The sequence below is a fragment of the Quercus lobata genome, chromosome 3 (assembly GCF_001633185.2).
Source record: "Quercus lobata isolate SW786 chromosome 3, ValleyOak3.0 Primary Assembly, whole genome shotgun sequence".
Lineage (NCBI taxonomy): Eukaryota > Viridiplantae > Streptophyta > Magnoliopsida > Fagales > Fagaceae > Quercus > Quercus lobata.
In genome coordinates, this window is record NC_044906.1 from 14,602,205 (window position 1) to 14,746,383 (window position 144,179).

General features: G+C 34.9%; 1 protein-coding gene across 1 annotated transcript; it reads left to right on the forward strand.

Moving 5' to 3' along the window:
• The first annotated feature begins 10,750 nt into the window (after nucleotides 1–10,750).
• On the forward strand, nucleotides 10,751–11,305 carry LOC115980395. Its single transcript, XM_031102644.1, has one exon. The coding sequence runs from the start codon at nucleotides 10,751–10,753 to the stop codon at nucleotides 11,303–11,305; it is 555 nt and encodes a 184-aa protein (XP_030958504.1).
• The last annotated feature ends 132,874 nt before the right edge of the window (nucleotides 11,306–144,179 follow it).

Below are 144,179 nucleotides of genomic sequence, written 5' to 3' on the forward strand. Positions count from 1 at the left end.
TCATCAAATTTTCTGTCTGTGGGGTTATAAAATTCTTTAATTTCTTTAATTTCCTTTTGTACCATTTTTGCTTTTGTCATTAAATCTTGTAGATCTACTGGTTTTATTTCTACACCATTTTGTTTAATTTTCATTTCTTTCTTTTCTTTCTTGTCTTTTTCTTTCTTGGCTTTTTCTTCCTTTCTACAATCCGTAACATGGTGTCCATATTTCTTACACCTAATGCAAGCAATAGGTATTTCTATAGAGTCTTTTAATTTTAAGAAATATTCTTTCTTGTCTGTATGGTGATCTGGTAGATTTTCTATTAGTTTTATTATTATGTCTTTTTGTTTTCTTTTTCTTTTATTAATTTTAAGTGGGTTGGTTGATTTTATCTCCTTCTTTACTTGATCTATTTCTTTTTGACTAACATTGAAAATTTCCATTAATTCTTTTATAATATCTTTCTCAAATTCTAATTTACTAATCTGTTTAATAATTCTATTATGTCTGTCACATTGTTTTTTAGTATGTCCATATCCTTTGCATTTATGACAAATAGTATTATTAACATGTCTGTCAGTTTTCTCATTATCTGATAACTCAACAGTATTTAAAATTGTTATGTCTCTTTTTCTATCTGTCTGTAAAGGTGTATTTAAAATTTTCATTTTTTTAATTAATTCTGTCAAACTATCATTTTGGGTATCTATTATAGATCTTTCAATTAATTCTAGTCTTTCATCTACCATTTCTTTTAAACTATTATACTTCTTGTCTTTTACTTTTACTACACTATCTCTTTCTATTTCTTTTGTATCTATCTTCCTACGTATTATTTCATTATTTTGTCTTTCTTTTGAGCTATCATCATTATTTCTAAGACTATTATTTGTCTTTTCTAGGCTATCATCTTTTCTTTCTTTCTTTGTCATGTCTTTTTGTTTTACTATGTCTTTTCCTATATCTAATCCTTTACGTAGAGTTCCATCTTTTGAATTGGTTTGTTGTCTTTCTATTCTTTCTACCATTTCTTTTACTTTACCTTTTTTACCATTATCTATTAACTTCTCATGTAGAGATTCTATCTTACTTGTCTATATTAGGCTCTTTTGTCTATCTGTATCTAGCTTTTTACATATAATTTGTACTGAACTAAAAACTTCTTTGTTGTTTTGCTTTTCCACCATTTCTTTTATTCTGTCATTTTCTATAGTATTTTTTTCTTTTGTGAGATCTTTTGTTTTATCTTCTATACGTGTTACTCTTTCCTTAGTTGGGCCAGTTTCCTCATCAACTAATCTGTCAGTTGCTTTTAATGTCTGTAAATTCTTATCTACAACTTCTTTTGAATTACTACTTATATACCAATTATCTGTCATAGTTTCTGTAAAAGATGATTTTTGATGGGGTTCAAATTCTATTTCTTTTTTCAAATGTGAATTTAAAGCTTTCATTCTTTCATAGAGGTCCAAAAAACTATCATTTTTCTTTTCAACTTTAGTATATATAGTGGATCTATCAATATTTTCTAAAGATTCTAATTTTCTATTAATTTTATCTAAAAAACTATTATTGTGTTTATTAGTCTGTCGGTTGATTTTATCTCCTGTTAAAGTACTCCAATTATTTGTGTTACCATTATAATTATAATCATTAATTTCACTATCAGAATCAGAATCTGTTTCATAATCCATATCACCATTTGACCAATTTTCATCTATATCTTTCATGCTATAACCTTCATCATAATCTATATCATCATAGTCCATGTTTCAAATTAGTGTGTGCCTAGCCTAAGTGTGAACAAGCAAACAGATGATGAGCTGATAAATGTATTTATTCTCTTTCTAAGCAATTAATAATTACTGGCAGAACTATTACTAACCACTGGTATCCTTGCTATCGGGACCACCTCCTCGGGAAACTCCATTGCGGGACCACCCAAACAAAGCCTGTCCGTCGGCTACAACAAAAGGGCTGACCAACGCGAAACTATGGTTTGCCAATGAGTCTTTAGGCTGACCAACGCTAATAAGGAGCAAGTAGTGGCTATGCAGTAATATAATTCCTAGTAACTTCTTAATTGCAGAGAAATAAAACTCATACACCTACCATCCATGGCTCGGATACCATTGACTACCCAGGAGAGAGCACAGCAGTAATATAGAAGCATAAACAATGATAAAATAGTTGATAAAGAAGATAATAGCAAAATAGATATAGTCAAAATAAATTAAAACAGAGTATGGAATATGAAAACTGAAACAAATAAAATCTTACTTGAAAATACTTCTGTCTTTGATTAAACTTGAAAACAAACTGTCTTTGATACAAACTTCGAAAATAAACACTGTCTGAAGAGTTACAAGATTACAAAGTAAAATCTGTAAAGGGGTTACAAGATTATCTGTTTGAAGGGAAGGTTACAAGATTACAAAAAGAAAGTAAAGTACAAAAGTCTTTCACAGAGAGGGAGAGGGAAAGCTATTACAAAGTCTTTCTAAAGTTTGAACCTTGGAATTGGACCTAAAATTTGAACCCTAAAATCTGAACCTGTCTTCTGTCTTCAGAGTCTGTCTATTTATAGATAAAGTGAACCATGGTAAGTCTTCAAAAGTAACCTGAGTTAATTAAAGTGAACTCAAGTTAATCTGTCGGTAGAATCTTGAACAGTAAAAGTCTATCTTGAACAGTAATAGAGTCTATCTGGCAGTTTGTCTGGGTACGCATGCTGGTGAACAATAACTTTTCTATCTGTGAGAATCTGCGTACGAATAATATTCTGTCAAAATATCTTTCTAGATCTGTCCGCATTCTGTCATTTTATCTTTTGGTCTTTTGTCTTCTTTTTGTATCTATCTATCTCTTGTCTTCTTTTTGTCTCCTTCTGTCACATGTCATAGGGGTCTTCTGGGTGAGTCCTGTAGTTTGGAGAGGAGAATAGAGGAGGATTCCATCTGTCTGTATTTGTTGGAAACTAATCTGGCGCAAGGGGATAGTGACCTGGCGTAGTGTCTATCTTGTCTGTTATTTTGTTTAACCACTTGAATACACTATCATTTTTGACCTTGTATTCTGAAGGGATATGAAGGGATATTATCTCTATTGAGATGCCTTCATGCTTTAACTAAAATCTGTATTAAAGATTTCTATTTTTGGTAGAATTTGGTCTGAGATTTTAGCCTTAGAATGGCTATCTTGCTTGCCAGGCAATTGACCGTTAATTTTAAAATTAACTAATTAAAGGTTATTATGAAATGGTAAAATATATGATGAGAAAGGACAATAATAAAACTAAAAGTCATGAACCTAAAGTACAAGATAAAGATCCTGGCAAAGGGATAGGAGAGATACGTAGGAACAAAAGGAAGACTAGAATAGTCAACAAAAGTAGGAAATCTTTTTTTTTTTTTTTTAAATATATATATACATACTTAAGTATATATATACTTAAGTACTACTGCTACTGGGTAGAATGGTATTATCTACCATTGTAGGAATCTCATCATCATCTATCACTAAGTCTGCCATTGTAGGAATCTCATCATTACTTTTATCCTTTGAGATGGAAATTTCTTTCAATAAGTGTATATCCTTGGGGAATGGGGGTATGAGGAACTTAAAGAAAACTTCTGTCTCTAAAATATTAGTACATATTCCATTATCTGTCATGAAGAAAGGGTAGATTAAAGCCAAAAAAGGATTTCCTAATATAACTTTAGAGGACAACTTATCTGTTAAGAAGAAAGGTGTTCTGAACTTGATTCCATTATTATATATGTATGCCTTAGTTAGTTTATTACTTATTTTAAGTCTATCACCATTAGCCTGAGTTAATTTGTCTGTTGTTGATTCATAATACTTAGAGGGTATTAATCCTTCTTGTATGCAATTCATATCAGCACCTGAATCAACAAGGGCAATAATAGTTAATGAAAATTCTTTATGAACTACTAAAGTTATCTCTGTGTACCACTTTTGAAATATCATTTTGTCAATTATATTTAAAAATTCATCTTTATCATCTTCTTTATGAGAACTTTCACCAGTATAATTATGTCTGTCAAGAAGAGAGGAGTCTGTTAGAGGTTCATTACAATATTTAATTCTATCTTTTATGCTAATTACCTGCGCAGTTATCTGTTCAACCATGCCTTTTAATATGAAATTTTCTGATTCTAATTTTTGCAGTTCATTTTTTAGGTTATTAATCTCTATTTGTAGGTCTGTCACAGTTATAGGTTTATTGGGTTTAAATCTATCAGTAATTTCTGTAAAATTATAAGTTGACTTATAATCTTTTAGATCTATTTCAAATCTATCAGTTTCAGTTAAAGATTCTTTTAATTTAGATAAATAGTCTTTTTTAGATTGTAGATCTGGAAGTTTATCTATCAAATCCATTATTATGTCTTCTTGTTTTGTTAAGACACATATTTTTAATTTTCTTTTACAATAACAATTATCAGGATTATTACAGTTACATAACTGAACATTTCCATCATGTGAAGAAACATCTGTAGAGGATGATGAAGTGCTCATACTATTATCTATCTGGTGAATTCCATTATCTGTTTCATCACTATCTGTTAGTTCTATTATACCCATTAATTTATCCTTTAATTTTTCTGATATATCAAGTTTATTTATCTATCTTTGAAAGTTACAGTATCTGCTAGTGTGTCCCTTTTTCCCACATTTGAAGCAAGTAATGTCACTTTCCTACGTCTATCATGTTTCTTTCTTTTGGATTCTTCTTTCTTGGCTTTAGACTTACTTTTGCAATATCTTCTATTATTGTTCCTATATCTATTACTTCTGTCATCTTTCTTTTCTTTTCTTCTTTTCCTAGAGGGAGCAATTAATGGATCAAAACCATATTGCTCACAAAAAGTTCCTAGCTCTTTTTTAGCAAATCTTTTTTCTTTTTCTATCTGGTTTTTTAACCTTAAGTCATTACATAGCCATAAACCTGTTTTATTAATTGAAGATATTATGTCTCCATATGTTAGGTTAGGATAGTCTATAGTTCCGTCATTATTAACTATATCAAGTCTAACTTTCTAAGCAAAGAAATAAGGTAAACCAGCAATGAATTTTTCTTTCCACTAGGATTGTTGACAATCATTTCTACTTAAAACTTTTGAAATAAAAACATCTTTATACCATCTAAAATCTGAAAGTTGTGGACATCTTAAATTAATTAAAACATCTGAAGCTCTTTCTTTATATTGATTGGGATCACTAACAAAATGTTTAGTTATAGTAAAAATTAAAGTATTAACTGCATCTTGTGAAAGCTGTCTATCTGTCATTATAACACTTCCATCTGTTTCTCTTTTAACAACTGTCAATATTCTATTTTTGTCATCATTATTTAAATAATGATCCCACCAGCCTTTCAGCTGGCCAGTAAAACCAGTGACAATTAAATGAGCTATCTGATGATCCTGTTTTCCATGATTTTTATAAACATTAGTGAGCAAAGTCATTTCATGTAAAAGGTTTATTATTTCATATTCTGACATTCCATCAATATTCCATTCATAAATTAAATCTGGCGAATAAGATGAATTAACATAAGTATGTCTTTCTTCAAATTGTAAATCAGGGGGAGTAGGTTTAGGATACCAATTCTTTCTGGGGTATAAATCTTCAATTCTTCCTTTCTTACGATCTTGTGATGAAGATGCTAAAGTTAATTTATTAATTTGTAATTTATTTGTGAATTGTGATTCCAAATTATTTATGTCTGTCAAATCTGTCAATTGATTGTCTTCTGATTCTTCATTTGATTCTTCATGCTCTGAAGAGTCAGTTCTTTTTGTTGTATTTAATGTTATAATATTCTTATTTTTTAATGGCTCCATATCTTTTAATGATTCTAATTTCATTAAGTCTAATTTTTTATTTATTTCATTAAGTAAATTATCAGTTTTCTCTGTCATGGGTTTCTTTAAAGGTGCTCTAAGTTGAGGAGGTATCTCATGAGGGATAAATAAAGGGGTATTAGATGTGTTTTCTTTTTTAATGGAAGTAGAAGGGGGTATTATTCTGTCCCCTATATCTTGTAGCTTTTGACCAATAGTTTTTAGATAAGTATTGGTGTAATTGTTCTGTTGAATTATACTATCTAGATTCTTATTATCATCACTTAGACTGGGTCTTTTGATAGGTGTAGCCAAAACTTGGACTCCACTATTTTGACTCAATATAATTGATTCAAATGGTGGATAAGTCTGATACACTTTCTCATGATTTTCTGTCTTTGTCCATGATAATATTTTCTCTATCACACTTATCTTTTTGTTATGATAGTCCAAAAAGTCAAAAAAGCTAAAGTATGTCTTTAAGTCTGTCATCATTTCAAAATACTTAGTTCTTAAATTGTTTCTTTCTTGTTCATTATATTCTTCAAAAAATTGGTTCTTTATGTCATTATTTTCAGGTTTTAAATAATCATATTTTAGTAGTTCTTTATCTAAAACAAATTCTTTAGATAAAACATTAATTTGTCTATCATCTGTGAATCCTAATATATCTGTGTGGGTAAGAGAACCAGGTTAAGGTTGGGGCTGATAAAGAGGTTGGTGAACATTAGGGGTAGGTTGTATGGTATCTGTCGGATAATAAGCTGGCTCTGTTTGAATAGGGGTTTTCTTAGTGTTTATAGGGGGAAGGTGTATAACTGGAGGAAGATTCTGGGGAGGTAAAGGTCTGGAATCAGAGAAAGGTGTCCTAGAGGAAAAGGAGCTTCTAGGGGTAAACATCATAGGGGTCTTTCTGCCTGTAGAACTACTAGGTCTTATGAGACTATCAGTATGTCTGTCATTATTATTAAAAGAAATAATAACTATACCATCTGTATTTTGGGCTATGAAGTCTGGTTCAGTGTTTTCTATATTTGGTGTGGGGGCAATAGCTTCAAGTTGCCATCTTTCAGGAAGGGTTATATCTTTCCATTGTATTTGTTGAGGTACCCGTAATCTAGTATTCCGGGTTGAGGCTTGCATAAGGAGAGTTTGACCTTTAGGGGAAGGATCAACTATGGATTGAGGGTCTAAGGTGGTTTTCATCAGTTTATAATAAATCCTATAAATAACAGCTAAGGGTTCTGAGCCTTCTTTCATGTAATAACCATTTGTTTTTATATTCAAAGTTAAAGTATCCATAATATTTCTGTCAGATAAGCTTAAAGCAAAATTAGGATAACAATTAAAATAAACTGGTCCTTTATGTAAACTTGTTTCCATCATTCCTTGGAGTGAGTCATTAAATCTTAAATGACTGTCATCTCTTAAACAAAGTAAAACACTTGCATTTAAGGCTTCTCTTGTTAATGGTTTAACAGCTACTTGCACCAGACCAATATGTAAAAATGCATATTTTTCTCTATGTCTGTTAATTGAGTCTATAGAAAATAATTGAATTGTTTCATATTCATTAAATAAAGAGTAAGTTCTTTCAACAGTTTTTATAGTGTAATCTGTCAAGAAAGATAATTTAGAAAAAGAAGTCTGTCTGTAGATTTTATCAGTTCTTTCAGTTGGTATATTCCATTTATTCCATTCTAGTAAATTTCTGTCTATATCTTGCATGCTATATTCTTCAGAATTAACTATCTTATCACTTTCCATGTTCAAATTAGTGTGTGCCTGACCTAAGTGTGTTCTAGCAACAGATAATGGGCGACTAAATATATTCATTCTATTTCCAAGCAATTAATAATAACTTATAAATCAATTGGTGTCTTAATTTGATGATAAAGAGTAATTATCATGAAGAGAAATCTTATCCTAGTAAGAATTTAGTTTCCTTGGTTTTGAAAAAAAGGCTATACATCTTATTATGGCAAGAATTTAATTTCTTATTCTTCATTTTTATTGCAAATACCAAAGTTATATTTTTTCTTTAAAAAAAAAACTCTCAAGAAACAATACATTTGTTTACCAAATGCATATGGTATTTGAATATGGGATAAAAATGAGTTGTTTTTATGTGAAGTAGTGGGTTTTTTTTTTGGAAAAAAGTAATTTTTTATTTTTTTTATAAACATAATTAAAGTATTTGAATTCAAATAGATAACGAATTCAAATAGGTATCAGAAATTTGAATATAAATGAGAATAATGGTTTTTTCCCCCTTTTTTATGTGAGATAGTATTACTCTATTTTCATTTTTTGTTTTTTGTAAGAAAAAAAAATAAAAACCAAAAAGTATGTTATTTCAGAATTTGTATAAGGATATTTTGGTATGCCAAAAATTGAAGATGAAACCGGAGAATCCTATTATTAGTAGTAGTAGTAGTAGTAGTAGTAATAGTAGTGTATACACACACACACACACACACACTAGACTCATTACAAGCGCTTTGTGCGTGTAATAATACTCTTTTTATTTTATTTTATTTTTTTGGTTTAGTGTTATAATACTTAAAAGTGATATATAAATAATTGTGTGTATTTAATTATTTATTTTTAAAGAAGGAGGTAAGGTAACGTGGAATAATGTTTAAAAATGATATAGAGAACCATAAGAAGTTGAAACCAATGGGACATTTGAATTTATTGATTGTGATAAGTAAAAAAATTTGTGATTTGAACAAAAGAAAGATGATATACGTTAGTGTGGATAGATTAGGATTTGTGATAACTGTATAGAATTTGGATAACAAAAATTTTGGAATGTTTTAAAGAATTAAAAATATATATATATAGAAATTTCAAGGTAAGAATTAGTAGTTTTTACGTAAGGTAGGGGTTTTTTTTTGGGAAGAAGTAATTTTGTATTTTTTTTATAAAGATAATTGAAGTATTTGAATTCAAATAGATAATAAATACATATAGGAATTAGACATTGGAATATAAATGGGTGGTGAGAATAATAGTTTTTTTTTTTTTCTTCTTTTTGTACATGAGATATTATTACTATTTTAACCTTTGTTTGCTTTCTTTATTGTAGGGAACAAAAATTAAACTAAAGGGTATGTTATTTCAAAATTTGTATGAGGATATTTTAGTACGCCAAAAATTGAAGGCGAAATAGGAAATCCTTTTATTAATAGTACTAGACTCATTACACGCACTTTGCGTGTACAATAATGCTTTTATTTATTTATTTATTTGTTTTTTTGGTTTAGTGTTATAATGCTTAAAAGTGATATATATATATAAACAACTGTGTGTATTTTTTTATTTTTTTTTTTAAGAAGGAGATAAGATAATGTGAAATAATGTTTAAAAATAAGAGAATCCTCAAAAGTTGAAACCCAATGGGACATTTGAATTTATTGATTGAGATAAGAGTTGTGATAAGTATCAAAATTTGAGATTTGAACAAAAGAAAGATGATATACATTACTGTGGATGGATGGGGATTTGTGATAACTGTATAGAATTTGGATAACAAAAATTTTGGAATGTTTTAAAGAATTAAAAAAAAAAAAAAAAAAATTCGGGATTAGAATGAGTAGTTTTTACTTTTTACGTGAGGTATTTTTTTTAGAAGAAGTAATTTTATATTTTTTTATATAAAGATAATTAGAGTATTTGAATTCAAATAGATAACAAATATTGATAGGAATTAGGCATTCGAATACAAATGGGTGGTGAGAATAACGGTTTTTTCTTTCTTTTCCCCTTTTGTATGTGAGATAGTATTATTGTTTTAACATTTTTCACTTTTTTGTAGGAAAAAAAAAATTTAAATTACAGGGTATGTTATTTCAGAATTTGTATGAGGATATTTTGGTATGCCAAAAATTGAAGACGAAACATGAGAATTCTTTTATTAATAGTGTGTGTGTGTATATATATATATATATTAAATATAATATTTTCAAACCAAATGGGATAAATTGGCTTTAAAAAAAAAAAAAAAAAACCAAATGGGATAAATCATAGGGAAAAGGTTGCTTAAGTACCAAACTAAACCAAACATTTTCCTAAGATTTACAAATGTTGCTTCCAAAAAGAGGGGAAGTGGCAGAAGACATTTTTTTTTTTTTCGGGGGAATCAGCAAAAGTTCTAATAGTTAAAAAGTAAATAAAATAAATATAACAAGCTGTTCTAGAGGTCATGATCATGATTCATGAATAATCAATCACCACTCTAGCTAGCGATGCAACTCATGATTTTCCAATTTCCATTGCCCTTAGTTAATAAAGGCTCTCCAATTTGGTAATTTCTAATGGGAAATTTTATGATAAGGGTTTGGATTCAATTGTTCAGCCATGTAATAACATCCCATCAAACTTGTCTAGACTTGTCATGAGCCTTGTAACTTACTAGTTGGCACCTCCTCCATGCCTCCACAGTTTAAATCACCCCTCGCCCCTTGTGACTATTGAAAAAAACAAAATCACTTGGGCTAATGCAATTAATTCCAAGCAAAGTCAAGGTCTTTTGTTGGTTAGTATATCCTTAATTCTAGTACTATTACGACCATTTCCTTGATTGAGCTCAAATCAAGGACTACCAATATGCCCTTGATTTTAGTCTCAATCAAGGATCCCTTTTCTTCTTAGGCCAACTATTCAAGCCTAAGTATTGAGGCCTTCTCATGTATATTCAGTTTTTACAGATATACTGAAAATACACAGGTCAAATACAGCTCTTTCATACATTGTTTCTTTTTCTCTGTGTGTCCTCATTCATAAGCATCATTGCTTTTCTTATTAGTTTTCTCGTAAGTACAAGAAGCACTACCTTGAATTACTTCAACATGTTCAGGTTAAATTGTATACCAGTATCTATCCTGGCAAAGATGGATACATATAAAATTGAAATACATGGTGAAACGGTTAAGGCAAGTGTGGTCGATGATCTTGCTATGGTTGGTATTAAGATAGATGAGTTGGAGCCTTGGTTACAAGCTTTAGAAAGTCGTATTGTAGGACTTGATATTAAGCTTGACAATGCCAAGTTCGTGTTGGTTCTTTGTGTTGGGACTTGTTGCCTAATCATTCGCTCACACATAGCAGAAGTTCCTCCTGAGGCTCTCAGGGTGCTTATGGCTAATAATACTATTTGCTTTCTGAGTACCAAAATGGTTGACATGAACTTATTCAGTTTAAGATTAAGATGTAGTACAGTTGTTCAACTTGGGTATTTTGCTTCCAAGTGTCTGAAGAAAGCCCACATAAAAGATTATGGACTAGCAGAGTTGGCATGTGACGTTGGAATGGATATGAAGGAATCAATTATTAGTGAATGCCTTGACTGGAGTGCTGAATTTTTCACACTAGAACAGATCAAGTATGCAGTGCACGATGCTTATACAACTTATGTCATTGGGAAAAAGCTGTTGAATATGCTCTAGTCTAAACTTCTAAGAACATGTCAACAATGGATTTGACAACATTGTATGCTATATGGGATTGTGTTTTTAAGAAATTTCTTTGTGTTTGGTGACTCTGGTTGATGTCAATGGATCTACATAAAGTTTGGTGAAAATATCATTTTGGTCCTTATATTTGAGATTACAGTAAATTTGGTCATTACATTTTAGTAGCAGTCAATTTGGTACTTCTTATTTGGTTTATGCCGACGTGACACACGACTTCTATAGTTGGCACACTTAAAGCTTACAAGACTATTAAAATAATTGTAATACCCGGAAAAAAAATAAAAATAAAAGAAAGGGTATTTAAGTAAATCCTATGTGGGGTCAATTTTATAATTTATAATTATAAGGGGGTTTTTAGAAAATAAGGTTGAAACCCTAGCTATATATAAGCTTATTATGTCAATGTATATGGAGAGATATTTTGAGAGAAGAGACTACCCAAATTACTTAAGTAGAGAAGGTTTGACTGCACAATTAAGGTAAGAGCTTAAGAATTCCTTCTTGTCAAATCTAAGTTTTATTTAAAATTAAAGTGTTTTTTTTTTTTTTTTGGTGGGTATTTTGGCCAGTAGTGAAACTATTTAAATATTCAAGAGTTTGAATGATGCATACAAAGAAAATTTTAGTCTTATTTTTCGGTAAATAGGACGATGTACCTGCAGATTTTTCTAGGTTCTGAGATTTAATCTTTTTCTATGGTTTTGTTGCATTATGCGAAGATAGAGGCTATAAACTTTTGGGCTTAATGGTCAAGTTTCTGCATGGTTTTCTTTGATAAATAAACCTAATGTGGACTTCTTAGGGTATATGGCAGAACCGAAGTGGTATTGGGGGAAATTCAGAAGCCTAGTAGTCTAGGCATGCTTGGAAGTCTGACATAGAGTCACGTGTTAAAAAAAAAAAAAAAAAAAAAAAAACAATGAGAAAACATTAAAACAAAGCAGAGCTCAAATTCTCTCTTTCTTTCTTCTTCTTCTTCTTATTATTTGTTTATTGATCTTGGTAGAAGTGAATGGGAAAGTCAATGAGGACTGACCAGTTATTAAAAAGGAAAAAAAGAAGAAGAAGAGAAACAAACAAAGTAAACAAAGGAACACACAAAATTGAAGATGGCCCATGTGCCTACATAGTAATAGGAGTTATGGTCTTATCTTTGGGGATTTAGTTGTGGCAGAAGAAAAAAAAAAAAATATATATATATATATATATATAATATTATGATTAAGAGGAATTTTGGTGTGAGATAACAGTGGATAGTTATTGGATATTTTTAGTAGTCTCTCTATCTGGCCGGGTACCATTATAAGTCCTTAAATTATTTGATTATTGAGTAAGAATTTTTAAAAATTGTTCTAGGTGATATCTAAAGATTTTAGAGGAATTGTTAAGGAAAAGTTTCTTTTGGAATAGCTTTTGGAGGTAAGTAACCTTATCCTAATTGGTTTTATTTTGCTTATACTACTGTATTTTAACTATTGAAATTTGTTTATAATTGTTACTATTTTATTTAATTGTTTTAGCTACATTGATTTAAAGTAAAGAATAAAGAATTATCACAAATATATTGAGTACTGAGTATATAGTTTTGTATATATGTATTTGAATGAGATATATTTTTGTTCGAACTATGATTTGATATATATGATTTTAGACAATTTGACTATGTTTTGACTCTGATACATAGAATTTTTATTTCTATTGTATTACTGATTTCAAGTAAAAGATTATTACAAATATATTTTAATACTGAGCATATGATTTTTATATACATGCTTGAATAAGATATATTTTTGTTAGAAACTATGATTTCATATGTATGATTATGAACAATCTGGCAATGAATTGATTTTGATACCCAACCAATGGGGGTTATTCATTGGTACTCTGATACCTAAACCAATGGAGGTTATTCATTGGTATTCTGATACCCAAACCAATGGGAGTTATTTATTGGTACTTCGATACTCCGATACCCAAACCAATGGGGGTTATTCACTGGTATTCGATACCCAACCAATGGGGGTTATTCATTGGTACTCTAATGCCCAGTCACGGGAATACAGCATGACCATAGTCATAAGATTGTTAAGAATATGAATTACGTTTCAGTATTTGAACCATTTTGAGTCCTTAAAACTACCTATATGATTTTTTGAAATGTTTGAGTATTTAACTATTTTGAGTCACTTAAACTGCTTATGTATTTTTGAAACCTATTGTAAGTTATAGCTTTTGATATATGGAAAACTGACTACTTTCTAAACCATCTATGATATATATTTGTAAGGTTAAAGTACGTGATCTATTTGCAACTTATTATTTTAAGACTATGAAACTTCTTTAGTTATTGTTGAAAACCCATAGTATATTATAACTTTTAAAAACTCATATTACATCTTATCACTTTACAGATCTATTGCTTGATAGAACTTATTAGGATTTTGGTTACTTATTGAGTTGTCAGCTCACCCCTTTTTCCCCTCCAGTTTCAGATTGTGAAGAATACCAAGTTTTGGGAGTTTTGACGTTGTGTTGTGAGCAGGAAAAGAAGCTTAGTGATTTTGGGATTGGATGGTCTTCTAATAGTTTTATATTTATTGGCCAATTGGCATTATGTAAACGAGGTTTGGATCTTGTTCCTATTAAATTTTTGGAGATCTATTCATAAAGAAACTGTTGAGGTATTTTGGATTTATTTGATTTTAAATTTTGAGGATAAATTTTAGTTGCTAAGAAAGCCTTGCACACTTGTAGGGTGCTTACTTTATAAGCGTGCGGCAGTTGTCACGTACCTATCTTTATAGTTGGGTTCGGGGCGTGATAATTTTAATGGTATTAGAGCTTAGGTTATGATCTTGCAGAATCTATTCTACGATTTGATTTGGAATAAAGTTGGTGCACTAGGGATTATGGTTTTAGTCATTGTTTATGAAGGTTATTAGGTCATAGATAGTGTTCTTTTGATGACTTGATGAGAAGTGTAAGTGAGGTTCCATCATATGATGATTTGTTAGGTCATATTTGAAGGATTTGATACTATGTCTATGTGGTTATGCATATGTGGCTTATAAATACAAAAAGGGAGGATTTTAATTGATATACTTCTATGATCTTATACTAGTATTAAGTGGGTGTATTTTATTCTTGAAAATTTTGTAATTGATTAGATAGGTTATTAAAACTTCTTCTTCTTATTAAAAGGAAAAGAGAGTGAGAAAAGAACAAGCAAAGAAAATCTTGCTGCTGTTTTGTGACTGATCTTTTGAAAACTCATTTGATAGTTTTGCCTAATATAGTTGACCTACCCGAGGTTAGTTTGATTTGTAAGGGATTCTCATAGGTCTAATTATTGAATGATAGTTTACCATATGTCCTATTTAGAATTTGGAGTGCTTTTAGGGAATTGGAAATCGTAAAACTTTATTTAGGGGTTAAGGTTTAATGTTAGAGCTATGATTCCTTGATTTTAGTTTATATGGAGTTAGGAAATTAATAGAAGGTTCATAGTGTGAAGGAAATCAATTTGTGGTTATTGTAGTTCACTTTATATTATATATTATTATATAATTCTGAGGGTATTTAAAGAATTCAGTAATACATCGGTGGACTTCCTTGGATTCTAATGTTAAGGACCGACTTTCTTTGGATCATTGTTCTTGTTAGGGTTGACCTACATGGATTATCGTAGCTTTATTTATGTGTGAGGTAGTCCTTAAATGTTTTTGAGACATGTTTTGTTACTTAGAAGTTTGAGGTCCGCAACTTCTTTTCTATGGACTTGGAGGATTGTTTAATATCCTGGAGAATAAGTTTTGATGCTAGAAATGTAATTCTTTGAACTTAACTAATAAAATTTAATGGATTGGCTCAATAGAAAATGAAGTGGATAGAACTCAAGTACGAGGTAGTATTGAATTGGACTAGTGAACCATATTTTTGATTGGATATTGAAGGAGTTGGGATGGCAAGAGAGTTTATTTTGAAAGACTATTACAATTTGAATTATAGTCAATTGTTGTACCTTTTGTTCTATATTGGCAGATGGTTAGTGATTAGAAATTGTAGTGTACTCTTAAGTTCTACACTGCTGGGACAATTATTTGCAAAGTATTAAAAAAAAAAAAGGGTTGAGATACTTCATGGACTAATCCCTTCTAGCCGATGTATACTTAGAGATTTGTTTTCATAATAATCAATGTAATTAAGGAACCCAACTCTTCAATGAGTTCCAGCCCAAGTATCATTTGGAGATTAAAGGTGAATAAATGTTGCTTATTTGAGAAGATAATTTATGGTTAAGATAGAGGTTGTGTGAAAGACCTTATATCAATGCTCAATTGATTATTTATGGAGATCTTGGAATTTTCTTACCAAACTTGAGGAAGAAAATATATAGTGATATATGCATATGTTGTAAATTAGTTTTGAACTTAGGAAGGATTGGAACTTGGGATGCACTACTTAATTTTGAAGTATAGAATTAAATGGATGCTACCATTCAATGGTCTATGGTGAATCTTAAAATTGTGGATTTCCCTTGTTGTAATTTTTAGAGACTACTTAGGCCTTGGAATTTTGTTGAAATTAATAATTGATGAAAGATCAATTATTGGGGTTAATCTAAATGAATGGGCCTTTGAACTTTTATTCATATTGAAAGGAACTTAGAGAGCTATTTAGACTAGAGATATGTATATCTTAAAAGAATCTTATATTTTTTCATAATATGGTTGTTCTTAAACTATGGGTAATTAAGTAAGAGATTTTATAGTGGTATTGTATTATGCAGTGGAAGCATCATGGCTCCATTTGTTTTTGAAATTTTTATTTTACAAATCTTGGGAAGGAAAATTCTACGCATATGTTGTGAAATAGTTTGAACTATGGTGATGAGTGATAAATTTGTATAGATCGATACAATTGTGGCTTTAGAGTAGCGTAGTGGAAGTGTGATAATTCGTTTAGCTTGTGATGAATTCAGAGGACTGAATTCTTATAAGTGGGGGAGATTGTAATACCCGGAAAAAAAAAATTAAAAGGAAGGGTATTTAAGTAAATCCTTTGTGGGGTCAATTTTATAATTTATAATTATAAGGGGGTTTTTAGAAAATAAGGTTGAAACCCTAGCTATATATAAGCTTATTATGTCAATGTATATGGAGAGATATTTTGAGAGAGGAGATTACCCAAATTACTCAAGTAGAGAAGGTTTGACTGCATAATTAAGGTAAGAGCTTAAGAATTTCTTTCTTGTCAAATCTAAGTTTTATTTAGAATTAAAGTGTTTTTTTTTCTTTTTTCTTTTATGTGGGTATTTTGGCCAGTAGTGAAACTATTTAAATATTCAAGAGTTTGAATGATGCATACATAGAAAAGTTTAGTCTTATTTTTTGGTAAACAGGACGATGTACCTACAGATTTTCTAGGTTCTGAGATTTAATCTTTCTCTATGGTTTTGTTGCGTTATGCGAAGATAGAGGCTATAAACTTTTGGGCTTAATGGTCAAGTTTCTGCACGATTTTCTTTAATAAATAGTACCTAATGTGGACTTCTTAGGGTATATGGTAGAACTGAAGTGGTATTGGGGGAAATTTAGAAGCCTAGTAGTCTAGGCATGCTTGGAAGTCTGACATAGAGTCACGTGTTAAAAAAAAAAAAAAAAAAACACGAGATAACATTAAAACAAAGCAGAGCTCAACTTCTTTCTTTCTTTCTTCTTCTTCTTCTTATTATTATTATTTGTTTATTGATCTTAGTAGAAGTGAATAAGAGAGTCAATGAGGTTTGACCAGTTATTAAAAAAAGAAGAAGAAGAAGAAGAAGAAGAAGAAGAGAAACAAACAAAGTAAACAAAGGAACACACGAAATTGAAGATGGCCCACGTGCCTACATAGTAATAGGAGTTATGGTCTTATCTTTGGGGATTTAGTTGTGGCAGAAGAAATATATATATATATATATATATATAAAATATTATGATTAGGAGGAATTTTGGTGTGAGATAACAGTGGGTAGTTATTGGATATTTTTAGTAGACTCTCTATCTGGCTGGGTACCATTATAAGTTCTTCTTAAATTATTTGATTATTGATTAAGAATATTTGAAAATTGTTCTAGGTGATATCTAAAGATTTTAGAGGAATTGTTAAGGAAAAGTTTCTTTTGGAATAGCTTTTGGAGGTAAGTAACCTTATCCTAATTGGTTTTATTTTGCTTATGCTACTGTATTTTAACTATTGAAATTTGTTTATAATTGTTACTGTTTTATTTAATTGTTTTAGCTACATTGATTTAAAGTAAAGAATAAAGAATTATCACAAATATATTGAGGACTGAGTATATAGTTTTATATATATGTATTTGAATGAGATATATTTTTGTTCGAACTATGATTTGATATATATGATTTTAGACAATTTGACTATGTTTTGACTCTGATACATAGAATTTTTATTTCTATTGTATTACTGATTTCAAGTAAAAGATTATTACAAATATATTTTAATACTGAGTATATGATTTTTATATACATGCTTGAATAAGATATATTTTTGTTAGAAACTATGATTTTATATATATGATTATGAACAATCTGACAATGAATTGATTTTGATACCCAGCCAATGAGGGTTATTCATTGGTACTCTGATACCCAGCCAATGGGAGTTATTCATTGGTACTCTGATACCCAAACCAATGAGGGTTATTCATTGGTACTCTAATACCCAGCCAATGGGGGTTATTCATTGGTACTTTGACGCCAAGTCATGAGAATATAGCGTAACCATAGTCATAAGATTGTTAAGAATATGAATTACATTTGAGTATTTGAACCATTTTGAGTCCTTAAAACTACATATGTGATTTTTGGAAATGTTTGAGTATTTAACTGTTTTGAGTCGCTTAAACTACTTATGTATTTTTGGAACCTATTGTAAGTTATAGTTTTTGATATAAGGAAAACTAACTACTTTGTAAACCATCTATGATATATATTTGGAAGGTTAAAGTACGTGATCTATTTGCAACTTATTGTAAGGTTGAATTTAATCAACCATGTGTTGGCTTTATTCCATGACAAATTTGCTTGTAATACAGCACTTAGAAACCCTCTATTTAGGTGGGAATCATGTAAGGTTAGTGTGTGAGAGAGTGTAAAGAAATGCTCAAAACTGTGCAGTGAAGTAGGAACTCGCGGGAGGCTCACGGCTTGCAAGCCGCCAAAAGTTGCACACGCGCAGAGCATGTAGGGGAGCTGAACAGTCATGTCAGTTGGAGCACTACTGGACAAAAATCCAGACTAGCCATTCAGTTAGCTCGCGGCTTGAACTCGCGACTCAGTTAAGTCGCGAGGTCAAGTTACCAGCCAACCCTGTTTTTGGAAAAACTGACTTTTCGCATTCCATTCTCACACCAGTATAAATACCCCTCATTCCCACAAAATATGTGTGGCCATTTAGAAAGAAAAACCCTAAGAGAGGTTTCTTCAAAACACCCACCCAATTAGAGAGAGCTACTCATTCTTAGAGAGAAATCTTTGTAGTCTCTTCTCACTCCCTCTCTCATTGTTATACCTATTGAGAGGAAATTTCTATCCAAACACTACCCACACTCATTTTGAGTGTTGAGTGTTTTTGGAGTTTTGGGAAGCATTGGAAGCTGCCAAGGATGGTGGATGCTATGGATTATAGCGGAATTCGGTAAGCTAGAAAAGAAAAAGGTTCGGCGCAACCTCGTTGGAGCAAGAAGCTTGGAGGGCTTAGGTACATCGGGTAGATTAGGCTTGGAGGGTCTATTACTGTTCATGTATCCCAACTACATTTTCTAGTGGATTATTGACTACTTGGAGGGCGGCGGAGAGGTTTTACGTCGAGGGCTTCGGTTTCCTCTTCGATAACACATTGTGTGTTGTCATTGTGTTTGCATCTCTCTTCACTTTATCTTTGCCTTTTATTTTCTGTTGTGGATGTGATTTTAATTGGCTTAGATTGTTTACCAATTCTGTGTTATGCTTTAGTTCATGTTCCGCACATTAATTGTTTGATATAAAGCTTGAATTGGTATTTTGTAAATTAGGGGTCTAAACGTTCATGGGTGTTTTATACACTATTTGAACTTTCACTTATTATTTTAAGACTATGAAACTTCTTTAGTTATTCTTGAAAACCCATAGTATATTATAACTTTTGAAAACTCATATTACATCTTATTACTTTATAGATCTATTACTTGATAGAACTTATTAGGATTTTGGTTACTTATTGAATTGTCAGCTCACCCCTTTTTCCCCTCCAGTTTCAGATTGTGAAGAATACCTAGTTTTGAGAGTTTTGACATTGTGTTGTGAGCAGGAAAAGAAGCTTAGTGATTTTGGGATTGGATGGTCTTCTAATAGTTTTATATTTATTGGCCAATTGGCATTATGTAAACGAGGTTTGGATTTTGTTCCTATTAAATTTTTGGAGATCTATTCATAAAGAAATTGTTGAGATATTTTGGATTTATTTGATTTTAAATTTTGAGGATAAATTTTAGTTGCTAAGAAAGCCTTGCACACTTGTAGGGTGCTTACTTTATAAGTGTGCGGCGGTTGTTACGTGCCTATCTTTATAGTTGGGTTCGGAGCGTGCAATGAGACTTCTTTTTTTTGGTGGTCCTATTTTGTAGAAAAAAAATTGTATTTTATTTATTTATATATATATATATATAATTTTTATTTTAAAAATCTAATTTATAAGTGAATAAATCAACTTGGAAATTAATAGGCAAGTGGTCCTATTTTTTAGACAATATTTTAGTAGGAGTTAAAGTTGCATTTTTACTGAATTGTCCTTTAGTTTTGTCTCTACTTAAACATAGGACTGTAGGAGCATTTTTGAATTAAAAAATGAGTAATCCAAACAGAAGAAGCTCCTTAAATAATAGTATAAATATAAATAAGCTACTTAAGTTTGGGTCAATTAAGGAAGTTTTTGATAAGATGAAGTAGAATTAGGGATTGCTCAGCGGATTGGTTATGGATTAACCCATTTTTCAAAGGTCTTAAAAAAGCCTATCAGCTTTTATTCTCCAAATTCGAACAAGCTGGTTAACGGGCCAGTTTGATTCCAATGTTTTATTTATTTTTTTGTTAAAGGTTCCAAATTCACTAAGTGTGCGTTTGGGAAGCACGTTTTGCACTTCCAAGACGCACGTTTGCATTTTTGCCTTTTTTTTTTTTTTTTTTTTAGTGGAAAAGTTTGACTTTTCAACCAATTTTCAGCCACATGTGGGTCCTATGTACTGTTCACAGACTTACAAATTTTACTTTTCAACAACTTTTTCATTAAAAATGGGTCCCACGGTACTATTTACACATTTAAAAATTATTTTATTACAGTGTTTTTCAGTTTTCAGTTTTCAGCTGTATCCAAACGGACCCTAAGAGCCTATTTGGATAGGCTGTTCACAAAGGCTTAACGCACGTTTTAGACGTGATTTTGTAAACCATTAGGCTCCACAAAAATTAGCATGTTTGCATTTTCAAAATCCGATTTTTCACTAGGAATGGCAACGGGTCGGGTTCGGGCCGGGTTTTTCCATACCCGGACCCGACCCGCGGGGCAAGACCTGTGGCCTGAACCCGGCCCGTTTAGGGTACCGGGTTTTTTCCCGGGGCCCGGACCCGTCCTAGCCGGGCCCCGTTTAGGGATTGGGCCAAATTCGTGGCCCAACCAAAAAAAAAAAAAAAAATTTTAAGCCCAAATTTATTTTTGCCTACATTCAAGCCTGCATATTCTAATTCAAGCCTAGATAACGTGGCCCAAATGCCAAATCAATCCAAATCATAGGCTACTGATCATAAAATAAATCACCTATTAATTATAAATCTATAAATCAATAAATCATAACTAATATCATAATCATAATTCAATAAATCATAACTAAGATTTTAAATCAATAAATTACCTAGCTAAGATAACCATTTAATCATTAATCAACAAAATCGTAACTAAAATAAAAGTCCAACGAGTCCAAGAAATTAAAAAGCTACAAAATAAATCCCACAAGTTTAGAATAATTACAAACCAACAAATTAATCCAACAAGTCTAAGAAATTAAAAAAGCTACTAAATTAATACAAAATGTTTAATCTTCCACAATTGTGACACAACTCCCATCAATTGTGGCACAACTCCCATCATCTTCATTTGGCTCTCCACATCAAGAATGGATTGAAATGTACTATCTCCAGATATAGTTGAAGAACCTACAACAACAATGAATTAAAAAATGGAATAAACTTCATCAAATTGTAACTAGCAAATATAAAAACACAATTTTGATTTTATAAATAGAAATTAGACAATTGCTAACCGTTGATTTCACTCCATAACCAATTCTGAGTACACATCATTCCCAACAAACACAAAAAACAATATTTCATTGCCATATTTCACACTTAGTTTCACTGATTTCAACATTCTCCAATCCCCTCCTATTTTAGTCTTGATGTGTGACACATGGTATTATTTAATTTTTGAATGCCACATGTCTTAGATTTAAATATAAATTGGAGGAATTGGAAGGGATCTTATCCCGGCCCATTATGCTCTAAACGAATAAAGGAGGTAAATGCATTTGGACATCACAAAATCACAGTAAGAAAACAAGAAATGCAAGTATTGAACAATAGATCACATTAAACAACACTATTTAGCTTCATAGCCCTAGACATACATATATCAACAGTGAAAGTGCAAAGCAGAACAGAACACACAAATCAGCTTATTCATTACATTACAATTCAGTGCTCCTTTATACTAGCATCTGACAGAATCTACAATCTATATCAGCCTAACAGTTTCTTAACTACCCCTTAACTACCTCATCTCTAAGCATATTAAGCACATGCTCAATTACAGTAACAACACATTTTTTTATTACAGTAGCTACACATTACAAGATACACAGTTACTGCTATCTGCACTATCACAAGCATAAACCATATCTTAACAATATACGACATAAAAGATTAAAAATTTGTAACCTCACCCTCCACCCTTTTACTTTGTTTTTTTTGGGGCGACCACCAGCTTCAGGTTGTGAGCACAATCCAATTAGTTCAATTGACCTGGATAATTCAAAACTATTCAGATCAATACACAGCTATATACACACACACAGTTTTCAAATAAAACCACAAAGCTATATGAATTTACTCTTCATTAGCAAAAGAGCCGAGCTTTTGATTTGTTTTTACATATTCTCAATTCATGAAAACACTGAAAAAAATCTAAAAGCTGGATAAGATGCCTTCTCAACTCATCACGTTACTTACAATGCCTATTTATGCTCATCCAATATAGTATTACATTCCAAAACTCACACACAAAAAATAGAACAAAGATCTAAGCATCTCAAATTATATATATATATATAGTACGCGAGACCTGACCCAAAGAAATGTGACTTTTATCATATCATATAGATCTACTCCCACTACTGCCACCAAAGAAATGAAAACAACTACATTCCAAAAACACACTCTTTTATTTATTTATTGCCCAAATGATTATCAATTACCAACTATTATTTTTAACAAAATAAAATTACCAATTGACAAAACAAGGAACATAAGTGAAATTTAGATCCAAGATCTACTGCTTTTGGATTCTGAGAAAAATATAAAAATGAAAGTCTCTCTGGATCTATTGGATGTTTAATTAAGAAAAAGCTTAGAAAAGAAAAATGTAAATCTAGCACACAGACATGAAAAGGCAGCAAGAGACAGAACACTCAAAACCCACAATACTCAAAACAAATTTTGATTTGTTTTTACATCTTCTCAACCACACAATCAAAACCTCCTAACAAATTTTAATGAAACACTGAAAAAAAAAATCCAAAATTTTAAAACAAAAACCTGGATAGATGAGCTTCGAAGTGAGGGTGAGGAGGTGAGAGAGGCGTGACTAAGGGAGTGAGGGAGTGTCGGAGTGAGTTGCTAAGGGAGAGGGAGTGTTGGACTGAGCTGAAATGAGGGACTGAGGTGAGGAGTGAGGACTGAGGGAGTGTGAGTGTCGGCGTGAGTTTCTGTTGAATAGTGAAGAAATGAACCCATGTATCTTTGGGATTCTAGCTGTTCTGTTTACTTTACGTGGCTGCATTTGTATATCACATGTGTTGCTAGTTTGGTGTTGACAATCTATGTCAGACTATATGATGAGGAAATTGGAGAATGCTAATCAATAATGATTACAATGTCTTAACTCTTAACTCTTAGGCTTCTCTACTAGGGGATATTTTTCTAAACTTCCAATTGAGTCTTTGTAATTTAGTGTTGTTTACAGAGTCTTGGTAGTTTGCTAGATTTTTCATTCTTCTGATATGCTCCCATCTATTTAACTCAGCTGCACAACTTATTAATATTTAACCAAGCAGCTGAGTTATTTGGTATTGTTTTAATATAATTTTTTTGGTGAGGAAGTATATATTAAAGTCCTCAAGCCTGAGCATGTAAATTCAGATATGCAGAGAGAGTTTGGGCAGGAGGTCTTTATAATGAGGTGTGTTGAACTGTGTTATTTGCCAAAATTTTGACTTGGGATATATGTTCTTCATATCTTGTTTGTTGAGGTTGTGTAACTAGGCTTATAATTTTTTGTGGGCATTAGAGTTATTTATGAAGACTTAATTCTGTGGAAAAACATGCGACACAATGAAAGAAACATAGAAGTGATTGGTAGTGAACTAAAGTTTTGTTTTAATTATATTTTGTCACTCTTGATCAATGTCAAAATTCAAAATTTATGAACACAAATTATATATTTCAACCATGGTATAGAATAGTCTAGTTGAGAGGTGGGTGGGTTTTGAGTTCAACTATAGTGCTCATTCTGTTTTTGTACATGCACTTTTACTAATATTGGGTTAGCTTCATTTTTTGGGAAAACTATAGGAAATTCTGTGATGTTTTTAATGACAACCTTGAATACTCACTTTTTTGAAACTACATGGATGACTTAATAACAACCCCAAGGGAGCAGCATAATCGGTTGGGGACCTTTGCCTCATGAAGTGGAGGTCAATACTGTTCCTCTTCCTTGGGGCCAAAACTTGTTTATCTTAAAAAAAAATGGATGACTTACTGACAACATTATCTACCTCCACTTTCAAGTTTCAATTCTTTGTCAATGACTTTGTTGAGCTCTACTTATTTCATGATCTTAAATTTACTTTACTACTTGTTTGATTCCCTTGAGTTATACCAATTAGCTCTACTTATTTTTTTTTTTGGTAATTATTTTAATATAATTATTTTCCTAATCATTTTAACAAAAAATCACTCTTGACGTTTTTTTTTTTTCCAATTTTAAATTATATTAATTTCTCTCTATGAATTTCAACAATGACAACATCATTATTGTTATTATTATTAATGTAATTGTTATGCTTAATTACATATTTTCAATAATAATTAAAAAAAACACTGATTAAATAAAAAACGATAAAATAACCTTAACAAAATAGTTAAGTCATTTTTTGGAATTTACACTCAAAACAGCCATTTTTAAAACAACTTATCCAAATGCTTAATGTGGCTTTAAAAATAGAAAACACATATTTTCACATTTTTACCAAATGATTATATGTGGTTTTTAAAATAGTTTTTTCAAAATGCATGTTTTAAAAATACTTAAAACGCACCTTAGTGAACAATCTATCCAAACGGGCTCTTAAGTCTAGATGTTTGAGTGTTTTTGAGCTGGGCATGGTTTCCATATTGGCTTTCTAAGGTTGCTGTACCCATGCACTAGCCCTTAGCATATGAAGTATGGGACTGACCACATTTAGTAGGAAAAAAGTGTCTGCTTGTGTTAAAAAAAAAAAAAAAAAAAAAGTTTGAGTATCTGTTTGTGTTTAGGTTTGGCTATCATAAAATAAATGTATAATTTGCTTTTATGTTCTATATTCTTGATGTTATACAGACTACATATATGTTACACAATTGGCCCAAACATCACTCATTTACATACTAGAGAGATGTAAGAGTATTCATATCCGAATTTTTAAAAAAATACATATTTTACACTCTAAAAAGTTACACCCCCATTGCGATTGTTCATTGTTGGTAAAAGAGACGGATAAATAACAAGAAAGAAACTTAGTGCAAAATAGTAAGCAAAGAACAAAAAAATTATCAATTAACGAGGTAATGGATAATGAACTAACAACACACCAACAAAGGTGTGTGATACTTAATTGAGAGGCCGATCCATTCATAAACCGACCATTAACCACTGCTGACTGATCGATAATTGGTGTTGACTGATTGTTGAATTTTTTTTGCCCTGTTTGAGATTTTTGTTCATATGCTATTTGGAATAATAAAAATATTAAAGATATCTTTTGTATGAGTCAAGCTAGATAAAAAGTTGTGGGTGCTAGTTAGCTCAATTAGTAAATTTTCTAATGGTTGAATAAGAAATCTAGGGTTCAATCCCCGTCTATACTAAAAACCAATTGGTGTATTGATCTAATGATAAAAAACTATCATTATAAGCGAATGTTATAGGTTGAACCTCTCTTTAAAAAAAAAAAAAAAGATAATTTTTTTTTTCCAATTCACTTTTAGAACCACAACCAAATGTAGGAAAACAAATTATTTATTAAAGTACATTTCTATCAAAACAATGGTATGTAAAACCATGGTTTTGAAATTCAGATCGTTCAATGAATCGAAAAAGTGAAGGGTTCAAAGTTTTTGAGGTTGGAGCAAGGTCAAACCGAAATTGAACCGTAATAACGTCACAACTAATTTAATAATTATTTTAAATATAAATAAATGTATAAAATTAGTACAAATAGAACATTTTACAAAAGTAGTCCAAATAAATACGGAGATGTACTAGTTATCTTTCAAATTTAAAATATTATTTTAAAGTTTAACTTAATATATTAAATTAAAAAGGTTAACATTTAAACTCTCTCTCTCTCTCTCTCTCTCTCTCTCTCTCTCTCTCTCTCTCTCTCTCTCTCTCTCGTATATTCCAAAACATATTTGAGTAGAACCTCCCACAAAACATCAATCTAGCAAACAAGATCTGCCACTTTTGGCTTCCAGCGAACTAGATGATCCTTTCCAAGATGAAAGATTCAAAACTTCTAGCAAGTTTTCAGCGAATATTTTCAAACAAAAACCCTAGGTATGACTAGAAAACCAATGAATGGTTTATCATACAAGACAGTTTAATTGCAGTTTGAGTAGTTCCTTATAAAAATTAAATTTCTAATTTTTTGTGTTTAGAAAACCGAATTAGTGATTGGTTCCCGGTTAACCTGGTCTGGTCTAGTTTTCAAAACCATGTGTAAAACACTGATTTCTAAATAAATCAAGTTTCAATCAATGCCTATTCTCCTTACATAATTGGGATTAGACTGTATAACAATTGATAGATTCAACACCCCATGACAATAGCTTAGTGAATCAATTATTTTTTCACTTCCATCTTTTTCTTTATTCTCTAGTAAATCATTCAATTCTTTTACCTATAGAACTTAAAAAATATCTTAAATGGACAACTAAATCATTCAGCTTTGTTTGTTTCAGTAATGATGTTTTCTAGAAAATAAGTCATTTTTCAAGAAGCATTTTTTGTAAGGACAAAACTTATGTATAGTACCTTATGTGTTGTTCCTTAAGTTCTTCTTTTAAGATTCTGTCATGTGTCTACTTAATTAAAAAAAAGAGAAATGCTAACGAGTGCCCTTAGGGCACTGGTTAAGAATCCAGTTAAAGAAAGTTTTTATGGGAAAAGAAAAAAAAACAATTAATGTTTTGACAGCTTTTTTCATTTCCCATAAAAGTGATGTCAAAATTTTCCTAAAATAGATTGTTAACGAGTGCCCTTAGGGCACTTGTTAGCATGACCCATTAAAAAATACACTTTTATCTTATGAGAAAAAAGTTACATGACAGAATCTTAAGATGAGAACTTAAAGAACAGTACCTAAGTACTGTACCTAAGTCTTGTTCTTTCTATAAAACTATCTCATTTTTCAATATTTGGTAGCAAATTTAAATGAATTGAAAAATAATCTCCTAACTTCCTTATTTAGTTTGCTGTGACATAAAGTTGTTTTCCAAAACAATTTAGTGGAAATCAATCCCTAAAAATAAGCCATATTTTTTATGTTGACCAAAAATAGTATTTCTTTGACTCATCTTTTTTTATACTACCAAACACTGAAAAACACAAAAAATTATCTTTACACAAGGTTTTTCATTGAAACAAACAGAGCGTACAAGAATAAACTTATGAATTGTATTAGACTATTAGTCTTATAAGTCATAACTCATAAGTCATAAAATGGCAACATTTTCCTTTATAGCTTCACAAACGTTCTCAACATGATTGTTTCTTTTTCTTCTCAAAACCCTTTACAAGAAAGCAGGAACGGAGCCAGAATTTGGAGTTAGGGGGGGTGGTTTTATTGTTAGCTATATGCAGTGGGTTCGGCTTTTGGCTCTATTGCTTATTCGGTAATGGTTTTATTTATTTATTTTTTTTTATTATTATTTTTATGTGTGTGTAGAGTGTCTTTTGTTGGCAATGAAAAAATTATTTTGTTTAAAGTTTCTTAAAGGGCTAAGTTGTTTATTTTTGGTAAAATCGGTTGATTAGTCTCAAATTTTTTTTTCAGCTTTGCTATTACCTATTGGTAATTTTTGTTGTTGGGCTAATATTTTGGGCTTGTATATTTTTTTTTAGATTTTAAATCTATAAATTTTTTCATGGACTTTAAAATGAGGAAAATACTAGATCTACAAATTTTTTTTACAAATTGTTGTTGTGATTAGTGGTTATTAGTAAGTAAAAAAGTGATGTAAGTGGTGGATCTAGATGCAAACAAGTAAAAATTTGCAACATCAATAGTCTGTAAAAATGTTGTAAAAAAATTTGCAACTGTATCATTTCTCTTATAATGATCAATAAGGGGGACAAAATGTAATTTTATTGAACGAAGTTGCTAAAATTAGTACCTAAATATATAATTATATAATTATAATGAATGGCTCCGTCCATGCAAGAAAGTTATATTATGCCGAATTTCAATCTCAAAAGAAAATTTTACCTTAATTAGAACTTATATTAAAAAGGGTAAGTATCCTAATCCTCTTCCGGACAAGCTATTGCAATTTTTTTATATTCTTCTTTTGTCAAAAAACCTACAGGAAATTTTTCTCTCTATGATTCCTTGTAATTGTATATATTTTTATATAACAATATGACTTGTATTTTTAGAAACATAACCTTGCACTTATTCTTAGTGGATTCACATCAGTGAATGTAAAATAATAATAAAAAGTGGTTAATTTTGCACATTTAGCCCTGAAATTGTCTCATATGAGTTAACCTAAATTGTGTAAATTTACACAATTGCTACAATACCTGTACACGGTTATTGTAACTTTGTATTTAATATTTTATTAATTTTTCTTTTTCTCTTTCTCTTATGTGTCTGTGTCTATTCCCCTCACCTCTATCTCTCTTCTTTCTCCATATCTCTCCTTCTCTTCGTCTGAACAACACAAATTTTTTTTGCAAAATCCTGTTCAACCACCGCCAACTACCACAACCAGTTAAATTACATGATAATCTAATCACAAAATCAACCCAAAATCATCAATGGAAAACCCAATATCAAACCTTCAATGGAAAACCAATCAACCTAAACTCAAACTCAAATTGTCACCTTTGCCAAGTATGCTGTTGCTGTGGCCTTGAATGATCATTTCAAAGATTAGATTGGCGATCCAATGAGGAATAGAGAGGTGGAGGTCATGACTATATGTGAGAGAGAGCTCAAAGGAGAGAGAATATAAGGGAGATTCACGAGAGAGAGAGAGAGAGAGAGAATTGGCGATCCAATGAGGAATAGAGAGGTGGAGGTCATGACTATATGTGAGAGAGAGCTCAAAGGAGAGAGAATATAAGGGAGATTCACGAGAGAGAGAGAGAGAGAGAGAGAATGTGACTTTGTATGAATAGATGAAATGAGAAAGAGAGAGTTTAGAGGAAAAATGTGTGAGTGTTTGTGGCTTGGGATGAGAGTGGATTGAGAGAAGAGAGACTTTGAGAGTTTAACGGAGACTAGAGAGAGAGTGAGAAAGAGGGGGTAATTTTCAGAGTAGCATGAGTTTGCCATACTATGTCGTTAGTTAGCAAGAGTTAGAAAGAATTGAGGAGAATAACATCTCGAGCCTTCGAGGCTTGAGTTCAGTGAAGAAATCGAGCCTCAAAGCCTTGAGTTTTGATTGCTGACATGGAGATTTTTTTGCCACATGGAACTCAAGTCTTAAGAAGAAGAATTCGAAGAACACGATGAAGATCTAAAGAAATTGAAGAAGAAAAGAAGACGAAGAGAAGAACCCATAGAGGAAGAAGAAGAACAATTTGCACGGGAATAGAAAGAACACGATAAAGATCTAAAGAAATTGAAGAAAGAACACGATAAAGAAAGGAACCCACAGAATAACACAAAGAAGAACCCAAGCAAAAAGAAGAAAGGATCCCATGGAAGAACAAAGAAAAAGAAAGGACCAAGTGAACACAGGAAATCGAGTTTTAAATACTCGATTTCCACGTGGATTTTTTTCCATATCAGATTGTCATCACATGTAACTTGAGTCTTAGAAACTCGAATTCTATCTTTGAAATCGAGTTTTAGAATCTCGAGATGCTAATTTGCTACATAGTTTTGCAAACATGACAACTAACTAAAATATTTAAAAAAATAATGTTAAATGCAAAATACAATTCTGAGAGAGAGAGAGCTAAGAGGTGAGATTCTGTATAAGAGAAGAGAGGAGATGAAATTAATAATAAAAGAAGAATGAAAAATTATTATGAATGCTATTACTCTTTTATAATTTACAAGAGGGCGCTGGGTTGACATTCTACAAGACCAAGTAGTTATAAGCTGCGTGCGTTGGTATTAATTAACTGAGGAAGATTTTGATATTCTTAAGTAATGTTATGGACCTTTTGTTCTGGACATCAGGACATGGTTCTTCCTAAGCTTCTTGGATTAAGGATTACAGCAACTGGCCAGTGAAGTTTTCCAACAGACAATTGAGAAGCCCATGGCCCTCCATGTTGGCTTGCCAAGATTAACCCGTGAGTAGATCAAAGTATGCATGGCTCATGCCTCATCATATGAGGAATTTTTTTTTTTTTTTTTTAATAATTCGATAGCTACAATGAGGGAGAGAAAAGATTTGAACTCCGAATGTCATAGATGCACTAAGAGATACAAATCAGTTGAGTTATAAGTATCTTGGAAAAAAAAAAAAAAAAAAAAAAAACTTTAGAACTTTAGAACCATATTTTTAAGGCAGAACATAGGTATATAGGTGTAATTTTTGTTGTTTACTATATTTTTTGGAATGTGTTCAATAGTATATAAGGTAACAGAAAAAGTGAACGGATGTTCTTGAGAGTATTGGTTTAGAAAATATTTTTAAAAACTTTATAGGAAAAAAAAAAAAAAAGGCTAATATTTTTTTACAACCTTTTATATTTCCTGTGAGAGTGATATCAAACTTTCCTTAAATATAAAGTCCTTTAACGGAAGTCCTAAAAGAATTGGATGGGACCTAGGAGTTTTCTCTCTCCTGGCCCATAAAATAAAATTTCTCCAAATTAGGGAGAAAAAAGGGCAAAAATATTTGGAAAAAAAAATGCCTACAAACTGTGTAGTGTGTATAGTTTATCTTTGTATTTTCATTTATTTTTTATTTTTTATTTTTATTTATTTTTTTATTTTTTTATAGAAACCGTTTGTCTTTGTTGCAATGAAAGTTAGGAAGCAAACCAAACACATTAACGTTATAATGTTGTAATGACATTCCATGAATCTAGAATTACAATAATGTAACATTATCCTTGATGTTACATCAAGCGAACTAAATGCCCCCTATATGTAATCATTAAATCAGGAGTTCATGATTTGTTAGAATTCATTAATCAATCACCTTTCAATGTTTCTAACAATGCAAATTTCAACAAAAAAAAAAATGCATGCATGCATGCAACTTTTGGCTTTCCATTGCCCTCTATTTTCCTAACGGAAAATGTAAATATATATGGTCTGGATTCATTTGATCACACAGCTCTATGTCGATAAATCCATCCAATTCACCTAGATTTCATGCAATTATTACTAATTCCTAGCAAATTTACCTTGACTCAGCTTATATATAAACATCCCCATGCAAGTGCTTTTCTTATAATTATTATATAAGAACTAGTACTAGTTTGAATTAGTTCAAAATGAGCCAAATACCAGCATCTATACTGTCAAAAATGGATATGTATGAAATTGAGTTAAATGGTGCAAGCTTAAGGTAAGTGTAGTCGATCAAAAGTCAGCTGTATTTGGTGCTAAGATAGATGAGTTAAAAGTCTTCATTACGAACTTTACCGAGGCCTGTTGTAGGAATGGATATTAAGTATGCGCCAAACCACCGACCATCACATAGTAGTGCCAAATTGCTCATTCTTTACGCTGGAACTCGTTGCTTGATCATCCAGTTATGCTACTCGGGTAAATATGCTGAGTTTCTCAACTCGTTTTTGGCCAATGAGACTATTTGTTTTGTGGGTACAGGAATGAGAAACATGCAATCTCTGAAATCGTCAACAAAAAAAAAAATAATAAGCATACCTGAGAAAGCCCTTACCCACCCATTACCCCTCCATTAATTAAAATTACTTAATTAACCAAAAAAAAATATATCTTTACCTGAGAAAGTGAAGGGTTTACAGTGCCATCGACCAATCTCAACAGCTCTTGAATTTCCTCTAAATCCCTAGCCGCTATTCAAAAACCAAACAAATCAAACAAAAATAATAATAATAACAGCAAAGAATCAGAGAAATAGAGAATCAGACCGAGTGAAAGATAGACAAAGCGAAGAATTTCTCGCGAAGCGTCAATCAGTGCCAAGATGAACCTTTAGGATTTCCTCTTTTGCTCTTTTGACCAGTCTTTCGGTCCTGTTGTGTACCAAACAAGAAATTAGGCTTTCGATAACAATAAACAGAAAAAAGAAATAGGAATCGATGAATGCAAAAGAGTTGTGCGTACCTAGATTAGAGAGATCTCGGTAAGGGTTTTTGATGAGGAGCAAGCCGCCTCCTGTGGTGGCAGTGCCGGTTTGAGGTGATGAGATCAGGTAGCTCAAGCCATGGGTTTCTGTCAAGAGAGTTCGGATGAGATAGCAAAAAGAGGGAAGGTTCTAGATTAGGGGCGTGAACCGTTAGGGTTAGAAATGATAAGAGAAATGGGTCAGGCTAGACCTGACCCATTTGTTTTTGGACCTAACTAGGCTCGATTTTTGGGTGGTGGTGGTGGTTGTGGTTGGGGGTTGGGTGGTGGTGGCTGTGGTTGTGGATTTGTGGGTAGTGGTAGAGATGAGACAGTGAGGAGATTTTTGGTGTCTGAGAGAAAGAGAGAGAGTGTGTGTGTGTGGGAGACTAGATAAAAACGAAAAGGTGCTAAAAATGAACAGGGACAAAAAAACAAAGGGAAAATTTAGGTCCAGGTGGGGGAAATGTAAGGGCCTATTGCGGCGGGTCATTGACCCGCTGCTATATCTAAGCTTGGGGCCGCTGAAACAGGTATATTACGGAGGGTTATTGGCCCGTCGCTGTAGCACGCCACAAATACTATAACTATTGCGGTGGGCTATTGGCCCGCCGCAATAGATCTCATGTACAGCGGTAGGCCCAAAACGCGCTGCAATAGGCGACCTATAGCGGCTGTTTTTGCACCTACCGCAATAGGCCTGCCGCAACTGCTTGTTTTTCTTGTAGTGATGGTTGATGTTTTAAAATTGTATGCTTGTAATTGGCTTGGCGGTGCTGAACTCGGTCATTTGGCTGCTAGGATTCTGAAAAAAACCCAACATTAAAAGGCATGGATTACAGGATTTGGCAGGTTTAGTTGGAGTGGATATAAAGCAACCAATTGGCCAATGCCCTAACTGGAATGCTACAGTGTTCTCACATGAAGAGATCAAGTTTGCAGTGCACGATGCCCATACTTATTACGTTATTGGGAACAAATTCTTACATATGCTCTAGTATAAGTCTTTAATCATCTTAATGTCATGTTGTCTATGGGTTTAACTTTATATTATATAAAATTTATGTAATTCGAACTATTTTGAATATATTTCTTCATTTGTTTGGTTTATGTTACAGTGAGAGCCTGTGTTTTAGCAATATATTTTCTCAGTAAATGGAACAATATTATCTTAGTTTGATTAATACTCAATATCCATCTTAAATAAATTCGTAACCATCTTATTAGTCAAGCAATATCAATTACGATTTAAATTGTTTAAACAGCCATGCCACTACTTAATAATTGACAGGAATAATCTGTAATACCCTATAAGACAAAACTTAATGATTTCATTCTAATTAAAATTTTAGAGAATCATAGGTAATAATTTAAGGAGATAGGTTCAAGTTATAATGGGTATAACTCTTATAAAGTTACACATTTTTTACACCATAGATTTTTAAGAGATCTAACGGTTGAAAAAAACATCATTAAATATTATTGTTTTTTACCATATTAATAGTATTACCTAATTAATACTAACATTCTCTCTCTCCTTATTTATTATTGCTTTCAAAATATCAATTTAATTTAGAATAATACTATACATACATTGCAAATCATTGCATACTTTAATTTAAGAGACCGTCCAATATATCCTTTATAAGCAAATCATTGCATTAAAAATCATTCTAGTACAAGAGGTGTATGGCTTCATTTTCAAATGATTTGTTTATCCTTTATAAGAAAAGATTTTTATATTATATGGAGGACCAAAGCATGAGCAGAGATAATAATTTTTCACTATTGTTGCATTTGCAACGCGAAAACTTTTAAAAAGAAGCAGATTACTTTTGTGTTCAATACTTCAATCGTATATATAATTGTATAAATTTTATTTCAAATAATTTAATTTCATCATCAAATATCTATTTAATTTCTCTTTTAGGATGATTCATTTAAAAAGCAGGTTGTTGAAAATGGCATGTGCCCTTTAATCAAGTGAAAAACATTAAATAAGGAGAGAGAAAAAGGTGTCTAATTATAACATTTAATGATTTTTTTTTAACCATTAGATCTCTTAGAAATCTATGGTGTAAAAAATATGTAATTTTATAAAAGTTACACTAGGTGTAACTTGAACTCATCTCTAATTTAAGTGTTGTAGACTAAATTGTTATATATATGACCATACCGCAAGAAAGTAAATTGTAATTTTCCCTCACAAGTCAAAATCTTGACCTAACAAACCAAACCACATGCCGGATTAAAACCTTACGTTTTTAATTCTCTCTGGAACAAACTATTGCAAATATACAATCATAATGATATCTTTCTTTTTCTCAAGAATTGCCGTTGCTTAGAAACAGAAACTCTTATTTGATGAGATTATAATCAAGTTAACCAAAAACAAATCGTTACATTCCTCTTAGAAAAATAGTCTTGAACTTACTTTTACTTATTCTTCATCTTTTTAAAAATTTAGCAGCACAGTGAATTTTATTTTGAATATAATGGGATTAACATCAGAAGCAAATACTTGGTAACTTCCATCACTTTTCCACTAACCCTCTATTAATGGGAGATAATTTTGTATTGGTACTGGAACTCCTCTAAAATATATCGAATAGGCGTTTAACTGGTATAGGTGTTTCAAGTTTTTCAACCAGTACAATAAAATAATGATAAGTTTTGAAAAAGAAATTGTTAAAAAACATGTTATTTTAGCTAATATATTGGGTTAATGTACTTTAGGTTAATATTTAGGATTATAAAAAATTTGGATTCTAAATTTTATGTTGATAGACATAAATACTAATAAATTCATACTTACATAAATAAACACAAACTGAAACAGTACACAAATATCAACTGGTATTGAAATATCTCATTCACTTGGCCAAACTGAAACTGCCTCCGATACAAAATTGACTCTCTTATTCAATTTCATTAAAGTGTAAAGGTTTCAATTAGACTTATAGTTTTTCCCAAGGGATCAAGTTTAACTCACTCAAAAAATGGTTATACAAGAATATATACATACGCTAATTCACAATTGAATTATTTTCTCTTGGAAAGCATCTCCAAAAGTTGGTATATTAATCAATAATTTACATACTGGTACAAATTCATGACCTCCTTCCTTCAACAACTTGTTAAAGCATCTTGCTAGTGTGAAATTAGTGATGAGTCAAAATGATATAGTGTTTTGGCTGTAACTTATAAATTGTAATGAAGTGCAACTTTGACATGTACTCAACTTTGTTCATAACTTTCTGAAATTGCTAGCTATATGTGGTGAATAATCACTTTTTCATAGACCCACCATGAACATTATTTATATTCTCATCAGTTCAGTAAGTTGTAGAAGAAGTTGTAGAAACGTTGTAGCATTAGGTTTATTCAAATGAAATGGCACAATATGCCTTACATACGTGTCTAAATAAGAACAAAAATCCTTCATTCCAATGTTAATTCATTCCTTATTCCAATGATTCATAAGCAATTTTGATTATAAATAAACCCACTTCGACCTTTCCTTTTGTTAGGATATATGTGAATTGATGTTAGGAACATATGTCATCATTTTATGTAATTGGCTAATCTTTTGACAAAACGCACTTTACTTGTAATTGGGTAGATCTAGGATGTGTTTAATGCTTTAAGAAACCAGGTGTCAAGTTCAAGTGTTAAAGCCATGCAAGTTTATCCAAGAATCAAGTGAAAAAGTGCAGAATTTTAAAACTCGACAACTAGCATCTATTGAGGTTTAAAAAGCTGTGAAGTCCGTGGCTCTACAGCTAGCTCGATAGATGGATATCTATTGAGGTTTATGAAATTCAATTTTTTAAGCTGATTTTCATACAATCCGTGAATGTATATTTGGGCTTTCTTTTCTCACAACTCTAAACATATATAACGATTATTTTAAGGGCCGTAAAAGGTTACGCACAGTTGCACAAGAGCACAATTCCATAAATGTGAAGAAAGGTGTGACCAGAAACCTAGTTTGCCCTAGTTCTTCTTTCTCTTGAAAAAGCTACGTGTTTGTACACCGTAGGGTTTTGTGACCAAGCGACTTCATGATTTTCATTGTGTGATGAACTAAAAAACTTTGCAGCCAACATCTTTCTCAAGTTGTTGATTAAGTTGCGTATTGGGATCTACGTAATTGATTAGTCGCATACTGGGGAGCCGTGCATTGAAAGGAGAGATTGTCACTACAGAACAAGTCCAATTGGGTATTGGGGTAAGGGTTCAATTGTAGGTTGGTATAAGGTACTGGGATTCCTTTATTTGTAACTGCTTGTTTTGATAATAGTGGATTCTCGAGAGTAGTGACCTTAAAATTACTCGGTGGGGTTTTTGCCGTGTAGGTTTTCCCCATTTGTAAACAAATTACCGTGTCAATTTAATTTCCGTTGCATACTTAGTTTAATTGGTGATTTGTTTGTGCTGCCATGTACATTGCATATTAATTTGATTAATTAATAAACTTGGCTAATTAATCAATTAATTCATCACAAAGGGTCAATACGTTTTTGGCCTATCACCTTTCAATAGAAAATTTTCATTGATGTAGCCTTATGAGAGTGTGTGTTAGATAACATTAATTTATCAGATCAGTGATTTACCCGATTTAAGTATTATGTCTAAGTTGAAGAGCCTCAAGGTAAATGGGTAATGCATGAATATAACCATGTTCGTCTTCAATCAGGTGAGCTTATCTTGATTTCTTCTTCATGGCAGTCAATATTAAGCTATGTCTTTCTTACTCTTTATTTTTTGTATTTTTGGTTGCAAATTGTGTTAGATGATTTAAATAACTGATTCATGAACTCTAAAATCTCAACGTTGTGCTATCAATCATAGTCACATGAGGAGTGCACCTACCTTGCAAGACATAAGGATGTTCGATAACTTTAAATTCAAACTTTGTAGTAGCTAGAAATTGTTTCTACCAAAACATACCTTATTAATTATTCATTTATGTATCCTAATTGTTCATCTCACAGTTGTTCCAATCTACTTCAACCAATAGTTATTGGATTTGGAATGGAGATGTGTAGCTTGTAAGGTATCTGTGCGAGTAAGAACAATAATATAATTTTATAACCAATTAACTCTCTTCTTCCTTCTCCCAAAAAAAAAAAAAAAAAAAAAAACTCTTCTTGTTAACTCAAGAGCCTTATAGCTCAATTAGTTGGTATTTCTTGGTGTGTCCATAACATTCAAAATTCAAATCTCACATCTCTTGTTGTAATTATCGAATTTTAAAATTATAATTATAATACTTACTTCTTGTCATAATCCAGATGACGTATTGCTTTATTTATGAAAGTTCAAAAACGTGTATAAACACCTTTGAACGTTTAGACCCCCAAATTACAACTTAACCAATTCAAGCAATATATCAAACAACTAGTGTGCGGAAACTTAACATATGCTATAATATGGAATTGGTAAAAACTATCTAAGCCAAAACAAAATATAATCCACAGCAGATAATAAAAAGGCAAAGATAGAGAGGAAGGAAGATGCAAACACAAAGACAACACGCGATGTGTTATCGAAGAGGAAACCGAAACCCTCGGCGTAAAACCTCTCCGCCGCCCTCCAAGCGGTAAACAATCCACTAGAAAATACAGTTGGGATACATGGACAGTAATAGACCCTCCAAGCCTAATCTACCCAGTGCACCTAAGCCCTCCAAGCTTCTTGCTCCAACGAGGTTGCTCCGAACCTTTTTCTTTTCTAGCTTCCCGGATTCCGCTACTAGACCGTAGCATCAACCAATGAAGATTGGTTCCTTCCTAACTGCTTCCCAGAAATCCAAACGACTGTCTTACAGTGATGATGATGGTGAGAACCAGGTTTGGTATAATGCCTCTCAAGGATTTGACAATGGAGAGGAAGAGAGTTGAGGAATTTGAAGAGACTCTAACGTATAGATTGTGGGTGAATCAATCTTGTTTTTCTTTAGGGTTTCTCTTTCAAAATTCTCTCTGGAAGCTCTCTCACAATCGTGGGTAAAAGGGGTATTTATACTGGAGTGGGAGAGGAATGTGAAACGTCAGGTTTTACAAAACAGGAGTGGCTCGCGGCTTGACTAAGTCGCGAGATCCAGTCGCGAGATAACCGTATGGCCAGTTGTCTTGTTTTGTCCTGTAGTGCTCCAACTTGCATGACTGTTCACCTTCCAGCATGCTTGGCATGTGTGCTACGTCTGGCGGCTTGCAGCCGCGAGTCACCCGTGAGTCCCAGCCGCGAGTCTCTGTTTTCTTGCACACTCTTGAGCAATCTTCACTCTATCTCACTCACTACCCTTACATCAAACCCACCTAAATACAGGGTTACTAAATGCTGAATTACAAGCAAATTTGGCACGGAATAAAGCCAATTAGATGGTTGAATAAATTCAACCTTACAATCTCCCCCTTTGGCTATTCCGTGACAAAACCCTAAAACAGACTCTAGACTTAACATGTGAGTTGGGAACAGTTGAACAAAACTCACTCACACCTAACTCTAAAAGCTGTAAAGCACTTGAATCATATGAACATAATACACCTAAAATACAACAATACACCATGATCATTGTAAGCAGAAAATCATAAAATGCATATGAAACAGGCAATATGTGATCAAGTAAAGATGGAGTTAAGAAACAAACCATGGCTTGATCAACCAAGTGAACACCACAAGGTAGTGATCACAGTGCTCATTCACACTTGGAATGAACATAAGGACATACAAGTTAACAAGCACAAGGCAAGACACTTGTATGTTCAACACTCAACCAATGCATAGTACACAAGGTATATGCATCTAGGAACAATCCTACAAGGGCACAAGAATGACAGTACATAAATCAAAATGCAAGACATTTAGATTAAAGTACTGATTTCAACATAGCATAAAGGCTGCAATTAAGCAAGGTACATACCATAAAGCCTACAAACTATGCATAAAACATTAACCCTAAAAGCTTACAAAAGCACATGGGTACAGACCACAAAATACTGAATATAAACTTAAAGAATATAAACTAAAAGTGCTTAAAGTTTCTCCCCTTCAAAGTGATGAGAAGCTGTGATGCACTTGGAGCATATATACTTGTAACCTGAAACACTTGCACAAAACACATTAGACCCTCAAGATAAAGCAAGTAATAAAAGGACAAGTATAATGTAACAAGTAAATTGCGATCAAGAAAACATGATGTGAAACATGTGAGCAACTTGATCATACACCAAAAACAGTCATAAAGAAATGACTACAATGATCACATAGCAAAGCAAATGATCATCCGAACATGCATTCAATGAAGCACAATGGCATAGGGATATATGCATGTCCAAAACACAAACATGATGCAATACAAGAAAACAAACAAAATAAAGTTTTATTGTTAACACAATGTCTTCTCCCCCTTGGTATATGCATCTCCCCTATGGAATATCTCTCCCCCTACAAGTGTGCATGAGAAATAGAATTTCTCCCCCTAAGGATGTGCACAAGAGTCATATAAAAATGACAAAAACTCTCTCTAGAGTATACTCTCCCCCTTTTTGTTAGGAATAGACAAAGGGTCAAGAAGAAACGAGAGCAAGAGATGAAGGAACGAACAATGCTAATGATGCATGAGGGTTGCGAGAAGAATGAGAAAAAGAAGCTCAAACCTAAGACAATGTAAAATGCTACAGAGCATAAGGTAGACATGACAAGCTAGGATGAAGAAGCAAGGTCAAGACCAATGCATGACAAGGGTAGCAAAGGTGTGTGCAAGAGGTGGCTAAGTGCAATGCATGACCAATGCATGAAAAATGCACATGTGGGGCAAGGTGTGTTAAATACACAACCAATAAACCAAACATGTTCCTAATGAGGAAACATGAGAAACCCCAAAGTTTGGTACTCATCGGAGTCCAAACAAGCGAGAAAATGTCTAAGAGGCATTTTATCAAACACCTAGCATGCACACTATGAACAATAATGTGAAACAATGCATGAACATTATGAAATTCACCCTTAATACATGATCTATCTGCCATAAGGGGCCAACATCCAATGCAAATCAACAAAAGAAACCAATCCCATGAAGAAATTAGACAAAAATTAAGTTTTCCCAACCCCTATGATAAAAATCCCAACCAAGAGCACAAAACTCTCCAAAACATAATCTAAGGATCAAAATTAATGAAAAGAGTTTATAATTACCTTAGAGATGTTAATGAAATGAAAAACCATTCAAATTGGTTGGGTTTTGATGTAAAAATATTGAAAGAGGGGTTTTAGAGAGGATGGAAGAGGTTTAAAACAGGTTTCCCACAAAAAGCCCTTTAAAAAGCTGATTTTGGGCGTTTCGCGACTGGGTGAGTCGCGAGGTTCAGTCGCGAAAATTTTCGAGAGTCGTGAGTGAGTCGCGAGCAAGCCGCGAGTGAGCCGCCAAAAGCTTCTGGATGAACTCGCGACTGGGGTTTCGCGATTGGCGAGTCGCCAGTTGAGCCGCGAAAAACTCTGACACCTGTTTTTCAATACAGAACATGTTTAAACAATGAAAAACAAAGTAAACACTAAACAAGAACACAAAGAGTGATAAAAATCACTTCCAAAAACATATAAAATGATCAAAAATCTTTTTGGATTGAACCACATATGATTGAGCACACACACATCACATTTAGACAAGTACAATATAACAAATGAATAAGACATTCATTGAACATTTGGCATGTGTGTTGTGTGTGTGTATCAAATGTGGAATAGTCCTTAGTCTAGAGTGAAGCTTCAATGATCAATTCAATCAAGTCATACACAACTAGTACTAAGTCAAGTGGTCTATCTCAATTATAGAAGTGAACATATATGACCTCCCACAAGGAAATGATTACATACGATGAAGCTTTTCATTTGGCTTCTTTACAATTCATAACATTTGATCATTTTGAATCAAAACATCTCATTTTGAGATCGATGCCTGAAATTTGTGATATTTCAATTTGATGAACAAGCCTTTGGCTTTTTGGGCATCATACATTTTCATATAAGTCGCTTTCCCTTTTTCCTAGTCGAATACTAGTATGTGCGACGGCTTTTGCAGCTCATTATCTCTTTTCATTTTGAGATTTACATTTATTGAGCTCTTTAAGCAATAAAAATAAAAGAGTGGGAAGAGATATAAGCACAAGTCTACGCATGTATCAAAACCAACATGACTATTGACTAATCATTCATGACAAGCTTGAAGATCGATTTACAACAATCACACAAAGATGTCAAGATTTTTCCCACAAAGATATAAGTGCAAAAATAACAAGCTAAGCTCGTAAATGCACAAAGCCATTTGTACAAAGGTACAAGGCCAAACTCACATGTGATATGTGCTCAAACATATACGATCAAACTTTTTGAATTTTTCACTTTTTATGTGGTTTTGGATTTTTTACTCACACAAAACTGAAATATAAAAGTAAGATAAAAAACAAAACAATGCATATAAATAAATGCAAGATGCACAAAATGCATGAAGATATGACATTTAATGCATGAAGGGTCCTACAAAGATCGAAAGAATTAGATCAAGGACCAAAAGAGCAAAAGCTCAACCATAGGAACCCTTCCTCATCCAAACGGAACGATTGTTTGGAATGAGTGTCTCAAGAGAAGTGAGACGAGGGTTGGAAGAATGAGAACCAGAGATGCACATAGTCAAGGAGTTAAGAGCATTAAACATTTTCTTTAACAACATGCTATTTTCACTCAAAACCGGTTTACTCTTTTTAGCACTTCCAAAAAGCTCAAGTATCTCTTTTCTTTTGATTCTTTTAAAAGCATGAAACTTAAAGCATTGAGGTCTTAGACGACCAAAGGCACCACAATGGTGGCAAACAATGCGTTTAGGTCTACTAGGCCTTTTAGAAAGAGATCTAGCAGCATTGTTTTGTTCCCTTTTCAACTTGGAGCATTGAGGTCTTATATGACCGATCACACCGCAATGGTGGCAAGTTGGAACAAACTTAGATCCATTCAAAACCTTAGGTTGAGACCTAAACGGAGGCTTTGACTTAACAGTCTTTCTCTCCACCTTTTGATTTCTCTTATGTGGAGGAATGTACACCGATTTGTCCTTTAAGGTAGAACACACACTAGGCACAAAATCGGGTACTATAACATGATTGTAACAAATATTTTCATCCTTTTTAACAATAGGTTCAGCAATCAAACACTTGGCATGCATCTTAAGAGATTCATTTTCACATTTAAGATCATCAACAAGTTTGTTAGACAAAACAAGTTTAGCATCCAAGTCCATATTCAAACATTCAAACCCTTTCAGTTTTTCATGAGAAATTTCAGCAAGTTTTTTATATTTCTCAACCAATTTGTTGGATTCATTAAGCTTAGCAATCAAATCATCCTTTTCACAAAATAACTTGCTCAAATTCTTTTGAAACTTCTTAGCATTTTTCTTTAAGAGTTTGTCAACAACACCCATAGATTCAAATAACATGTCATCACACTTATGAGGATTAACACTCATAGAGGCATTTTCACAAACATGTGGCATGTTACATTCATCACCAACCAAATCATGCAAAGAGTCATACAAAGCACAATCCATGGCAAATAAACCCAAGGGGTCAAGGATCACACTTAGGTATTTAAACCACAACAAGTGTACCCGCTCTGATACCAATTGAAAGTTCAAAAACGTGTATAAACACCTTTGAACGTTTAGACCCCCAAATTACAACTTAACCAATTCAAGCAATATGTCAAACAACTAGTGTGCGGAAACTTAACATATGCTATAATATGGAATTGGTAAAAACTATCTAAGCCAAAACAAAATAAAATCCACAGCAGATAATAAAAAGGCAAAGATAGAGAGGAAGGAAGATGCAAACACAAAGACAACACGCGATGTGTTATCGAAGAGGAAACCGAAACCCTCGGCGTAAAACCTCTCCGCCACCCTCCAAGCGGTAAACAATCCACTAGAAAATACAGTTGGGATACATGGACAGCAAAAGACCCTCCAAGCCTAATCTACCCAGTGCACCTGAGCCCTCCAAGCTTCTTGCTCCAACGAGGTTGTGTCGAACCTTTTTCTTTTCTAGCTTCCCGGATTCCGCTACTAGACCATAGCATCAACCAATGAAAATTGGTTCCTTCCTAACTGCTTCCCAGAAATCCAAACAGCTGTCTCACAGTGATGATGATGGTGAGAACCAGGTTTGGTATAATGCCTCTCAAGGATTTAACAATGGAGAGGAAGAGAGTTGAGGAATTTGAAGAGGCTCTAAGGTATAGATTGTGGTTGAATCAATCTTGTTTTTCTTTAGGGTTTCTCTCTCAAAATTCTCTCTAGAAGCTCTCTTTCAATCGTGGGTAAAAGGGGTATTTATACTAGAGTGGGAGAGGAATGTGAAACGTCAGGTTTAACAAAACAGGGGTGGCTCGCGGCTTGACCTCGCGGCTTGACTAAGTCGCGAGATCCAGTCGCGAGATAACCGTATGGCCAGTTGTCCTGTTTTGTCCTGTAGTGCTCCAGCTAGCATGACTGTTCACCTTCCAGCATGCTTGGCACGTGTGCTGCTTCTGGCGGCTTGCAGCCGCGAGTCCCAGCCGCGAGTCTCTGTTTTCTTGCACACTCTTGAGCAATCTTCACTCTAACTCATTCACTACCCTTACATCAAACCCACCTAAATACAGGGTTACTAAATGCTGAATTACAAGCAAATTTGGCACGGAATAAAGCCAATTAGATGGTTAAATAAATTCAACCTTACAGAAAGAATTTTAATCTGAAAGATTTTGGTAATATTAACCTGATAAAAAAAAGGAGAACAATTATTTTCTATGAAGAACGTATAAGTTATTATTATGAATAGTATAAAATACTATGCATGTAAAGATGTTCTCCTATCTAAATATTCATAGAATGAAATGATTTGATTTACATGCATTCTTATTAAATTCTTATATATCTTACCTTTACTGAGCTGTGTAGGTCACCCCTTCTACTCTTTCAGTCAACAAGTTTTATTTTTGGAGCAGAGGGAGCCTTAGTCGAGTTTGGAAGGAGCTAGTTTTAGTTTTAAATGTATAGATCCCAAATTTGTATCTGATGTTTAGTTTTATGGTATTTTGTATTTTAGGATCTAATAAAAGTTAGGTACCTTAAAGTGTTAAGAGATGTATTATGTGAAATTTAGAATTTGAATAATTGGTGGATTGTGTTATCCTTTGAGATACAATGTAGATGTTCGGAATATTAAGTGGAAAGTTATATCATTTAAGTAAAGAAACAAGAATGAAAATAAAGAGGGAAGCTTTTGTAAAATTTTTGGAAAAAGTTAAGTCAGTTCTTGTTAATATCAAGTTTAAGCTAGATATTAGCATGCCGGTCATGGTCATAAATCCAGGTATCGGGTTTAGGGTGTGACACGTCTCTCCCTGATGTGAGATTGAGCAAATCCATGCAAGTGAGAGCAAGGGTTGACCCTACTCATCCCAAAGCGGACAATACCTGATTGGGGAAAGATTTGTTCCTCTCACAGGTCCCTAATATTTTCAACTTGCAATTAATTCGGTTCTCATATTTTGATAGCAATTAAATTAGTTCTTGTTATTTTCAACTTCCATTCAATTTGATATTTGTTATTTTCAATTTGTAGTAATTCTAGGTCTATGTGTTTGTTTAAGTTGCTAAGTTGATGATATGTGTGTCTACCAAAGTTGGAAATTGGTAAATTCGATTTGTGTATTTGTGTTTGGTTGCCAAGAAAGTGCAAAAAAAGCTATGATTTGACATTTGAGACCAAATTTGACAGCAAGTTAAAAATAATAGAAATCAAACTGACTGCTACTAAAATGTAAAAATCAAATTAACAATGTCCCTGTTATATAGGGACCAAAATGGTATTTCCACTTTTCTTTTTCAAAAAATGTACACTACAGTTCATAATTGGGTATATTTTATTCCTTAATATATGCTCTTAGGATACTCTCGAATAGGGCATTTAAACTTATTAAGGGCAATTGATTTGATTATCATTAGAACTGATAACACTGTTTATGTTATATTAGTTGATGCAATGAAATATTTTGAATTTAATTAAATAATTTATTGATTACGACTATGTTCGGATTGTGTTGAAATTTCAATGCAATGCGTTTGCATCTCTGTCAGTGAGTCCCGTGCACTATTCATGGGACCCACAAGTTACTAATTCAGCAAAATTTTCATTAAAACTGGGTCCCACGGCACTATTCACTCATTTAAAAATTATTTTACTACAGTATTTTCAATTTTTAGCAATAAGCGGTATCCAAACCGACCCTATATCTAAGTATTGTACTTAAATTTTGTCCAATTATTGAAAATTTTTTATCTCACTGTAGTACCATCTTAAGAGAAATATTATGTTCCAGTTTATGCTCTATCATTCACAACTTACTATGTGTTGGATTTTTTTTTTCTATGTTATCTTTTTTTTTTTTTTTTTTAATAAAGAAAATAAATGCGCTATATTGTGAACGATGGAATACAAAATGAAACACAGGTGGAAGATAAGATTTTATTTGTTCTGGCCCTGCAAATGATACGCCAAGCCAGAAATCATTTCCAGGATTTTCATCAGATATCAGCTTTGGAGATTCAGCTTAGTAGAGCCCAATTCAATAATGCCATTTTCCAAGGGTACACACAACATGCTCTGGAGACAAGAAAGCTGGCCTTGACTTGCCTGATCATATAGCGAGCTTGCCAATGCAATTGGTTTGCCCCTGTTAAGAGAGTGCAAATCACAGAGCACAAGAACAATCACAGAGCAATCAAAGAGCATCAAGGTGTAACAGCTAGTTTCCCATCCAACGGCTAGGAATGATTTTTAATGTACTTAAGCAAACGATGTCGTTCTATTTAAGTGTTGATGAGTTTTGTAATTAAGTCCAAACGCTGTCGTTTTTCCTGGGTTTGTTAGATGGTTGTCTGGCATTGATTAGGCATTTAATTCTGTTATTTATCCCAGATTTTGCTCCATACTTTACGGATCAATCACAGGTTTTAAGGCTTGTTAGTTAGGCAGTTGTAATTAGCTTGGGCTGTATATATAGATCTTTGAGTGTAATGAAATGGTTATGTGAGTATCTTTCCAGAAAGTTCCAATTCTCTCTTCATCTCTCTCAAACTTCTTCTCTCTGGTTTTTCTCACTTTCTCTCTGAGTGTTTACTGTTAGAATTCAAGCACATATGCCCTCAATAATGGTGGAACTCATGGAAACCAGAAAAATGAGAGAAAGAGGGAAAATTTTGTATGTGAATGAATCTGTATGTTAAATAAAGTGAACTCTGTTCCTTATATACAATGAGAATAGGCGGGTGAAGCTAACTAACTATTCACAACCTAACTAATTAAAAATCTACCAATATAAAGCTAACATGTGTCCATTACTATCTAACTAATTACATCAAGGTTAAACTACTTTTAGCTCTAGAACTATCTATACAAAACGACTTGTAGCTTCTCTGTTTTCCTTTTCTATTTGATGCTACTTCAATCTGCTCTGTAGCTTGAAGCCTCAAATGTCATCCTTTAACACTCCCCCTCAAGATGAACTATATATATTAATGAAGTTCATCTTGGAAAGAAGTTTTAGGAACTTTCTTTGTGCTAGAGGCTTCGTAAATAGGTATGCCAACTGATGCCTTGTAGGAACATGAAAAGTTTTAATCACTCCATCTTGAATCTTTTCTCTAATGAAATGACAATCAACTTCGATATGCTTGTTCCTCTTGTGGTATACTGGATTGGCAGCAATATAAGGGGTTGCTTTACTGTCACAATAAAGTGTAGCAGGTTGTTTATGATGAACACCAAAAGTAGCAAGCAATGAAAGCAACCAAACAATTTCACTTGTAACAGTAGCTATTGCTCTATACTCAGATTCAGTAGAAGACTTGGAAACCACTTGTTGCTTCTTACACTTCCAAGATATGAAGGATTCATCCAAAAATATACAGAAACCAAATATAGACCTTATGGTATCCACACATGTTGCCTAATTAGCATCATAGTAACACTTCAATTGCAGCTTTGAATCAGTAGATAGGAAGAGACCTTGTCCTGGTGTCTTTTTCAAATATTTAAGGATCTTGTAAGCAGCTTGTAGATGTGGCATCTTAGGAGCACTCATGAACTGACTCAACTTGTGAACTGAGTAGCTGATGTCTGGCCTCGTCAAAGTCAGATATAACAATTTCCCAATTAATCTTCTATACATTGAAGGATCAGGTACTGCATCTCCAACTCCATTGCTCAGTTTGACAGATTGATCCATAGGAACATTTGAAGGCTTACAAGCTAATAAGCCTATATCTAATAAAAGCTCAAGAGTAAATTTCCTCTGACATAAGGACAAACCCTTAGATGTTCTGGCAACTTCAAGACCTAAGAAATACTTGAGAGCACCTAAGTCTTTAAGTTTAAAGTTGTTATCCAAAAACTGCTTGAAGGCATTAATAGCATCCACATCATTACTAGCTATCAAAATATCATCAACATAGATCAAAAGGATGATGATAGAGCCCTTGTCAACTCTGGTAAACACTGAATAATCTAACTTAGATTGAACAAAACCATGGTTGATGATGGTGGAAGAAAGTTTAGTAAACCATTGTCTGCTAGCTTGTTTAAGACCATACAAAGACTTCTAAAGCTTGCATACCTCCCCTTTGCTGCCAAATCCAGGGGGAAAGCATTGTTGACATCTAATTGAGAAAGATGCCAACCCTGAACAGCAACCAAAGCAAGCAATGTTCTGACAGTAACAAACTTCACAATAGGACTGAATGTCTTAGAAAAATCAATGCCTGTAGTCTGAGTGTATCCTTTAGCCACTAACCTGGCTTTATACCTCTCAACAGACCCATTTGCCTTAAGCTTAATTTTGTAAACCCATTTACAACCAATAGGAACTTTACCAAGAGGAAAAGCAGTCATTATCCAAGTATTATTGGCTTGCAAAGCTTCTATCTTAGCTTGCATAGCAACTTGCCATCTAGGATCCAAAAGGGCTTGAGCATATGACTCAGATTCTTTATGAATGGTCAAGGCAATAGAAAAAGCCCTATGTGGTGTGGACAATTTATCATAAGAGAGAGTAGAGGATAAAGGATATAGAATACTTGAACTTGGAGCAGTGGAGTCAGATAAGGTAAGGAGGGAAGCTGAGGCCAAGACTGAAGTGGAGACAAGATTGCAATGATAGTCCTGAAGGTAAATGGGGGGCTTATGGACCCGAGAAGAATGCCTAAGGGGAAGAGCATTTTCAACATGAGGAGGTGTAGGATCAGAAGGTATGGAAACATCAGAAATAGTATGTGGAGAAGAAACAAGATTAGGGAATTCATCAAGTGGCACAGCAATATCACAAATATTAAGCGAAGGAGAAAATTCAGTAGAAATATGAGGAGGTGGAAATGAGATAGAAAGAGATGATGAGGATTGATCAAAAACACAAGGAATGGATGGAAACATAGAATCATTGACTGGTGAAGGAGGTGTGATAGATTTGGAAAACCATGATTTGAATGGAAAAACAGTTTCCTTGAAAATGACATCTCTAGAAACAAAACAAGTTTTGGTGGCCAAATCATATAGCTTGTAGCCTTTGATACCATGTGGATAACCAAAAAAAATGCAAACCCTTGCTTTAGGATCAAATTTAGATTTGTTTCTGCATAAAGAAGAAGCATAACAAAGACAACTAAACACCCTTAGATGTGCATAAGTAGGTGGATGACCTAAGAGCTTCTCATAAGGTGTGACATTATTTAACAAGGGACTTGGAATCTTATTAATGAGATAAGTGGAAGTAAGAACACAATCACCCCAAAATTTTAAAGGCAAATTAGCTTGAAACCTCAAAGCCCTAGCCACATTAAGAAGGTGCTAATGTTTTCTTTCAACAGCAGAATTTTGTTAAGGTGTTTCTACACAAGACAATCGATGTATAATTCTTTTGGAACTATAAAAAGATTGTAAAGCAAACTCAAGACCATTATCAGACCTAAATGCTTTAATTTGATTATGAAACTGAGTAAACACAAAATTATAAAAAGATGGAAGTAAAGATGATGCATCAGATTTTTGTGATAACAAAAACACCTAGGTGCACCTACTATAGTCATCCACAATGGTAAGAAAGTATTTTGATCCATTTAAAGGAGTAAAGTAAGGACCCCAGATATCAACATGAACCAATTCAAAACAAGAAGAAGAAGTATGAATGGAAGTAGGAAAAGGCAATCTTCTTTGCTTTGCAAGAGGACATATATTGCAATCAAAAGTACTTTTATTGCTGCAATAAATTACATTAGGTACAAAAGAATGCAACAAAGCTAGTCTTTGTGCAAAAGGGTGGCCTAACCTACAATACCAAAGACTAGAATCATTCATGACAGAAGCAGCATTACAAGTTTGTACAAAAACACCTCAGCTAAGAGGAGAGAACTTGGAAATGATGTCTAGGACAGATTGTGGAAGAAGGGCAGGAGATGCAGGTTGTAGAGTATAGAGACCTCCTTGCTTTTTACCCAACCCAATCATCCTCCAAAGCTGCAAGTCCTAAATTAAACAGAAATGTGAAAGGAAAATGCAACAACAAGATGGAGAATGGGTTAGTTTACGAATGGAGATAAGGTTAAAAGAAAATGTAGGAATGCAAAGCACATTTTCTAGAATTAGACTAGAAGATAAGTGAATTGTGCCAATGTGAGCGACTTTGGCAACAACTCCATTAGGTAACTGAATTGGAATTTGAACTGCAGATGTGATAGATGTGAAAAATTGAAGTGAGTGAACCATATGATCAGTGGCTCCGCTGTCTAAAATCCATTCATTGGATGTAATGTGTGAAGTGTTGACATGAGAAGAAAAAACTGAATACTGTAAAGAATGGAAAGGTAACTTTGGAAACTGAGGAGAAGACCAAGTACTTGACATCTCATGTCCTTGAAGACCCTTGGATGGTTGGGTAATGATTGTAGTAACCTGATGAGTAGCAGAAGTAGACTCCTGTGGTGTTTGTGTACCAAAGTGAGCTTAGGTATTCAACAAACTGAGAAACTGTTGATATTCTGCTCTAGTAAGGCTGACACTTTCCTTAGAAACATCAGTAACAGCAACTGTGTTGGCAAAGGAATTTCCACCTTGTTGACCTTTGTTCTTAGACTTATAGCCAAGTGGATAACCATGTAATTTGTAGCACTTGTCAACCACATGGCCCAAAAGCCCATAATGGGTACACTGAGGTTTGCCTGACTTACCCTTGTTGAATCCTTTAGTGAAAGGAGTATTGGTTTTGACTGCCAAGGCTGAGGATTCACTAGTTATCTTCTTCCCAAACTTCCTTTGTTTCTCATCTTGAAGTAAAAGAGAGAAAACCTTGCTTAAAGATGGAACAGGATCCATGAGCAGAATCTATCCTCTCACTGAAGCATAGGTGTCATTAAGACCCATTAGGAAGGACATGACACACTCTTTTGCTTGATGTCCACATGAACAATCCCTGTATTTAGAAAATTCTTGCCACAGACTCTTGAACTTGGTGTAATAACCATTAATAGTCAAATCTTCCTGAGTCAAAGAACAAATCTCTCTCTTTAACTCAAAAATACGAGGACCATTCCCTTGTGCAAACCTATGTTGCAAATCCAACTAGACCTCCCTTGCTGTCTTGAAATAAACCACACTAGGTTGCAAATCCTTCGAAACAAAATTAAACAACCAAGCAAGAACAGTACTATTACACTTACACCAAGCAAAATAACAAGGGTGATCAACAGACTCAGGTTTTGGTATGGAACCATCAATGAAACCCAGTTTTGTTTTAGCATCCAAGGCAATGAGAATAGCTCTACTCCAGGTACTATAATTCTCTTCAGTGAGGTGTTGAACAACAAGAGAAACACTTGGATTGTCACTATTAGGCAAGAAATAGGGACTGGAAGAGTTTTCCCATGGATGAATAGTTGGAACAGAGGTGCTTGATGTGCTATCACCCATGTCCACCAACTCATATTTTGACTAAACAATCAAGATTCACAAACATTGAACCAGGATAACAAAAAAACAAGTAATTGCAGTAATCCCAAGATTTCTTCAAGAATCAATAATGAATCCCACTGATCAATCAATATCTAAACAAAATTCAACTGTAGAAACCCTAAGAATTTACCACAGAACAAGATTCGAAGAAAATCCCAAATCCAATCTCACAATCCCTAGGTTTTGAACTCAATTGCCAGAAATTGCAAATGAAATTCAAGAATGAAATAGGGAAGAGACAAAAATAGTGCAAGAATCAAGAATCAAGGAAAAAAAAAAAAAAAAAACAAAAACAAAAACAAAGAAGAAATTTTCTACTTGATCCAGAAGAACTAAGCACTGAATGTAAAGAAACAAGTAAAAGATTGTGAACTAGTGAATTCAGAGAGTTTCAAAGAGTACCAGATGAAGCTCTCAACTAGTTCAGCTCTTATACCATGTTAGAATTCAAGCACATACGCCCTCAACAATTGTGGAACTCATGGAAACCAGAAAAATGAGAGAAAGAGGGAAAAGTTTGTATGTGAATGAATCTGTATATTAAATAAAGTGAACTCTATTCCTTATGTACAATGAGAATAGGCAGGTGAAGCTAATTGACTATTCACAACCTAACTAATTAACAATCTACCAATACAGAGCTAACACGTGTCCATTACTATGTAACTAATTACATCAAGGTTAAACTACTTGTAGCTCTAGAACTATCTATAAAAAACGACTTGTAGCTTCTCTGTTTTCCTTTTCTATCTGCTACTACTGCAATTTGCTCTGTAGCTTGAAGCCTCAAATGTCATCCTTTAACATTTACTGTGAAACCTCCATTGTTGTAGCATTTGAAAGCTTAGTTCAAAGATTTTCAGCCCCGGCCACCCAAATCGGGCTTGAACTGGTAAAACCTTGGCTTAGGAGGTCACTGCCGTTCACGAAGGACTGCATTTTCGATGCCATGATGAAGCTCGTGGTGTCATCAACAGAACCCGAGTTCAGTAAACTGAGGTTGAGCAACATGTCCTGTTCTCTGGCAGAGGATGCTGTTGAAGTAGCCTTGCCTTTGGAGTTGTACTCATCCCCTTTGTAGTACCCAAAAGACCAGTCCAAAACTGACACACCCGAATAGTTGAACGATAACTTCCAGCAGATGGTGTAGGTCCAACTCATGTGGATGTCAATCAGGTTTTGGAGTTGCTTCTTAAGGATTTCCGTTGTCAGGATGTTCGTGAATCATGATCATCTATACTCAAACGAATATCTTTAAATTCAGGCACATTGATTGAAGTATTCCAACGGGCTTCCTTCTCAAGGTGTTCATCTATAATCTTTCTCAATTTTTTTCTATCTCTTGCATGAATTGAAGTATTCCGTTTATGTTTAACTTCACTCTGAGAAAGATCTTTGATTGAAGGAGAATGAGAATATTTTTGCATGCTATCCGAAATATTTGTATCACGAGACTTGTTTGGCTGGAAGATTGAAGGTATGGAATATCAGAATCGTGTATTAAGTCGTTCATTTGATTCTGAACTCTGATCAGTCTGAGACTTGGTTGGCTGGAAGATTGATTTTATAGAAAGAGAAAATTGTCCAAGTCTCTAATTTGATTCTGAACTCTGATCAGTCTGCGACTTGGTTGGTGGGAAGATTGTTGATATGGAATGAGAGAATTGTGAAATCGTTTCATTAATGAAGGTGCTGAATCGCTAGAACAAGAATTGTTTGCTGGGAAAATTGAAGCTATGGAAGGAATAATTGCATGTGAAATGTTATCTTCACTTATTGGGCCACCGGGAGGAGATTTGGTGGGTGGGGCAATTGATTCCATCAAAGAACCAGAGAGGTAGAGAATTTCTAATTATTAGGAAACATATTGCAAGTTTTCAAACTTCATGCCGTATATCTCTACCATGTCTTTTCAACGGTGTCTATGATTGCCAACTTCCTTCAAATAAAATCACACATAACCAACAATTACGAAATCAAATAAGTTATGAATTTAAATAATCTCATTCAACTAAAACTGGCTTTAAATTTAAAATCATGACTTATGAGTGGTTCCAAATTTCAACAGACTAGACATTGGGATCAATCCCCTGCTGCCACATGAGATTCCAGACCAATATTTGACAACGATGGTTGAAGATTTAGGTGCATATCAACGATTAGGCAATGGACAGTGCATGTAAAGGCAAAGGGCAAGTCAAGTTATCAAAAGTCTTCCATTACCTAAATAAAGAAAGAAAAGAAAAAAAGTAATCAAACGTAATGAGAATGCACTGGAAACATAATGTAATGATTTAATCAATTCTCTTTACCCAAAATAATAAAAATAAACCAGTACATTTATAGACCAATTTTTCCTAATTTAGGTAAGAAATCAGTATAGTTGGCCTTCTAATCATCTTTAAAACTGGGCAAGCTCTTCCACTAGCCACTTAGGCAATGTCCTAAAACCCCCTAGTTAAAGAAGCCCCCTCTATTAACCAATAAAAATATAAATTATATTAACCATTTGTCTTGTAATGTAAATTTTTTAATTAAGGCCTCTTTTATTTCATGTGATGTCTCCCAAAGAAGGTGAGTAGACTTTCTTTTCCTCTCTATTTTTCTCTCAAAACATCAAAATCAAAATTAAAATCAAATTAATGTTACTTTCTTGCCAAATTTGTAGCATGTAGTGTGAAATGCAAGGCACAATGACTATTTCAGAAACCAATATTCTCAAAATTACCCAATGTTTTTGCCTAAATTACAAATTTTACTCTCTTAACTTTGCCTAAAATTCAATTTATTCTTTTAACATTACTTTCGTTCAACTTAATCCTCTAATTCTCAAATTTACTCAATTCAAGTTTCCTACGAAATCTCAAAGAGGAATAAGAAGAGGTGAGGAAGTTTCCTGTAGATTTTTTTGATCACATTTTTCTTTTCTTTGGAAGAGTTTTGAAAACTTGACTAGCGTTTTGGGTAGTAGAAAACTTTTGATATGCATGGTCAAAATTAATGTCTTTTGCTTTTTTATGCACGGTCCATTTGCCTAATTATTGATACGAACTACAACTAATCCGTATCTGATTGCTCCAAAATCGCACGTGTCAGCAGGGCATTGATCCTGAACTTTAATCTGTTGGAACTCGGAAGCTGGATTCACTCATGAAGTAATAATGAAAAGCAAGCTTTAGTTGAAGGACAATTATATGTTTTCTATTCCTTGACAGTGTCCCCAAATCCTCAAAGGCTCAAATCCAAAAGGTCTAAAACCCTCTACCTCCATTCCAGAAAGTATTAGCATTCTTCCCTATTGGAATGGATTCAGAAAAATTGTCATCTATAAAGCTTTTCAAAGCCAAAGACAATTGACAATTTGATCAATAATATTTTAGAAAGGTTTTTTTATTTTCTTTTCTGTAATGGTATATTTGGATGACAAGATTTTGGAACGTGAATTTGGATTTAAGTGATTAAAATCTAAATATATTGTTTAGAGAGTTTAAAAATTGTCAAAGATTTGGATTTGACAAATCTACAAATGATTTTAAACTTTGAAATTGTTGGATTTGAAATAACTTCTAAACTTGTGGAATTTTAGAAATCCTTAAAGACATATTTCAATAGATTCTAAATTTTATATTTTCAAATCATAATAGGTATAAAATGCATCCAAACAAGGAATTTTAAAATTTATAGGAATTTCAAATCCATTACTTTGAAATTCAAATCAAAATACAAATTTAAGTATTCAAATGCAACCTTTATGAATTTAAGAAATTACTTTTTTTTTTTTTTGATTTCAAAACGATAGAAATTTCATTTATGTGTAAGGGAGAATTGTAGTATAGTAGTGTGGCCCTAGTTTATGTTTGGGGGTTACGAAGTTTAACAAGTTACAAATACAGGAAAAAACTTGCTAGTCACTGCAAGGCCATGAGGCGTTGGTACTCATCCAGTAGGCCTCTCGTGACCTCAATGATTAATTTTGGTTGGATTTGGACATGCTCAAAGTAAAACTTGTTCCTCGCATTCCAAATTGACCATGCCGTAGCAGCCCACTACTCAAGTTCTTGTTGGCTAAGCTTCTTATGCATCTGTCAGAATAAATGGAAGAAGTCTTCTGCATTGTTGCTACATTTCTGGATTCGGCTACTCATCAATGCCCAAACATTTTGTGCAAAGGGGCATTCCCATAGGATATGATTTGTATTCTCAAACTGGTGGTGACAGAATTCACATTTGGTATCCATTCGTGCTCATCGTCTATGGAGGTTTTCCCTGGTTGGGAGGCAATTGAAGCAAGCTCTCCATAAGAACATTCGAACTTTCGGCAGTACGTTGAGTCTCCAGATTTTGCTCCAAGCTGGTTTGAAGGCACGGCTTGATGAGTGCTTTGCCCAAGGTCGCGTGTACAGGCGAAGCGTATGTCGATATGCCGTTTTGACTATGAATTTCTCAGCTCTATTTTCTGTCCATATCAGAGTATCAGTAAAGTTCAGCTGGTCCAATGGTAGTGCCAAAATTTCCTGTCGTGTCCTCTGTGCAAACATTGTCTCAAGTTTGCCTCTGTCCCACTGTCGTGACTCTTCATCTAGGAGCTCACAGACCCGCATGTCCTTGGCATATTCATTCAGTGGTATTGGGGGGTGTGGTAGCCATTTGTGAGAGTAAAACCCCACTGTTTTACCATCTCCCACACGCCATTTAGACCCATTATAAATGATGTCCCATGCTGCCAGTAGTCTTCTCCAAACAAAAGACAAGTTACTACCTAATTGAACCATCATGAATGAACAATTAGGAAAGTATCTCGCCTTATATACCCTGTAAAACAAAGAATTTGCGTCTTGGGTTAGTCTCCATGCGTGCTTTGAGAGCATAGCTGAGTTAAACGCATGCAAGTCTCTAAAACCCATCCCTCCTTCCTTTTTGTTGGTGCGTAGTTTTTTTTCAATTAATCCAATGAATCTTCCTTTCTTCTTTGTTTTGTCCCCACCAATATTTTGCTAGCAAGGAGTTGATGGAGTCGCACATGGATTTGGGTAGCTTGAAGAGGCTCATGGTGTATGTGGGAATCGCTTGTGCCACTGTTTTAATAAGAACCTCCCGACCTGCCTTTAATATAAACTTCTCCTTCCACCCCATCACGCGCTTGGTAATCTTTTCCTATAAGTCTTTGAAGGTGTTAACTCTTGATTTACCACTTGTCATAGGGAGACCAAGATACTTGTCATTGTTTGTCATTATTCTAGCCCCCAATTGATGTTGGATCATTCTCCTTATTTCTGGGTTTGTGTTCTTGCTAAAAAAAACAATGACGTTTTTTGGTGGTTGATTGCTTGTCCCAATGCTGCCTCATATTGGCCAAGAATGCACAATAGTTGTTGACACTCCAACTATGGCTTTGCGAAATAGTAAACTATCGTCTGCAAATAGGAGCTAGGAGATGCATACCCCATTTTGGCTAGACATAATTCCATTAATCACCCGATTCTCTGCTACCTTATGTAGTAACGTCGAGGGGCCTTCAGCACATAGGAGAAAAAGGTAAGGAGATAGTGGGTCTCCTTGCCGAATGCCCCTAGATTGAGTAATAAGGCCCTTGGGTTCCCCATTAATGAAGACTGAATAAGAGGCTGTGGTGACTGTCTCTGTGGCCAATTCCACCTATCTTTGATCAAAGCCCAATTTCTGCATAATACCCTGTAAAAAAGTCCACTTCACCCAGTCATTGGCTTTGTTAATGTCTAGCTTAATCGCTATATGTCTCACTTTCCCTCTCATTCTGTATAGAATCTCATAAGCAGCTGTTGTGTTGTTAGTAATAAGACGGTTTGGAAAGGCACTCTGAGAGTCAGAAATAACATTAGGCAAGATATGCTTTAAACAATTAGCAATAACCTTTGAAATTATCCGAGAGACAATATTACTCAAGCTAATGGGTTTATAGTCTGCCAAAAATTTGGGGTCTTTCTTTTTTGGGATTAAAACAATATGTGTGTGATTCATTTTTTTCAACATATGGCCAGAGTGTAAGACAAATAAAATGGCTTCAGTAACATCATTTCCTATAATATGCCAATATTTTTAAAAGAAAAAGGGGCACATACCATCTGGTCTGGGTGATTTTGATGGGTGCATCTGAAAAAGGGCTAATATGACTTCATCAACAGTGTACGAATGGGTGAGGCTCTCATTCATGTGTGGGGTGACTTTGCTTTGAACCGATTGTAAGACACTCTCAATATTTTCTGGTTAGGCCGTAGAGAACAACTCCTAGAAATATGATTCGGCTACTTGGGCAATTTGCTCATCTGATGTGCACCACCTCTCTTCAGTAACAAACACTCTTGAGATATGATTTTTTTCGTCGGCATTGGTTGGCTCGGTTGTGAAAGTACTTTGTGTCTTGTCCCCCGCAGGTAGTCAAATTGATCGGGATCTTTGTCGCCAAAAGAGCTCATCTTGGTGGATGATATTGGTAATTTCGGCTTTGAGGTTTTTGATGGAGCTTAAGTTTTCGGCTCTATTCTGTAAGCATAACTATTCTAGGATTATTTTTTTTTTTCTTGCAATTGCGGCTTTGATTATCCAAAGGTATTTTGACTCCAATCTACAAGGGCAAATCTGCATCTTTTTATTTTTTCAAACAGCCTTGCCATTGGGCTTCCATGAGGTACCTCTGTTTCCCAAGCCATCTATATGATGTTAACACAATTTGGGTGAGTGGCCCATCTCTCCTCAAATCTGTGTGGTATTTTCTTCTTTATGTTAAGCTATCTCCGAGTATAAGTAGTAACAAGAATTAGGTTGTGGTCTGAATAGGATGCCTTTAAGTGAGTGACTTGCACTTGAGAAAACTTGTCCCTCCATTCAATCGTGGCGCATGCCCTATCCAATCGTTCCTGCACTAAATCATCACACCCATTAGTCCATGTAAAGATATTACCTCGGTATCCCAAATCCACCAATCCACAATGCAAGAGAGCTTCCCGAAATTTCTGCATAAGGGCTAATTGCTTAGATAGCCCACCTTTCTTCTCTTTTGATTGGAGAATCTCATTGAAATCTCCGAGGCAAAGCCAAGGGGTAGAATGTCTGGAGTGGAGATGTTTTAGGAGTTACCATGATTCTTGCTTTCGTTGCTCCTCTGGCCATCCATAGAATCCTGTCAATCTCCATGGGTTGGCTGGGTCATCCTTGATGAGAGCATCAATATGACTTAAGGTGAAAGCTTGAACATGCAAATCAATCTCCTCCATCCATAATAGTGCTAGGCCTCCACTGCGTCGAATACTAGGTACCACGAACATACATCAATAGGGTAAGTTAACTTGAATCCGCTTCATCTCTTCTACAGATCATTTTGTTTCTATTTGAAACAAAATTTTGGGAGCTGTTACCTGCACTAAGTGTGAGAGTACGTCTACTACACATTGGTTCCCAAGCTCCCGACAGTTCCAACTCATGATTTTCATTGTTCCCGACGGGGCTGTCCAGCAGCCTCCACCGTTGAGTTGTTGAGATTTTCTTTTTCTTCCATTCTTTTTCTTCGTTTGGCATTTGGGATCTCTTCTTCATCACAAGAGTTGACTCCGGGTTGAGCTCTCTTTGTGCCGTAGGAGATTAGGTGGCTAGGGTTTGTTTTAGAGTTTTGTGTGTGTTGAATTCTTTTCCACGTTGCGTTATTCATTGTCCCATGTATCTGATTTTTTTTTTTTTCCATATCAGATGACACCTCACATGGCCGAGTTAAGTGGATTAAGTGATCAGCATGTGTGTTTAACTCATCATAAGTGATAGGCACGTTAATGAGCGTTGATTGCAATGTATGTGAATCACTGCATTCTGCAACGGTAATCTCCATGCCCGTGATTTCCATCTGCTTATCAATATCCCCAATGAGTTGGTCTGATTTTGAGATTCTCGCACCATTTAATGCCCCATTCTTCACTCCCTCATAACCAGCATCTCGGTTTTCCTAACAATCCGCTGCCTGAGTTTGATGCAGGTACTTATGTGTTGAGGCGTTATTCTTCCTCCCATTAATATCATTAATACCCGCCACCTCATCATGAGTATTGATTGAACCCCTAGCTCTTTGGGGTGATTCCGGCGCCGGTGTAGGTGGTGGTGCATTGGTTTTTGCCCATTCTGATCCCATATCTTTTTGAAAAAAACCTGCCTTCAGCCAATCTCCGTATGGTTTTTTGGCCTGCTGTGAGGCCCCCTGGTCGGAGAAATCCTTCACCTCATTGCCGAATTTACCACATTGATAGCATAATCCAACCAATCGTTCGTACTTGAAGCCAACTCATACCTGATCACCTTCAGGATTTGCAACCCATCCCCCTTGATGAATTGGCTTTACTAGAGAGATCCTGACTCGAATTCTGATGAAACCAGCTTGATCCGAAAGGAAAGTCTTGTTATCCACCTCATACACATGGCCTAATCCTCTGCCAATTTCCCATCCCCCCTCTTCATTGATCAAGCCGAATGGTAGACCCCACACTTGAACCCATATAGGAAGGGTTGAGAAAGTAACCGAGTTAACTGTCATGCCCCTCTCCCATCTTCTAAGGACCAAAAGATTGTTGTCGAAACTCCAGGGGCCATTATCTAGTACCTAAGATAGTTGGCTCTCTGGCTTAAATCAGAATTGAAATTGCCCTTCCCCCACGTCCACAATCCATAGGTTATTCCCAAGTTTCCACATAGATTGTAGTAATGCTTTGGCTGCTCTCTGGTTGTATGGTTGATTTGTAAGAAATTTGCCCAACAGAGTGAGTGAACATTCTTCAATAGTCTTCTCTCCGTGGGCTAAGTTAATTTGCACTACTTCACCCTCTTCCTCCATGAGTTGTATCTTTTGTAGCCTCTCAATGAAATCTGAATCCATTCTATGTTCTTGAAATTCCACAGTGCCTAGGTCGTGGAAAGAAAAGCTCACCTAGAGTGAGAGAGAAAGCTCCTACGTAAAGGAGAGGAAAAAAAAAAATCGGATATGAAATTACTTGTGGATTCAAAAGTTAATATCATGAAACAGGTGTATTTTGTTTCTTATGGTTTTCTACTTGCCTAAATGTATTATTTTGACATAATAAATTACATATGTTTGGCCGTGCACCATTTCCTCTTTTAGTAAAAAAAAAAATTGAAAGTACAGAATCTATAGATGAGGAAGCAACAGATATTGTAATGATTTAGGTGCGGTTTGGATTTGCGTCCACGGCTGCATTTTATGTTTTCACGCGTTTTCATTTTTTTTTTTTTTTTTGCTTCAGCCACCCCTTTTGACTAAGTCAGCAGTGAACAGTGCACCTGTGCACTATTTACGGGTCCCATAAATTACACTTTTCAGCCACTTTTTTAATAAAAATAGGTTCCACGATACTATTCACACATTTAAAAATTATTTTGCTATAGTGTTTTCAGTTTTCAGTTTTCAGTTTTAGCAAAATAAGTTCTATCCAAACAAACCCTTAACCATGTGAATGTACAAAACAGCATAAAGATGCAGTACATTTGATACACCAATTTGTTCGAAACAAGGTAAGAAACCAATTTAGTTGCCTCTTATCACCTTTAAAACTAAGGGAGCAAATCTAATACCCTAGAATCTAATTAGGGGCCTTTATTATGAGAAACACAGAGATGCAAATAACCTCAAACATGTGCACGACTTGGGCCTACAGAGACAACACTTCTACATTTCTAGCAAGTGGCACTAAAAAAGAGATACACTTTGTTACACATACATGAAAAAACAACTAAAAATTGTGACTTGAAGTCACAATTTTTAATTAAAAATAGTAACTTCAAGTCACAATCTCAATTGTTTTTTCATGTGTGTAAATTGTGTGTAATAGCTTTTATCTTATAATTTATATTTATTTCTTACGTTGACATGAATATCAAACCCACACCAGCAGGAACAAGATCATCTGAATTTCTAGTGAAACATCTAACAATGTACAAACTACAAAATATCATGTCATTATGTATTAAACAATAATGCGATAATTATGTATTAAACTTTCTCTGTTTCGACCGGTTAAATGGAGATGATCTTTTCTCCTTCGTAAGTTACATTTAGCATCATCGGATTATCAAAGGACCAGTCCACTTGTTTCTTCCCCGGGCAACCCCTTATAATACTACACTTGTAATAGGGGGGGGGGGGGGAGGTGCCCCCCGAACTTTCAAATTTTTTTTTACTGATAACTGATAATGATAATGTATTGAACTGAAATGTGTTTTTTGCCCCCCTACACAAAAGACAAAAAAAACTTCTCTATTTATTGGGAACAACCTACAGCTACATGGTTCCGAACTCAACAGTAACTCTAAAACTACTATAACTTTAATATAAAACTATTGGTCCCACCTAGTAATGATTAAAAAAAAAAAAAAAAAAAAACCTACTGCTAATGCTATATGCCTATACGGAATAGGGATCACAGCAGCCTAATACTAATAGAACTGTGAAAAAAAAGAAAAAGAAAAAAGATGTATATATAATACCATATAAAGCACACCACCCATTAAAAAAAAAAAAAAAGTTCTTAGGATTCTTTTAAAATTAAGTAAAAAGAGGATAATTAGTTTTTCCATAATTTGTAATTTTGTTAATATAGTAAGGGTAAATTTGATAATTCATTTGGTTTAGCACTTCTAAGCTCTGCTCTTCCTCAAAATCTCTCTAATTTTGGGGAATTAAAAATGAGGGGTTAGAAGTAGTTAGAATCCCTCCAAATCCCTCTCCCTCCCTTAAAAACCATCCAAATAAGTTTATTTAACTTACTCTCCCTCTCTCTACTCTACTTCCATGTACTCCCCCTCCATCTAAACAAGCTATTAGAGTTTCTGTTGCATTTTTAAAAGCATCCAAGTTGAGTTTTTAAAAGCATTCAAGTCATTGAGTCATGTTTAAATATTCACAAGTATATTGCGTACTCTAAATATTCATGTTTAAATTTTTTTAGATTAGTTTTTTACTTTCAATCTTATCTTTTAATCTTGCCCCTCCTAACCTACATTCTTGGCTCCGCCATTGCTTGTAATTCCTCCCCCACCCCCAAAAACAACATTAACAAAGTCAAAATTAAAAATTGGGAAAAGTCGTTTTTAGAAACTTTTTTGTGGGAAAAAAAATAATCGATTTTTTTATTTTATTATTATTGGTAAATTTTACAAACTGCTAATGTGGTGAGTAATTATTGGTAAATAAAAAAATGATATTAATGGTGAGCTTAAATGAAAACCAATAAGAGGTTGGCCACATCAATATTTTGTAAAAATGTTGCAAAATAATTTATAGTTGTAGCATTACTCTTATCAAAATGCCTTGTTGAGAATAAATAATACTCTCTTCATCCCAATTTGTTTGTTTTGTTTCAAAAATCCAACTTTTTAAGAAAATATCATTTATTGTCTTGTTTACAGCATAAAAATTTATAAATTTTCAAAGGGAAAATTATACTTTGCCTACCTGTGGTTTGCTCAAAAAACACTTTACTTACCTGTGGTTTAAAAATTACCACTTTACTCATCTAAGGTTAGTTTCGTTTGTCTCCCGTTATCCACCTCAGTTAAAAATAGGGGTAAATTTGTATTTTTGTTACCTTTTATGTCTCTCTCATCTCAAAACATAAAAAACTAAAAAATCAAGAGAGAAAAAGATCTAAAAGTTAAGTTTTGTAAAAATTAAAACCTTTTACATCTTTCTTTTATCGATCAACTTTTAGATCTTCTACTTTAACACATTAAAAATTGGAATTATATTTTATCACTTTAATTTATTCTTTTTGGGTTCGACTCATTTTTTCTTATAACACCTTTCCTTTTAATTTTTTTTTTTAATTTATTTATGACAAATGGACTTCGATTCATAATTCTTCTTAGTTTTATTCTTTGATTTCTTGGTTCCAAATTTGAATTTCTCATTCATTCTGTGGTTTAACTGATTTCAATTTACTTTCACTCGGTTTTCTCAAAACTTTAAGTCATACTCAATTGACTAGATCTAAAAATTCTAAAAAAATCTGATTTTTTTCATTGACTCTGATTAATGGGTTATTGTTTGTTTGTAAAAGTTTTGAGCTTTAGATAGACATTTAACCCAAAATTTTCTTTTATTAATTCACTATTGTGAATAACATTTTCTGGGTTTATTAAAAAAGTTTCAAAATTTGAATAAAATATAAAAAAATTTCATTAGTTGTGAGGTTCTCTTAAAATGGTCATAGTTTATGTTGGAACGCTCCATAATGTGCTGGACCTCGTTTATGGTGCATTTATGCGCAGAACAAAGATAAGCCCACTATTTTTCTCTAGAGGATGGGGTGGCTCAAAGCTTGAATTGCTGGAGAGAATAATCAAGCAGCTTTTCCCAGAAGTAGTTGGTCAGAATTGACGAGGAGGGGTTGTAGAAGAAGAAGGATTGCCTCATGCTAAGCATCGACAACATTTGCCTCAAATTCTAAACCTTTCTTCTCGGGTTTGCATCATTGGGTTTTACAGCCTCTCTCTCTCAATAAAGAAATGAAAACAACAAGTATGGATTGATGTAAAAGTTAAGTTTTAATTTTTTGAAAACCTAGCTTTTAGATCTTCTTTTCATTTGATTTTTTAGTTTTTTATGTTTTGCGAGGAAAGAGACATAAAAAAGGGTAACAAATATACAAATTTACCCATATTTTTAACAAAGGTGGGTAACGGGAGACAAATGGAACTAACCTCGGGTGAGTAAAGTGTCAATCTTCAAACCACAAGTAGGTAAAGTGCTTTTTAGGCAAACCACAAGTGAGCAAAGTCTAATTTTTCCATTTTCAAAACTACCCTTAAATAAATTTGTCAAAAATGGTTCTAAAAATAAAGTAGGAACATAATTAGAGGTGGCAATTCGTGTTTGCGGGTTGGATTTGTGTCGTGTCAAGCCATGAGTATTCGGTTATATGGGTTGATTCAAACTTGACCTATTTAGTAAACGTGTCAAGAATCCTCAACCCGAACACGACTTGTTTATTAAACAGGTCAACTCAACCCGACACATTTAATTCGTTTAATTAACAAGTCATGTAAAAATCAATACAAATGACCCGTTTAATAATCTATTTAATTAATAGGTCATACCTAACCTATATAATTTTTATCAATTCTCATATATCTAAAATTAAAATACAATTATAACCATAAATATAGTAATAAACATATAAAAATCACCATAAATTAAACAATAATATCAAAATAATTAATAATTTTAAAAGCTAAATGGTTCAAATAGGTCAGACGGGTTCACATGTTGAACACAAACACGACCCGTTTATTAAACGAGTTAGCTGTGTCAACCCAAATATGACCCAAACCTATTTAGCCTCAACCCATGATTTGTTTATAAACAAGTTTGTTGTATCGGGTTTGTGGATCGTATCAGATTTTGCCACCTCTAAACATAATAGGAATATTAGTAAATTAATAATTTTTAATTTTAGAAATAGGACAATATTTTAAAACATCTCAAAATGGAATAGATGACAAACAAATTAAAATGGAAGGAGAAGAGAAGAGACAGTAAGATGATGAAGAAAGACTAGCAATAATGAAAGAAGTAGCCATTTGTGTGAGAGATGATTCAAGCTGATTGTAATTAGTAGTTCTTGTTTTACCAAGTTGTCATGTCTGTTGTATTTCAATTTCTTTGTTTGGTTGAATACAATTCAAAGCTTTGCATAAAAATTTTGTAAAAAAATGTAGCCATTTGAGCAGGTTATAGTGTAGTCACATGGGTGGGTTGGGAAATGGGAAAAAGTAGTCCGTAAATAAATGTGAGTTTTATTTTTTTTTTAACCATAAATAAATGTTTTTTAAAATAATAATTCCACTTTATTTTAATAGAAAATTATATTAAATTCATTATTTTACATAATAGTAATAATAATAATAAAATAATAATATATAAATGTATATATATTTTTTTGAGGAACATATATAAATAAAAAAATATATATTTCAGCAGTAATTCTAAAATAGTTTCTGAAACGGTATCTGAAATTGGCCGGTATCTGAAATTTAAGGAGGTGTTTGGCATACTACTCAAACACATATTTTCAATTTTTAAACAACATTACACGTATTTTTATACACTATTTCACCCACACATAATTTGACACATATTTTTAAATTACAAAACACATATTTCCAAACCCATATAACAAACAACCTCTAAAGGGTTCCGTTTATATGACCCAGTCCCGATGTGAGAGACGAAAGTACTGCTTCCGGATAATCTAACCCTCTTCCCTGTAAAAGAAGTTCAGTATGACCCAGTCCCGATGTGAGAGACCAAAGCTAGGTTGCACAAACACGCCATTTTTGGCGTCGTGTCTGTGTCTGACACGTGTCGGACAACGGAACGGGGACGACGTGCCAGATTCCGGTGTTCGGTGGTATCCTTTTTTTTTTTTTTCTTTTTTTTTTTTTCACTTCTCCGACACGGCTCCGACATGGCGCCGATGCAGCTTTGACACAATGCCAATGTGGTTCTGACGTGTCCGACACGCCAGTAGTGAAAAAAAAAAATCACAGATTTTGACCGGTGACTTACCAATACCATTGATTTTGTGATAACCCTAAAATAATAAAGCAAGTTTAGAGTCTCTTAGACTGAAAGTTGAAACCACATCTCAAGTTCTTCTCAACCCACCCTCCCTCTGTCGCTACCGCTGCCCTCTGTCCCTCGCCAGAGTTAGATTGGGCCGATCAGCGAGCTCCGACGGCGATGCCGTGCCCTCTGTTCTCTGTCCCTTCCGATCTCTCTCTCTCTCTTGGTGCGGACAACAGGTCCGATCTCTTAATTCTCTTCTCTGTTCTCTCTCTATTTTTTTTTCCTTTCTTTCTTTCAGATATTAATTTTGGTGAATGTACTGTTACTCACTTATTTATAACGCGTTTTGTTTTTTTTTTTTTTAACTGCTATTGTGGCCTGTGGGTGCCCTCCATCCTTTTTATTTTTATTTTTTTATATTAGTTATAACTTATAAATTTGTTTTTGTGTGTCCTGCTATAGTTTTATTTATTTATTAAAGTAAAATATTGTAGGTGATTTTACTAAAATGAATACTGAAAGTGCTTGAAGATTTTATGTGTATTATTGTACTACTTTGGGTGTTACTTTACTTATTTGTAGTTCTTACATAATTTAAATTCTAGACATAAACATATTTTATGTCTAAAAATATTAAAAAATATGCCTAAATATAAAATTTAATTAATTATTTAACCACCGTGTCCCCGCCGTGTCGTGTCCTTTTTTTTCAAAAATTGTCGTGTCCCCGTGTCCGTGTCCGTGTTGTGTCCGTGTCTGTGCAACATAGGACCAAAGTAATGCTTCGGGATAATCTAACCCTCTTCCCTATAAAAGAAGTTCAGTAGATCCCAATTCCACGACGCCAATTTGGAAGGGTACAAACATCATGGTCTGGAGCCCAGCATGTTGGCCCCGACGAGCCCAGTCATATGGTGAGCTTGCCAGTGAGCTCACACCAACCACCCAAACTGGATTTGAAGTGGGAAAAGCTTTGCTTGGGAGGTCATTGCCGTTTACGAAGGACAACATTTTTGATGCCAAGAAGAACCACTCAGTGTCGGTGAGCTCTTATTCGTCAACAGACCCCGAGTTCGATAAACTGAGGTTGACCAACATCTCCTTAACATGCTCCTCTTCCACTGCAGATGTTGTCTTGGCCTTAAGATCGTCTTCGTCACCTTGGTAGTATCCAAAACCCCAGTCCAAAATTGGCCCACCAGAATAGTTGTGTGATAACTTCCAGAAGATGGCATAGGTCTAATTCATGTGGACGTCCTCCTTAATCAGCCTTTGGAGCCGCCTTTGAAGGGTTTGCTTGTAAGGACATACAACTCTACTCCAACAAAGATCTTTGAATTTAGGCACATCTATACTCTCTTTTTTACTTTTAATACTTCTTTTGTTTTCTTTTGTATTCTGCATATCTTTAGGCATGCTATCCAAACTATTTGTATCATCAGACATGTTTGGTGGGAAGATTGACGATATGGAATATTGAGAGAATCGTGTTAGTCTTTGATTGGATTCTGAACTTTGATCAGTTTGAGACTTGTTCGGCGGGAAGATTGAGGGTATGGAATGTGAGAATTGTCCAAATCTTTGATTGGATTCTGAACTTAGAGTCTGTGACTTTGTTGGTGGGAGGATTTGTTGGAATTATACTTAAAAAGTAATAATTCAAGAGAAACAAATATAATACATCTATCAATTAACAATTATATCATGTGCATATGTAATAAAAATCAACAATAAGATGTGAGAAATTTATATACTAGATTATGTTATTCAAGGACCTCACAAGCAATCAGGATGCTCTCCCCAGCTGGTTAGGATTAACAAGAGCTTTATTTTCTCTTTCACACCCCCTTGCGAGTGTGGCCTTGACAATATTTATAATATTCAGAAAGGACATGACCAGCCATAAAATCCTTCCTATTGTAATAACACTTCATGTAACAGAAATGTTACATTTTTTAATAAACAACTTTATTAATTAGATTCATTAATGAAGAAGTTCATTAATGTGTTATTACTTTTGTAACTCCATGCTAATACATGGATTCATCTATCGTTCATATCCAGAACTACTATAATGACAACACCTTTAATAGGAGTTCAAGTTACTGGTATTGACATGATAGATTTATTAAAGCCAACACTCAACATGCATGAATCTCATTATGGAAGGACTTCTGAGATTATTATGCACTAACCATCGAAAGACTAGCCCTTATTGTCTTCCATAGTCTGAGCAATTTTAACTTGCATCTCCCTTCCATCATGGTTCAACAATGTACCTATCAGAATAGGCTACATCATAATAGATATGGTCAAGTCAAGGACTACAATGAATGCATTCATAATCTTAGTATACTAAATCAAGTAGACCTATTTCAATATATCAATATCTTACATCATAAAAATATTGCATAATTTCACAAGAGACTGAATATTTATTTGTTAATAATAGAGGCATCATATATATTATGTTGGGCCACATTATTCTAATAGTCTCCCACTTGGCCTAACATAACCCCATTTCCAATACATGTGTTTCAAATAGCCCAGAGGACAAGCCTTGGGTAAAAGGGTCATCCAAATTTTACTTTTATGAAACCCTTTGAACAACCATTTTCTTCTTCTTAATCATATCTCAAATGTAATGGTAATGACCCTCTATATGTTTTGCACGAGAGTGGCATTTCAGATCTTTGGTGATAGCAATGGCAGAATTGTTATCACACAAAATGGGAAAGGATCGTTGAACACATTCTACAATTAGCAACTCTGTTAAGAATTGTTTTAAATATACAGCTTCTTTTGCCGCAGCATTCAAAGCTATACATTCAGCTTCCATCATAGATTGAGCAACACATTCTTGTTTCTTACTTTTCCATGCAATAGATCCACCACATATCATAAATACAAAACCAGAGGTAGACTTTCGACTATCTAGACAGCCTTGTTAATCAGAATCTGAAAATCCAGATAATTTTAAATCATCATAGCCATGATATGTCAATTTCCTACCTTTAGTTCACTTCAAATATCTGAAAATCCATTGAATAGCCATCCAATGAATTTTTCCTAGATTACTTTGAAAACGACTAACCATGCTGCCTGCAAAAGCAATATCCAGTCGAGTACAGATCTTGAGATACATAAGACTTCCTAACCAGATGCATACAGGTGTAACTTTGGGTCTAGTTTGTCTTGCTCATTTTTAGGACAATCTTTCTGAGAAAATGGCCTAAGAAAATTATAGGGAATCCTCCCACTCAAACAGTCAACCATATGAAACTTTTCTAGTAAAGTCTCGATATATTTTTCTTGGGAGAGACTCAATTTTTTATTCACCCAGTCTCGTTCAATTTTAATCCCCAAAATGTATGACGCTTCACCTAGGTCCTTCATTTTAAAAGTTTTGAATAGCCACTGCTTGATTTCAAAAAGCATCTCAATATCATTTCCTGCCAAAAGAATATCATCCACAAATAATGTAAGAATGGCAACTGATGATGCCGGAAAAATCACCAGTGAGCCACACAGTCCTCACGTGCTCCTGACAAGAACCTGCACAACACAAAAGTTGAAGACCTTAAGAGGAGTACCGGTGTGGTAAGGGCCAAATACACTCCGACGGTCAAGTTAGAGAAATCTCTTGTTCACAACTCTAGAGTACCAGAGCTGGGGTGAATTATGCGTACCTTGGCTAGTGAGGGTATAGAGGCTTTTATAGTAGTAGAGGGTTGACATCTTTTTCTTGTTGTAGAAGTCTTTTCCTTATAGGAGTCTCTTTGAGAATATTTGGCAGGATCCTTCCCTTATAAGAATCCCTTTGAGTAGCACCAAACGTGGAGGGCAAGACTTTTCCTTATATATGCAATTGTGGGCACCAAGCAAACCGCTATAAGGACCGTCAGCTTATCGCGTTCCCTTCAGTTTTACAAGTGTTAACTTATTGATGCCATCAGCCATTTGATACTGCCTGCCGACTACCCCTTTCAGGTCAATTCTTGCCATCAGCTTGCAATGGAAGCTGACGGTTTTGCCTACTCATGCCTTAAGCACTACTTTTGTCCATATCACAAGATATCTTATTATACACGCATGCATGGAGCTCAAGTAAAGCCACATCTGAACCATCGGGGTCTTGTATACCCCCTTCAGCTTATAGTCGTCAGCTTTCCATCGACGCTCAAGGTGCTTCTGTCAGCTTTGAGGTGGACCCGTAGACTTCCTCATGTCGTCACTTGTCAATAGACTGTCGCTTCATCCCTTTTCATTGGTGATTTTAATATTGCAAATTTATCCTTATCACTCATTAATACACATATCTCGTGGGATCCTTTCCTGCCTTCAGCTTTCTCCCCGTCAGCTTTTCATTCCGTCTAGGCGCAGATGCCAACAGGTCGTAAGATGAAGTCTTTAGCTTAGAGACTGAGAGCTTCATCTTGCATGAATTCTTCAACTTAGAGACTAGCGGCTTCATCTTGCATGAAGTCGTCAGTATGCATAATAGAGCTGACGGGTCTTTGGAGATCAATAACAAATTTTATTTTGCCAATTAAAAATTCCCCTTATCAGCTGCCCCCTACTCCATAGCGTCGTCAACTTTAGCTGACAGGTTATGGAGTTAACATCGTTAGAAAGGTCATTCATGTGTGATGCCTCGAGCTGCCTTTATCAGCTGCCCCCTACTATTTTTGAGGAAGGTGATGATTCTACCAAGTCCGAGGCGGACCTAAAAGATGATAGCGTCGTCCTTGCCCAACCTGCCGGGGACCAGCCCATCGTCCCTTTGACCCCGTCGGCCAATCCTCATGCTGAAGGCCCTTTTGCTCCAGGCGTCCAGGCCCTTCTTCCAAAGGGTAATGATGAAAAGCATCAAAACCCCCTGGCTTCATGAACGTAAGCTTTTTTTCTTTCTTTATTGTAAATGTAAGCTAATTTCAGACAATGTTTGACGCCTGCTTGTTTTTGGGCTTTTGCTTGTAAAAACATCACTTTATTTGTAGTATTTTACGCCCGTCACTTTCAGTATATATGCGTTACTTTTTATTTGGCATGTATGTCTATCCTTGGCATTTGTATGTATGTTAGGATACGTTTGTACTTGGTAATTTAAGGCGTATCCATCCACTTAAGGTGTCTTTTAGACACGTCTTCTTTAACGGTTTCAAACCATCTTCTTCTTTGAACGCGTCCCTTTTGTGGACTGGTGGGTTCATGCATCCGTCCATTTGTGGATAATGGCGTCAGCTTGCTTTTACTTGATGGACTCGTTCGCTTGTGGAGCAAGTCATACTTTGTGGATTTTGTAATAATCTTGTCCACTTTTGTGGGGCCATTCACATTGTGGGCTTAGGCTCGTCTACTTCGTAGACTTGGTAATATTCCCGTCCACTTTGTAAACCTTGGCTGGTTTGCTTTGTAGACTTTGGTTAAGTTTGTGGATTTATATTAAACTCTTCTACTTTGTAGACTTGGCAATAGGCCCGTCCATTTTGTGGACTTATGCTCGTCTACTTTGTAAGCTTGGTAATGGTTTTTGTCCAACTTTTGGACTTATATTAAACTCGTCTACTTTGTAGATTTTGGTGATAGGCCCGTCCACTTCGTGCTCCTAGGCTTGTCTACTTTGTAGACTTGGTAATAAATTCGTCCACTTTGTGGACTTTGTAATAAATTCGTCCACTTTGTGGACTTAGCAGTAGACTCGTCCACTTTGTGGACTTTGTAGTAGACTCGTCCACATTGTCGACTTAGCAGTATACTCGTCCACTTTGTGGACTTTTGAACGGTGCAAAACTGCAAATGCACAGTATCGTAGTTTTATAGTAAACTAATGAGAAGAGTATCATCCTCAGGGATTGGTAACTTACTTTTGACCAATACCAAAATTATGCTAATCTCGATTTTATCTAGAGAAGTCACTAAGGTTTTTGTAATTGGAATTTAAAATAAAATCAAATTAAAGAAAATATGCAAAGGAAAAAGGAGATGTTGCTCAAAAATCAATTTGATGGGAAGAAAACTTCTAGGAAATCGATTTCACCTAATTCCTCACTATGCTTTACTCATCTAGCTAATTGAATTTAATTCTCTTTGCTTGTTAGCAATCTCCAAACTCATCCAAAAGCCTCTTTCGACAATCAATTGGAAACATTCTTGTTCATCATTTTACACAAGAGTATGCAATTTAATAAAGCAAGAAAACATTAAGACCAAAAATTTTAATACTACGCAGGTTCATACAAGTCTTTCAATCTCTATATTTACCTATACTGAAATATTCAAAATCTATCCTTTAATTCCCTCTTTCGACAGCAAATCACAAGATTAAAATCATCTAATTAGTGGCCAGTTAATTAGAAGCAATAAGCTTAGAATAAATCAAACAAACATGAAGAGAATTTGTTCAAATTAACATAGAAAGGCAAGCATAGTTCGGAACTAGATTACATTGTTTTCCTAGAATAAAGAAAATTTAGTTCATGCTAAAAATTAAATTCAACATAAACGAATTCACCATAATTTTTTCTGAGAAGATTGGAAAAAAAATAAATGCTGAAAAATTATATTCTCAGCCCTCTCTGTTCAACTTCAACACCGCACCTTTCTCTGTTCCAGCTCTCTTTTTCTTTCAACTTCAGCGCCTCTTTCTTCTACTTTTTCTCTTTTGTTCAGCGCCTCTTTCTTTTCTTCTTCTAGACGTGTTGCCCTTTTTTTATCAGCCCAAAAATATTTTTTTCAGCCCAAAACCTTTTTTACTTCAGCCCAAAACCTTTTTTCAGCCCAAAACGTTTTTGCCTCAGCCCAAAATACTTTTTCAGTTCAGCCCAAAAATATTATTTTCAGCCCAAAACGTTTTTGCTTCAGCCCAAGATACTTTTTCAGTTCAGCCCAAAAATCTCTCCCTGTTTGTGGTTCAGCGCCTCCTTCTTTTTGTTTCTTTTCTTCCTGCCTTTCTTTTCTACCTTTAGCCACTACATATTGCCCTTTTTTAGCCCAAGTGTTCAGCTCAAAACCTTTTTCAGCTGCGTCATGTCTCTTTATTTGAGTAAATCTTCATTTTCTTCAAATCTGAAATAAAATATAAATAACAATAATGAAGTCTAAAATCAACAAAAAATAAATAAAATTAGACTAAAGTTTAAAGTTGAGAAGTGATAAATTATGCTAAATTATGCAAGTTATCAAACACCCCCTAACTTAGAACTTTGTTTGTCCTCAACCAAAAAGAAAATAAAATAAAAGACAACTATAGACACTATCAGCTAGACCCCATAGAGCAATATCATCACTCACCAAGCCATGATTTGAATTTAGATTTCATCACTAGTATCTTACTCTTTTAACATCAAAGATGGCAGGAAAATCAATCAAAAATTTAGCAATTTGTCAAGCAAGAGTTAAGCATTTACTTCAACCTAAAGCTAAGTCCTTGAGTGTGTGTGAAATAGTCAATTTAACTCCAAACCACCAGCAAATTCAGATAACAGTAGAACAACTGAAATAAGAAGAATTCTCTCAAAACTTAACCCCATAAGTCCAATTTTCAGAAATCCTCTCCACTAATGTAATCAAACACCAAAATCAGAGATCAAAAGGTCTTTAATCAAGGTTGTAATGACAGGCCACAGGGTGAGGGCTAAGAAAGAATTGGATATGGAAAATCAAAGCAAACTGGGAAAATACTTGGTAGAAAGAACAATAAAAGAGATATCCACAGGATTCACACCATAGATCTTTCTCGACAATATGCTCATATGATGACAATATTACTGCTATACTCAAAAGTGGAGTGATTTTTTTTTTTTTTTTTGAAGGGAATTTGACACCTGTAACCTTTTCAAATTTTCAACCACTTTAACCTTTTCCGATTCTTGCCTTTCACTTTATCTTTAAATGCAAATTTCCACCAAAGTATTTTCTCAAAATGTAAGGTAAATTCATTGTTTTTCAGGTTTAGAAGGGGAATGGTTTATGTAGTTAAAAGAACAAATAAAGGCTTATGTGAAATAAGGCTCAAGGGATTTGACTATGGAAATATACCATGAAATGATGGCGTGATAATCAGGACGGCTAGGAAAGCTCTTTTGGTTGTGAAAAAAATTTGCCTAGATCCTTTCTCTAATATTTGGTATCAACTAGGATTTCGCCTCAAGGATCCATCAACGGATTCTAGAGCAAAGCAAGATTGAACTTCCCTGACCCAGTTAATTCAACTCCTTCTCTTTATAAGCAAAATGGAGTAAAGAAAAATTGACTATGTATTTTCAAGGACAAAGATTTAAATCAAAATACCCACAAAACTTTGCCTGACATAATAGCAATTTTTTAAAAAAATTTTCTCAAAACCATCCTTAATCACAAATTTTAGAGTCATAGAGAATTCAATCATACTCAAATACATGCTTGATAAGAGAATCCAACAACTCAAGACTACAGGAGTTTACACCCCCAAACCCAAACCAAACAATGTACTCATTGTAATTCAAAAGTGAGAAAGATTGAAGAAAGCAAAGGAACTTTCCTGGTTTTATTTTCAGCCGCCTCTCTTTCAGTTTAGCGACCTCCCTTCTCACTTCTTTATTCCTGCAAAATAAACCAGCATCTAAATCCAAATTATTCAAAAAAAAAAAATAATGATAAGAAAAAAAATAAAAGAATAAAAGAAAGTTTTATGGGCTGCCTCCCATAAGCGCTTGTTTTATAGTCTACAGCCAGACTTTGCAATCTTCATCAATTAGGATCTCCAAGAGGAATAAATGCACAATTCCTCTCCACTTGTTCTCCATAATAGTGCTTCAATCTCTGTCCGTTAACTTTGAATATGTGCCCTGCCTTGTCCTTCAAGTCTATTGCTCCGAAAGATGAAACTTTGTCAATTGTGTAAGGACCTGTCCATCTTAATCTTAACTTACCTGGGAAGAGTTTTAGTCGTGAATTGAAGAGTAAAACCTGCTGTCCTGGAGCAAACTCACGCCTAAGAATTTGTTTGTCATGCCACTTCTTTGTCTGTTCTTTGTAGATCTTTGCATTTTCATAAGCATCATTCCGGAACTCATCCATCTCATTCAATTGAAGAAGTCGTTTTTCCCCTGCTACCTTGAAATCAAAATTAAACTTCTTTACAGCCCAATAAGCTTTATGCTCCAACTCAACAGGGATATGACATGCTTTTCCAAACACTAATCTATAAGGAGACATCCCGATAGGTGTTTTAAAAGCAGTACGGTATGCCCATAAAGCATCATCAAGCTTCTTTGCCCAATCCTTTCTATTGGTGTTGACCGTCTTCTCAAGAATATTCTTGATTTCTCTATTTGAAATTTCAGCTTGGCCATTAGTTTGAGGATGGTAGGCAAGTGCTATCTTGTGCTTCACACCATATTTAGAAAGAAGGTTGTCAAACAACTTGTTGCAAAAGTGGGTCCCCTCATCACTAATAATAGCTCGTGGAGTGCCAAATCTTGTGAATATGTTTTTATGCAGAAATTTGAGCACTACCTTTACATCGTTTGTTGTTGTTGCAATTGCCTCCACCCATTTTGACACACAGTCAACTGCCAACAAGATATAAACAAAGCCAAAAGAAGGAGGAAAAGGACCCATAAAATCAATTCCCCAAACATTAAATAACTCAACCTCTAAGATATTTTTCAATGGTAGTTCCTGACACCTTGAAATATTTCCCATACGTTGGCACTAATCACAAGTTTTCACCAAAGTATAACTATCACGAAAAATAGAAGGCCAAAAGAAACCACTTTGAAGTACCTTAGCTGCTATTCGTGTTACTCCAAAATGTCCTCCATATGATGAAGAATGGCAATGATGGAGAATGGCTTGCATCTCCTCTTCTGGAATACATCTTCGGATGATTTGATCCGGGCATCTTTTGAAAAAAAAAGGCTTATCCCAAAAGGTTTAGAGAGTTTAGAAAAATCCTTTATAAATCTTTTATAAAATCCTGCATGTCCCAAAAAACTTCTGATTCCCTTCACATTCTTTGGAGGTGGTAGTTTTTCTATGGTTGCAATTTTAGCTCGATCAACCTCAATTCCTTTAGATGACACTCTATGGCCAAGCACGATCCCTTCTTGAACCATGAAATGACACTTCTCCCAGTTTAGGACAAGATTTTTATCTTCACATCTCTGCAAATTATGCAAGCAATGATCAAAAGATGTACCATAAACTGAAAAGTCATCCATGAAAATTTCCATTATATCTTCCACCATATCAGAAAAGATAGCCATCATGCAACGTTGAAATGTCGCTAAGGCATTGCACAATCCAAAGGGCATCCTTCTAAAAGCAAATGTTCCATAGGGGCATGTGAATGTAGTTTTCTCCTGATCTTCGGCGGCTATGGCAATCTGGTTATACCCCGAATAACCATCTAAGAAGCAATAGTAGGAATACCCAGCCAATCGATCCAACATTTGATCAATGAAGGGAAGTGGAAAATGATCCTTCCTTGTTGCTTTGTTCAACTTGCAGTAATCCATACATACACGCCAACCCTTGACTGTTCTTGTAGGGATAAACTCATTGTTGTCATTTTTCACTACAATCATTTCACCCTTTTTTGGTACAACCTGCACTGGACTTACCCATGAGCTGTCTGAAATAGCATAAATAATTCTAGCATTGAGGAGCTTCAAAATTTCAGCTCTTACAACTTCCTTCATTACTGGATTTAATCTTCTTTGGGGCTCAATTGACGGTTTGTAAAGTTCCTCCATTAAAATCTTGTGCATGCAAATGGATGGACTTATACCTTTTATGTTAGAGATAGTCCATCCCAAGGCTGTTCTATGCTCGCTCAACACACGCAGCAACTTTTCCTCTTCTTCGGGTGTAAGTGATGCCGTAACAATCACTAGAAAGGTGTAACTATCACCCAAGAACGCATAGCGAAGATGCTCAGGCAATTGCTTCAACTCTGGAGTTGTAGTTTGCTGCAGTTTTTCTGTCGAGATTACAGAATCTGTTTTTGCTACCATCGGTTCTAGCCTCTCCACTTCATTACTAAGTGATTTAACCTGTTGCAATGCTCCCAAGGCAAATACATAGTGGAGAAATTCTTCACTAACAAAAGGTAAATCAGGTTCACAAACAGCAGAGTTATTAAAGTCATGAGCATGAGATGAAGTGGTGATACATCGTTCTAGGTGATCTACTGGTACATCTTCTTGAAAGGCTTTTACTACACATTGTCAATGACATCTACCCGAAAACAAGTGCTTGGATCTTCTGGAAATCTCATGGCTTGGTAGATGTTGCACATAACCTCTTCCTTGTTCACTTTCAATGTTAACTCACCCTTTTGAACATCAATCAAAGCCCTTCCTGTAGCCAAGAATGGGCGGCCAAGAATTAGTGGGACTTCTTGGTCTTCCTCCATATCTAATATCACAAAATCAGCAAGAAAAATAAATTTATCCACCTTTACCAATACATCTTCTATGATTCCACGTGGATATTTGATGGATCGGTCTGCTAGTTGCAAAGAAATGGTTGTTTGTTTCATCTCTCCAAGTCCCAATTTCCTGTAAATAGAAAGTGGCATAAGATTAATACTAGCACCAAGATCACATAAAACTTTATCAAAAAATGAATTTCCATTTTCTTCAAATCTGAAATAAAATTTAAATAACAATAATGAAGTCTAAAATCAACAAAAAAAAAAAAAAAAAAAAAATTAGACTAAAGTTTAAAGTTGAGAAGTGATAAATTATGCTAAATTACGCAAGTCATCAACTTTGTAGTAGACTCGTCCACTTTGTGGACTTAGTAATAAATCCGTCCACTTCGTGGACTTAGCAGTAGACTCGTCCACTTTGTGGACTTTGTAATAAATTCGTCCCCTTTGTGGACTTAGCAGTAGACTCGTCCACTTTGTGGACTTAGTAATAAATTTGTCCACGTGGACTTAGCAGTAGACTCGTCCACTTTGTGGACTGTGTAGTAGACTTGTCCACTTTGTGGACTTAGCAGTAGACTCATCCACTTTGTGGACTGTGTAGTAGACTTGTCCACTTTGTGGACTTAGCAGTAGACTCGTCCACTTTGTTAAGGTGACTAAGTGTTGGTACCTCGTCACCTTGCGAGTCGTCCACTTGGGGTCGTGGACTAATTGAGGTGACTAAATTTTGGTGCCTCGTCACCTTTTTGGCCGTCTACTTGTAGGTGACTTAGTATGGTGATCATCCACCCATAGTCGACTTCAGTCATGCGTCTACCCGTAGGTGACTTAACGCAGTGACCGTTCACCGGTAGGAGACTTTGGCCACGTGTCTACCCGTAGGTGACTTAACGTAGTGACCGTCCACCCATAGGCGACTTTGGTCATGCGTCTACCCGTAGGTGACTTAGTGTAGTGACCGTCCACCCGTAGGCGACTTTGGCCATGCGTCTACCCGTAGGTGACTTAGCGTAGTGACCGTTCACCCGTAGGCAACTTTGGCCATGCGTCTACCCGTAGGTAACTTAGCGTAGTGACCGTTCACTCGTAGGCGACTTTGGCCATGCGTCTACCTATATGTAACTTATCGTAGTGACCGTCCACCCATAGGCGACTTTGGACATGCATCTACCCATAGGTAACTTAGCGTAATGGCCGTCCACCAGCAGGCGACTTTGGCCATGTCTGAATAAACTCCTCTTATTATAATAAACCATGCATTCGTAGAAAAAGAAGTTCTTAAAAAGAAAACGAAGACCTACCCTTTAGGCTTTAAAAGAGTTATTGTAGCAAAAACTAAAGTAAATAGAAAAACTGAAGAGTATAGCTAAAATTCACTAAGGTAAACTAGAAATAAAAGGGTGCTACTCTTCATGCCATCCTTTTTACTGGTAGTACTTCCGTAGGTGCTTGATGTTCCACGGGTGGTGTAGCTTTTGTCCATCTAGCGTCTCCAGTTCATACCATCTTCCACCCTCTGTCCTGTCGTATATCCTCCTGCCTCTCTATCTTCTCTCGAGTCAGAAGCGCGTCTTCAGCATTCATGTACTTGGTTGCCTGTAAAGCACATTCGACATAGTCTTCGGGTTGTTCTTGTATAGTGAAAATAGGAACTTACCATTCCGCAGCCCATTTGTGAAAGCAGCTACAAGTATCTTGTCGTTAGCTTCATCGATTGAAAGTGCCTCTTTGTTAAAGCATGCTATGTAAGACCTTAGCGTCTCATTTTTCCGCTGTTTAATGCTTATCAAGCATGCTGTAGACTTCTTATACCTGTGTCCCCCGATGAAGTGCGAAGCAAACTGGGCACTTAGCTCTTTGAAAGTACTGATGGAGTTAGGCATTAGCCTGCTAAACCATATCCTTGCGGGACCCTTCAGCGTGGTAGGGAAAGCTTTGCACATGATCTTGTCGGGTACCCCCTGAAGGTGCATCAGGGTCTTGAAGGACTCCAAATGATCTAGAGGGTCTTTGTTTCCGTCGTAGTTTTCTACCGGTGGCATACGAAACTTTGGTGGAAAGGGGAAGGAGTTGACAGACACGGTGAACGGCGAGTCGGTTCGGTGGACCAGATCATCAAGGTCGCTGGACACCCGTCCTTTAAGGGCATTCATCATGACGTCCATCTGTTCCTTCATCACCTGCATCTCCGCGACAATGTGGGGTGGAGCCATATCAGTGACGGATGGACGGCTCATATCTTGTTACTTTGGTTTGCTTGAGGCATTACTACCTTCTGACCCCTCTTGGTCTCTTCGCTTGGCACTGGTATCTTCTTGATTTTTCTCTTGGGTACCCATAGCAGCGTTCTTCTGCCGTAGCTGTTCTTTAAGGTCTTGATTTTGTTTGGTGAGACGTTCCACTGTTGCCATGAGGGTTTGGACCTGCCTTTCTAGGGCAGTTGGTCGCAGCTCGTCTCCCTGAACGTTGTTGGTAGTTACCATCGAGCGAGTAACTACCATGCAACTCTTTATTCGGGAAGTGATAGGCTAAAATGCGCTTCGTCCCCATAGACAGTGCCAACTAATGATGCAAAAAAATTCACCAGTGAGCTATACGGTCCTCACGTGCTCTTGACAAAAACCTGCACAACACAAAAGCTGAAGACCTTAAGAGGAGTACCAGTGTGGTACCAGCCAAATACCCTCCGACGATCAAGTTAGAGAAATCTCTTGTTCACAACTCTAGAGTACCAGAGCTGGGGTGAATTATGCGTACCTTGGCTAGTGAGGGTATTGGGGCTTTTATAGTAGTAGAAGGTTGACATCTTTTTCTTGCTATAGAAGTCTTTTCCTTATAGGAGTCTCTTTGAGCATATTTGGCGGGATTCTTTCCTTATAGGAATCCCTTTGAGTAGCACCAAACGTGGAGGGCAAGACTTTTCCTTATATATGCAATTGTGGGCACCAAGCAAACCGCTATAAGGACCGTCAACTTATTCAGGACCGTCAGTTTATCGCGCTCCCTTCAGTTTTACAAGTGTCAGCTTATTGATGCCATCAGCCATTTGGTACTGCCTGCCGACTACCCCTTTCAGGTCTATTCTTGTCGTTAGCTTGCAATGGAAGCTAATGGTTTTGCCTGCTCACGCCTTGAGCACTACTTTTGTCCATATCACAAGATATCTTATTATACACGCATGCATGGAGCTCAAGTAAAGCCACATCAGAACCGTCGGGGTCTTGCATACCCCCTTCAGCTTATAGTCGTCAGCTATCCATCAACGCTCAAGGTGCTCCCGTCAGCTTTGAGGTGGACCCGTAGACTTCCTCATGTCGTCACTTGTCAATAGACTGTCACTTCATCCCTTTTCATTGGTGATTCTAATATTGCAAATTTATCCTTATCACTCATTAATACACATATCTCGTGGGATCCTTTCTTGCCTTCAGCTTTCTCCCCGTCAGTTTTTCATTCCGTCTAGGCGTAGATGCCAACAGGTTGTAAAATGAAGTCTTTAGCTTAGAGACTGACAGCTTCATCTTGCATAAAGTCTTCAGCTTAGAGACTAACGGCTTCATCTTGCGTGAAGTTGTCAGTATGCATAATAGAGCTAACGGGTCTTTGGAGATCAACAACAACTTTTATTTTGCCAATTAAAAATTCCCCTTATCAGCAACCTTATTAGATTTTTTCTTCACATACACACAAGGCTTAGAAGAATTTTGCATAAACCCCAAAATTGTTACTGATTCATGAAACTTCAAATTCCACTGTCTTGATGCTTGCTTTAATCCATAGATAGATTTTTCTAACTTGCATACCTTGGTCTCATCTCCTTTTGAAATAAAACCCTCAAGTTGCTCCATATAAACATCTTCTTCAAGATCACCATTTAAAAACGCAGTCTTTACATCCATTTGATAAAGTTCAAAATCAATGAATGCAACTAGAGAAAGTATAGCACGAATAGATTGGACTCTTACAACTGGAGAAAAGGTTTCTTCAAAATCAACTCCATATTCTTGAGTATAGCCCTTTGCCACCAATCTAGCTTTGAACTTTTCCACTTTTCCTGAGACATCTCTCTTTCTTTTAAAAATCCATTTGCATCCAACTATTTTCATTCCTTGTTGCCTTTCCAATATCCTCCAAACACCATTCTTTTGCATAGAATCAAGCTCCTCATTCATAACACTAATCCAATTATTTGAATCAGTATCTTCTAAGGCTTGAGGGTATGTTGCTGGGTCTCTCAAATCTTAACTGACTTTCACCTTCTTATAGTTTTCACTATTATAATGGTAATAGTCAAACATATCATGCCCCTTATAAATTCGAGTGCTTCTTCTCAAAGGTGTTGGATCTATAGCTTTCACTATTATTGACTCTGTATCTCTTTGTTCTTCCAAGACTTCCTTTTGAAAATCATCATTACCCTCAATTTCAAAAAGATCCTCCAAAAATTTTACATTTCTACTTTCCAAAATTACTTGACTTTCTGGATCAAACAATCTATATCCTCTAGACCGCTGTGGGTAGCCCACCATGACACACCTTTTTGTTTTAGAAAACAATTTATCCCTACTAGGATCAGGAATTAAAACATGAGCAATACATCCCCATATCCTAATATGAGATAAACTAGCTATCTTACCAATAAACAACTCATGAGGTGTTTTCTCTAAGGCTTTAGTGGAAATTCTATTTAAGATATGCATAGCAGCTAGAATAGCTTCACCCCAAAATGAAGTTGGCAAATTTTCTCTTGCCATCATAGATCTAACCATGTCTAGGAGTGTTCTATTGCGCCTCTCAGCAATCCCATTAGCCTCAGGGGTATATGGAGGAGTGTGAAAATGAACAATTCCATTCTCAGCACAATATCTCTCAAAATCATTTGATACATACTCCCCACCTCTATCTGAATTGACAGATTTTATTATATTGTTTGTCCATTTTTCAACCTCAAGTCTATAAGTGATAAACTTTTCTAAAGCCTCCGATTTATGTTTCATCAAATAGACATACCCATATCTAGAAAAGTCATCAGTAAAGGTGATAAAATAACGATATCCTCCTCTAGCATTTATATTCATAGGTCCACAAATATCAGTGTGAACTCTCTCCAAAACCTGAGAAGTATGACCTCCTATAGAGTAAGACTTTTTTGTCATTTTCCCTTCAATGCAACTTTCACATGTTGGATAATCGTCTAATATGACATCACTTAACAGACCCATTTTAATCATTCTTCCAATTTTTTGTTTACTAACATGTCCCAATCTTAAGTGCCATAGATAAGTTGCATTATCTTTCACAGAAACATTAACATCACACACAATACTCCCACACAAATGCACTTGATAAATATTATTATTTCGAAAACCATATAGTACTACAACATTATTTTTCTTCATCAAGAACCGTCCATTTCCAAAATAAAAATCATAACCAAGTTTTTCTAGCATAGAAACAAATAACAAATTTCTCCTAAGACTCGGAGCATACAAACAATCAACTAAATCAAAAGTTGACCCATTATTTAGTTTTAACTCAAAAACTCCTATGCCTTCAATCTTGGCTTTTGCATCATTTCCCATATAAATGTAACTTGCTCCATCATTTATTTTTTGTAGCCCTTTGAACCCCTACATAGTATTAGAAATATGAGCAGTAGCTCCTGAATCAACCCACCAAGATCCAAACTTAATAATAGTGGTATTAATTTCATTGAGAATAAGATTGCCAAAAATACCTTGAGGTTGTTTCTCACGTGACCTCAAAAGAGAATGACATTTAGATTTTTCATTGCCTGATTTGTTGCAATGATAGCAAATAATCTTTTTTGTTTTGACCTCAACATCTTGCTTAACTAAAGCCTTCTTGTTACTTCTCCAATCATTTCTACCACTTTTGAATTTTCTTTTCTTCTCAAACCTTTTGCTTCCTTTAGGAACAGACTCCTTTTGTTTAGCAATGTTAATTGAAAAATTATTAACTCTCACCTTTGCATCCTCTTTAGCTGTGACCTTAGATAAGAGATCATCTAATGTCCAATCCAAACTTGAAACAAAATAAATTTGTCTTAAGGTATCATAAGAATTGGGCAAGGATGACAAGATAGTTGAAATTTTTGTTTTATCATCTATTGGTCTTCCTCGAAGGGCTAATTCATCAATTAAGGCAATCATATTAATCACATGTTGACGAGCATCTTCTCCTTCTGAAAATTTAGTCCTAATAAATTTTTCCTATAAGCCTTCCACATGTGCACTAGACGTTTTTCCAAACTTCACTTCTAGGCTATCAATTATGGATTTAGCACTAGGGGAATTCATATAGCTAACCATCAATGAATCAATCATATATCCCAGCATAAAAAAATTCATTTTTTATCTGCCTCAATCCATTTATTATAGGAGATTTTATCAGACTCAACAGACTCCTCATTGGGCTTAGGTGGACATTCAGATTTAATACAATGACTATAATCATAAAACCCCATGTACAAATCTACTCTACGTTTCCACTCTGCATAATTGGGTCCAGAAAGTGTACAGTTTTTCATGATATCAACCATGTTCAAAGAACCAAAGGAGTTTGCCATCTCTCTGTAAAACGCAACACATATAATTTGTGCATTAAAATCCAATTCTTTTGGCTATCAATTTCTTTTGATAACATACAAGAATTTATATTTAATGACAAATACTTCAACCAATTAAATTCACCCCGTATCCGTAGAGGTGTAAGGAAGAATTTAATCAATTAGTATTTATCTCTTAAATATTTATTTATTTATATTAAATTAGAGTCTGTGTCTATCCGTAGAGGCGTTGACACACACACACACACACACATATATATATACATTGTGTCTATCCGTAAGGGCTTTGACACACACACACACACACACATATATATATATATAATCTTTCAAAATCCTATCTCATCCATGTGATTAACCGAAGGAGTGTCATCATGTTTGAGTTTAGAATAATGAAAGAATTATAGATGTATTAACTTCTAAGACTAGACTTGAAGAAAACTAACTCCCACTACAAACTCAAAATTAACTAAATGGCGTTATGCTGTATTTGTTACAACCATTTATTAATAAAAATTTATTGCATACCTAACATATAACAATATCGCATGTATAGGGAAAAAAATATTAACCATAAAGACAAGTTATCATAAATATTAGCAGAGCCTACACGCTTGTGACTGTTGGAATTATACTTAAAAAGTAATAATTCAAGAGAAGCAAATATAATACATCTATCAATTAACAATTATATCATGTGCATATGTAATAAAAATCAACAATAAGATGTGAGAAATTTACATACTAGATTATGTTATTAAAGGACCTCACAAGCAATCAAGATGCTCTCTCCAGCTGGTCAGGATTAACAAGAGCTTTATTTTCTCTTTCACACCCCCTTGCAAGTGTGGCCTTGACAATATTTATAATATTCAGAAAGGACATGACCAGCCATAAAATCATTCCTATCGTAATAACACTTCATGTAACAGAAATGTTACATTTGTTAATAAACAACTTTATTAATTAGATTCATTAATGAAGAAGTTCATTAATGTGCTATTACTTTTGTAACTCCATGCTAATACATGGATTCATCTATCATTCATATCCAGAACTATTATAATGACAACACCTTTAATAGGAGTTCAAGTTACTAGTATTGACATGATAAATTTATTAAAGCCAACACTCAACATGCATGAATCTCATTATGGTTATTATGCACTAACCATCGAAAGACTAGCTCTTATTGTCTTCCATAGTCTGAGCAATTTTAACTTGCACCTCCCTTCCATCATGGTCCAACAATGAACCTATCAGAATAGGTTACCTCATGATGGATATGGTCAAGTCAAGGACTACAATGAATGCATTCATAATCTTAGTCTACTAAATCAAGTAGACCTATTTCAATATATCAATATCTTCATAAAAATATTGCATAATTTCACAAGAGACTGAATATTTATTTGTTAATAATAGAGGCATCATATATATTATGTTGGGCCACATTATTCTAACAAGATTATCGATATGGAATTAGAGTATTGTGGGATCGTTTGATCAGATGCTAAACCACCAGACCCAGAATAGTTTGGTGGGAAAATTGAAGCTATGGAAGGAGTAGCATGTGTAACTCTATCTTCACTCATTGGGCTACCAGGAGGAGATCTGGTGGGTGTATTAGGAAACATAATGTAAGTTTTCAATCTGAGACTGTCCAAACAAGCAGAATACAGTCAGTTCCATAAATACTACCACCTGAAGAAGATTACTTTACCCAATAAATTTAAACCAATAAAATGTACCTGTGAGTAGGGGTGAGTAGACTAATACTGGAGCCAACCCAACTGACCAGCGCCGACCCAATCGTACCGCCTCTAGCACCGACTGACTGAGCCAAGGCCGGCAATCGGATGGAGAATCCCGCTCTGACATCGGTGCGGTGCTACCATTGGAACTACAACTCCAAACCGAGACTATGATCTAACCGAATCGATACAGGATCCGTCGTTTTGTTTTGTTTTTTTTAGAAGCTGATAAAACAACGTCGTATGTATGGATGTTATTAAAAAAAAAAAAAAAAAAAAAAAAGCAAAACGGTGCGTTTTATGCTAGGTTTTCAGATTCTCAGGGGTATATAAGTTCATATTTTGCTCTCAGTATCTTTTAAGTTTTAACTCTCTCTCTTACTCTCGCCTTTCGAGTCTTGCTTGACGCAGAACAACGGTAAGCTTCTTCATGTTTTCAGTTTTGTAACTTTTGTTTGTCTTCGTGTTTTACTGTTTTTTCCTTTTCCTTTGTTTGGGAAAGCTGAAAGCATGAATGATTAAGTATTTAAGTTGGTTTGAAACTTTGAATGTTTGATTAAGTTTGGCTGTTTGGGAAAGCATGCATGATTTATATGTTAAGTGTTAACCCCCTGAGACTCACTGAGTCATGGTCCAAAACTTCCTTTGCCTACACACTTCCCTCTTAACCCGAGAAAGTAGAACTAGAAACCATGGTCTTAGTGTGACTGTGTCTCAGTGTCTGTGTCTTTCTATTTTGTGTGGGGGGGGGGGGGGGGGGTCCATTTTAAGTGTTATTTGCTTGAAGCCTTGAAGTAGTTGCTTACATATATAAATATAATATTATATTAAGGATGGATGCTTACATATATAATATTAAGTATTAACTATTAAGGTTGGCTTGGCTGTTTGTTTGTAGCCTGCTTACATATATAATATTATATATACACGCTTACATTTACATATATAATAATATAATATTAACTATTAAGGTTGGCACAGATTTTGCAAAGGTTTTGCACAGATGGCATGCTAAATAAAAAAAATTGTTTGTATTTACTTGAAATCTTGAACAAGTTGATATATTGATATTGGGCTTGAAAGCCCAATTTTTTTATTATTAAAAAAACAGTTTTTTTTTTTTTTTAATATTTCAAACCGACTAAACCGACTGCAAAAAACCACACCACTATAGGTCGGAAAACCAACCTTAGGCGGTGTGCATCAATTCCAATTATGAAAAAACCGACCTCTATCGGTGAAGTAATAAATTTGGAAAAAAAACCGCCCCTACCGAACCATGCACACCCCTACCTGTGAGACCTCCGTTGCAATGGGTTGAGTGGCAAAGAAAGCTCCTTCATCTAGAGGAGGAGATGGAAGCCCTTCTTCTTCTTCTTCTTCATCAACAACAGACGGGTTTACAGAATCCGGGGTACCTTCTAAACCGACAACTTCATGAATAAAATCATTTCCCAAAATCAGATTGAATAAAGAATTGAAAGAACAACAAATACATCTCTAGTTATTACAAAAAAGTGAAAATCAAGTTCATACCTGCAATAGCCTGTGTAGCATTGATCCACTGATCTACCATGTCCTTCCAACCTCTAAAATCAACAAAATCAAGATTATAAATATTTAATTGTCATTATTAATGCACCATATAAATTAGAGTACCGAAAAGACCATCCAAACTGCTCAGTGGATAAAGTGGAGAAAGAAATAAGCAATGATAATTCATGCCCAATGAAAAAAACACAAGACTAATTACCAGTGTGTCGTTGATTTATGTCAATAAAGATAAGAATGGAAGGTGATTTCATAAACATGACAAAAAAATGCATAACGGAATTTGGCATGCGATGATCTCATACTTCATTCTCAGTCCATAAACGACAAGAATAACGGAATTGTAAGCAGTGAGCTCCAATTGACACCGGTAAGCTCAGAACTTTGTTTGGCAAGTGACGTATTTATATTACCAAATTAGCCTTCGCTTATTAATGCACCCAATAGGAAATTTGTGATAATAAACACTGCTTAATGCTACAATTGATGGCAGATAAGAAGTCCATAGAGGAGGCAAATAGATTGACACGCAGATGTTATCCCAAAAGGCCATGATTAAACACTTGATTTCATGCCAATAAACATAAATGGCATATATAAGCTGCAATAAGCCAGAGAATATATTTCTGTACTCGATAAGAGTCCAGGCAAGGTGGCGAATCTCCTTCGATGCATGCTTCCGAAGCCTATTGACAGCCTTTCCAATCGCAGTTGCCTGGCAAAGAAAAACTGTGTCAATCCAATACTCATCAAAACCTTTTTTGGAAACAAGAGCAGCCAAAGAACAACTACTGCTGTCAAGGAGAATGGCAAAACCAATTCAATTACTAAAGGAAAGATTCAAATCAAACCTTCAGAGTATCCACAGTCTCAACCATCAACTGAAGCTTCCTCAACGATTCAAGCAACACTGAATCAGACTGTCACCACATTAACCAAAGCACCACAAATTAGAAACCAGAAAAGTCAAAAACCTAAAAAAGGATTATCAGCAGAGTAATCAAACTAAAATCAAAACCCATCTCAACAATCTGTAGTACTATAGAATTCAGTAATCTAATTCATCACCAACAAACATGACAAAATGCAAGTTGAGAACAAGATAAAGAGACTATTTTGAACTGAACCTCTAAAAAACACACCTCATCTTCACTGTTATAAAGAATCTCTTTGATCCTCAAGACCTCCCCAACAATCTGAGACTGTCCAAATCTTTGATTGGATTCTGAACTCTCACTCTCTGACTTTGTTGGTGGGAAGACTGACGATATGGAATATTGAGAGAATCATGTTACTCTTTGATTGGATTCTGAACTTTGATCAGTTTGAGACTTGGTTGGCGGGAAGACTGAGGGTATGGAATGTGAGAATTGTCCAAATCTTTGATTGGATTCTGAACTCTCACTCTCTGACTTTGTTGGTGGGAAGATTATCGATATGGAATTAGAGTATTGTGGAATCGTTTGATCGGATGCTGAACCACCAGACCCAGAAGAGTTTGGTGGGAAAATTGAAGCTATAGAAGGAGTAGCATGTGGAACTCTATCTTCATTCATTGGGCTACCAGGAGGAGATTTGGTGGGTGGGGCAATTGATTCCATCAAAGAACCAGAGAGGTAGAGAATTTCTAAATATTAGAAAACATAATGTAAGTTTTCAAACTTCTTCTTGCCTTGTATCTCTACCATGTCTTTTCAACTGTGTCCATGATTGCCAACTTCCTTCAAATAAAATCACACATAACCAACAATTAGGAAATCAAGTAAGTTATGAATTTCAATAATCTCATTCAACTAAAACTTACTTTAAATTTAAAATCATTACCTTATGAGTGGTTCCAAATTCCAACAGACTATACATTGGGATCAATCCCCTGCTGCCACATGAGATTCCGGACCAATATTTGCAACGATGGTTGAAGAATGAGGTGCATATCAATGATTAGGCAATGGACAGTGCATATAAAGGCAAAGGGCAAGTCAAGTTATCAAAAGTCTTCCATTACCCAAATGAGAATCCACATGAAACTTCCTCGTCTCTTCTTATTCCTCCTGAGATTTCGTTGCACCTTCCTTCTTCTTTACCTTGAGACACACATGGAAGGATTTACAGATGAGGAAGCAACTGATGATGTAATGATTTAATCAATTCTCTGTACAAAAACAACATAAAAACCCAGTACATTTATAGACATTTTTTCCTAATTTAGGTGAGAAATCAGTATAGTTGGCCTTTTTATCCTCTTTAAAACTAGGGTCAACTATTCCACTAGGCCAATTAGGCAATGTCTTTAAGACCCCCCAAGTTAAAAGAAGCCCCCTCTATTATCAATGTAAGATTCACATGGTTTTTAAATAAACTAGTGGATTCTCTCTCTCATGTGCTCATTTTGTTTTTTCACATCATGAATAAAATCTTTGTTCCAAAAAAAAAAAAAAAATCATAGTAAGTTAGTAACTATTTCTATAGTATATCATTGTCCATGCGTACGTGGCATGTTCCCCCATCCCCAATCACACATATTTGATGATGTTCAGCTTAAAGTTGTATTTTTACCTAATATAACTAAATAAGTAATTTTAATCGAGCATAAAGTACCTGACAGATTAACATACTTATTTATTACAGTTTATTCATGGGTACATGACCCTTATTTCCTTTTTTTTTTAATTTTTTTTTACTCTATTTAAAGCAAATAAAATAATGGTGTTGGAATGAGTAATTTAAATCTCGCTTACCTTGAAAATTAACTGGCCTTTTGGCATTTTAATAAAGAGGAATTATCATAAAATTGACCTTACAAGTTCTGTTCTTACCCCCATTATGCCATTGCAGAAGCCAACTACCGCCCTTTTTCCAAAAAAAAAAACAAAATCAAGAAAAACCGTAAATTCAATAGTCTAGAGTAAAATACCAAATTTGACAAAACTTTGACCAAAATCCAACAGTTTGATTAAAGCGATTCTTTTTCCTAATGCATAGATAACTGATTCCATTTAAAATGATAGGTGAATTACGAAAACCAAACTTAATAAATTAATATGAATGAGATGTTGCAAAAACGATAAAACTTTCCTAACTTGAAATCTTAGCCCCAACTAGAATTAGGGTTTGATTGAAACCCGACTATGTCGATCTTCAAATCGCTTGATCCCACGTATAGTTGCAAGCTTTTGCGATTAAATTTATCATGGTCAGTTACAGCCAACCAAATTCTTTAAAAAACTTACATAATATATCTCACACAAAGAAATTCTAGAAAAACTTCAAAGGCCCGTCACTTCCAAAATTGATGTACAAAAAGCTCCAACCAAAGCACGTTCTTAAAGTAGGAGTTATAAGCTCTTCAACAGCTAGCATGTGGCACGTCCATTTCTGAGTTCGATTAGATAAGGTCTCCATGCAATTTCACTTTGATAACCAAAAAAGTTAAAGATTAGGGAGCCATAATTTTCACAAATGTCATTCGATTTATTCAAACTTACACTGTTTGTTTTGTCAACACATGTTTTCTTGAAAATTGGTCATTTTTTAAAGAGTATTTTCTAGAAAACCATCTTATTTCCCTATGTTTTGTACTAGCTTTCAAAATGAGCTTAAAATGTTTTATGGTGTTTGGTATGCACAAAAAATCACTAACATTTATTGTATAACTCAAAAAATATAAAACATGTATATTGCTTAAAACAACTGCGTAATCAATATTAAATAATAGATAGTCAAGAGTCTTGTTATTCAATTGATTGACACTTCCTAATATTTTTAATGGAGACATACAGAATTCAATCCCCTTCCTATTATAACTCTCAAATTAATATATATATATATATATATATATATATTATAGCACTTAAACATTACAAAAAATTATAAAAAGTTTATATAATTTTTTATAATTCTATATGCGAAAGCCAAAGGTAAAAAAAATCAAATTGTTGTCCTCCATCTAACGTAGCACCATGAGGTTGAAATAGTTTTTTTAACGCAATAGCCCATAGGATGCACTTCCCCAGTAGTTGTAGAAACCATCTAGATTAGCCTAATAGCCTTACTGAGTGGGTTGCTGAGTTTGTTACTGCACAAGGCATTGATGAGCTTTGTGACAATGGAACACAATGATAATTGGATTGGAAACCTCATTAGACACCATCTAAAGAGGGATTACAGAGGAAGACAGAGAAAGACAACAAAAAAAGTGAGAGACATAAAGATTATTTTCCAAAAAAATTTAGCAAAAACATTCTCTAAAAAATAAGCATTCTTTTTAATAGAGTTTTTCATTGACCAAAGATTTCCTTTGATCTATTTTCTTTTATGATACCGAACACTAAAAAAAAAAAAAAAAAAACTATTTTTACATAAAGTTTTCCATCGAAACAAACCGAAGGTTAGTATCATTGTAAATTTGTGATGAGATTTGATTATCACAATAACTAAAAAGAATAAATCATTTGAAACATTTTAGTTATACCAAAAAAGGGGAAAACTTAACACATTACAACAAAAGATTGAAGAATATAGGCCATTTAAAAATATATATATCAATTAAACATGCTCAAGTTTCTGAATATATATATATGTAGAGATAGAGAGATGAAAAATATTTTTAAAAATAATTTAATTTAAAAAAATTAACTTCAACAATTTTTTAAAAATTAACCACACATTAAATTACATCAAAAAATAACATATAATGACATGCATCGCCGGAGTTTGTTACTAGTTAATTAAATTAGCTTCAAGGTTCGGTTGATGTGGTGGAGGCTTTGGCAGCCCATAGGGCCATCTGCTTTGCCAAGGAACTAAGCCTTCATCATTTGGTGATTGAAGGGGATTCGTTGCGAGTTATTCAGGCCACTATTGATAGTAGGCCAGTTTAGACTTTGTATGGGCATATTATTGATGAGATTCGATTTTTGTCTTCTACAATCAATTGTAGTTTTTTGCATGTTAATAAGAAGGGTAACAAGTTAGCTAATGCTCTTCCTAGAAGAGCAGTTTTATCTGCAGATACTGATGTGTGGATGGAAGACCTTCCATGGGACTTGTATAATGTAGTTTAGTTTGTTTTTTCCAATAATGAAGTTCATTTACCTTTTTCTCAAAAAAAAAAAGAAAAAAAAAAAAAGAAGAAGAAAGAAAAAGAAAAAAGATCATTGTTCAAGGGGATGCAAATTATAGGTGCAATCAATGGGTGACGAATTAAATCGATTTTCGTATTGAAATACTTTGCTCAAAATTGATCAAAACTATTAGAGAAATTCTGGTGCCACAAACTAGTGCACAATTTTGCCCACAACTCGCCCATATGGCGAGTTGTGGTTGGTCACCATCACCTCTTCACCAACTACAACTTACCACAAGAACGAATTATGAGCAAAATTATGCACTAGCTTGTTGCACTAGAATTTTTCAAACTATTAACGTATCAAAGCACAGTACTTGTACCCTTTTCAGTTTTCTCCTACAAGAAAATTAAAAATTTGAGAATTTCTTCGTCCTCTCTTTCTATAGCCTTTCCACTCCTAGACACAGCCAAACTATAGTCAATAGATTTGACTAAAATTATTTTAATTCTTTTTGGAAAAAAATAAATAAATAAAGGACTTAAGAGCACCAACGTTGACTGCCCAGAATTCTCAAAAAAAAAAAAAAAAACGTTGACTGCCCAGACAGCTCAACCCAAAAAAATTAAAAACCCACCTAGACTTTCTCCTAGGTTACAGCTTTTACAAACCCAAAAAAACACCATAACTTTTGTTTTTTTCCTCCCTAGGTTACGAGAAATTATTAGTTCCTCCAGGAGGACCAAATTATTGGTTCCTCTGGGAGGATCACTGACGTGGTCCTCCCGACTTCTGCCAGCCAATAGGAAAGTGCCACATGGCCATTTTTCTGATTTAGCTCCACATCAGCACTTACTCATTACCTTAACTCTTGTTAACAAAACCAAACCAAGGTTAAAACTCAGCTCCACTTACCCACAGCCGGAAACCCAAAATCAAAGACTCATTCTGCCTCAAGCTCTCACTTCTTCTTCCTTCTTCTTTTGATATTCTCTCTCAACTCACTCTTTCTTTTTCTTTTCTTTTTTCTCTCTGTGGAAATTTTTTATTGTTGTTGTTTATTGTGATTTCTGGGATTCCGATCGACCATTGCCAAAAACCATGGGTTCTCCCGTGAGTCCTTCGTGACTCCACTCTCTCCATGCATGATTTGAGTCACCATCGTTGCCTCCGGATTTCTCTCCTCTACCATGGCTTTCTCAAAAGATACTTCCCATTTCCAATCTCTAGGTCTTTTTAACTCTTTCTCTCTGTTTGGTTACCGAGAAAATATTACAGCAAAGCAAGTGAAAAAGTAGAACTGAGTTTTTTTTTTTTTTTTTTTGGAAAAGATTTTAAGTGGTTTTGGATCGGGATAAATCGCCTCAGCCGAGTTAAGCAGAATCTGAGATTAGGAGCTGTATTTTCTTCGCTTTTTTTTCCTTACACTTTCTCGGTAGCCAAATAGAGGAAATAGCATAATTGTAACTGGTAATGTATGCGTATTGAAGTTGAAGCATGTGTAGAGATTGATGCATTCTGATTAAAGTTTCTCTCTTCTGTTTTCTCTACATTTTTTTCTTGTTTCCTAAAGGATTTGGCGTCTTCAAGTTCGTTTTGGTGAGGATTCTGAATAAGGAAATTTACTTTTAGTTCATTTGGAGAAGCGTCTCTCTTTGTTGCAGTGGATTCTCTAAAAAAAAAAAAAAAAAAAAAAAAAAAAAAAAAAAAAAAAAAAACTTTATTTGTCAATGGATTTGAATTTCAATTATTTTTGTAGTATAATAGTACAAAAGAAACGAAAGAAAAAATTGCTTGTGAATTTGGAATGTGCTAAAAAAACGTGCCGTTAAATATAGAGACGGATCTCTACTGATTTGTTGTCGCCTTTGGTTTTTTTTTGCAGTAGTATCAGCATATCAAAGGAGGAGGACTATATTTTGATTTTGATTTTGGGTTTCCAGCTGTGGGTAAGTGGAGCTAAGTTTTAACCTTGGTTTGGTTTTGTAAACAAGAGTTAAGGTAATAGGTAAGTGCTGATGTGGAGTTGAATCAGAAAAATGGCCACGTGATACTTTCCTATTGGCTAGCAGGAATCAGGAGGACCACATCAGTGGTCCTCCCAGAGGAACCAATAATTTCTCCTAGGTTACAGCTTTTACAAACCCAAAAAAAATTAAACATCCTAGGTTACAGCTTTTACAAACCCCAAAAAATAAAAATAAGAACCCGCCCTAGCTAGGTTACAGCTTTTAAAGCATTTTCATTGAGTGTATCAAATGTCAAATATTTGGCATTTGACACACCAAAATTTAAAAAACTATCTTCATTAAGTGTTTTAAATGCCATAATATCTTGCATTGATGAACAGTGCAACCTCATATTTGAGACCGCACTGTTCACCAATTATAAAACTTATATTATTTTTTTATTCAGTAGGGCCCACTTTCTTTTCTTCTTATTATTTCTTTCTCATTTCCGTCTCTATCTCCCTCTCCGACAAAGCCCAGGTCGAAGCATTAAGCTAAGCCAATCTCTATTGCAGTGGTTTTTTTTTTTTTTTTTTTTTTTTTTTTTTAAGTTTTTGATTTGATGTTAGATTTGACAATGGTTGTGTGGGTTATGGATTTGGCATTTAGGGTCGTGGTCTGATGTGCTCTTGCGATGTGCTCCGGTGATTTTATGGGTTTGGGTTTGTGGTCTGAGGTCATGGGTCTGGGTTTGTGGGTCTAGGTTCGTGGGTTTGCGTTTGTAGACCATCGACGTGACTGGCGTGGATCATTGAGTTGACTAGCATGGATCATCGACTTGATCGGTCTCATCGGCGTGGGTCATCGACTTGATCGGCGTGGGTCTTTGATCATTGTGATGGTTGTTGGAATTGTGGTGGCTAGTGGTTGGCGGTGGGTATGATTGCTGGGTTGAGACAGCGAGATCGAGAGGGAGAGAGAGAGAGAGAGACAATGGGACTAGAGAGAGAGGATAAAAAAAATGGAATAAAAAATTATAAAGAAATAATATTTAAATAAAGTTGTAAAAAAAATAGAAGTTTTGATATTTGGTATATTGTAAAATGAGGTGTTAAAATTGAAAAGGTAGTGTTTTGAGATTGTAAATGCTAAAACTTTTGCATTCGTTGATGAGAATGCTCTTACAAACCCAAAATAAAATTAAACACACAAGTCCCATAACTTTTGTTTTTTTTGCCTCTCTCCCAACCAATCACCCATTAAAAACATACTTTCCACTTTTATCCCATTAATTTTTCATTTTCTCTAAAATTCTTAGAAAAAAAAAGTAGACAGAGAAAGAGCCAGGTTAAGGAACGTGGGTATTTTTTTCATTTCTCATAAAAGTTGTGTCAAAATTTTCCTAAAATAAATTGTTAACCAATACTCTAAGGGCATTTATTAGCACGACCCATTTATTATTAATTACATAGTTGTAGAGTATTTTAGTAACTAGAAAGTAGAGACAAGTCGTAGTCTCAAGACATATATATCTGTTTTTTCTTTTTCTTTTTTTAAAGAAAGACTTACATAGTTACATGACTTTGCTCAAAATTTAAAAAGAAAAAAAAAGTTAAATGACATACTGATCATTAAAAAAAATACTAATAATATATTATTTATAAGAAATGTATAATAATATTTAATATATAATTTAAAATTATTAAATAATTATTAATTTTAGTACAAATTTATTATTACCTATTGTTAATTTCATACTAAATAGTTATAAAGTTACTATATATTTGGATTTGTTATTTTACTTTTCTAGATATAAGATCCTCTTGGTTACATTTTGGTATTTTTTATTTTATAAATATAAGATGTAAAATGCTAAAATCTTACATAAATTGTTTAAAAAGATGTTATATATTTTTAAGCATACATATTTATTACTATTAGCTTATTAGTATATAAAAAACACCTTATTATTTATATAATTTAAAAATTATTAATTAAGTTCTATATGACATCATTGATTCGACCACTAGTTCGACCATGGTTGGTCCATAAAACCAATAACAAGTCCCTTTTTTTTTTCTTTTTCTTTTTATTGTATCAGTTTTCAAAATCATGGGTTTAGTGCAATTTCCTCTATAATCAAAATGTTACACAAATTTAACAAATAAAATTTGGACTTGCCCACATTGCTAACTTATAAAATTTGGATTTGCCCACTTTTTTTTTGCATATACTCTAGCCCTATAACTTGAAATCCTTGGTCCATCCTTGCTGTTAAGCTAATTATTAATAAATCATATTAGAAAAGTTTTAAACACCACTTTCATGTGAAATATAAAAAACTGTCAAAAAATTAATTACTTTATTATTTTCTCATTAAATATTTATAGAAATAGTTTATAAACCAATGCACTTAGGACATCGTTAATATTTCCCTTATTTATTTCATTCAACTTTCGTCGGCTTACAAACTTCAGCTTCAAACAATAATAACACTTCTGACACGTATTTTTATAACACTCAAATACGTATTTCCACAACATTGAAAACTGAACAACAATACTAAAAATCTCCAACCAACTGCCATAGAAACCAAAAACCCCAAAGAAGCTAAGAGCATGTTTGGAAATGGGCTAGCTCAAAACTCAAAATTCATAACTCAGAACTCATTACGCAAATAGTCAAACTCATCACTCATATCTCAAAACTCTATCTCACCAAGAACCCAAAACACTTTACTTCTTGTTTGGTTTATAACTCAAAACTATGTCCCTCTTCTCATAAGTTCACTTTATCCCTTTTTAAGTGGAGTCCACTGCCTGCCTAATGATCAGAACGGTCACTGCCATTTCCTCTCACTCAATATAAAAATTGTTTTATTTGTTTCCTTATCTCCAACGGTACTGAGATGATGTGACAATACACTGAAGGAGGTCCCACACAATTGCACTTATTTATGGAAACTGCCACAAAACTCATTTCTTAAAATTTGAAAACAGCTTCTCATGAGTTCTTAGTTTTCATTCTCATAACTCAAAATTTTGAGATATGAATTATGGAAACAAAAACTGAAAACTCAACCAAACATTATTTCAGTCAGTGGGTCTCACAGATTTTGAGTTTTGAGTTTAATTTTTTAGTTATATAACTGGAATAGCCTAATCCAAACACCCTCTAAGTTTGTCATTCACATTACACCCAAAATCTTAAAACTTTAATCAATGACTTACTTTTGCCCTTGGAATATCATATTTATAGGGTTGTGTTAACGGGCATCGTAAGGTGCCGATTAAAATAAACTTTTTGCAGCATTTATTTATTTATTTTTTTTTTTTTTACTTTTTGCAGTTTTTTGTCCATTTTGACAATTTTTAATAAATTTTTTTTATACTTTTTTGGCAACTCTTTTAATAACTTTTTGTCATTTTTATTAAGTATGATCTTTTTGGGGAAATCTTAACAAACACTGCACGGTGCTTAATAACATTTCCCATATTTTATATTGCTTTTGGCAAAAGTCAGTCAGTGATTAAAGTTAGAAAAGTCAATCAATGATAAAGTTAGAAAACAGAAACCTGAAATAAACCAAATTTGACTTTCACATTGCACCTAAAATATTATCCCATTTACTTTCTACAATAAACTGGATAAATATGTGAAAGGGTTATGTTAACAGGTGTCATTACGGTAATGGTTAACAATTCATTTCAAAAAAGTTTTGATACCACTTTTATGAGAAACGAGTCGCTAACCTGTGCAATGCATGGGAAAATTACTGAAAATGAAATCTAATGAATGCAAAGCAATTATGCAAAATACCATTTAAATTAAAAAACAAATATTAGTGAATGTCGTTATCCTTAGCTATTTGTGTTACATCTAGAGTTTCATATCAAAGTTACTACAATACTTTTTTTTTGAGCTTAAAACGATATAAATTACAATAATACTACTTGTAGCAACTGAAGCTCATAATATAAGTATATTATATGAGGCCAAAACTTATATTATCTTCAAGCTCCCTACTCCCTAGCCTTACAAAGTCCCTAACAAAATTTCTTTTGTATTGAATTTGATTTCAGAGGACTTATTCAAAATTATTTGAATTAAACCTCACAAATTAGAAAGAAAAAATAAATAACATTACAACATTGTAGCTGATTAATATACAAATAAACTACCAATTTAACATAATAAATCACTGTTAGTAATTTAGATAGCAAAAATTAAAAAAATTAAAGTTGTTACCCATTTAACCTAAAACTTTTCATATTCTAAAGTCATCAAACACCTATTAACAAATAACTATTCATACAAAATATTCAGTAATTACTTTAATATTGCAAGTTGTTCATGCTGTAAAAAATTTGAGAGAATAACATAGCAAGCATCTTAAAATCTTTCTTGCTTGGATCCTACAAAACTATATATATATATATATATATATATATATATATACACACACACACACACATATATATATATATATATATTGATGGAGACAGAACATGCCATTAAAGAGAAAATCAATTACGATAGTGTTGGAGGCAAAGTAAAAGATTAAAAAAAACTAAAGAAGTAAGCAATTTGGCTAGCATACCAGCTAGTTAATTTATATCAAAAGACATAAAAATCTTACAATCAAATAGAATCCATAAGTAAATAAATACATGTGGTACAATCAGATAAATAAAAGGTTTGTCAAGATGATCAAGTTTGGCAATGAAGAAGACGTAGCAGCTATTGATGAGGGTAATCACTATCTTGTGATAATGATGAAGATGCAACAACTACTAATTATGCAGATCTAGCCTAATCTTATTTTGATTCAACTACAACAAAAATGACGATAATTACCATAAAAAGATTATATCAAAAAACAAACTTCTATGATATAGCCAAGAGTACAATCAAAGCTAATAGAAGAAATTTTAAATCGATTTCAATGATGAAGGAGGGATTCACTTCAATGAGGAGACCAAGAAAAAAAAAAGAAGTATCATGTTTTGAGTATAGTATTGAATTTTAAACTCTATAATTCAATTTGCTAACTACTAAAATATCTTAACTAATTGAATTTCTACAGACATGGATTACATCTTTCAATTGAATTTCCGCAAGCACGAATACTACTAAAACTCTGTCATTCAATTTTCTAACTACTAAAACTTGTCAATTTTTAGACCCCTTAAAACAATTGATTTAACCTAGGTAATAAGCCAAGTGGTTACTTAGTCCAATTAAACAAGTCTAGGTTATCACAATAACAAAGATCAAATCATGCAAAGCAGCGGAAAATAAATAACACAAGATATGATCACCCAGGAAACCAAACCGGTAAAAACCTGAGGAGGATTTGACCTAGCTATCCTCAAGGTAAACTTGAATCCACTATCTTGAAAGAATCAAAGTTCATACAATAAGACTTATAAGCCCCCACGCTCGACTTCTTATTGCTACAAACCAGTAGAACTTACTGACACGACCACGTACAAGCTCCGAATCCACAGACTCCTTCTTTCTTGGATTCACCCCTAGATACAAGCACACCCGCTTGTGTTTTCTTTAAACTTCAATGGCAGCAACAGAATTAATCATCAAGGCATAGATAAATCTTCTCGTTGAAAACCCTAAGTTTGTGTAAAGGAAAGCTCCTCTAGATCTCACAAGAGATTTACACAAACTGCAATTATGCGCAACCCTAAAATGTGGCTAGGGCTTGCCTTTTATACTTAGGACAAATAAGAAACCCTAAAAACGTTTTAAAACACTTACGGCTGAGTTGGATGAATCTGCAGAAAAACATTCTGCCCAAGCTTCGATCAATCGAGCCTGTCTTTCCATCGATCGAGCCAGGCCGAAAGACACAATGCTTCCTGCTTTAACTCGATTCCAACATTACATAAAATCTCAACTTTGAGCTAGACTAAAAACACTTCTAAAACATTGTTTCGATCATGGTTTGCCAACAATACAAATTAGAGTTCTAAATACATAAAATCCTAAGACTTTAGAACCTAACAAAACTCTATTACAAAAATTATACAATATAAACCAATAATGTTACTGTCTCAAACATTTAAAAAAAAAAAAACCAAATCAATTTTAAACATAGAAATAAACAACCATATTTTAGTACAAATACCTAACCTAAATACATAAAAACTCATATATGACCCACAACACAAAAGAGGTAGTAACAAATTTTTTTTTAAAAAAAAAAGGAAAAAAAAAGAGTAATAAAAAAGAACAACACTATTAATCTAATCCTTGTATTGAACTATTATGCAAGTAGTCACAGAAATAGAGGTCAAGAGCAACTGGGATTTAGATATGCCTAAACCGAATTATCCAACTTTTCAGTATTAATATAGTGCGAGGAGAGGAACAAATGAAGGAGTTCGAAAGCCAAAGTCTGGCATTAGGAAGCTAAAGGATTGCCATTTGAGATTATAACCGTGAAACACAAAGGGTTGCTATTTAAAATTGTAACCGTGGAACACAAAGGGTTGCCATCTAAAATTGTAACCGTGGAACATAAAAGGTTGGAAATTATTTTTTTATTAGTATTTTTAAATTTAAGAAAACTAATTTTAAATTGTAAGACAAATTCAGGAAAAAGAATGGTAATGATATGGCAGCTTATGTGGCTCAACCAGAACGTAGTAACATTCGGGCAATGGTTAATAATTCATTTTAAACAAGTTTTGATATCATTTTTATGGGAAACTAGTCGCTAACCTGTGCGATGCACGGGAAAATTACTGAAAATGGAATCTAATAAATGCAAAGCAATTATGTAAAATACCATTTAAATTAAAAAAAAAAAAAATATTAGTGAATGTCGTTATCCATAGCTATTTGTGTTATATCTGGAGTTTCATATCTAAGTTACTACAATACTTTTTTTTGAGCTTAAAACGATATAAATTACAATAATACTACTTGTAGCAACTGAAGCTCATAATATAAGTATATTATATGAGGCCAAAATTTATATTATCTTCAAGCTCCCTACTCCCTAGCCTTACAAAGTCCCTAACAAAATTTCTTTTGTATTGAATTTGATTTCAGAGGACTTATTCAAAATTATTTGAATTAAACCTCACAAATTAGAAAGAAAAAATAAATAACATTACAACATTGTAGCTGATTAATATACAAATAAACTACCAATTTAACATAATAAATCACTGTTAGTAATTTAGATAGCAAAAATTAAAAAAATTAAAGTTGTTACCCATTTAACCTAAAACTTTTCATATTCTAAAGTCATCAAACACCTATTAACAAATAACTATTCATACAAAATATTCAGTAATTATTTTAATATCGCAAGTTGTTCATGCAGTAAAAAATTTGAGAGAATAACATAGCAAGCATCTTAAAATCTTTCTTGCTTGGATCCTACAAAACTATATATATATATATATACACACACACACACACATATATATATATATATATATTGATGGAGACAGAACATGCCATTAAAGAGAAAATCAATTACGATAGTGTTGGAGGCAAAGTAAAAGATTAAAAAAAACTAAAGAAGTAAGCAATTTGGCTAGCATACCAGCTAGTTAATTTATATCAAAAGACATAAAAATCTTACAATCAAATAGAATCCATAAGTAAATAAATACATGTGGTACAATCAGATAAATAAAAGGTTTGTCAAGATGATCAAGTTTGGCAATGAAGAAGACGTAGCAGCTATTGATGAGGGTAATCACTATCTTGTGATAATGATGATGATGCAACAACTACTAATTATGCAGATCTAGCCTAATCTTATTTTGATCCAACTACAACAAAAATGACGATAATTACCATAAAAGGATTATATCAAAAAACAAACTTCTATGATATAGCCAAGAGTACAATCAAAGCTAATAGAAGAAATTTTAAATCGATTTCAATGATGAAGGAGGGATTCACTTAAATGAGGAGACCAAGAAAAAAAAAAGAAGTATCATGTTTTGAGTATAGTATTGAATTTTAAACTCTATAATTCAATTTGCTAACTACTAAAATATCTTAACTAGTTGAATTTTTGCAGACATGGATTACATCTTTTAATTGAATTTCCACAAGCACAAATACTACTAAAACTCTGTCATTCAATTTTCTAACTACTAAAACTTGTCAATTTTTAGACCCCTTAAAACAATTGATTTAACCTAGGTAATAAGCCAAGTGGTTACTTAGTCCAATTAAACAAGTCTAGGTTATCACAATAACAAAGATCAAATCATGCAAAGCAGCGGAAAATAAATAACACAGGATATGATCACCCAGGAAACCAAACCGGTAAAAACCTGGGGAGGATTTGACCTAGCTATCCTCAAGGTAAACTTGAATCCACTATCTTGAAAGAATCGAAGTTCGTACAATAAGACTTACAAGCCCCCACGCTCGACTTCTTATTGCTACAAACAAGTAGAACTTACTGACACGACCATGTGCAAGCTCCGAATCCACGGACTCCTACTTTCTTGGATTCACCCCCAGATACAAGCACACCCGCTTGTGTTTTCTTTAAACTTCAATTGCAGCAACTGAATTAATCATCAAGGCGTAGATAAATCTTCTCCTTGAAAGCCCTAAGTTTGTGTAAAGGAAAGCTCCTCTAGATCTCACAAAAGATTTACACAAACTACAATTATGAGCAACCCTAAAATGTGGCTAGGGTTTGCCTTTTATACTTAGGACAAATAAGAAACCCTAAAAACGTTTTAAAACACTTAGGGCTGAGTTGGATGAATCTGCAAAAAACATTCTGCCCAAGCTTCGATCGATCGAGCTTGTCTTTCCATCGATCGAGCCAGGCCGAAAGACACAATGCTTCCTGCTTTAACTCGATTCCAACATTACATAAAATCTCAACTTTGAGCTAGACAAAAAACACTTCAAAAACATTGTTTCGATCATGGTTTGCCAACAATACAAATTAGAGTTCTAAATACATAAAATCCTAAGACTTTAGAACCTAACAAAACTCTATTACACAAATTATACAATATAAACCAATAATGTTACTGTCTCAAACATTTAAAAAAAAAAAAAACCAAATCAATTTTAAACATAGAAACAAACAATCATATTTTAGTACAAATACCTAACCTAAATACATAAAAACTCATATATGACCCACAACAGAAAAGAGGTAGTAACAAAATTTTTTTAAAAAAAAAAAGAAAAAAAAAAGAGTAATAAAAAAGAACAACACTATTAATCTAATCCTTGTATTGAACTATTATGCAAGTAGTCACAGAAATAGAGGTCAAAAGCAACTGGGATTTAGATATGCCAAAACTGAATTAACCAACTTTTCAGTATTAATATAGTGCGAGGAGAGGAACAAATGAAGGATTTCGAAAGCCAAAGTCTGGCATTAGGAAGCTAAAGGATTTCCATTTGAGATTATAACTGTGAAACACAAAGGGTTGCTATTTAAAATTGTAACCATGGAACACAAAGGGTTGCCATCTAAAATTGTAACTGTGGAACACAAAAGGTTGGAAATTATTTTTTTATTAGTATTTTTAAATTTAAGAAAACTAATTTTAAATTGTAAGACAAATTCAGGAAAAAGAATGGTAATGATATGGCAGCTTATGTGGCTCAACCAGAGCGTAGTAACATTAGGGCAATGGTTAATAATTCATTTTAAACAAGTTTTGATATCACTTTTGTGGGAAACTAGTCGCTAACCTGTGCGATGCACGGGAAAATAACTGAAAATGAAATCTAATGAATGCAAAGCAATTATGTAAAATACCATTTAAATTAAAAAAACAAATATTAGTGAATGTCGTTATCCTTAGCTATTTGTGTTACATCTAGAGTTTCATATCTAAGTTACTACAATACTTTTTTTTGAGCTTAAAACGATATAAATTACAATAATACTACTTGTAGCAACTGAAGCTCATAATATAAGTATATTATATGAGGCCAAAATTTATATTATCTTCAAGCTCCCTACTCCCTAGCCTTACAAAGTCCCTAACAAAATTTCTTTTGTATTGAATTTGATTTCAGAGGACTTATTCAAAATTATTTGAATTAAACCTCACAAATTAGAAAGAAAAAATAAATAACATTACAACATTGTAGCTGATTAATATACAAATAAACTACCAATTTAACATAATAAATCACTATTAGTAATTTAGATAGCAAAAATTAACAAAATTAAAGTTGTTATCCATTTAACCTAAAACTTTTCATATTCTAAAGTCGTCAAACACCTATTAACAAATAACTATTCATATAAAATATTCAGTAATTACTTTAATATCGCAAGTTGTTCATGCTGTAAAAAAATTTAGAGAATAACATAGCAAGCATCTTAAACTCTTTCTTGCTTGAATCCTACAAAACTATACACACACACACACACACACACACACATATATATATATATATATATATATATTGATGGAGATAGAACATGCCATTAAAGAGACAACCAATTACGATAGTGTTGGAGGCAAAGTAAAAGATTAAAAAAAAAAATGAAGAAGTAAATGATTTGGCTAGCATTTCAGCTAGTTAATTTATATCAAAAGACATAAAAATCTTACAATCAAATAGAATCCATAAGTAAATAAATACATGTGGTACAATAAGATAAATAAAAGGTTTGTCAAGATGATCAAGTTTGGCAATGAAGAAGACGTAGCAGCTATTGATGAGGGTAATCACTATCTTGTGATAACGATGAAGATGCAACAACTACTAATTATGCAGATCTAGCATACTCTTATTTTGATTTCACTACAACAAAAATGATGATAATTATCATAAAAAGATTATATCAAAAAACAATCTTCTATGATATAGCCAAGAGTACAATCAAAGCTAATAGAAGGACTTTTAAATCGATTTCAATGATGAAGGAGGGATTCACTTAAATGAGGAGACCAAGAAAAAAAAAAAAGAAGTATCATGTTTTGAGTATAGTATTGAATTTTAAACTCTATAATTCAATTTGCTAACTACTAAAATATCTTCACTAATTGAATTTCTGTAGACACGGATTACATCTTTCAATTGAATTTCTGCAAGCACGAATACTACTAAAACTCTGTAATTCAATTTTCTAACTACTAAAACTCTATCACACGAATTATACAATATAAACCAATAATGTTACTATCTCAAACATTAAAAAAAAAAAAAAAATCCAAATCAATTTTAAACATAGAAACAAACAATCATATTTTGGTACAAATACCTAACCTAAATACATAAAAACTCATATATGACCCCACAACACAAAAGAGTTAGTAACAAAATTTTTAAAAAAAAAAAGAAAAAGAAAAAAAAAAGTGTAATAAAAAAGAACAACACTATTAATCTAATCCTTATATTGAACTATTGTACAAGTAGCCACAGAAATAGAGGTCAAGACCAATTGGGATTTAGAGATGCCTAAACTGAATTATCCAACTTTTTAGTATTAATATATTGTGAGGAGAGGAACAAATGAAGGAGTTAGAAAACCAAAGTCTGGCATTAGGAAGCTTAAGGGTTTCCATTTGAGATTGTAACCGTGAAACACAAAGGGTTGCTGTTTAAAATTGTAACCGTGGAACACAAAGGGTTGCCATCTAAAATTGTAACCATGGAGCACAAAAGGTTGGAAATTATTTTTTTATTAGTATTTTTAAATTTAAGAAAACTAATTTTAAATTGTATGACAAATTCAGGAAAAAGAATGGTAATGATATGGCAGCTTATGTGGCTCAACCAGAGTGTAGTAACATTAGGGCAATGGTTAACAATTTATTTTAAAAAAGTTTTGATACTACTTTTATGGGAAACTAGTCGCTAACCTGTGCGATGCATGGGAAAAATACTGAAAATGAAATCTAATGAATGCAAAGCAATTATGCAAAATACCATTTAAATTAAAAAACAAATATTATTGAATGTCGTTATCGTTAGCTATTTGTGTTACATCTAGAGTTTCATATCTAAGTTACTACAATACTTTTTTTTTGAGCTTAAAATGATATAAATTACTATAATACTACTTGTAGCTACTGAAGCACATAATATAAGTATATTATATGAGGCCAAAACTTATATTATCTTCAAGCTCCCTACTCTCTAGCCTTACAAAGTCCCTAACAAAATTTCTTTTGTATTGAATTTGATTTCAGAGGACTTATTCAAAATTATTTGAATTAAACCTCACAAATTAGATAGAAAAAATAAATAACATTACAACATTGTAGCTGATTAATATACAAATAAACTACCAATTTAACATAATAAATCATTATTAGTAATTTAGATAGCAAAAATTAACAAAATTAAAGTTGTTACCCATTTAACCTAAAACTTTTCATATTCTAAAGTCGTCAAACACCTATTAACAAATAACTATTCATATAAAATATTCAGTAATTACTTTAATATTGCAAGTTGTTCATGCTATAAAAAATTTTAGAGAATAAAAAATTACTTCAATATCGCAAGTTGAAAATTATTTTTTTATTAGTATTTTTAAATTTAAGAAAACTAATTTTAAATTGTAAGACAAATTCAGGAAAAAGAATGGTAATGATATGGCAGCTTATGTGGCTCAACCAAAGCGTAGTAATATTAAATGCTACGTTTCAGTTTTTAGTAATATATAGATATAGATAGATATAGATATAGTTGAAAAAAGTTGTCAAAATATTAATTGTTTTTTTCTTTTCTCATAATTTTTTTTAAAATGAATAATTAATCATTACTCTAAAAGCATCGGTTAACATTACCATATGAAATTATATTATATTTTAAAATCTCGTTAACTCACATTTCATACCACTTAATTTTTCAGTGGTATTGTAGACATAGGACGTGTTATACTCACATCTTCCCACAACTATTTAAGTATTTATTTATTTTGTGTGTGTGTATATATATATATATATATATAGCCATCCTCAGTCGCTTTAGCTATGCAATCTGCAACCGCATACTTGTGTTGTGAAATTCACTTAACTTAGTACTCCGGCCAATGCATTACGTTTTCTGTTGAGGGCTTTAAGCACTCGTCAGACTCAACCATCAAAATCCTGCTGCTTTTGCCTGGGTGTCTAAGACACAGAAAGTAAGAGAGTCCAATTTACAACGCCTTTCTCACTGGTAAGTTATAACTTCTTATGGTAATTTTGTCATAGTCATCGTGATCTAAAAGTGGAAGACTATGATCAGTGCTTCTCTGTTATTTGAATAACATTTTTCTTTTTCTTTTTTGATTTGCTTGCAGCTATTTTTCGATTGTTTCATTTTCATTTTTTGGCTGTTTTCATTTTTCTTTAAAAATTGGAAACGAAAACTTTTTTTCTATTTTCTAGTTTTGTACATTAAGCAAATAAGCTAAAAAGCTAAAAGCAAAGCAGGAGCCGATCTTTGTTGTTACATTTGGCAGGACCTGTTTGTGAAGATCTATATCTAATCCCAAAATTTTGGGAGTAAAACTTGGTTGTTGTTGTTTGATTTGATTATGACACAGTTTGTTCAGGCCATATATGATGCTTGCATTCTCATTCAATTAGAAAGAACGAGGTTATAGTGATTCTTCTGTTATTGTGTTCTTAATGTAACTAGGTTCAACCGTTCAAGTTGTGCTGTCACTTCCCTGTATTACTAGTTGAAAACTTTAGATCCAACACCCTTAGTGAATTATGGCTTAAGAAATTGGACTAAGATAAGAACAACTTTAAAAAGAAACTGGAAAACCAGAATATATTACCACAAATTCATCAAAGAATTTAAGCCCAAGTCCTGAGATTGTCTTATTGTAAAAAATGAGAGTTAGCTCTGAAAAGTATTAGTTGATTGTCTTATTTTCAATGAATGATTTACTTTTTATGTAATGAAGATGTAGCTTAATTACCAAGATTAAGAAACGAAAGTCTTTTTTTGTGGCTATACCTTTGGACTCGTTTTCTTGAGCTTGTTTACCATAATTCTGAGTCAAATTAGAATAGTTAGATCCAAATCAATTGCAAGCTCATATGCATATGCATGCATACTCACAGTCACACACATACAGGCGCACATGTGCTTCATTTATGTCTCATATGATTTGATTTTTATAACAGTTAAACAAAAATGCCTCCTAAAAGAAGAGGAGAGATAGAGGTGACTGCAGTGGAAAGAGTGAATTCATCACCTCCAACTTGTTTTCAATCTTCTTCTCCCTCAAGTTGCGAACCTGCTCTTGGACCTTAGATCAATCTAACAAGACAGAAATCATATTCCTTTGAGGAGCCAATGTCATGCCCCAAACCCCAAAGGGTCCAAAGCATGAGAAATACGTCTTAAAGTACCTGTAGATTTTTTTTTTTTTTTTTCCCTTTTTGACAATTCAATCCACAAAAATCATATCAAGCACCAACATCAAGAATTATTATAATAATTCTATTGAATATACTCTCAAAATAAATCAGAGCCCTAAGCAATAATTATAAAGACCATTGGCCACAAAAGAATAGAGGTCTGAATAATTAATTAATTAACGTCACAACCACTATAATATAAAAAAGAATGAGTCAAGTCTATTCTAAGATGTACACCATCTAATATACCCATTACAAAAGTTCAGCCTCCATCAGTAGTTAGTCTAACTACTGTTAGCCACCAAAAACCTGTCTCAAAAGATTGTTGCCTACTCTAAAAAGTTTATAAAATAATAGGATGAGACAGAGCCCAGTAAGTAGCATAATTAATGGGGGTAGGGGAAATGCAAGTTTCATAACAATGAACATTTTACAGACATGCTAAAATTTGGGAATTTCCATTTGAATTCTACAAAATAAATTTCCTTAACATCATGACACGAATAATAGACATATTGTTGCACCAAGCTTCCCAAAGTAATTATGAAACTATATATTATTCATTGTGAGCTATAAAATATCCAATATTATTTCAAATCCAGATACCTCACCCAAGGTCACATGATAAGGTTGTCACACAGACGGGTCATCACACAGACGGAATCGTCACACAGACAGATCATCACACAGACGAGGTCGTCACACAGACGGTGGGTCGTCACACAGACGAGGTCGTCACATAGACGGGTCGTCACACAGACGGGGTAATCACCAATATCATGGCACAATGACAAAACCATATCAAAAGCTCACAAATTAATGTATTTAAAATACACAGTTCACTTCCAAGTAGTTTCATAAAATATTTCAATAACCAAATAGCCACAATATTCTCAAAGTCCTCTAAACTATTTCCTGACATAAATATTTTGTGTAAATTTTCCAAATAATACAAGTTAAGATAAAGCATCTTTAGAATTTGCAAATAATGCAATGAATCCATAAAACACATTCTCAAGAATTCAATCAAAGATGCTAGTCTTTTCCATGCTAACAAATCATGCAATTCCCCATATGCAATAAAAATATGCACTTTCATATATAATCATATATAGTAGGGTCACAATTTAACACTTTTTAGAAAAACATAGTTCTGCTATTAATTTTCAAAAATGTGTTTGACCCGAAAACAATGTTTATATATACAACATGGTTATTTTCCAAAAATCCATTTAAAAGCTACTTACCTTGCAACCCGTAAAAAGCCTAACTTTCCAAGCTCCAAAGGAGATTAGCTAGAACCTAAACAATACCAAGCAAACCTGTCACAATAAGCATAAAGCTTGACATTGCATTTAACTATGAATTAGAGATTGCTAACTAAGCAATTACTTAGGCAAGCCTAGTAATTAATCTCACAAATAATATATTGCACTTCCAAAGTTTCTCAACAAATTAACTCACAAGACATAGGCTCCAATTTATAAAATTTACCCATTCAATATCATCTCCCTAATACTAAAATCTTAACAATTTATGAGTTGCTTCCATAAGATTTACACAACATCATCAAAGACACATGAAACCAAAATCACAATATCCTCCAACACAACCATTTAAATCTTTTACTAGCTCCAAATAAACTCAATAAAATTATATTCACAATCTATTTCACATTAAAAAGCCAAAACTCCCAAATTTTCACCACTCAAATAACCACCACTGCAAAAAATTATTAACCCACTCATCAAATACATCCACGAAGACCAAAATCCATACATAAAAACACATAAATATCACTTCTAATGCTCATAAATCACATGGGTATTATTACTAAAACTTAGATAGACATAACCTCAAGCAAAAGCATATAAACCCACCAAAAGATTAGGAATTTCTACCACAAATAAATAGAGATGAGTGAGCCTTACCTTATTCTTATGGAGTTTTCCGGTATACTTAACCGGAAAAAGATGGTGGAGGTGATGAGAAGTGAAGGTGCTGGTGGGAGAGTGAGGGAGTGTGAGAGAGAGGTGTGTTGTGTTGAGAGAAAATGAAAAAGAAAAGAAGAGCAAGGAATGAGTGTGGCCGGCCAAAGAGAGAAAAGAGATATTTTACAAGTGAGTGGTGGGGAGCAAATGGGTAGGTGGGGTCACACGTGTGGCCCCTTAAAATTTGATCCCCCACTTTTTTTTTTTTTGGCTGGGGCGTTACATTCTTCCCTTCTTATAGAAATTTCGTCCTCAAAATTGTATATAGTAAACTTAGATCTTTTTTTTTTTTTTTTTTTTTCATTATGCACCTTATCCATATCAATTAAGAGTCACTGCCTTGCAACAATTTCATTCTCTTTACTAGAGTTGGTTGAATTCTCAACTAACCGAGTAGGCCTCTAAATGGCCTATACAACCTCAATTCTCAACCTTTCTAGATCAATAATATTTTCCTTTTAAGTTGTATGCAAAGCAGCAAAAAAATAACCGGAGACTTTCTACCATGCGCACCAATAATGACATAGCCTTATGAAGGTGATAGTTAATAGGACAATCATATTCCTTAAACAATTTAACCCATCTCCGTTGTCCCATATTTAGCTCATTCCGGTTAAATAAATACTCTAAACTTTTATGATCCATACAAATATTATATCTTTCATACAAATCATGGCTCCAAATTTTCAAGCAAACACAACTGTAACTAACTCCGAGTCATGTGGGGAAATCTTTCACATGATTCTTACATCCTACTAAGATCCAATGTAATTCCATCCTTAGAGATCACATAACTTAACAACACTACTTGATCCAACCAAAAATTCACTCTTCCTCAATTTAATAAACCACTTACTCTCTCTTAGTATTATTATTTTCTTTTAATAATCCTCAAGTGTTCCTCATCTCTTCTAGACTTTTAGAATAAGTCAAAATATTATCAATGAACACAATGATAGAATGATCCAGTTAATCATGAAATGCCACATTAATCAAATCATTAGAGGTAGTAGGGGCATTAATTAATCCAAATAGCATCATTAAGAACTCATAATGACCATACCTAGCCCAAAAGACCATCTTTTGTATTTCCCGAATTTTCGACTAGCGGTAACCAAAACAAGATCAATCTTAGAAAATACTTGTGCTCTTTGCAACTAGCCAAACAAGTCATCAACGCAAAACAAGAGGTATTTACTCTTAACAGTAACTCAATTTAGATCATGGTAATTGGTACATAACCTTATAGATCCATCATTCTCCCTAAAAATGCACACAAACATGATAAGAAGCTAATCGATCCATGCCTAGGAAAACATAAAAATCATGCTTATCTAGTAACACCATTTTAGCTAATAATTCTCTACCCCCAAAAAGATACAAGACTTGAGAATGAGATTATTCCATATAATATCACCGATTGGGGTAGAAGCTAATAATTTAAAATCAAGTAGTTCCAAGTTCAAATATGTGTATAAACACCCTTGAACGTTTAGACCCCAATTTACAACTTAACCAATTCAAGCATTATGTCAAACAACTAGTGTGCGGAAAATGAACATAAGCTATAATATAGAATTGGAAAAACTATCTAAGCCAAATTAAAATCACAACCCACAGTACATAATAAAAGGCAAAGATAAAAGGGAAGGAAGATGCAAACACAAAGACAACACGCGATGTGTTATTGAAGAGGAAACCGAAGCCCTCGGCGTAAAACCTCTCCGCCGCCCTCCAAGCAATAAACAATCCACTAGAAAATGTAGTTGGGATACATGGACAGCAATAGACCCTCCAAGCCTAATCTACCCAGTGCACCTAAGCCCTCCAAGCTTCTTGGTCCAACGAGGTTGCGCCGAACCTTTTTCTTTTATAGCTTCCCGGATTCCGCTACTAGACTGTAGCATCAACCAATATAGATTGGTTCATTCTTAACTGCTTCCCAGAAAACTAAACAGCCCTCTCACAGTGATGAATATGGTGAGAACAAGGTTTTGGTAAAATGCCCCTCAAGGGTTTGACAATGGAGAGGAAGAGAGTTGAGGAATTTGAAGAGACTAATGTATAGATTGTAGGTGAATCAATCTTGTTTTTCTTTAGGGTTTCTCTCTCAAAATTCTCTCTGGAAGCTCTCTTTCATTTGTAGGTATAAGGGGTATTTATACAGGAGTAAGAGAGGAATGTGAAACGTCAGGTTTTACAAAACAGGGGTGGCTCGCGGCTTGGCCTTGCGACTTGACTAAGTTGCGAGGCTCAGTCGCGAGATAACCGTATGGCCAGTTGTCCTGTTTTGTCCTGTAGTGCTCCAGCTAGTATGACTGTTCAGCTTCTGGAACGCTTGGTACGTGTGCTGCATCTGGCGGCTTACAGCCACGAGCCACCCGCGAGATCAAGCCGCGAGTCTCTGTTTTCTTGCACACTCTTAAGCAATCAACACTCCATCTCACTCACTACACTTACAACAAACTCACCTAAATATAGGGTTACTAAATGCTGAAATACAAGTAAATTTGGCACGGAATAAAGACAATAAGATGGTTGATTAAATTCAACCTTACAATCTCCCCCTATGGCTATTCCGTGACAAAACCCTAAAACAGACTCTAGACTTAACATGTGAGTTGGGAACAGTTAAACAAAACTCACTCACACCTAACCCTAGAAGCTGTGAAGCACTTGAATCATAAGAACATGAAATTCCTAAAAACACAACAATACACCATGATCATTGTATGCAGAAAAGTATGTAATGCATATGAAACAGGCTTAAAGTGATCAAGCAAGGAAGAAGTGAAGTTTCAAGTCATGGCTTGATCAACCAAGTAGTCACCACAAGGTAGTGATCACAGTGTTCATTCACACTTGGAATGAACACTTGAACATACAAGTTAACAATAACAAAGCAAGTTAAGTTACTTGTATGCCTAACACTCAACCAATGCATAATACACTAAGTATATGCATCTAGGAACAATCCTACAAGGGCACAAGAGTGACAGTATTTAAAACAAAATGCAAGACATTTAGATAGAAGTACTGATCTCAACAAAGTATAAAAGGCTGCATAAAGCATGGTACAAACCATAAAGCCTATAAACTATGCATAAAACATAACCCTAAAAGCTTACAAAAGCATCATGGGTACAAAATTTAAAAATAGTTTAAACAGCTAAACATAATCATGAACTATGAGCAGAGCAAAAGCATAGTTAATATAACACAAAGCTCTTTTCGCTCTGTCTCCCCCTATCATATCACTCCCCCTATCATGAATCATATGAGCTGTGATGAACTTGGAACATTTCTACCTGTAACTTGAAACACTTGCACAAACACATTAGACCTTAAGGTATAGCAAGTAATAAAAGGACAAGTAAAATGAATTTCTTTCCCTACAAATGTGCACAAGAAATAGAATTTCTCCCCCTAAGAGTGTGCACAAGGGTCATATAGAAATGACAAAAACTCTCGGGTATACTACTCTAGAGTATACTCTCCCCGTTTTTGACACGAATAGACAAAGGGGTCAATGAGAAAAGAGGGCAAGAGATGAAGGTATGAACAATGATAATGATGCAGAAGGGAAAAATGAAAAGTTTTTGAAAACAACTTTGAAAATAACCCTCAATATGCAAAACACGCACTTTTCGCGACTGAAGTGAGTCGCCAACAAGACGCCAGGTCAAGCCGCCAAAACACTCAAAGACAAAATTTTGAAAAAATTTTCTAAGTGTTTTCGCGACTGGAAGGTCTACCTGCGAGGGAGTCGCTAGCTGAGCTGCAAAAATCTCTAGTAACCCTTGCGACTAGACCTTCCACTCGCGAACAAGTCGCCAAAATAGACCCGCGAACACGCGACTGAGGCCCGCAACTTGATTTACCCGCAACAGAGTCACCAAAACAAGGCAAAAAAAAAAAAAAAAAAAAATGGAAATTTTCAGATTTTAAGAACAAAATACTTTCCAAAAACACCTAAAACATTCAAAAAAAACTTTGTGCTTGAATCAACAAAGATTGAGCATGTGAAAACACATTTCATCAAGTACAATCACACAAATGAATATGGCATTTATTGAACATAGATTTGTGTGTTGTGTGTGGATATCAACAATGAGATAGTCCTTAGTCTAATGTGAAGTTTCGATGATCAATTCAATCAAGGCATGCACAATTAGCACTAGATCATGTGACACATTTCAATTATAGAAATATGCATATATGACTCCCCACAAAACTTGATACTCATAACTTGGAGCTTTACATTTGACTCCACTTTCAATCATAACATTTGATCTTTTTGATCCTTTTGAGACAATCACCTATCATTGTGAAAGTGATATTTGATATTTCACCTTGATGAGATAGCCTTTGGCTTTTTGAATAAACTTTCACTTTAATTTTTGGTCGCTTTCCCTTTTTCCTAGTCGAATACTAGTATGCGCGACAGGCTTTTGCAACTTAATATCTCTTTTCATTTGGAAATTTACATTTGGTGAGCTCTTTTTAGCAAAAACAAAAATAAAGAGTGGGAAGATATATAGACACAAGTCTATGCATGTCTCAAGATCAACATAACCACTCACTAATCATTCATGACAAGTTTGAAGATCTATTTACAACAACCATATAGATTTCAAGATTTCTCCCACAGTAATAAGAGTGCAATGAAACAAGCTACGCTCAAAAATGCATAAAGCCATTAGCACAAAGATACAATGCAAAACAAGTTTTGAGACAAAACTCAACAATGTCAATCAAACTTATTGATATTCTATTTTTTTTTATGTGATTTTTGGATTTTTGACATAAAGAAAAAGATAGATCAAAAACAAAAAGAAAACCAAAAGTATGCACAAATAGACAAACAAACAACCATCACATAAACAACAAGCAAACACTCAAACATCGTCACAGAGCATAGGAAGTATTAATGCATGGACATTTTGTAATGCTTATGCATGAGTACCCTTTTTCACCCACACGTCACTTGCGTTTGGGGTGATATCCTTATAGGATTGGGTACGGAAGTTAGGGCTTTCAAACCTTCGTGTGAAGCTTTCCAAGCAGTTGGTGAATGCACCAATCATCTTCATCACGTCCATCATTTCGATCTCTTGATGGTTTGCCAGCCCAATTTCTCTTGTCATTTCTTGGTCCTCTTGACCTTTGATCAGTTGCATTCTTCAATGCTCTAAGCTTATGACACTTTGGTCGGGTGTGTCCTTGAAGTCCACAGTGATGGCAAACATGGTTCGTTCTAGAACCACTTTGTGATATTGGAAGATATTTCCCTCTGGCTTCAGACCTGACCATAGATTGGTTCCGGGGCTTATTCAACACCATTTGGTCAGCCACAATCTTCCTTTTTTCAACCTTTGCCTTCTCCACAGTAGGGGCAACTACAACCGGCTCTTTGGCCACCCTTGCATGCTCTCCCGACTTCTCAAGGAGTGAGTTTTAATTCTCTTGAAGATTGGTTATGCTTTCATCCCTTTTAGCATCTGATTGTTCAACAACTCCGATTGATTCTTCATCACTATGCTCCCCAAGCTCTTTCAAAAGCAAATTCAAGTCCTCCGAAGACTCAACATGAGCAATGGTCATGAGTGCAGAATAGGTTCCCTTTCTAAGACGGAAACCTTCATCTAAAGATCCAATGATGTTACTGCCCGGATGGTTTTTGATCACTCTTGATGATGGCTTCTTTGAGGTAGACACTTCATCATTCCGAGAGATGGGAGGATGAACTTCCGGAGGAGTGAGAGGACTTGATGTCCTAGACATTGATCTTGTTTCCATTTTTGAGTTCACAGGAGTTGATTCCTTTTCCAGTGTAGGTTCTCTAACTTCAATATCTTGGGCTTCACCCTCAGTTGTGAGTTCTTTGGAGCTTGGCCCTTCTCCATCATCAACCATCTCTACCTTTGTTATAGTATCATCAACCTCCACATTGATGGACTCCATTACCATCTTTGTTCTCTTGTTGGATACTCTATATGCTCGGCTATTAGTAGAATACCCAAGGAAGATGCCTTCATCACTTTTCGCATCAAACTTCCCAAGGTTCTCACGATCATTGAGAACGCAACACTTGCTTCCGAATACTCGGAAGTACTTCACTTTTGGCTTCTTTCCATTCCAAATTTCATAAGCGGTCTTCTTTGTTCCCGCTCAGAAGAATATTCTATTACCAATGTGGCATGAGGTGTTCACGGCTTCTCCCCAAAACTTTTGAGGAATTGCTTGTTGAGTAGCATAACTCTTGCCATTTCTTGAATCACCCAATTCTTCCTCTTAACCACCCCATTTTGTTGAGGAGTTTTGGAAGCTGAAAATTCCCTTTTGATTCCATTCTTCTCACAAAATGACTCAAATCTTGCATTCTCAAACTCCTTGCCATGATCACTCCTTATCTTGACAATAGGAACCCCTTTCTCGTTTTGTAGTCTCTTGCAAAGAATTTTCAATTTCTCACACGCTTCTGATTTTTTCTAAGAAATTCAACCCAAGTGTATCTTGAGAAATCATCAACAATGACCATAATGTACCTTTTTCCTCCTAGACTTTTAGTTCTTGTGGGCCCCATTAGATTTACATGAAGGAGCTCTAAGCATCGTGAAGTGGCGATCACATTCACCTTTTAGTGACTTGCTTTTGTTTGCTTCCTTATTTGGCATGTACCACAAAAAGTTTTCTCCACCTTTCCAAATTTTGGAAGTCCTTCAACAGCTTCGAATTTGGAGACTTTAGCCACTTGTTTGAAGTCTGCATGTCCGAATCTTTAATGCCAAAGTTCCAACATGTCAACATGAGCCATTCTGCAGGAAATTGGTGCTGTAGGAACCATTCCATAGCAATGGTCGGTAGTCCTCTTTCCTTCCAAGACTTGAATCCCTTCTTCATTGATGATTAAGCATCCCCTCTTCGAGAATTGGACAAGTAAATCCTCAGCACATATTTGAGTGATGCTCAAAAGATTTGCCTTCAGCCCTTTGATGTATAATACATCTTTCAACAGAGGTATTCCAGGTATCTCAATAGTCCCTTTACCGAGAACTTAAGCATGACTTCCATCACCAAAAGTCACATAGTCACCAACCTTCTCTTTGAGTGTCTTAAACAGTGATTTATCTCCTGTCATGTGATGAGAACACCCACTGTCAAGATACCATAAGCATGAATTAAATACCTTCAATGAGGTATGCACGGATAAGCTCGCATGAGACAAACATTCTTGACCTTCAAATAGAATTTTAGTTTTCATGCTTCTGTTAGATTGACATTTCATTTTCAGATTATCAATCTTGTCACACAACATCCTATTTCTTCTTTTATACTTCTTAACCAACAAATTAGACTCATATAGACTATTGTGTAAAATGTGATTCTCATTTTCAAAATATTTCAGTATGTGAACAAACATTCTAGCATGTTTCTTTGTTTTTAATAACACTAAGAGTTCATTGTTAGGACACCCTTTAAACATACTCATAGAGTCATTATCACAAACATGTAAACCACAATTCAGCATGCCCTTTTTCATAGCTTCATCCAAAGCTAAGGGGTCTAGGATCGCACTTAGGTAATTAAACCACAACAAGTGCATTCGCTCTGATACCAATTGAAAGTTCAAAAATGTGTATAAACACCCTTGAACGTTTAGACCCCAATTTACAACTTAACCAATTCAAGCATTATGTCAAACAACTAGTGTGCGGAAAATGAACATAAGCTATAATATAGAATTGGAAAAACTATCTAAGCCAAATTAAAATCACAACCCACAGCAGATAATAAAAGGCAAAGATAAAAGGGAAGGAAGATGCAAACACAAAGAAAACACGCGATGTGTTATCGAAGAGGAAACCGAAGCCCTCGGCGTAAAACCTCTCCGCCGCCCTCCAAGCGGTAAACAATGCACTAGAAAATGTAGTTGGGATACATGGACAGCAATAGACTCTCCAAGCCTAATCTACCTAGTGCACCTAAGCCCTCCAAGCTTCTTGCTCCAACGAGGTTGCGCCGAACCTTTTTCTTTTCTAGCTTCCCGGATTACGCTACTAGACCGTAGCATCAACCAATGTAGATTGGTTCCTTCCTAACTGCTTCCCAGAAAACCAAACAGCCCTCTCACAGTGATGAATATGGTGAGAACAAGGTTTTGGTAAAATGCCTCTCAAGGGTTTGACAATGGAGAGGAAGAGAGTTGAGGAATTTGAAGAGACTCTAATGTATAGATTGTAGGTGAATCAATCATGTTTTTCTTTAGGGTTTCTCTCTCAAAATTCACTCTGGAAGCTCTCTTTCATTTGTGGGTATAAGGGGTATTTATACTGGAGTAAGAGAGGAATGTGAAACGTCAGGTTTTACAAAACAGGGGTGGCTCGCGGCTTGGCCTCGCGACTTGACTAAGTCGCGAGACTTAGTCGCGAGATAACTATATGGCCAGTTGTCCTGTTTTGTCCTAGAGTGCTCCAGCTAGCATGACTGTTCACCTTTTAGCACGCTTGACACGTGTGCTGCGTCTGGTGGCTTACAGCCGCGAGCCACCCGCGAGATCAAGCCGCGAGTCTCTGTTTTCTTGCACACTCTTGAACAATCAACACTCCATCTCACTCACTACCCTTACAACAAACCCACCTAAATACAGGGTTACTAAATGCTGAAATACAAGCAAATTTGGCACAGAATAAACCCAATAAGATAGTTGATTAAATTCAACCTTACAACTCTCTACCCCTAATTGGGGTAGAAGCTAATAACTTAAAATCAAGTAGTTTCAAGCTCTTGTCACAACTTTTAGTAAAGCACTAGGAACAAAATAATGCATGGAACCAATATCAAAAGAACTCTAATATCTGTGGAGAATAAAGGAAGTATACCTGTTGTAAGGTTGAATTTATTCAACCATCTAATTGGCTTTATTCCGTGCCAAATTTTCTTGTATTTCAGCATTTAGTGACCCTGTATTTAGGTGGGTTTGTTGTAAGGGTAGTGAGTGAGATAGAGTGAAGTTTGCTCAAGAGTGTGCAAGAAAACAGAGACTCGCGGCTTGGCCTCGCGGGTGACTCGCAGCTGCAAGCTGCCAAACGCAGCACACGAGCCAAGCATGCCGGAAGGTGAACAGTCATGCTAGCTGGAGCACTACAGGACAAAACAGGATAACTAGCCATACGGTTATCTCGTGACTGGATCTCGCGACTTAGTCAAGCCGCGAGGTCAAGCCGCGAGGTAAACCCCTGTTTTGTAAATCCTAACGTTTCACATTCCTCTCCCACTCCAGTATAAATACCCCTTTTACCCACAAATGTAAGAGAGCTTCTAGAGAGAATTTTGAGAGAGAAACCCTAAAGAAAAACAAGATTGATTCACCCACAATCTATACATTAGAGTCTCTTCAAATTCCTCAACTCTCTTCCTCTCCATTGTCAAATCCTTGAGAGGCATTTTACCAAACCTTGTTCTCACCATTTTCATTACTGTGAGAGAGCTGTTTGGATTTCTGGGAAGCAGTTAGGAAGGAACCAATCTTCATTGGTTGATACTACGGTCTAGTAGCGGAATCCGGGAAGCTAGAAAAGAAAAAGGTTCGGCGCAACCTCGTTGGAGCAAGAAGCTTGGAGGGCTTAGGTGCACTGGGTAGATTAGGCTTGGAGGGTCTATTGCTGTCCATGTATCCCAACTATATTTTCTAGTGGATTGTTTACCGCTTGGAGGCGGCGGAGAGGTTTTACACCGAGGGCTTTGGTTTCCTCTTCGATAACACATCGCGTGTTGTCTTTGTGTTTGGATCTTCCTTCCTCTCTATCTTTGCCTTTTTATTATCTGCTGTGGGTTGTGATTTTAATTTGGCTTAGATAGTTTTACCAATTCCATATTATAGCTTATGTTAATTTTCCGCACACTAGTTGTTTGACATAATGCTTGAATTGGTTAAGTTGTAATTTGGGGGTCTAAACGTTCAAGGGTGTTTATACACATATTTGAACTTTCACCTGTCACCACTATATCTGTGGCCTGAGCATTCTAAACAGTCAATGCATACATTCTACCTTCTACCTTCTTTCCATTGTTATTACCCTTAAAAGTTAGAGGCAAAGGATAGGAACCTGAGCCCTTAGCAATTGGATATTCTTTAGCAAAGTGACCCGATTTCTTACAATTGTAGCACAACTTAACTCCACCACAAGTATAACCATTATGAAATCTATCACAACGGGAGCAAGGCTTCTTTCCACTTGACTGAGGAGAAGAACCCTTGTCTTTCCCATTAGAATGATCCCCATTACCCGACTTCTTAAAGAACCCCTTTGTGAAGATTTTCCCTTGACCCTCTCCATGTTGAAAACTAGAGGGTTCTTGCTTCTTTTCATCATTCTTGGAGACAAGGTTGCACTTAAAGTCTTCTTCAAGATTCATTTCCCACTTCACAGTCTCAGTAAAAGTATCCACTCCATAAGCTATAATGAGAGGGCGAATCCTACCATTAAGGCCTTCTCGAAACTTTTTCACTTTCTTAGACTCATCCGGAATCAAGTAAGGAGCAAAGCGAGAGAGCTCAACAAACTTAGCAACATACTCCTCCACTGTCATAGCCCCTTGAACCAAATCAGAAAATTCTCTTGCCTTACGGTCCCTCACTACATCGGGGAAGTATGCCCTATTGAAAACTTCCTTAAACTTCTCCCAAGTAATGGAAGTGTCCCTTCCTAACTCCGTCTTCAATAATTGCTCAGTGCTTGACCACCATCTATCAGTAGAACCCTAAAGAGCATAAGTGGCATACAACACCTTCTATGCATCAGTGCATTCAAGGGCTCTCAGTAATTTTTCTATCTATCAGGCTCCCCATAAAATGTTGGAGGGTTTTGCTTATGGAACTCCCCAAAAGTGCAACCCTCCCTCCTACGCTCACCACCTTGGACTGCTCTAGCAATCCTAGCATAAATCCTGTCTGCCACTACCACCTCATCAATCTCACCACCGTCAGGAGTGATAGATCTCTCACGCTCTCGGCATTGCCTATGGCCATGCTCTGGAGCTGTAACCTCATCCACATGCCTTACTTTACGTGCTTTCTTTTTAGGAGGCATAGTGTACCAAGGTACTTATACCTATACCCAAAAACAAACAAGTAAATCACAAGGCAACATAGAAGGTTAGCATAGAAAAGATAGATAAGGAAAAAAAGGAATAGCAGGTGGAAGCTGAAACAAAGGTACAAAATAAAGAATTCATCAAACCCCTATTGCTCTAACTTAGATCAAAATCAATTCCTATTTTCAAAGTCTATAGAATCATACCTTAAGCTCTGATACCATAACTGTCACGCCCCAAACCCCAGAGGGTCCAAAGCATGAGAAATACATCTTAAAGTACCTGTATATTTTTTTGTTTTCCTTCCTTTTTGATAATTAAATCCACAAAAATTATATCAAATACCAACATCAAGAATTATTATAATAATTCCATTGAATATACTCTCAAAGTAAATCAGAGCTCTAAGCAATAATTACAAGGACCATTGGTCACAAAAGAATAGAGGTTTGAATAATTAATTACATATCATCAGCTTGTCCCATCAGTGGAAATAACATCACAACCACTATAATATACAAAAAAAATGAGTCAAGCCTATTCTAAGATGTACACCATCAATATACCCATTATAAAAGTTCAGCCTTCATCAGTAGTTAGTTTAACTATTGTTAGCCACCAAAAAGCTGTCTCAAAAGACAGTTGGCTACTCTGAAAAGTTTATAAAATAATGGGATAAGACAGAGCTCAGTAAGTAGCATAATTAATGGGGTGGAGGAAATGCAAGTTTCATAACAATGAACATTTTATAAACATGCTAAAATTTGGGAATTTCCATTTGAATTCTACAAAATAAATTTCCTTAATATCATGACAAGAATAATAGACATATTGTAGCACCAAGCTTCCCAAAGTAATTATGAAACTACATATTATTCATTGTGAGCCATAAAATATCCAATATTATTTCAAATCCAGAAACCTCACCCAAGGCCTTGCAACAATTTCATTCTCTTTACTAGAGTTGGTTGAATTCTCAACTAACCGAGTAGGCCTCTAAATGGCCTATACAACCTCAATTCTCAACCTTTCTAGATCAATAATATTTTACCTTTAAGTTGTATGCAAAGCAGCAGAAAAATAACCGGAGACTTTCTACTATGCACACCAATAATGACATAGCCTTATGAAGGTGATAGTTAATAGGACAATCATATTCCTTAAACAATTTAAGCCATCTTCGTTGTCCCATATTTAGCTCATTCCGGTTAAATAAATACTCTAAACTTTTATGATCCATACAAATATCATATCTTTCATACAAATCATGGCTCCAAATTTTCAAGCAAACAGAACTGTAACTAACTCTAAGTCATGTGGGGAAATCTTTCTCATGATTCTTACATCCTACTAAGATCCAATGTAATTCCATCCTTAGAGATCACATAACTTAACAACACTACTTGATCCAACCAAAGATTCACTCTTCCTCAATTTAATAGACCACTTACTCTCTCTTAGTATTATTATTTTCTTTTAATAATCCTCAAGTGTTCCTCATCTCTTCTAGACTCTTAGAATAAGTCAAAATATTATCAATGAACACAAGGATAGAATGATCCAGTTAATCATGAAATGCCACATTAATCAAATCATTAGAGGTAGTAGGGGCATTAATTAATCCAAATAGCATCATTAAGAACTCATAATCACCATACCTAGCCCAAAAGACCATCTTTGGTATTTCCCAAATTTTCGACTAGTGGTAACCAAAACAAGATCAATCTTAGAAAATACTTGTACTCTTTGCAACTAGCCAAACAAGTCATCAACGCAAAGTAAGAGGTATTTACTCTTAACAGTAACTCAATTTAGATCATGGTAATTGGTACATAACCTTATAGATCCATCATTCTCCCTAAAAATGCATACAAACATGATAAGAAGCTAATCGATCCATGCCTAGGAAAACATAAAAATCATGCTTATCTAGTAACACCATTTTAGCTAATAATTCTCTACCCTCAAAAAGATACAAGACTTGAGAATGAGATTATTCCATATAATATCACCGATTGGGGTAGAAACTAATAACTTAAAATCAAGTAGTTCCAAGTTCAAATATGTGTATAAACACCCTTGAACGTTTAGTCCCCAATTTACAACTTAACCAATTCAAGCATTATGTCAAACAACTAGTGTGCGGAAAATGAACATAAGCTATAATATAGAATTGGAAAAACTATCTAAGTCAAATTAAAATCACAATCCACAGCAGATAATAAAAGGCAAAGATAAAAGGGAAGGAAGATGCAAACACAAAGACAACACGCGATGTGTTATCGAAGAGGAAACCGAAGCCCTCGGCGTAAAACCTCTCCGCCGCCCTCCAAGCGGTAAACAATCCACTAAAAAATGTAGTTGGGATACATAGACAGCAATAGACCCTCCAAGCCTAATCTACCTAGTGCACCTAAGCCCTCCAAGCTTCTTGCTCCAACGAGGTTGCGCCGAACCTTTTTCTTTTCTAGCTTCCCAGATTCCGCTACTAGACCATAGCATCAACCAATATAGATTGGTTCATTCCAAACTGCTTCCTAGAAAACGAAACAGCCCTCTAACAATGATGAATATGGTGAGAACAAGGTTTTGGTAAAATGCCTCTCAAGGGTTTGACAATGGAGAGGAAGAGAGTTGAGGAATTTGAAGAGACTCTAATGTATAGATTGTAGGTGAATCAATCTTGTTTTTCTTAAGGGTTTCTCTCTCAAAATTCTCTCTGGAAGCTCTCTTTCATTTGTGGGTATAAGGGGTATTTATACTGGAGTAAGAGAGGAATGTGAAACGTCAGGTTTTACAAAACAGGAGTGGCTCGCGGCTTGGCCTCGCGACTTGACTAAGTCGCGAGACTCAGTCGCGAGATAACCATATGGCTAGTTGTCTTGTTTTGTCCTGTAGTGCTACAGCTAGCATGATTATTCACCTTCTGGCACGCTTGGCACGTATGCTACATCTGGCGGCTTACAGCCGCGAGCCACCTGCGAGATCAAGCCGCGAGTCTCTGTTTTCTTACACACTCTTGAGCAATCAACACTCCATCTCACTCACTACCCTTACAACAAACCCACCTAAATACAGGGTTACTAAATGCTGATATACAAGCAAATTTGGCACGGAATAAAGCCAATAAGATGGTTGATTAAATTCAACCTTACAATCTCCCTCTTTGGCTATTCCGTGAACAAACCCTAAAACAGACTCTAGACTTAACATGTGAGTTGGGAACAGTTGAACAAAACTCACTCACACCTAACTCTAGAAGCTGTGAAGCACTTGAATCATAAGAGCATGAAATTCCTGAAAACACAACAATACACCATGATCATTGTATGCAGAAAAGTATGAAATGCATATGAAACATGCTTAAAGTGATCAAGCAAGGAAGAAGTGAAGTTTCAAATCATGGCTTGATCAACCAAGTAGTCACCACAAGGTAGTGATCACAGTGTTCATTCACACTTGGAATGAACACTTGAACATACAAGTTAACAATAACAAAGCAAGTTACGTTACTTGTATGTCTAACACTCAACCAATGCATAATACACTAAGTATATGCATCTAGGAACAATCCTACAAGGGCACAAGAGTGACAGTACTTAAAACAAAATGCAAGACATTTAGATAGAAGTACTGATCTCAACAAAGCATAAAAGGCTGCATAAAGCATTGTACAAACCATAAAACCTACAAACTATGCATAAAACATAACCCTAAAAGTTTACAAAAGCATCATGGGTACAAAATTTAAAAATAGTTTAAACAGCTAAACATAATCATGAACTATGAGCAGAGAAAAACATAGTTAATATAACACAAAGCTCTTTTCGCTCTGTCTCCCCCTATCATGAATCATATGAGCTGTGATGAACTTGGAACATTTCTACCTGTAACCTGAAACACTTGCACAAACACATTAGACACTTAAGGTATAGCAAGTAATAAAAGGACAAGTAAAATGAATTTCTTTCCCTACAAATGTGCACAAGAAATAGAATTTCTCCCCTTAAGAGTGTGCACAAGGGTCATATAGAAATGACAAAAACTCTCCAGTATACTACTCTAGAGTATACTCTCCCCCTTTTTGACACGAATAGACAAAGGGGTCAATGAGAAAAGAGAGCAAGAGATGAAGGTATGAACAATGATAATGATGCAGGAGGGAAAAATGAAAAGTTTCTGAAAACAACTTTGAAAATAACCCTCAATATGCAAAATACGCGTTTTTCATGACTGAAGTGAGTCGCCAACAAGATGCCAGGTCAAGCCGCCAAAACACTCAAAGTCAAAATTTTGAAAAAATTTTCTAAGTGTTTTTCGCGACTGGAAGGTCTACCCACGAGGGAGTCGCTAGCTGAGCCGCGAAAATCTCTGAGTAACCCTCGCGACTGGACCTTCCACTCGCGAACAAGTCGCCAAAATAGACCCGCGAACACGCGATTGAGGCCCGCGACTTGATTTACCCGCAACTGAGTCGCCAAAACAGGGCAAAAAAAAAAATGTTAGAAATTTTCAAATTTTAAGAACAAAATACTTTCCAAAAACACCTAAAACATCCAAAAATCTTTTTGTGCTTGAATCAACAAAGATTGAGCATGTGAAAACACATTTCATCAAGTACAATCACACAAATGAATATGACATTTATTGAACATAGATTTGTGTGTTGTGTGTGGATATCAACAATGAGATAGTCCTTAGTCTAATGTGAAGTTTCAATGATCAATTCAACCAAGGCATACACAATTAGCACTAGATCATGTGACTCATCTCAATTATAGAAATATGCATATATGACTCCCCACAAAACTTGATACTCATAACTTGGAGCTTTACATTTGACTCCACTTTCAATCATAACATTTGATCTTTTTGATCCTTTTGAGACAATCACCACTCATTGTGAGAGTGATATTTGATATTTCACCTTGATGAGATAGCCTTTGGCTTTTTGAATAAACTTTCACTTTAATTTTTGGTCGCTTTCCCTTTTTCCTAGTCGAATATTAGTATGCGCGATAGGCTTTTGCAGCTCAATATCTCTTTTCATTTGGAGATTTACATTTGGTGAGCTCTTTTTAGCAAAAGCAAAAATAAAGAGTGGGAAGATATATAGACACAAGTCTATGCATGTCTCAAGATCAACATAACCACTCATTAATCATTCATGACAAGTTTGAAAATCTATTTACAACAACCACATAGATTTCAAGATTTCCCCCACAGTGATAAGAGTGTAATGAAACAAGCTACGCTCGAAAATGCACAAACCCATTAGCACAAAGGTACAAGGCAAAACAAGTTTTGAGACAAAACTCAACAATGTCAATCAAACTTATTGATATGCTATTTTTTTTTATGTGATTTTTGGATTTTTGACAAAAAGAAAAAGATATATCAAAAACAAAAAGAAAAGCAAAAGTATGCACAAATAGACAAACAAACAACCATCACATAAACAACAAGCAAACACTCAAACATCGTCACAGAGCATAGGAAGTATTAATGCATGGACATGTTGTAATGCTTATGCATGAGTACCCTTTTTCACCCACACGTCGCTGGCGTTTGGGGTGATATCCTTATAGGATTGGGTACGGAAGTTAGGGCTTTCAAACCTTTGTGTGAAGCTTTCCAAGCAGTTGGTGAATGCACCAATCATCTTCATCACGTCCATCATTCCGGGATCACCATTTCGATCTCTTGATGGTTCGCCAGCCCAATTTCTCTTGTCATTTCTTCGCCCTCTTGACCTTTGATCAGTTGCATTCTTCAATGCTCTAAGCTTAAGACACTTTGGTCGGGTGTGTCCATGAAGTCCACAGTGATGGCAAACATGGTTCGTTCTAAAACCTCTTTGTGATCTTGGAAGAGATTTCCCTCTGGTTTCAGACCTGACCATAGATTGGTTCCGGGGCTTATTCAACACCTTTTGGCCAGCCACAATCTTCTTTTTTTCAACCTTTGCCTTGTCCACAGTAGAGGCAACTACAACCGGCTCTTTGGCCACCCTTGCATGCTCTCCCGACTTCTCAAGGAGTGAGTTTTAATTCGCTTGAAGATTGGTTATGCTTTCATCCCTTTTAGCATTTGATTCTTCAACAACTCCCATTGATTCTTCATCACTATGCTCGCCAAGCTCTTGCAAAAGCAAATTCAAGTCCTCCGAAGACTCAACATGACCAATGGTCATGAGTGTAGAATAGGTTCCCTTTCTAAGACGGAAACCTTCATCTAAAGATCCAATGATGTTACTGCCTGGATGGTTTTTGATCACTCTTGATGATGGCTTCTTTGAGGTAGACACTTCATCATTCCGAGAGATGGGAGGCTGAACTTCCGGAGGAGTGAGAGGACTTGATGTCCTAGACATTGATCTTGTTTCCATTTTTGAGTTCACAGGAGTTGATTCCTTTTCCAGTGTAGGTTCTCTAACTTCAATATCTTGGGCTTCACCCTCAGTTGTGAGTTCTTTGGAGCTTGGCCCTTCTCCATCATCAACCATCTCTACCTTTGTTATAGCATCATCAACCTCCACATTGATGGACTCCATTACCACCTTTGTTCTCTTGTTGGATACTCTATATGCCTGGCTATTAGTAGAATACCCAAGGAAGATGCCTTCATCACTTTTCCCATCAAACTTCCCATGGTTCTCACGATCATTGAGAATGCAACACTTGCTTCCGAATACTCGGAAGTACTTCACTTTTGGCTTCTTTCCATTCCAAATTTCATAAGCAATCTTCTTTATTCCCGCTCGGAAGAATATTCTATTACCAATGTGGCATGAGGTGTTCACGGCTTCTCCCCAAAACTTTTGAGGAATTTGCTTGTTGAGTAGCATAACTCTTGCCATTTCTTGAATCACCCAATTCTTCCTCTTAACCACCCCATTTTGTTGAGGAGTTTTGGAAGCTGAAAATTCCCTTTTGATTCCATGCTTCTCACAAAACGACTCAAATCTTGCATTCTCAAACTCCTTGCCTTGATCACTCCTTATCTTGACAATAGGAACCCCTTTCTCGTTTTGTAGTCTCTTGCAAAGAATTTTCAATTTCTCACATGCTTCTGATTTTTCTCTAAGAAATTCAACCCAAGTGTATCTTGAGAAATCATCAACAATGACCATAATGTACCTTTTTCCTCCTAGACTTTCAGTTCTTGTGGGCCCCATTAGATCTACATGAAGGAGCTCTAAGCATCGTGAAGTGGCGATCACATTCACCTTGTAGTGACTTGCCTTTGTTTGCTTCCCTATTTGGCATGTACCACAAAAAGTTTTCTCCACCTTTCCAAATTTTGGAAGTCCTTCAACAGCTTCGAATTTAGAGACTTTAGCCACTTGTTTGAAGTCTGCATGTCCGAATCTTTAATGCCAAAGTTCCAACATGTCAACACGAGCAATTCTGCAGGAAATTGGTGCTGTAGGAACCATTCCATAGCAATGGTCAGTAGTCCTCTTTCCTTCCAAGACTTGAATCCCTTCTTCATTGATGATTAAGCATCCCTTCTTCGAGAATTGGACAAGTAAATCCTCATCACATATTTGAGTGATGCTCAGAAGATTTGCCTTCAGCCCTTTGATGTATAATACATCTTTCAACAGAGGTAATCCAGGTATCTCAATAGTCCCTTTACCGAGAACTTGAGCATGACTTCCATCACCAAAAGTCACATAGTCACCAATCTTCTCTTTGAGTGTCTTAAACAGTGATTTATCTCCTGTCATGTGACAAGAACACCCGCTGTCAAGATACCATAAGCATGAATTAAATACCTTCAATGAGGTATGCACGGATAAGCTCGCATGAGACAAACATTCTTGACCTTCAAACAGAATATTAGTTTTCATGCTTCTGTTAGATTGACATTTCATTTCCAGATTATCAATCTTCTCACACAACATTCTATTTCTTCTTTTATACTTCTTAACCAACAAATTAGACTCATATAGACTATTATGTAAAATGTGATTCTCATTTTCAAAATATTTCAGTATGTGAACAAACATTCTAGCATGTTTCTTTCTTTTTAATAACTCTAAGAGTTCATTGTTAGGACACCCTTCAAACATACTCATAGAGTCATTATCACAAACATATAAACCACAATTCAGCATGCCCTTTTCATAGCTTCATCCAAAGCTAAGGGGTCTAGGATCGCACTTAGGTAATTAAACCACAGCAAGTGCATTCGCTCTGATACCAATTGAAAGTTCAAATATGTATATAAACACCCTTGAACGTTTAGACCCCAATTTACAACTTAACCAATTCAAGCATTATGTCAAACAACTAGTGTGCAGAAAATGAACATAAGCTATAATATAGAATTGGAAAAACTATCTAAGCCAAATTAAAATCACAACCCACAGCAGATAATAAAAGGCAAAGATAAAAGGGAAGGAAGATGCAAACACAAAGACAACACGCGATGTGTTATCGAAGAGGAAACCGAAACCCTCGGCGTAAAACCTCTCCGTCGCCCTCCAAGTGGTAAACAATCCACTAGAAAATGTAGTTGGGATACATGGACAGCAATAGACCTTCCAAGCCTAATCTACCCAGTGCACCTAAGCCCTCCAAGCTTCTTGCTCCAACGAGGTTGCGCCGAACCTTTTTCTTTTCTAGCTTCCCGGATTCCGCTACTAGTCCGTAGCATCAACCAATGTAGATTAGTTCCTTCCTAACTGCTTCCCAGAAAACCAAACAACCCTCTCACAGTGATGAATATGGTGAGAACAAGGTTTTAGTAAAATGCCTCTCAAGGGTTTGACAATGGAGAGGAAGAGAGTTGAGGAATTTGAAGAGACTCTAATATATAGATTGTAGGTGAATCAATCTTGTTTTTCTTTAGAGTTTCTCTTTCAAAATTCACTCTGGAAGCTCTCTTTCATTTGTGGGTATAAGGGGTATTTATACTAGAGTAAGAAAGGAATGTGAAACGTCAGGTTTTACAAAACAAGGGTGGCTCGCGGCTTGGCCTATCGACTTGACTAAGTCGCGAGATAACCGTATGGCCAGTTGTCCTATTTTGTCCTATAGTGCTCCAGCTAGCATGACTATTCACCTTCTAGCACGCTTGGCACGTGTGCTGCGTCTGGTGGCTTACAGCCGCGAGCCACCCGCGAGATCAAGCCGCAAGTCTCTGTTTTCTTGCACACTCTTGAGCAATCAACACTCCATCTCACTCACTACCCTTACAACAAACCCACCTAAATACAGGGTTACTAAATGCTGAAATACAAGTAAATTTGGCACGGAATAAAGCCAATAAGATGGTTGATTAAATTCAACCTTACAACTCTCTACCCCCAAAAAGATACGAGACTTGAGAATGAGATTATTCCATATAATATCACCGATTGGGGTAGAAGCTAATAACTTAAAATCAAGTAGTTCCAAGCTCTTGTCACAACTTTTAGTAAAGCACTAGGAACAAAATAATGCATGGAATCAATATCAAAAGAACTCTAATATTTGTGGAGAATAAAGGAAGTATACCTGTCACCACTGTATCTGTGGCCTGAGCATTCTAAACAGTCAATGCATACATTCTACCTTCGACCTTCTTCCCATTGTTATTACCCTTAAAAGTTTGAGGCAAAGGATAGGAACCTGAGCCTTTAGCAATTGGATATTCTTTAGCAAAGTGACCCGGTTTCTTACAATTGTAGCACAACTTAACTCCACCACAAGCATAACCATTATGAAATCTATCACAATGGGAGCAAGGCTTCTTTCCACTTGACTGAGGAGAAGCACCCTTGTCTTTCCCATTAGAATGATCCCCATTACCCGACTTCTTAAAGAACCCCTTCATGAAGATTTTCCCTTGACCCTCTCCATGTTGAAAACTAGAGGGTTCTTGCTTCTTTTCATCATTCTTGGAGCCAAGGTTGCACTTAAAGTCTTCTTCAAGATTCATTGCCCGCTTCACAGTCTCAGTAAAAGTATCCACTCCAGAAGCTATAATGAGAGGGCGAATCCTACCATTAAGGCCTTCTCGAAACTTTTTCACTTTCTTAGACTCATCCAGAATCAAGTAAGGAGCAAAGCGAGAGAGTTCAACAAACTTAGCAACATACTCCTCCACTGTCATAGCCCCTTGAACCAAATCAGAAAATTCTCTTGCCTTACGGTCCCTCACTACATCGGGGAAACATGTCCTATTGAAAACTTCCTTAAACTTCTCCCAAGTAATGGGAGTGTCCCTTCCTAACTCCGTCTTCAATAATTGCTCAGTGCTTGACCACCATCTGTCAATAGAACCCTGAAGAGCATAAGTGGCATACAACACCTTCTGAGCATCAGTGCATTCAAGGGCTCTCAGTAATTTTTCTATCTATCAGGCTCCCCATCAAATGTTGGAGGGTTTTGCTTATGGAACTCCCCAAAAGTGCAACCCTCCCTCCTACGCTCACCACCTTGGACTGCTCTAGCAATCCTAGCATAAATCCTGTCTGCCACTACCACCTCATCAATCTCACCACCATCAGGAGTGATAGATCTCTCACGCTCTCGGCGTTGCCTATGGCCATGCTCTGGGGCTGCAACCTTATCCACATGCCTTACTTTACGTGCTTTCTTTTTAGGAGGCATAGTGTACCAAGGTACTTTTACCTATACCCAAGAACAAGCAAGTAAATCACAAGGCAACATAGAAGGTTAGCATAGAAAAGATAGATAAGGAAAAAAGGAATAGAAGGTGGAAGCTGAAACAAAGGTACAAAATAAAGAATTCATCAAACCCCTATTGCTCTAACTTAGATCAAAATCAATTCCTATTTTCAAAATCTATAGAATCATACCTTAAGCTCTAATACCATAACTGTCACGCCCCAAACCCCAAAGGGTCCAAGGCATGAGAAATACATCTTAAAGTACCTGTAGATTTTTTTTTTTTCCTTCCTTTTTGACAATTCAATCCACAAAAATCATATCAAATACCAACATCAAGAATTATTATAATAATTCCATTGAATATACTCTTAAAGTAAATCAGAGCTCTAAGCAATAATTACAAGGACCATTGGTCACAAAAGAATAGAGGTTTGAATAATTAATTACATATCATCAGCTTGTCCCATCAGTGGAAATAACGTCACAACCACTATAATATACAAAAAAAATGAGTCAACCTATTCTAAGATATACACCATCAATATACCCATTATAAAAGTTCAGCCTCCATTAATAGTTAGTTTAACTATTGTTAGCCACCAAAAAGCTGTCTCAAAAGACTGTTGTCTACTCTGAAAAGTTTATAAAATAATGGGATAAGACAGAGCTCAGTAAGTAGCATAATTAATGGGGTGGGGGAAATGCAAATTTCATAACAATGAACATTTTACAAACATGCTAAAATTTGGGAATTTCCATTTGAATTCTGCAAAAAAAATTTCCTTAATATCATGACAAGAATAATAGACATATTGTAGCACCAAGCTTCCCAAAGTAATTATGAAACTACATATTATTCATTGTGAGCCATAAAATATCCAATATTATTTCAAATCCAGAAACCTCACCCAAGGCCACATGACAAGGTTGTCACACAGACGGGTCGTCACAAAGACAGGTTGTCACACAGACGAGTTCGTCACACAGACGGATCATCACACAGATGGGGTCGTCATATAGATGGTGGGTCGTCACATAAACGAGTCGTCACACAGACGGGGTAATCACCAATATCGTGGCACAATGACAAAATCATGTCAAAGGCTCACAAGTTAATGTATTTAAAATACACAGTTCACTTCCAAGTAGTTTCATAAAATATTTCAATAACCAAATAGCCATAATATTCTTAAAGTCCTCTAAACTATTTCTTGACATAAATATTTTGAGTAAATTTCCCAAATAATACAAGCTAAGATAAAACATCTTTAGAATTTGCAAATAATGCAATGAATCCATAAAACCCATTCTCAAGAATTCAATAAAAAATGCTAGTCTTTTCCATGCTAACAAATCTTGCAATTTCCCATATGCAATAAAAATATGCACTTTCATATATAATCTTATATACTAGGGTCACAACTTAACACTTTTTAGAAAAACATAGTTCCACCATTAATTTTCCAAAATGTGTTTGACCCGAAAACAATGTTTATACAACATGGTTATTTTCCAAAAATCCCATTAAAAGCTACTTACCTTGCAACTCGCAAAAAGCCTAACTTTCCAAGCTCCAAAGGAGATTAGCTAGAATCTAAACAATACCAAGCAAACCTATCACAATAAGCATAAAGCTTGACATTGCATTTAACTATGAATTAGAGATTGCTAACTAAGCAATTAATTAGGCAAGCCTAATAATTAATCTCACAAATAATATATTTCACTTCCAAAGTTTCTCAACAAATTAACTCACAAGACATAGGCTCCAATTTATAAAATTTACCCATTCAATATCATCTCTCTAATACTAAAATCTTAACAATTTATAAATCGCTTCCATAAGATTTACACAACATCATCAAAGACCCATGAAACCAAAATCACAATATCCTCCAACACAACCATTTAAATATTTTACTAGCTCCAAATAAACCCAATAAAATTATATTTACAGTCTATTTCACATTAAAAAGTTAAAACTCTCAAATTTTCACCATTTAAATAACCACCATTACAAAAATCATAAACCCACTCATCAAATACATCCACCAAGACCAAAACCCATACATAAAAATACATGAATATCACTTCTAATGCTCATAAATCACATGGGTATTATTATTAAAACTTAGATAGACATAACCTCAAGTAAAAGCATATAAACCCACCAAAAGATTAGGAATTTCTACCACAAATAAATAGAGATGAGTAAGCCTTACCTTATTCTTATGGAATTTTCCGGTATACTTCACCTGAAAAAGATGGTGGAGGTGATGAGAAGTGAAGGTGCCGGTGGGAGAGTGAGGGAGTGTGAGAGAGAGGTGTGTTGTGTTGAGATAGAATGAAAAAGAAAAAGAAAAGAAAAGAAGAGCAGGGAATGAGTGTGGCCGGCCAAAGAGAGAAGAGAGATATCTTACAGATGAGTGGTGTGGAGCAAATGGGTAGGTCCACACGTGTGGCCCCTCAAAATCTGATCCCCCACTTTTTATTTTTTATTTTTTGGCTGGGGCGTTACTGTCAAGCTTCCATCAGCTGCAGCCTATATGTAATTCTAACTCCAGCAATCAACTCTTTGAACTGCCTTTCTCTCGTAGAATAAATCTTAGCACTTCAATTCCAGGACCCAGTATTGAAGCCATGCCAATGGAAGAAGACATTTGTCTGGATGCTGTGGGATTAAGTACTCAAAACACCTAGTGGATCACAAATTGAATGTGCAACACCCAATAGAGGATTGCCATATCTAATTCTTTGTGACGGTAAGTATCGCTATTTGTGGAGTAATATTTGCAGAAAGGTCTGTACATTGTACTAGAGTAATTGCCCAAATAGTGCTTGCTAGATAGCTTTTGGGTTTTTGCCTGGTCAGAGTACTATATTAGCCCTCAATGCTAATCACATGCATTATTTCTCCAGCTAGGAAACGTTGATGGAACTTGTTTGTGAAGTGTGAACACTAATTGGTATTGGATCATGTATATAGTTAAGTTATATCACTTTAAATATCTATAACATATATAAGGAGATTTGATTTGCAGAAAATATTATATAATTGCAAGGTCCTATATAACTCATATGAATGATAACGATGTACGACATGTAGTTAGTATGTAATGTAAGGTTGAATTTATTCAACCATCTAATTGGTTTTATTCCGTGCCAAATTTGCTTGTATTTCAGCATTTAGTAACCCTGTATTTAGGTGGGTTTGTTATAAGGGTAGTGAGTGAGATAGAGTGAGGTTTGCTCAAAAGTGTGCAAGAAAACAGAGACTCGCGGCTTGGCCTCGCGGGTGACTCGCGGCTGCAAGCCGCCAAACGCAGCACACGTGCCAAGCATGCCGGAAGGTGAACAGTTATGCTAGCTAGAGCACTACAGGACAAAACAGGACAACTGACCATACGGTTATCTCGCGACTGGATCTCGCGACTTAGTCAAGCCGCGAGCCACCCCTGTTTTGTAAATCCTGACGTTTTACATTCCTCTCCCACTCCAGTATAAATACCCACAAATGTAAGAGAGCTTCCAGAGAGAATTTTGAGAGAGAAACCCTAAAGAAAAACAAGATTAATTCACCCACAATCTATACATTAGAATCTCTTCAAATTCCCCAACTCTCTTCCTCTCCATTGTCAAATCCTTGAGAGGCATTTTTACCAAACCTTATTCTCACCATATTCATCACTGTGAGAGAGCTGTTTGGATTTCTGGGAAGCAGTTAGGAAGGAACCAATCTTCATTGGTTGATGCTACGGTCTAGTAGCGGAATCCGGGAAGTTAGAAAAGAAAAAGGTTCGGCGCAACCTCGTTGGATCAAGAAGCTTGGAGGGCTTAGGTGCACTGGGTAGATTAGGCTTGGAGGGTCTATTACTGTCCATGTATACCAACTATATTTTCTAGTGGATTGTTTACCGCTTGGAGGGCGGCGGAGAGGTTTTACGCCGAGGGCTTCGGTTTGCTCTTCGATAACACATCGCGTGTTGTCTTTGTGTTTGCATCTTCCTTCCTCTTTATCTTTGCCTTTTTTATTAACTGCTGTGGGTTGTGTTTTTAATTTGGCATAGATAGTTTTTCCAATTCCATATATTAGCTTATGTTAAGTTTCCGCACACTTGTTGTTTGATATAATGCTTGAATTGGTTAAGTTGTAATTTGGGGGTCTAAACGTTCAAGGGTGTATATACACATATTTGAACTTTCATGTAATTTGAGACAGCCAAGCATGTAGTATCTATTTAGGCTCACATTGTACCATCTTCATGGAGAAAGCTAACTTAAACTTTGAATCTGATTCTGAAACTTTGCCTATCAAGTGAAAAAACAGTTTAAAAGGGTAGATGCAGTTACTGCAGTACTTAAATCCACCCTGAATCTCTGATGCAATATCAGTAACCTAGAAACTTGTTTAGTGTTTCTGGCTAGGAACGTAAAAGTGTTGCCTCTGTTGGCCCAGGTTGTGCACGTGTTTTAGATTACTCACATATCTGTTTTTCGCTGAATGAAGGCCCTTAAATTAGATTGGATCCCTTAGCTTTAAAGCTGATGGAAGGTCAACTATATTGATCTCTTACCTTAATTAGGACAAACTGCTCTATTACATATACTGGGTTTTGTATGCAGGTTTGCATGGACATGCCTAAATCATGACACTGCCATTTGCCTCCTCATCTATAGTTCAAAGGGTTTTTTCTTTTTTCTTTTTTTCAAATTTATTATATATATAATTTTTATTATTAACTTTTTGTATTATAACAGGATATTGTTAAGTTTTAGACCCCAGATGTTGATTATAGTGTGAATTAATCAAGATAATTCAATTGATCCAATTAATACAATAGGATCCTGTGGCATGGCAATCTGTATCATGTGATAAATTTTGAGAAGGCAGGGGAAAAGATTTGGGAATGGTATGGCCATTAGATATTGTTTGACAAAATTCTAATTCATTTTTCTCATGCTTGAAAATTTTCAGCGGAAAGAAGGAAGGAATACCTCTCCCTATGTGTACCTTTATATCAAGCTGCAATCAAAGGAGACTGGAAAGTTGCTAAAGATGTCATTGACAAATATCCAGGTATTGTTCATGTTGCGATAACCAGAAACTGGGAGACAGTTCTGCATATTGCTGCTGCAGCAAAATGCACTGCTTTTGTGAAGGAACTGGTTAAACGTATGAATGAAGAGGATCTAGCCTTGAAAAATAAAGATGACAACACTGCTATTTGTTTTGCTGCCGCATCAGGAATTGTGGAAATTGCTATGATCATGGTGGAAAAAAAAAAAAAAAAAAAAAAAAAAAAAAAAAAAACTTCCTATGATTCAAGGTAATAAAGGAGTGAGACCTATATACATGGCAGCTTTGTTTGGACACAGGAATATGGTGTCATACCTCTATCCTGTTACTAATTTTGGAAGCCTAGCTCGTGAGGAACAAATTAGCCTCTTTCTTGCTACTATTTCAGCTGATTTATACGGTACGATGCACTTATAACCAGATGTTACTATTGCATAAGATAATCTTCTTTAATAGCCTCACCTTTTTGGCATTTTTGAAATGATTTATCATGCTGTGGCCTCTCACTAGCCATTTCCGTTTTAGAGGGTGCTAATTTTGTCTGTACCAGGCTGATTTTAATTTACTGATAAGTAGGATATGAATGTTTGTTTGATGCCCAGGATAAAAAATTTGGGCCACTGAGTGTAATTCTTGTAACTAGTGGAAAGGTAGTAGCATATCTACATTACAAGTTAATTCATTCTCTAGTTTGGATTGGATTATTATCAAAAATGTCCTCCAAGAATGTTTAGATTTTCAAAAACCATTTTCAAATATATGTAACCAAAGCTACACAACTTAGTCATTTATTTTATTCATTTATCAAGTATTGATGCATTGCTTTAAGAAGCTCCTCATTCTATGTGAAAGCTATATATCATAAATACCTTAAACCATAAAATCCTATTACACCAATTGAATATGTCACATCTGAGTTATATAAATTAGCATATGAAAATGGGATTCATAAGCTAGCTGATGAATTCCACACCCCTCAAAGTACTTCAATAAATTGCTGCTCCTGATTTTTGAAAGTTCAATTATGTGTATAAACACCCTTGAACGTTTAGACCCCCAATTTACAAATTAACCAATTCAAGCAATATGTCAAACAACTAGTGTGCGGAAAATGAACATAAGCTATAATATAGAATTGGATAAACTATCTAAGCCAAATTAAAATCACAACCCACAACAAATAATAAAAAGGCAAAGATAAAAGGGAAGGAAGATGCAAACACAAAGACAACACGCGATGTGTTATCGAAGAGGAAACCGAAGCCCTCGGTGTAAAACCTCTCCGCCGCCCTCCAAGCGGTAAACAATCCACTAGAAAATGTAGTTGGGATACAAAGACAGCAATAGACCCTCCAAGCCTAATCTACCCAATGCACCTAAGCCCTCCAAGCTTCTTGCTCCAACGAGGTTGTGCCGAACCTTTTTCTTTTCTAGCTTCTCGGATTCCGCTACTAGACTATAGCATCAACCAATGTAGATTGGTTCATTCCTAACTGCTTCCCAGCAAACCAAACAACCCTCTCACAGTGATGAATATGGTGAGAACAAGGTTTTGGTAAAATGCCTCTCAAGGATTTGACAATGGAGAGGAAGAGAGTTGAGGAATTTGAAGAGACTCTAATGTATAGATTATTGGTGAATCAATCTTGTTTTTCTTTAGGGTTTCTCTCTCAAAATTCTCTCTAGAAGCTCTCTTACATTTGTGGGTATAAGGAGTATTTATACTAGAGTGAGAGAGGAATGTGAAACGTCAGATTTTACAAAACAGGGGTGGCTCGTGGCTTGGCCTCGCTGCTTGACTAAGTCGCGAGATCCAATCACGAGATAACCGTATGCCTAGTTGTCCTGTTTTGTGCTGTAGTGCTCCAGCTAGCATGACTGTTCACTTTCTGGCATGCTTGGCACATGTGCTGCGTTTGGCGGCTTGAAGCCGCGAGCTACCCGCGAGAACAAGCCGCGAGTCTCTGTTTTCTTGCACACTCTTAAGCAATCAATACTCTATCTCACTCACTACCCTTATAACAAACCCACCTAAATACAGGGTTACTAAATGCTAAAATACAAGCAAATTTGGCACGGAATAAGGTCAATAAAATGGTTGATTAAATTCAACCTTACAACCCTTGGCTATTCCGTGACAAAACCCTAAAACAGACTCTAGACATAACATGTGAGTTGGGAATAGTTGAACAAAACTCACTCACACCTAACTCTAGAAGCTGTGTAGCACTTGAATCATAAGATCATGAAACTCCTGAAACACAACAATACATCATGATCATTGTATGCAGGAAAGCATGAAATGCATATGAAACAGGTTTAAAATGATCAAGCAAAGATGAAGTGAAGATTCAAATCATGGCTTGATCAACCAAGTGAACACCACAAGGTAGTGATCACAGTGCTTATTCACACTTGGAATGAACACTTGAACATACAAGTTAACAAGAACAAAGCAAGATACTTGTATGCTCAACACTCAACCAATGCATAATACACTAAGTATATGTATCTAGGAACAATCCTACAAGGGCACAAGAGTGACAGTACTTAAAACAAAATGCAAGACATTTAGGTTAAAGTACTGATTTCAACATAGAATAAAAGGCTGCAATAAGCAAGGTACAAACCACAAAGTCTACAAATTATGCATAAAAACATAACCTTAAAAGCTTACATAAGCACATGGGTACAAAACACAATATAACAACTTAAACTAAAGCAAATATAACAACTTGAACTGAAGAAGAATGCAGAAACACTCCCCTTTAGGTAATATCCTCCCCCTTTGATCAGGCCTATCACTCCCCCTTTTTGTCATGGAATAGGCTATATATCCTCTTCTAGCCTTCTCTGAATTTGATCCAATTGAGTTTGAAGTGAGGTAAACTTCATATCCCATCGAGTGCTGTGATGGTGTAGAGTAGATGTGAGTCCAGACATCTTTGTATTCAACTCGTGTACAGAGGATACAATGTGATCAAGTTTTTCATCAAGGGAGAGAGTGCTGAAATGAGAGCCACTGTGAGATGCGGAAGGTTCCGGTTTGGCTCTCTTCCGACTGTGTCCAATGCTTGCGTTGAATGTACGCATGTTGATTGGACTCGGTTTCGAGAAAGGAGATTCATCTGCCGTTGGATAAATTCCCTTGAGCTTTAAGATCCTTGAAATGAGATAGCAGAAAGGAATGCACGTTCTGGAGTCAGTTCATAGAACCGTTTTGCGCAGAACATGAAAGATATGAGCACAGATGTCAATTTCTACATCAGAGATTAGGTCATGAAGAAATAGAGCACGTCCGAGGTTCATATACCCAGTGCTTGATAAAGGGTACAAATTGTGAAACATCACAATTGTAAGCACTCTCAGTGTTGGAGGAAGAGAGGATACACTGATGGATTTTCCGTTTGGTGAGAACTCCAAGTCTTGTCCAAGACTTTCCTTGAGAAGCTCCTCATCAGGACAAAGATCATCATAAACCGGTGAGTGTCGAAATATTGGTCTGTTGATGTGAAGGATCTTTGCCAAATATGCAGGAGAGACTGAAAAGCTCTTTTTCCTAACCCAGCACTTAAGTTCATCTTATTCCACAATCACGTTGGCATAAAATTCATTTACCAAATCTTCATACGCATCATCCAGATCAGAGAGAAGGTAATTCCAATCCTTGTGAGCAAACCATTTCGGAATGTCAGTGTCATGAAGTGATGATTGATCCACAGTTCTTTCTAGTAATGGTGTAGCATTTTGGAAATAATTCTCATGAGACTGATATGCTGCATAGGGTCTGAACTTGTTGGGATCGAATCTCTTTGATGAAGAACGAGTCTCTTTTGTTTGGGGTGAGTAGTCATCAACATCAATGACGTGTTCCTTCCCTTTGGAACTGCCTCCTTTCACTGTTGCTTTCTTGAATGGTGACATGTCTAGTCTGAATCATGAATAGAGGAAGTGACAGAACACAATCCAACAGACATTATTAGTAGTGGGTAGAGGCAATTTAGGGATAATGAAGAAACCCTAATAGCTAGATGAAAATGACCAAAGAATAGCAATGAGGGACAAAAATGGCCCAAATGTAGCTACATAGTAGAGTGGGTCAGATTAAAACCACATAATCAGCATAGTAAAACACACATCCAACACAGGAACATTTTGAATCAACACATCAACAACGGATCAGACAAGATGAGAAACCAACAACAAACCCTAGCTAATCACATGATGAAGACCAAAACCAACAACATATTGAAGCTCAAACTGAATCAATAGCTTCCACAAGCTGAGCATGAACATAGAGCAACAGCCAAAACTCAAACCCATCTCAAAAACATAAACAAATGCGAAAAATCCAGAGGAAAAGCCACAAAATCAAGTAAAATAGAGTTCAAGAAATAAAACCCATACCTGTTACTTGAAGATTTTGAGCTGAGATGAAGCAACAATGGAGTTTGAAAGTGGGTGCACGGAGTGTTTGAGAAAGAGACAGTTGAGGAAGAAGATGAACAGTCACAAAAGTTTGAGGGAAAACTGAAAAAGATTTAAAAACTGCCCCTATTTTTGCCAAACATGCGTTTTTCACGACTTAAGTGAGTCGCCATAAAGTCACCAGTTTAAGCCGCCAAAACACACAAAGATAGAAATTTGAAAAAAATTTCTAAGTGTTTTTCGCGACTGGAAGGTCTACCCGCAAGAGAGTCAGGAGCTGAGCCGCGAAAATCTCTGAGTAACCCTCGCGACTGGACCTTCCACTTTCGAACAAGTCGCCAAAAATGACCCGCGAGCATGCGATTGAGGCTCGTGACTTGACAAACCAGCGACTGAGTCGCCAAAACAGGGCAAAACTGAATTTCTGAAATTTTCAAATTTTGAGAACAAAATACTTTCCAAAAGCACCTAAAACACTCAAAAATCTTTCTGTGCTTGAATTAACAAAGATTAAGCATGTGAAAACACATTTCATCAAGTACAATCACACAAATGATTATGGAATTTATCAAACATAAACTTGTGTGTTGTGTGTGGATATCACCAATGAGATAGTCCTTAGTCTAATGTGAAGCTTCAATGATCAATTCAACCAAGGCATACACAATTAGCACTAGATCATGTGATCTATCTCAATTATAGAAATATGTATATATCACCTCCCACAAAACTTGATAACATATTTTGGAGCTTTACATTTGACTCCACTTACAATCAAAATATTTGATCTTTTTGATCCTTTCTGAGACAATCACCTCTCATTGTGAGAGTGATATTAGATATTCCAGCTTGATGAGATAGCCTTTGGCTTTTTGAATAAACAATCACTTGAATTTTAGGTCGCTTACCCTTTTTCCTAGTCAAATACTAGAATGTGTGACAGGCTTTTGCAGCTCAATATCTCTTTTCATTTGGAGATTTACATTTGGTGAGCTCTTTTTAGCAAAAAAAAAATAAAGAGTGGGAAGATATATAGACACAAGTCTATGCATGTCTCAAGATCATCATAACCATTCACTAATCATTCATGACAAGTTTGAAGATCTATTTACAACAATCACATAGATTTCAAGATTTCTCCCATAGTGATATGAGTGCAATGAACCAAACTATGCTCGAAAATGCATAAAGCCATTAGCACGAAGGTACAAGGCAAAACAAGTTTTTAGACATAAACTCAACAATGTCGATCAAACTTTCTGATTTTCTAATTTTTATGTGATTTTTGGATTTTTGACACAAGAAGGAAAAGATTGATCAAAAAACAAAAGAAAATCAAAAGAGTGCACAAATAGACAAACAAACAAGATCATGCTGCATAAAAAGCCAACAGAGTAGTGTGTGCCCCAACACAAGCAAACTTATCATATCATAAATATGTGAAGCACACAGCACTCAAGAGAGTCAAGGAATTGTACCAACACCAATGGTCTTACGGAGTGTTTCAAACCGTGGACCATCGAGAGGCTTGGTGAAGATGTCCGCCTTTTGATTGTCGGTGTGTATGAACTTAAGACACACAACTTTTTCTTCTACTAGATCTCGAATGAAATGGTAACATATCTCTATGTGTTTGGATTTTGAATGCTGGACAGGATTCTTGGAAAGATTGATGGCACTGGTGTTGTCAAAGAAGACACACATTGTCTCTTGAGGAATTCCATAATCATGAAGTAATTTTTTCATCCAAAGAAGCTGAGTGCAGCAACTTCCAGCGGCGATGTATTCTGCTTCAATAGTAGATAGAGACACGGAATTTTGTTTCTTGCTCATCCACGAGACAAGATTGTTGCCAAGGTAGAAGCAGCCTCTTGAAGTACTCTTCCGATCGTCTACACTACCAGCCCAGTCAGCATCTGAATACCCGACAAGACAAGCATTTGAGTCTTTTGAATACCACAGACCATAGTTTGAAGTTCCATTAACATATCGAATGATTCGCTTGATTGCAGTCAGGTGAGATTCCTTTGGATTAGCTTGATATCTGGCACAAACACCAACATTGAATGCAATGTCTGGTCTACTAGCTGTAAGATAGAGTAAACTCTCAATGAT

What these genes read in the sequence shown, in the direction of transcription:
- LOC115980395 (XM_031102644.1), top strand. Translation starts at nt 10,751, where the DNA reads ATGGATACATATAAAATTGAAATACATGGTGAAACGGTTAAGGCAAGT.